Source organism: Diuraphis noxia, unplaced genomic scaffold, assembly GCF_037042655.1.
Source record: "Diuraphis noxia isolate RWA-SAM2 unplaced genomic scaffold, SU_Dnox_SAM2 contig0003, whole genome shotgun sequence".
Classification (NCBI taxonomy): Eukaryota; Metazoa; Arthropoda; class Insecta; order Hemiptera; family Aphididae; genus Diuraphis; species Diuraphis noxia.
In genome coordinates this window covers 43140136-43262031 of record NW_028301713.1, presented here as the reverse complement: position 1 = coordinate 43262031, position 121896 = coordinate 43140136, and the positions used below count along the sequence as shown (strand labels likewise).

The following is a 121896-nucleotide window of genomic DNA, read 5'->3' as shown; positions in this document are numbered from 1 at the left end:
TTAAAACATACTACTTATAATGTAATAAATAATAATAAACTAAAATAACTAATAACCAACAATTTTATTTAAGCTTATAATAATATTATTAAATTGTATTATATACAATAAAATTTTCTTTGATTTTCTATCAAGTGCTAAATAATAATTTTCCCTTTTAATAAATGCGTTTTAGGTATGTAGTAACTAGTGTCTAGTAATATATATATATACATACTGTAATCATGCATTCATGCATAAACATCGATTATGTTCATTATTTTGCACTTGATGACTTAAATGTTTATAAATTATAATAATGACAACTAATGAATGTATAATGATGCAACTTGATACCAATTAAATAGGTTTGATTTATTCAACAACAGCTCTATAATTATATGGCGCTTCTTTGAATTTAATCACGAGCGTTGATCGATAGGTACCTATAATTAGCCCACATTCAATAATTGTCGATTTTTCTGTTTCTCAATTGAATTTTTCCCGTTTATGTAGATATATAGGTATTATAAAAATGCATTTGTGTTACAGATTGCAGACACAGCAGTTTAATAAATATATTATTATATAATAATTTATAATTAATCTCTGCAGTCGTTCATAATTTATATATTTTTATTAATGTATTGTCATAGTAATAACTTCATAACTCAAAGTAGTAGGTGATCATAACATGATAATATTATATATGATAAAATCATAACTCATTACTTAAGAAAAGTTCGTGGGTATATTCTGTTTCTTTTTTGGTATTGACAGTGGCAACTTGAAAACACATAACTTGGTCGGCTAAATAATAACTTACCCCTCCATTTAGGTAAAATTATTAGGAAAACATGGAGCCTTGAACATATTTTTTCAATACATTTGAAGAGGACTCAGTTCAGCGATTTGTTGTCTTATCCAGGCCGCCACTGGGTATTTACATATTGATTGTTAATTAATGAAGAAAAAAATATAATTACATACGAAATAATTTTTAAAAACAAAACCACAGATAAAATTGTTTAAATTTTTTATATACATGCATGATTAAGTAAAACCATTGATTATAAATACTTATAAATATTTATAATCAATGGTAAAACTCTTTGATTAGACTAATTTAAGCTATGTATACATGTATAACCCACGAGTCTTAACTTGATTTAACCAACCAAATAATATATATGCAAAGGCAGCTGATAAAAACTAAGGTGACGGATGTAGTTAATATATTCATAAATATATTCTAATTTTTAAAGTAAGTTATGCGAAAGAACACACTTTTTAATTTTTTGTATAATCGACTTTACAGATGATAGTATTATAATGGATAAAAAAAATAGTGCACTTACACTTTTTTCTACCATTACCGGCATACCGATATTGGATCCATTTTACCAATATCTGAATATTTTTGAATACATAAAAATCAAAATCATACGGCGTTTTAGATGGGCTACTAAACGTACACCAACATTGCTGAAAATCATTTTTTTCGGTTAGAACAGGAATCGTAATCTTCATCATATCAAGGGCTAAAAATAAATACTAAATTATTCACGAGCCATAATTTGAATAAACATTATTTTATTTTAAACCAAAATGTATATTTTGTTTATAAGTTTATAACTCTTGGGCTTATTAATTTAATAAGGTATTTACAAACAAACAATGTTTTAATTCGCAGTTTCTAGTCCATACTATTTTAGTTCGTGATTATAATATAAATTATAAATTTTATTGGCGGGAAGCATAAAATTACCACGAGGGCACATATGTCCATGGGTTATATACTAATAAATTGCTTAGTGCAATACGGAACAAAATACGTAAGCTCCGCACATAAATATAATAAATCTGTTGCACAAAATGTCAAAATGCGAAATTTTGCAGTATCTAGGTTTTTTACTAATTGTTGGTAAAAAAGTAATTTTATTAACTTAGAGATATATATTAACTAGGAGGGTATAGGTAATAAGTAATATAAAATTAACTTTTAACTTTCAGAAACGTCAATCTGCAGCTGTTCTGTTGTGAGACATCAGAAATACGTTTTTTACACGGTTTCAAAAATAAAGGGACTCTTACTTCTTTTTTTTTTTATTGGAATAAAAGGCTTCAACATCCCAGGTCATTAGCCACTCACTTCTTCTTTTCAGTTTTATACATGAGCTTGTCACTCTTCTTTGCATAGGCGTATATAAAAAAAAAAACAAGTATTATTATTTAAACGTCACATATTATTATATTATATACACTTTTATATAGATATATATAATAGATGACTAAAGCATTTTCGTTGTATCAATAGAATTAAAATGTTGAATGACACGTAATACTATAACAATTGGGTCACGTATATATATAAACCATATCATAGGTGTAGGCTAGGAATGGTAGGATAACGGATCATAGTAGTTCGTTTGGTTGTGACTTTTATATATAGATAATTGACATGCGACAACATACATACATATCGATATCATACACGCAATTTGACTATTTTAAATCCAAGTTTCGAAACTATATTATAGAAGAGGCCGAGGGTCATGACTCGTAAAGTCGTGAAATGTCTAGGTTTCACGACACAGCAATACAAATAATATACCCATTATTATTTTATGAAAAACGCATAGAAAAAATACAATATATTATTTAATACCTACCTAAAAATATGTTATATCAATTTTTTTACGTCATTGAAGAATTCTTAGATTTTAACCCATGTATAATATTCGTAAAATAGTTTTGAAAAAAAAATAACTAGTGTAGTAATACAGGCTTATATTATGTATAATAGTAAAAAATAAAAATAATACTGAATTTTTTTTAAGAAGACGCTATACACCCTCATTTTGTTGTCTCCGTTTTACAAGCGCGTAACAGTAATTGTATCTGCAGTTAATTAAAACTTGTTCAACCTTAGTTTCATTATTGTTTATAATAGATTATCTACTTAATGTCAAAATTATAACTTATAAATTATGTCTGTGATCTGTTGGAAGTGTTTTTAGCCTTTTAGGATATTTTAATTTTAAAACGAGGCGTGAACATTCATAATACTTTGCTCACTAATAACTCGATTTAAAATTATTAAAATATACGACGGTGCGTCTAAACATAATAATTAATATAATTTTTACCAAAGTTAACGTTTCATGCAAATTAAACATAATGATGATTGATGATAACAACCCAGATCAGTTAATGATTATTGACGACTTACTGATTTTATAACAATAATATTGTTCACATGTGATAGTTATCTATGATAGCCATAGAAACTTAACCTACATGTGCACTAGTAAATAATTTTTTAAAATATATTTTATAATTGTTGGAAAGTTATTACCTAATTAATAGTTATTGACTAATATAGGTAGGTATTATTTATTTATATTATTTTACCTTTTATATAAATGGCAGTACACAGGTACATTATTGAAATCCGTGTACAGACAGCGGCATCTATCGAAAGGACAACGTTTTATTACACGCATTAGGTATCGTCGTATTCCACCAGAGTCCTCTGAAAGTATTAAACACACAAATTGTATCATTTATGTATTTTCAATAATTCAAAAAGACAAAACGAGGGTGCAAACTGAAAAGATTGGATGTAACTTTTATCACTCCTTAATAAATTACAAGATCGTTAGTCAAATAATTCCTTATTTTTTATGGAAGGAATTTAAAAATAAAAATATTAATATTATTGGTGATATTTAGACATTTAGTCAACACATATATTAGCGGTACCTTGCTGCTAAGTACACTATACATAATATATAATATTATAATATTTTAATGTAATATTGATGTGATGAATGGACTAAGATAATAAACAAATCGCAGATAAACTAAGAAATTAAAATAAAAAAAGAGCTAATCTCTCCTACCATATTATTTTAGTTGTATTGGCTTCTTGGACTTCATATATCAGTTCCATGATGTTACGTTACTGCTATAGTAGTTACCAGTTGATACGCTCGAAAAATACATAACTCTACATTTTATATGTTATGTATTAATTATTTTTTTGATAATATGACGAGTCGTTGATGAGAATTAAAAATTCACAATAATTTACTAACTATATATAGCTAGGTAATATAGGTACGTTGCAGAATGCAGATAACCGCTAATAAATCGAAGTAAAAATTACTGTTTTGATCGTGTGGTGGCACGTAGCACTGCAGTAGAAGTAGAAGCAAATGGTATTTTTGCGATATGTTATAATAATATATCACAGGTATCACGGGTACATATAATAACGATTCGACTTTATATGTCTGGAGGTATGACGACGCGACGTGTATTTGTGTATGGTTTACGTGTCCTGAAGGCAGCACAAGAGCAAACGGTTATTTAAAATAATAACAAGATAATAACATATTTCGATACAGAACCGCAGAAGACTATATTATGAAATGTGAAATCTGTAGTTTACATTTAGGTATATATTTATGTATATATAATATTATGTATAGGTATATAAGATATAACTTAATCGTGCAAGAATGAAAATTAATTGTGTCGAAATGTGAGATCATTTCATACTATTTTCCATCCGTTTCACTTCAATCACGCGTTCTAAACGACCCGCAGACAAATAAATTATTATTAGAATAATATTAATAATAATAATAATAATAATTATTATTATTATTATAATTATAATCGTAAGTAAATAAACCGATTCTGTATAACAGTATTGATATGATATTATGCAAAAAAATGTGTTTTATTAAATCAGTTAACAACTTAAGTTAGGTTAGGTTATAATATATTATTAACATAAGACGTGGCCAAATGGCCAAATATATAATTAATACATTTTAATACAAAATATGTAATAAGTATAGATAATCTCTAATGGCTGTAAATATTAGTGTAAATTGCTTAAATGGCTGTAAATACTAAATAGCTAATTGGTATTACTTTATAATATGTTGAAAGCTATCAAAATTTATTTATAATATAAAAGATGTATAGGTATATCGTGGAGGGAAATAACTCGTAGAAGCAATTATTTGACTGCTGTGCCTTTTATACATGTACTATATAATATTAATTTATCGTAAAGATTTACCTATAAACTAATTTGATTAAATAGTTAATGACAATTTTTATTAACGATTTTCAGTATAGTGTAGATAGCAGAACAAAATATTTGAAGCGTTCTGATCACTGCAGCACATGCTATTAAATTTCGATTTCAGACTTCTTCATATAAATTTTTTTTCTATTTATTAGTTAAGCATCGACTACAGAGGTTATTAGCTTTAATAAGAGCGTATTGCATTTTTACATTATATATATGTTATTGTGCAATTCAATTTTGTTAGACATAAAATTATGTTTTGATAGTTAATGAAGATGGACCAATTGCTTCGTACAGATTCGTTGAAGTTTACACAGTTTGAAGTGGACGATGATATGTTTGATGGAGTAGTGTGCATTGCATATTTGCATGTTGGGCATAGCCGCCATATAGTGTCCGTATGTGTGAGTTTTATGTGGAAAATTCAAAGTCGATTTAAAATTACCTCATTTTTTCTGTTTCGATCAGTGTATTTCGGGCAGAGTTTAACAGAGTGCTTAATTTCTTTTCCGTGGTTGTGTGCCATTTTGTGTTCCACAAATCAATGCACTATTTGTTTTTCTTGACATTGTTATTAATTTGTACAGTAATTTGTATAATCGAATAAACCTAACTGTTATAAGTTTTAAGTCTTTAATGCTTGAAATGTAATTGTAAAGTGAACACTTACTATCTTTTAATGACCCTTTTTATACATTCTAGAGCTATGTTAGACTTGAGTATACCAGTGACATCTAATAAAACATATCTCTGTCAAAGTCCTGTTTTTACTTCAAATTCCATTGATATGTGTATGTTGAATTGTTGAATTAACTTTACACCTCTTTTTATATGTAATTTACATACGTATAGAAACATTATAATATAATAAAAATGTAAATTAATAATAATAATATAATATATAATATAGATTTTATAAAACTATTAGCTAAGTGTCACGTAGGTACTCAGGTGTGTATGAAAAAACACATTAGAAAGTACAATTTACATACCCGTCCCATATAGGTTTAATACTACACCGATAATATATTACCAATTATTTCTTACTTAATAATAAATGGTAATTAATTATCAATAATTGTATTGATTGCGTTTATTTATTTTAGTGAAATAACATTTTGAAGTGTACACCTACCGTTCGAAACTATGAACATTTATTTTAAATCAAGTCGTAATTAGAAGGATGGTTAAACATTATTGTAATTTTCGGCAAGTGTACATTTTATTGTATAGGTAAGGTATTTCAATCATTATCATAATACATTAACACACATTAATATTAATGCATATGTGTATTTTATTCTGCAGTACAGTCACGTGGGTGTAATATATGGCTACGGGGTCGAGTGGATGAAAAAATTATCGATTCGAATTCACAAATCTGGTAATTTGATAATGATATTTTATATTTTTATTTTACCAATATTGAATATACCATAATATGCATATGCGGCCACCTATACATATTAGTATATATTATGTTAAATATTATTGAACCGTAAAACATCTAACCAATAACCATTATAATCGAACGAACGAATAGATCTCTGAATCAGAACAACGCTTGTTTTATTCACGCAAGTAGGTTGTAGGTATACATAAAATAAAATAAAAATAATATAATATATGATGAGTACTCGAGTTTCATTATTAAATATATGTAAATTTTATATTTTATTGCTATTCTTGACTGAAAATATTATTTAACATAATAGGTATGTTGCGAAATCTTTTATTTGCATCATTGTTACATATATTAGTTACAGAAATATAATAATAATTATTATTATTATTATATATCAATTAAGAGTTATTATGCTTGCGCATAGTAAGTTAAAAGTTATAACTATAACTTATAAGAGTAATAACAGATGATTAGACGTTCCTAATTAAATTTTTCAGGCTTTAGATTTGATTTATTATCGCATAACATAAATATAATATTTGGATATAACTTTAACCAACAATGATATTAATAATAATAATTAGGTAACAGGTAACTGTTGATGATTATAATATAATAAAAACTAAAAAACACGTATATTATATAGTATAATTTATGACTAGTACAGTAAGATTAGTTTGAACTGATGTACAAATCACGTGAATACCTTCGTGATGTAGATTTTGTTTTCAAAATAAGTTGAACGTTGAAGGTACAATATTATTACGATAATTAAAATTTTGAAATTCATTACCGCTGTTTAATTAGGTACATAATTTTGTAAGGTCAATTATATTGGGAATTTAATTTGTAATTTTATCTATTGTTCGATTAAAATCTACTATACAGTTGATGCTAAATGCTAATTATAGGATTTACAAACAAACAGTATACACTATGTTCATAATCATATTAATAATATTATATATATATTAGATAGATACAATTATTTATCACTATTATTGTTGAACATTAATTATCAGAATAAAATTATAAAAAAGCTTGATTTGAATTTTGTATATAATAGGTACCTACTTATGATATATAATGATTAATGATTAATGACTAACTTTAATTTAATAACACACGTTTTTAAACCAACTACGATACTTAGTAAAAAAGTTGAGTTTTTTATTTAAGTTAAATACTTTTGAGAAAACAGAAACCAGTCTTTGTAAGATTGCAGTATTTTCATCTTAATACTATTTGATTATATTTTATATTATAGATGAGACTATACGAATATTGAAATCTTATATTATATTGTATTATAATATTGTGTAAATACATTTTAATAAATTAATTACTAATAAGTAATAACTATAAGTAATGATTAGAAAATGGATTTTTATTCACGAAAACGTATTATAAATATACAGTAAAAATCGTGAAATATATAATAAACAATTTAAAAAAATAATAATATCATTAAATTATTTATTTAATAATTATTAATTTATTAATTAGGTACTTAATGTTAAACAAATATATTATTTTAGTGAAATGATAACAATAAAGTTCACTTATTGTAGTTAAAAATTATATAATTGATATTAGTTATTCCTGATAAACCTATAGCTCTATAAGTTCGTAGTAGATAAAATGTATAATTAGAATTTTCTAATCGACAGCTTCATTAGGTTGCATTACGAGATATACACATTCATCTATTATATAGATTCTAATAATATTTGCAATGCATTTATAGTATACCTATAGGAAATAAGTATGCACTAAAGATCAAAATTTTCACAAAATAGTAAAAAAATATACAATAAAAATTGTTTCACTCGCAGACATCAAAAATATAAAAAGTAAAAAGTATGTATTCATTGTACAATGCATGCTACCTATAAGTATACTTATTAGTATATAGTGGTATATTACTTTATAATATTTTCTATTCAAAAAACTGTATGGTGTTTAATATTAAATAAAGTATAAAAATAACCAAACTAATAAGTAATAACTAATAAAATACTAGGAAATAATTCCTATAAACAAAAATAGTATATTAAAGCTATGTGCTTATATTATGTTCATATATAATATGTTATTTTAAACATTTTTTTCTTGTCTAAAATTGTAAATACTTTACTGTAAAATGTGGAGTGTGTATAATTAGCGTGGCAGAAATTTAACTTATATCATAGCATATTATCGTATTATCGCGTAGGGTGTATAATCTTCACATACATTTTTATATATATATATAAATGTTTTTACAGAAAAAAAGACTGCATAGTGCGTTGATGTTATGCAATATACCTTCTTAAATAATAAATAAAAGACTTATTATAGTGCATGATGTTGTATAGGTTTCTGTTTACAGTTATTTTTCTATTGTCATTTGCGTGTATCCGGAGGGAAAAAAACTCGAATTCGACCCGACCTTTATAATAACATTTAGACTATACACTAATACTTATACAGTAGGTACGCACAATATATCTCGTAAATACGTCATCACACACACACACATAGATATTAAATACCACATTCAAGAAAAACCTAAATGTGCTGTGAAAATAAAAACATACTTCGACACTAAAGCATAATATATATTGCATTGTTATATCATAGATATCAATTGTTCGTCTACTGATATTATTATGTAATACTAATAATGGTCGTATATGTGTGGACCACCTCGGAGACGGACAAATTTGTACGTTACGCGCGAGTATATACTTATTTTAACATCTGCGACCCCCGCGATGCGATTTCCAATATGTGTATTTTTATAATATATTATAGGTGTAAGCACGCTCTTGGATATGGGCTCCGTTTGCAAAACAATAACATTTTATTATATATATAATACTACTATACGGTACCTATACATATATAGTAATTTTCTAACAAAAGTCGAATCGCACGAATGTTAACTTTATTATAAAGAATAATCAGAATTTCACGTAACATTAATATGTCTCGTATAAACAAGGAAAACAGTTTTTTCTTTAATACCCTTTAAAAGTTTGAAGGTCGGTTTGGTGGGGAAAATATTTTGAAAATCACTCAATATCTAAAAATGATTAAAGTTTTAAAATTATCTCTATATTAGTAATATCTACTGTTAGGTACAACAAAATAACAAAAACAATTTTGTCGACAAAAAAAATTGCAATGTAACTTGTAGGCATATATATCAATTTAATTAGTTGATAATTTGATATGGGTACTTCTAGGGTTGAAATGAAAGCAATGTATAACTGTGTGGGTTTATATACCTAATATTATTGTTGTTGTACATGCCTGCATACAAATCTTTGTATATAATATGTACTACCTATGTACTGCCTACATAATATCCGTGTCTTTCTATTCGACAAAAGAAGAAGAAAAATAAACGATAATAAGATAAATACACTTGCACTTAAAAATACATAACATATTATAATTACACGTTTCCTCACACAAAACACACACACATCATTTAACACGCATATGCCCACGCGCTTTTATATTTTAGCTAATAATAAACTATATACATTCATTGTTATTATGATTTATGACAATAATTTCCCAGTAACATACAATAAATTGTATTTTTTCAAAATTATTAAAATATTCATAGTCTTTCACTAACAACTGGCCCATTGGGCTGCTTTAAAAATCAGACAGGGGTAATTGCCCATCCCCAAATGATGCCACTGGATATAAATGTACAATACAATAATATATAATATAATATAGGAATAAATTATTACGAGAAAGTCGTTATTATTGGATATTATAACAAGTGAAACAAAAATAGATATAGCTACTTATTGCAGTTTGTTAGTTATCTGTTCTCTATGCAATGTTATCATCAATATTATACAATAATAATATTTTATTGTACATTATGATATCGCAGTATTTTGTATACGTTGTTTATTGCTCATTCGTTATTTCATATCATATTATTTTTATGGATTTATCGTTGAAATGATAATATAGGAATTTTGAATTTAATTAATGATTGATCGTAGCAGGCACTCCCTAATTTGTTCATTTAACATATTACTCATAAGTAATAACTAATAAGTAGTTTTGTTTGTATAAATTAACAGGCCAGTTTTATGATAGGAAAAAAATGATGTTTTATGATTACTAAAATCGTATATTTGGTACACACGACGACAAAAGAGGATTTCTATAAATATGGTAATGTATAAAAAATTAATTTGTTTAAAATTAATTTATCTATCGTATTTTTTTTTTTTATTGACTTATCAATTTTTTTATAATAAATCTTTACTTTGGAAAATAAATAAGGCTCTTGGCATTTTTATTAATTAATTTTCTGATCAATTATAATTAATTATATGGGTATACTAAGACTAACTTTTCGTTATCTACTTTAGAAATAATAATAATATGGTTGCGGTTGCGGATTCGTGTCATAATCAAATACAATACAATAAATCGTACACATGCAGTTTTTCACAGGTGCAACGTGTTCGACAGTTTGGAAAAACTTAAATATATTTGTTAAATTAATTATTAATTGTTAACGTAATTAATGTTTATTGTTTAGGAAAATTAAAAAGCTATTAACTTAGAACCCTATAGTTTACTCGGAAGAGTTTGCATATAAAGTGATTATTTAAAATAATAAATTCAATTTATCATCTAAAATAATATTAAGTTCAAACACTTCGAAGTACCTATAGTAGGTACACACAATATTTTTATGAATCCACTATTGGATAGCGACTTATATTTATATTGACTGATATTTTAAAGTTATACGTGACTATTATACTTCTAGATTTTAGAGTACCGTGGTGTATACTTTAATTATTATAATTTGTTTTGTTTGGCAACATTATTTTGCGAGCACGGGTAGTGGCCCATAATTAAAGTTGTGATTGATATTATGTTCTTTGCGCTGCAGTTCGTATAATATAATACGGATGAATACATCAATAATAATATTCCACCTAAAATAATAAAGGTGAAGAAGTCAAAGTCTGTATTTATACGCTTCAAACAATCTATACAGAGCGGATAAATGTCCTAATGACATTGGCCTCATATTAATCTATGCAGAGTACATGACGTGGTGTATTGTACACGTATGCACTAATCATGCAAAATACACATATGAATTATCTATATTAAATAAATATATATAGTAAGTATTATGTTTATATATAATTATACAAACTGTTACCTAACTGCGATTTTTCAATACTAATATTATGAATATAAATAATAAATATAATATAATTTTCGGATAAAATAATTTTCGTAAATTTATTTTCTAATAATATATTTTCGGCAATAATATAGCCCCTCGTACCGTATTAGTGGCAAGTACCACATTATAAGTACCTACTGGCTATACTTCATCAAATACCTTCAACATTGGCACCTTCGTGTTTACTTTTACTAGTCTTAACAGGCGAATTTTGAAAAAATGTAGAACATTTTTTTTAACCTATTACATTATTATAATGACAATAATTTATCGATTATAAATAAAACAATACCTATATCTATAAAGAAAATCTATACGTTATGTACCTACCTATTGCTATAATTATATTCACAAAATGTGAAAATTGTTTTGAGTCAAGGTACTTCCTAATAGATTTACACCATTTCATTAGCTCTATAATACTCTTTAAATATTTATTACTATTAATGATATCTTAACGAGTACTGTAGTAGTACTACTTGAATAAAATTAATAATTAGTAAGTATTTAAAAAGGCATAAAACTCAATTTTTTCTTAATATTGTATTAATATTGCCTATGTCGAACCCCTTACAAGTGTAAGTCGCGTCCAAAACACTGAAATTATTTATATATTCAACTATAAAATCTCAAGTCGTAACATATTGGTTCTTAAGTTCTAACTAATTTATGCTTATAAAGTATTTTATGATATGGAAATTAATCAAACACCAATCTATACATATATGGATTTACATATTAGAAAATATAACACTTATTTTGGTTTATAATATTTTAATATTTTAATGATTTAAATATACCTATTGTATGGGAAAATGCTAAAAAGCTCAATCTAAATAAGATACAATCTTTTCAAAATATGACCATAAGAAAATTAGAAAATGCTTTTCTATACACATTAAATCATACTCTACACAGGTAGATTGTAACTTTAAAACAACTCGACGAAGCGAAACGTTTCTAAAGAAAATTTCATAACCGTCTATCTTCTCATTCCTCGTTCAAATCCACTTATCAAGAACTTATCACCCCTCACAATCCCAGGTAGCCCTTCAAGGTGACTTAAACGTAAGTATAGTACAAAAATTTACTACTACTACTACTCGTAAGCGCTACAGGCCACAATGACCCTTGGCTTTCAAAACAATTCGTCTCCACTCGTCTCGATCTTTAGCGATACTTTTCCAGTTCCGTATATACCCATCTGTTGTAAGTCCTTCTTTACTTCGTCTATCCATCTATTACTTGGTCGTTCTTGTCTTTTGGTTGCTTCCATTCTTGCTAACATTATGCGTTTTGGAATTCTTTCCTTGTCCATTCTTTCCACATGACCTAACCATCTTATCCTGCCTGACTTTATAAATTTTACTATATTTTCGTTTTCTAAAATTTGCTCTATTTCAATGTTATTCCTTATCCTCCATTTTCCCTCCTCATTCACTGCTCCTTGTATTTATCTTATTATTTTCCTTTCAAATATCTTTAGCCAGTTGGAGTCTGCTTTTGACAATGTCCAAGTTTCAGCTCCATAACAGACTACAGGTCGGATAAGTGTTTTGTATACCTTCATCTTAGTAGTTTTCGATAGCAGTTTTGATTTTAGGATTGTGATATTGGCAAAGTATGCACGATTGCCGGCCATAATTCTTTTTTTTTATCTCCTCTGACATATTATTCCTGTTATTAAGGGATGATCCAAGATACAAAAAATCTTTTACGCCTTCAAAACTATATTGACCAATTGTAATTTAAACAGAAATTTACTACATAAAAAAAAGTACACAAGATCTGAATCAAATTGAAAGTATCATCAATGGGTGCCTTATTGGCTTATTCTTCAAATTATTTATCGTTTTAAATTCATATATACTTATTATATATTATATGATATAGATTGTACATTTTCTCCTATAAATATTTAAAAAAAAATTATTGTAAGAAATTTGTGAAAAATCTGTAATAAGTAAGAAATAATAAGTTAGATTTGAAGTACAATTACTAATTATAGTAGAAATGATTTGATTTGATCTGCGAAAGTTGCAAAAAAACATGTATACAAATACAAAAAATAGTACGATGCCAATCATAATGAATACATATATAATATATATCAGGTATATTATTATGTATGATTCACCAAGAATCAAAAGCTTGAGCGTGACTATGAGCGCTTCTGCTATTCAAAATTAAAAAAATATATAATGAATTAACAATTGACTGATGTTTTACTTTAGTTACAATTGGATTTGACAAATCAAAAGGAATATCCATGTAATAATTCAACTTTATACTTCAAAACGACTTCTTCCTCAATTTATCATAATATCACTATAAATATTAAAATACCTATTATGTGTTAATATATTTATTTATAGTTCATAATAAGATTTCAATATTTCATTGACAAATCACAGCACAAATTTTTTCTGCTTCACATACAAGTCATAAATTATACTTGACAGTTGACAAGTGTTCAGGTTTCTTGTACAGTACAATAAAAGTGATCATAATAATATGATCGTTGAAAAAATCATTTTTGAATAGGGAAACGTACGAAGAACGAGGCAGAAAAATGGGTAATTATATGTCACACCCATAAAACACACTTGAAATTTACCAAAATGCTATTTTAATCTCATAGTATACACTATAAAGCCTATTATATGGCGTTATGAAAATGTAAATAAATAATTACTCATTATACTTATATACAAAACTCGTGTATATATGTATAATAATTTACTGTTTGTTTGTTATCGGCCAAATTACGTATATCTCTTTTGCTTGACAAGTATTTATACGACGGTGAAAGCCACCCATCACACATGACCAAGCGGGTACATCATGAGACATATACATCTGTAAAACGACACGTGTTTTTGCTACCAGATCACTTATGTTATCGACGACAGCTTCACTTAGTCTAAATTGCTACTATATTTTAAGCGATTTCGGGAAAAATAATAAACCGTGCCTAGGTGGCCTAATACAATTTCGTATATATTATAAAATTAAAAATAGACTCGTGTAAAAAATATATATCATTATATAGGTACGTGAACGTGGTAGAATGTTAATAAAAAATAAATATTGCAGAATGTACTATTATATATAATATATAATTTCAATACTACACATATTATATAGATTCTATTATAGGTATAAAATTATGACATTATGTTGTAAGGTATTGTAAAATGCGCTCGAGATTTTTTTTTAGTTCAACGACGAGGAGGCAAATCAATGGTCATAAAAAAACATACTAGTCGAAGAAAAATAAATACTGTGAGAACATAATGTATATAATAACATTTAAACGTATATAATGGGAATTGCAGAGTAACAATTATTGTCGTTGTTTCGACGCATACCTATTAAAAACGGAAATGTTTGGGTTTCGCAGAACCATACGGGCGCGCAATTAAACGAACTGCAGGGTCGCGGAAACGTGCTTTTTTACTTTGCCAAAACCCCGTCGCCATCGACGGTGTCTAATAATTATTACTGCCATTATTATCGTCGTTATTATTATTTAAAATACCGTTTGTGTATGTGTTTAATGTATGTATATATGTTCGTGAAAGTAGGCTACCGATGAGAAATTTAATGATCACTTGCGTTCGGTTTCTATTATAAAATTATACGGCTGCATTTCATGCATTTCATGCGCCAAAAACAATGGTAACCATATATAATACGACAGCACCATCGTCTTTAAATATACGTTTAATGGCTATTTTGTTTAATAAAAAATAACAACAACAACAACAACAGTACCGGTCGAAAATGATCGTGAAGTAACGTTGAAACAAAAAAACGATTCCAGAAAAATAATGTTAGTTATTATACTTGTTCCGAAAGCAAGCACTATAATATCTTATCATACATAATATATGTATATTGTATATTATATGTTTTGTACTCTATGAAACAAAATCGAACGGCGTCTCCTTTAAATAAATTACGAGTTGTATATTATGCTATGATATGTAAAACTGCCGTGCTCGATGGTTATTCTAATTCCTAATAAATAATAGATTTATATATAAAATATTATTAAGTAAAGGTACTTGATAGTTGGTAGTTTAACAGTAATATTAACAGTTAACGGTAATACCTACCTACCTTAACAATATAATTATATGAAATCTATCTTAACAGTAAGCGTAAAAAATATACCAAATTTTAAATCCAAATTATTATTGATTACTTACTTGAAAAAGTTGCAATGATAATATTATGGAAATTATGAAATTAAAAAGAGAAAAATCCATCTTAAACTATGAATATTTTTAGATAAAAATGATCTTCCTCACTGTCAATCTTTGAATAAGAGAATTCAAACTTTTATGTAAATTAATCCTTACTTAAACTTAAAAATATGGTTTCATTATTGCTTGGTTAGACAAGATAATTGTATGTGTCCAAAATTGTATACAGCTGACAAGCGGTTATACGAGATTTCAAGACTGATTTAATTCTGAAGAGCACCCTGTGCAATTGACCAAAGTTGAAATCGTCATAGATATAGGTATATATTATTATGATATACACATCTAAGTACTCGATTTTGGATTTGGTTACAAAGGTATAAATTATTCAAATTGCAAGAAATTAGAGTAAAATAGTACATACATAGAAATATGGGAATTGATTTATATAAGGAAGTATATTATTATATAAAAATATACAATAATTATTAATTATTACTTTAGGAGATTTTAGAAACTTTGAAAGAGTCATATTAATACATTTTCAAAATTACTGTTACTATAAAAATATTATATTTTACTACGCACTGATTTAGATGATTATATTACTATTATTGATAATCGAAATTGTCGACTGTACCACCGTTTATAATTTATTATAATTATTATAATACGAGAAACGGAAGTTACCAATTAATCACGTGCATCTATATATATAATATATATAGACTAGCTTGACTTGTGTGTATTATTTTGTATTTTTTTATATAAACCTCCATGTTGGCTTATGTAGTAAAAAATAAATTGTATTAAAATCAAGGATAGGCTTATTATATGCACACACCCACTCTAAATGGGTTTCCCATCCTCGAATCCTCGATAACTGCAATGAAGTATTATTATTATACACAATGCTGGTTCAGCGTGGCGTTACCCGTGATAAATTAAATGCCTGTGATTTAACCATTCTTAAACTCTGTTAATTTTAAACTGTATACATTCTTAATATAGTTATTTGGACTGTTTTGATCAAATATAATAATATACGTGTTTACAATTTGTGTCTAATCGTAATAAATAGTATCGGGTGACCGAGCTTAGTACGGATTAAGTTAAAAAAAAAATCATATATTTGTTTGTAAACGTTAAAAATTAAAATTATAATTTGGTTACTAAACTCAAATTAGTTGTGTTTTATATTATGGATGACATTTCCCTAATTTCTTTTAAAAATAATGTTGTCTTATGTTAACATACTGTGCTTCGCTGTGATGGTAATTTATAATCGAAATAATTCTATTGATTTGATTTTTTTGTGTTTATAAATATTTCTTTAAAAACTAACTTGTTTTTGAGAAAACATTTATATAAGAACAGTTGCCTAGGTGACCGACGACCGTTTTAGGCTCCTTATTTTTAATACGACTCAGTACCGTAAATTATATCGATATTAAAAGATCTTTACCAATGAATTCTTCGCAACAAAAAAACCTTAGGTACATGGAATCGACGAAATCCTTAAAACCGTTTTCGATAAAACATGCATATGCACATACACGCAGTTATTATAGTCTATTATCATAACATAGTAATTATTTTATTTTTCGTATATATTATCCAAATACCAAATGCATCATTGTATGAATAAAAGTGATAGTTTTCCATGAATCAACAAACTCTTAATGCGAAATTTAAGTTGCAATTGGCTTCGAAGTGCACATCATCGGGTGATGGATTACCCATGTACCAAATTTCAGAACCACGAGTGCTAAATATTTGGCTGTGGATCGCCTGTATAGGTACACATCACACTAACATTGCCTTTTGTTAATATAGACGATGATGGGATATAAACGATTAGTTTAACTCGGAAATCTTTTATTATAGGACGCGTATACAATATAATATATACATGTGGAAACACATATGCGTGATATAGCATTGTAATATATATTATAAATATATACGATCTCGTTAACGTGGCGTTTGAATGGCGTGTGAATGTGCTCCGGGAGTCCCATCCACGTCGACTAGCTGTATACCTATTATAATATAATACATATTACTATACGTATGTATATAATATTATTTGTAAACGAAAAGGGTGAGTCGCGGGGCAGAGCGAGTCGTCTGAAAAACGCTTGCGATAGGCCAATTCGCGCACCCTTCTCGTCATACACACTCGGGCGTGCAAACGACAAAGTGTGTGCGGTAGACTGGTAGGTTACCCACTACACGCGTATAATATAATATAATATGCTGTGATTCTGCGGCGTTTAGTTTGTTTTCCCTGGGGCCGTGCAGCACGTAGCCCATTGTCCACGGTGTGCGTCTGTGTCTCTGTGTGTGTACCAGTTATATACTTACATATGTATGTATAGTAATAATAATAATGATGTATGTATAATATATATATAGTTCCCCGGCGGTTAAGTTCTTAATCGTTTTATTGTCAAACGGTTCTCCCGCACATGACTCGTAGTCGAAGCTAACAGCGTGCACGCTGCATCATATCACATAATGTTATGTATGTTGTTATTATAATATCGTCGTAAAGTTGTATTATATAATATGTACCGACCGGCTACCATACGCATCGTAATTTTATCATTCATAAAATAATATTATGTTCATAATAATCATAATATGCGTATACGTAATACATGTTTAATATCGTTAATAATGTTTAATATCACCATCGTTTTTTTTTTTTTTTTTGCTCGTCAAATCAGCAAATATCGTGAATCGATCTTACGTCTGGACTTGCAGCCGAGTTCACAGATTTTTTTCCCCGACACCATCGCAGAATTCCGTTCCCTGATACCTTCCGCTTTTCGTATAGGTATAGGTACCTATTTTCCAAGAGCGAGCTATTTGTGTACAGAAAATATAAACATATTTATTTACGTCTTGCTGCAGGCGTCTACGACTCATGTAGTCATGTCTTTCGATTTATAATGATTTAGGTATATTTATATACTTCAAGACTATAATATATACACTGTTGCTGCACGTGCATGCTGTACACATCGTATCATGTCATGTGACGGTTTTCAAATTTCAACGGTAGTTTGTTTCATTATAATTATTTATCTATACTGCGGAGCGTGCACCACTTAATAGACATACATCGTTTGTTTAATATAATAATATTATGTTGGCAACTCGTGTCAAATCGATTATAGCGTTGATAGATTTTACTCATTAAATGTATTACGTTCTTAAAGCTTATATAATATTTACCATTCGACGTCCGCTACTTAAGCGTGTATCTAAATTTAACTAAAAAATATTTCGTATGTTGCAATTAAAAATCGGCTGATTTAACGTATACAAATTATAATAAGTATAGAGTTTTCTTTCACATATAATATATATATATATTATATATATACTGACGATGAAATCTATATATTATATGCATTAATAGATTTTCGTTAATGTGTTTACAGTAGATTAGATTTTACGGACAAGTTAATGTGTACGTAATAAATATTTCTTTCGTAAAACTAATCTAAACGCATTATGCTTTTGCACTAGGCACGCCAATTATTTTATATTGCCCCGTTAATGGTATGCATACATCTATAGGTACGTGCTTACGTTGGTTCAAATCTATTTTAAAATCAACAACTTTTTTACGTCCACAAAAAGCCAGAATTAGAGAGAGAATATTTAAAATTTATTTTGTCTTAAAAATTAATTAGCATTAAAAGTACGTAGGTATTATAATTACATAATTATGTGTAAACAATATAAATAAATAGCTACTTCGGCATAAAATAGATACACGTAGGCAAAAAGTAAAAACGATGGTTGAAAGTTCATAAAATAATCTGATTAATTTGTGAGCTAATGATTAATGTGTTGTGAAAGCTGTGACTGTGATGAAAAAAAAACAATAATTTTTTATAAAAATATCTGCAAATTAAAATAGATTATTACTTATTGCTAACAGATTAGTACGTATATTTTTTATCATTTTAGATTTGTGCGAGGACACATGTTATAACAATATATTATTATAATATACTTATACATAACATACTATCAATTATAACTATCATTAATTATATTATTTTTGTTTTGCCCCGTTTGAAAGTTTGTAACGTAAATATACATTATTTACTTCACTTATTAATAACCAGAGTTCTGACAACGAGGCGCCGGATAAAATTTATACTATGTACCTTACGGGCTATAAATAAAGATCCTATGTCGGGAATGCTCGATGACTCTTAATAAATAATGTAGGTATTTACCAAACTATATTTTTATTTTTTATAAATTATCAGTTAGTTAGATACTAATAACTTATTAGTAACAAATAATATATAAGGTATAAACTATTATATTAACTGCATGCTAATAGTTATTTTTATTTTTTGACGTTGTTAAATTACACCAATAATTAACGGTGTGTTATTAATTTGAAAAATTTTGACATTTCTGGCTGGTGGTTTCTTATTCGAGACTGCATATTCATGTAGCCATTTAGAGTTATACTTCTAACCTCTTATATACTATAGGTATATACTATATCTTGAAACTATCTTTTCTACCATTTCCAAGTCCTTTTTCTTTTATGCTGCGAAAAACACTGTTTCATGGCAACACGCATGTTTGTTAGACGTTTTTAGGCTTGTATTTTGTATAGTTATGAAAAAACCGTCTAATATAATTAACAATGACTCGATAAAAAAGATCAGTTTTCTGACAAATCGATTTCCATTTTTTTTCGCTTATGATCGCCGTTTTATTAATATTCTTCGAAAATAGTTTTTGTTTTATAGCTTATTATTTTTGTAAAATCTGCGAGTGAAATCGTTTGTATAATTTACCGATGTTATTGCACATGCAGATAGGTATGCGTTGTAATAGTCTCAGGGACCATAATAATAATATGATATTCGCTCGTTTTTGCGATTATAAAATATTATCTTGACCAGTGATTTCATTATTTTCCTATTCATCGTGTATTGTGTCAAACAATAAACGTGGTCGAGGGGCCTTTATAAATTTATAATCATGCGCAGGCTACCTAAAGGAGGCGGGTTTAAGTACTTTTTAACGATGTGATGTGTCTTTTGAATTATTCCGGTCGTATAATGTACGTATGCAAAAATTACACCGTCCACTGCGTTCGAAAAATGCATACAGCACTACTCGTCATATACCTACCTGGTTAGGCACGTACAACGTGCAGGTCATATATATAAGATCACACCTATAATGCACCTATACATATATAATATTATATAAATATTTTAAGTATCTACGTTTTCGTTGGTGACTGCAGCAGACCACCTCCGCCGCCTAACAATGACACATCGTGACGTATATATACGAAATTTAATCACCGGGTACATTTCGACATTTCGACGAACACAATAATATATAACAATAATATTAATAATAATAATAATATACGTGAATAAAATATGTACAGTATAATGTAGTACGCACTATTGTACTCGGCGGCACCGTATAATATACGAATATTGTCCAAATCCGCCCCTTGTGTTGCGCGCGCGCGAATACAATTAAGTTCAATAAAAACGCGGCCATTAATATCTTTGTCCTCGACGAGCATCATCATCAACAGCGCCTAGCACCTATTATAAATATATATATATATATATACATGACACGATGCGTACTTATATATATCTATATATTACATATTATATGATATTCAGTGTGCGAGTGTGATTTTTATTTTACAATTTTCCACTACATTCAACCCTGTGTGTTTGTGCGTGAAAATTCTCCGAGACCGGTTTGTCGCGATTCATTGTGCGTGTGCAAAAAATAAAATTACACACGCATTATAATAATAACTATTGGACGAGAAAAAATGCCTTTTCGGCATGCGTATATAGGTATAATAATAATAATAATAAAAATGACTGTACAACAATGGCAGGCGACGGCGGCGCTCCGCGGCAATAATATTATTCGACAAACACATACACACACAAGCACAACAATAAAATTTAATATTATATATATATATATATATATCTCGATATAATAGACGGAGGCGACTGCATACGATGGGGTAGTAGCGATTTAATGAAGTGGTAAAAGCAATATAACGCACGTTCTAGTATACCTATACGGAACCCGTCAATATACTCAACAGCATATATTGTATATACTGTAAATAGTTTTGCCTCCAGTTTATCAATATATATATATATAATACGTATACGAGACGAGTATTATTATATTATGAAAGGTTTTTTCTCCGTATACATCTAGTTATATATATAATAAAATAATATAATATCGATGACGATTCTTTTGTAATAGAACTGCCGATTTATATAATAGACTGCTGCACGGTATCCCGCTGTATACGGTCGCGTCTGTACATCGGCGTCGCATATTGTAATAATATATAATATACATATATTATTATAATAATACACGACGGCACCCGTACACTATTATACGTGTATACATAATAATATCATGTATTATAATATAAACGTTATTTCTCGCGTACAATATAATAATGTGTTATTTTTGTGTTACGACAAAAAGGTCCGACCGCGCGGACTGAGGGCGGTGGAGGATAACAACTGAGAAAGAGAGTATAATATGGTAGAAATCGGCAGTTCATTACACGCCGATTGTCATTATATTATAATATGATTATTCCGACACCACGCGAGTCCACCGGCCGTTTTCCACACCAACTGATCCCTTGTGCGTGAATTTCGGACACTGCAGCAGAATTTAACATCATACACGCGTACTGTCGTCTTATTTTCTTTTTTTCCACGGACAATCGATGATTATTTTTTATTTTTTAAAATAAAATATCAAATACAATATAATATACTCCACACGCATATAGTGCGCGTGTCTCTCCCTGGCGTTGTTTGCGACCGATGGCCGTGTGATTTGCACGCGTTAGAAACGGACCGTTACACACGCGAATTATGATCTACATCATAACATAGTCTACTGCTGTATAGCATTGTATAATAATATAAATATATAATATATTACATTGACGACGAGCCGCTACCATCGCCTTCTCGAGACGCCAACTGCATCCCGGGTTGTCCGGGACAAGGAAATGGTAAAATAGAAAATTATTAACATAATAATATTCTCCGAGGCTCATTTCCTATTCATGTGGCGTAAACGAGAATTCAATAAACTAATAATAGCGTTATATATGCATAGGTACACACACACTGCCTGCAGTACGCAAGGGTTCTAACCCTCTATAATTCCTACAAAAATCTTATTTTACCATCAATACACTTCAAAGTAGATTAATTGTTAATAATTATTACTTTTTGGTAAAGATATTTAAAACAAATTGTTAAATTTCGATAGTATTGAGAATTTAAGTTTTTTTTTTAGTTAATAGAAAAAAAAAATTGCTATAAATATCTACTGTAATCGTTTTAAGAATTATTATAACCACGTTTTTTTAGACCTGAGTTCTAGTTGACTAGATTGAATACTCTAATCGTTGACTAAATTGGAGACTACCTAACATGTAACTCTATCTATAATTGTATAAGGTAAATTCCAATCAGGGGTAAACCTGTAAAAATCCAAACCAAACTACAATCTTGTACCTATTAGCGGACGTTATCACAAACTGGACAGTGAACGTATCAATATGACAGTATTATGTGTGTTTAAACTTTAATTTTAATGTATTTACACGAGCACGTGTGATAGAATATTACACCAATGAACAGTTGTAGAAATGCGGTTTAACGTTTAACACAATATTAAGTCGAGTAGGCGATAAAAACGGTTCAGATTCAGTCCATCGGTAATTAATAATTACTAATTTTAAAATAAAATAAATAAATAAATAAATACTATATTAAAATAATATTATGTATTATAATATATTTTATCGCGTTCGTTTTGAATTTTTATTCACGTCACTAATACAAAAGAATATACATTTTGTATATTATAATATACTTAATAAATAATATAGTCTACATAGATGACAAGCATATTTTATATAGGCCGCACAATTCTTTCATTTTGGCTTCTGACGGCTATCGCACTCATTTACCATATTGTAATACTATAAACTGTTATGCCTTATTATAATTTAGCAAACTAAATAAATTATGTAACATATATACTTAAAAGTTAAAATACTATATTATAATAATATCGTAATAGGCACCTCATAAAAACCTATGGGACATAATATTTTGAATCAAAGATAGACCAGGAAAAATACACAACATAATTATTATGAAATGTAACCACTATCTATGAAAGTAAGTCTGCGGAAATAGTTTTTGCATAATTATTATAATGCTCCAACGTTCGCATGAAGGACAATGGACATACGTCAATTGCGTCAGAAATCACAGTATCTCGTTGGATTATGAAATTAATTGCACTAATTGAAGACATTCATAGAACATTTCAAATATAGTATCTCAGAGAAGGAGCTAAAACATAAAACATAAATATTTTTTATTGTTATATATTGATATATATTATATATTGGTTATATAGATTAAAGATATTTTGTTCTAAAACTAAATATTACTTATACATTATTGCAAAATAATTATGGTGGTAAACTACTATAACTATAACGTACGTGACTTAAAAGTTAAAGTTAAACATTGTTTCTTGGACTATACATTTTTATAGTATACCCACGATAATTCAATTTTTTCTCCGTTAGTATTCAAAACCAATTTCGAAATAGTGTATAATATTATTGTATTACCTACCTATTATACAGTATAATATGCTCATTTCGTTTATTATTAACTCGTAAGTTATGATGGAATATGTATGTCTTCTGTATATCTAAACTAAGCGTTTTTAAGTTACAATAATATTTAAGAACATGTTATTTTCAAAAGGGGTGTAACATTTTTTTATTTCGTGTTTGCTGGGGGGTATTATCGTTATTAGAAATTAGAGGTGAACACTACCGTATAGTATGCTGTTGGACTCGTTGTAGAATATTACACAACAGCATATCCATAATAATACAGATGGATATTACTGTTAGAATCAACAAAGATTTGAAATGTGTATGTTTAAAAATTATAAAATAAAAAAATAAAACCAAGGAAAAAAAATCTTATTATAATAAACCGTTGATGAAAAGTGATGAAATTAAAAACACAAAAACGAGTTTTAGGTACAATAAAGTATGAAATGAGTTGTGTCTGTGTATAATGATGTATTTACTATTTAGAGTGCACGACGTGCAGTCACGAATTGTCGCGGAAACACATACAACTCGCAAATTTATGGGCGTTCGAGACCTAACGTGTAATGCGCACGTATCGGATATTATTAATTATTATGTGTTTATCCAATAGGCAACCATATATGTATAGTTGTACCAGTAACGATTATGAAAAAAAATCGAACAGGCCTAAAAATATAATAAGCCGTTTACGGTGTCGAACGGTTAATAGGATAATCACACGCGCACGTCTAACGAGTATATTATTATTATTATTATATATTAATTTATGTTTACACTCCTTACGTGCGCGTATAATATATTGTACATTATATTACAAACGTGAGAGATGATTTGTGTCGGCCGCGTACGTATATTATACATATTATATACACTCAGAAAACGTATTTGGGTCGGAGATAAATAATTATTGCGTATATAATAATATTGTGTATAGAGTGTACGACGATATACGCGCATGACATACCTATATATATATATTTATTTTATATTTAACTCGTATTTGCGATATATATTATATATTATGATTCTAGTGCGAAAAACCGAACTGAAAGTGTAATAATTATTTAAACGTAAATGCGGTTCAGGCCGTATATAATAATAAGGGGCATTATAGGTAGATTTCGTTATTTGTTTTTTACATGTTTCCACGCACAATTTATTAATATATTTATAATAATACGGTCGCTCGCGCTATAAACAAAAATTAGCAGCCTCATACTTCATCGGCGCGGTACAATGAGATAATAGGTTTGATACCGCATGTATATACTGCGATCGTATTGGGAGATTAGAAACGTCGCGGTCCGAGACTAAATTCTACAAATTAAAACAATCCAACGGATTTATATCGTTCGCGCGACCGTTCCCATATTATAATAATATTATAAAGCTGCCGCAGGTATCTACCTACATGTGACTCTTATCTTGTACATTTCATTCTGACGATCGCAATGTACGTAATATTTTATTTTTGTACAATATATAATATAATACGGTCTTTTTTACGCCTTCGCCGGGTTCAATATGATAATAATGTGCTTATAACGTCGCGACGTCTTTATAATATAATGCAAATACAATAGGTCTACGAAACACTTTCATTCGCACCTTGTTAACATTTTAATAAAACGAGACATGAAACAGAAAACAACGTGTGAAACACGCAGACGAAATATTTTTTTTTGCCTCCCGTCTGCGTGCATCATAATATAGCTCGTGTTTGTTACCGCATTTTGCTATTGCGTAGTTTAGTCGTCAACCGATGTGAACTGATTTTAAAACAAAAACAACTCGCATGCATATTAATTCATATATATATATATATATATATATATAGATGATACCTTTAGAGGAGAACTTTGGCGAGTGCTCGAGATGAAAAATATTAGAAAGAGGATGAAAATGTGCAGCAAAATAATTTGAGTAGTTATCCGTAGATTTGAATGTCTTATATTGATTATGATATAAGTATATAATACTATAATTAGGAAAAGCATGTTAAAATATTTTTAAAAAATAAGAAGGATTCTATTCTCCTCGATTAAATCGCTGACTTTAAGTGGTAGAATATGGTTTCTACTGAGTGGTATTATAGGTACTCTAAATAGCTGTATACGTGTACCTTATTATGACTTTGTTGTAGGTATACCATTTGAGTTCTTACCGTTTTAAGTTTCCTTTATAAGCACTCCACCCAAATAACGCCCATATATTTAAGTTTATGTCACGATAATACGATATAGATAATAAGTAGTTATGTTGCTCGGTATATATAAGGTGAGTTAACGGTGGTACATAATATTATGTATTAATATTTATATACCTAAAAGTAATTTTTGCTGCAGGTGATCATCGGATATTATTATAGTAAATAGTAATATTGTCTACACGGTACACAATAATTTAAACATGGTCAAATAATAATAACAATAATAATGTCGCGTACCTAGGGACGAGTAAATTGGGTTTTTGGGAAAAGCAGATTTCCGGTGGTGGTGGCTCGTTAAATGGTATTACGAGGAAATGTTTGCTTTGGCCCACGCGCGCGCGATATATGACGTGTCACGTGCGTCGTCGTCGTCGTCCGCTAATCATAATAATAATAATATTATAACCTGCAACCGTATAATATAGCCACGGCGATTACGTTTATTAATTGTCGCGGGGGGGGGTGAGGATGTACAACCACTTCGACGACGACGGCGCCGCCGCTGCGCCTCGGGTATTATTTTATCATTATAAAGTGGCGACGGCGGTGGTATAACTTTCTAAACTGTTCAATATTGTGTGCGACGCTCGAAATAATAACATGGCGGTATATATTATATTACACTGCACACGTATTATAAATATATATATATGTATTACGATATTATATACGTACATCACACCATATAATAATAGTTGCAGGGGCGGCGACGGGTGGCGAGATCGCACACGATAAAGCGGTAACAACGTATAATAGGATTCTCTTTGTATGCACGGTCGGCGGGATAAATTGATAGCGTTCGCGCGGGCGGTGCGGGTCGCGGAGAGGGAGTTAATTCCGGCGCTTTAGTCCGGGCGCCCTGGCGGAATGAGTTTCCGGTTAGTTTATTTGCCTAAACCCATTATGCTCGTAATCCGTAACGGCGCAGCTCAAATTGCTTTGCACTTAGCGCCGCCGTTTGGCGCGCGCGCGTATCGCAGCTTTTTCGCCACCCCCGCATAATATTCGTTTTTCCCCTCGTCCATACCACCCACGGGGTACACCCGACCATCGTCTGTGACGTTATAATATTATTATATATAACTTGCACTCTCCCTTTCTCTCTCTTTCTCTCACCGTAAGTCGTCGTCAGTCGTCGTGATCGTCGTCGTCGCCGTCGCGTTGCCATGGTGACAAAGCGAGTACTCTATACACGCACCACCCCCTTTTTTCTTTCCCCCTTTCTTTCCACGCTTTTATTTAGCTATCCCCTCTGCCTCTCATCACCCGACGTGCGTACACTTAACTCTTTCGCACTCATCTCCTTCCCCCCACCCCGTATATTTGACCCTATAACGCCACGGCCGTACGATGTTTGTTTTTTTATTTGTTTTAATTACACGCACGGTCCATATTTGCTGCTGGTTAAATCCGCTACCATTTTAATGTACGGACGTTAGCATATATATATGTATATAAATATACATAATACTACAGTAGATACATAGAACGAGGTATCGTATAATATATACCTAATAATAGCTATGTACCATATCATGTGCGATGTCCCTGTACATATTTGGTTATAATAATATAAATTATGTACTGAAATATGTGTGAGTGTTGCGTGCGGTGGATGCAGTTTTCTTATTCTCGGGTTGTGGAAACTAATAATAAAATTAACTATGATTTATTCACAGTTTTTTTTCTAAATTATCAGAATAAATATTTTTATAAAATATTCAGATGATGAGGATTGAAGGGATGATTTGAGACTTGATGAATATACTGTAGTAATATATTGCTATGTAAATGTACTACTGATCGGGAAAGGAAAAACGTTTGTGATAAACTCACTTATATAATAATAACGTAGATATTCTAAAAATATCAGGATAAAATGCATGATTTTTTTCAGATTTAACTACTGTTATAAACATTTATTAGCAATAAAATCAATGCAAATATTATGCAATAAATGTTATACACGCCCATACATTACAAACTAATATAGCATAATTCAAATTTCACTATTTCTACAACTATATGTAGATTCAAAACAATACGACAATTTAAAAAAAATTCTATTCAATCAATATTTATGATGCATGTACGAATAATAATCGTCTCAATACAAATTTCAATGAAGAAATTCTAGTGACAATATTTTCAAATTAACTAATCCCACGAGGCTATTTCAACTTCTATTGTTGTTCAAAAGCGTTCGTATAGAGTTTCAAATATTAAAAACGTATTAAATAAACTAATAAAACAATTTTTTAATTAAAAAAAGCAAATTAAAACTGATTGTTTGAATATCGACACAGAGAATAAAAATATAAAACAAAAATTAATATTTAAAAATCCACATCATACTTAATATAATTAGATTTTTACTTAGCTTCACCACTAATTTTTTTTTTTGTAACCATAGGTTTAAAGATTTAATTTTTGGGCATATATACTCTATGTTATACATTTATATTGATGTTATGTTTTTATTAAAACAATTATTAGATAGAAATTATGAAGGGAAATAATTTTGGTTGAAGCCTTAAGGCATACAATGGCCAAAAAGTCATTTATGCAATTATCATTTTTGACTCTTATATTTTAACTATTTTGTTTTAAGTAAAAATAATTGTATTATAATTAGTTTTTAATATCTTCTTTAATACTTTATTTAAATTCAAGAAAAAGATATTCACATAAATTAAAGACTTGTTTATTTTTGTTTAAGAAATGGGCTTATGAACTCATTTTTATAAAAAAGCATCAATGTAAATTATATACGCCGCGTATAAATATTAATGATTAAACTTACAGTTATGAAAACAAATATAATTCTATTTGCTTTCAATTTATCAGTTAATTATTGTATGCAACGTTGTAACGTAACGTATTATATAATTTAATTTAATGCATTAATTCTGTTATTCAGCCATTATAACTAATAAGATTTGATTAAAAAATATATACATATTTTTAATAGGTATTTCTATTTTTAATATAAGTTTATAATATCTATGAGTCTTAACAAATGAAAACATATATCTATTTTAGTCTAGTTTTTTATTTTGTTTTAATACATTATTTATTTTAATCCAGGTTTTTGTGTTCTTGCAGTTTCTGAGTTATTTGAAAATTTTATATACCTATTACTAGCTATTAATTATGTAATTATGAAAATATTCAACAATAATGTATATTAATATACGTAATTTAACAACTATAGTATAGACGGTATTTATAATTTCCCTTTTATAAAATGTATGGCAACGTCAATAAATGAAATAAGTAAGTAGATAGTAAATAGTAATTAGTAATATACAATGGAATCTAGAGATTTTAAACTCAAAATATCACGTTAGTCACTATAATATAATATAGGGTAATCGACTATTTATCTATATCTTCTCAAATAAATGTAGTTAAACCATTTGAAAATACACATTAATCAAATGCGAAATGCCCTATGCTTTTATACACAATTTTGGTACCGAAGCATTTAACATACTAGCAATTCTTTACTACAAAATTCTATCTAAAGGCATATGGTCATCAACGTGGAAGAACGGAATAGTAATTCCTATACTTAGACTCAGTAAAGACAAATATCACCTAGTAGGCTATTACCTTATTCAATACAACGAGTAAGCTTCTTGAAAAAATTATAAGCCACAGACTTAGCTGGCTATTAGAAAAAAAGTCCTTCTTTTACCACACCAAAACGGATTTAAAAAAATCAATGCACAATTGAAAATTTGATCCAAATTAAAGAAGAAATCACTCAAACATTTAACAACAATCAAATGATGGGCATAATAAATCTTGATATTGCCAAAGCTTACGACTCAACCTGGAGACATAACATTCTAGTAAAACTTAATAAAATTGTAGGAAAAGGAAATTTTCTGAACTTGATTACAAATTGTTTAGAAAACCAGACATCCGTGTAAGAGCAAATAATTTCCTTTCTGAAGAGTTCATTCAAGAAGACGAAGTTCCGCAAGGTTCGTCTCTTTCAGTGACTATTTTCCTGATTGTCATAAATGACATTATTGAAAATTGCGTGCTCCCCGTTAAATTCAACCTATATGCGGATGATTTCAACTTCTAGTTCAGAAGTAATTGTATAAACACAATATAAAGCATGCTACAATCAGTAGCAACTAATTTAGAGAACTGGGCAAAAAAACCAGGTTTCATTTCTGTCCAGAAAATCCAGCTGTGCCTCGTTCACACACAAAAGGAATGTTGTTGCGCTTTGAAAATAATCATCGACAGTACTGAAGTCGTAAACAAAAACGCCGTAAAAATGCTTTGAGGTTTTTTCGATAGGTAGACGATTATCATGGGCTCCTTACATAAAACATTTAAAATCATTCTCCGGTAGCTCAATCAAAATTTTGAAAATTCTTTTCTGGGGAAACAAACACGCTAATTAAGATTCACAAATCATTAAAATCCCTACTTAAATGGCTTGACAGCGTTAATAACTGTGGTCTGAGACTGGCACTAGGTGTCTTTCGGAGTAGCCCAGTTTACAGTATTTATAACATGGGTCACCAACTAATTTCTATGGGGGTCCGTTTTGAAACTTACCAAACTTTACGCGGTCCATACAGTTTCAATGACATAATTTATAAATTTGTGATTATATTTATTTATCTATTCACATTGTATTTTACACACATTAATAAATAGGTATATACATTTTAAAATTTGTATTTATATTTATTTATTTATTTAAATTGAATTTACAAAAAAAAAGATTATGTTTGAAATATTTTATTTTTAAAGTGAAAAATTGGTCAAATTCATACGCGTCACTCCGACGACGGCGCGTTTCCCTCGCCGGTTTGGCGCGTATGAACTTAATCAATGTAAAATGAAAACGAGCTCGCGATTCATAAAAAAAGTGCTCGAGGTCCGTACCCGGACCACGGTCCGCCAGTTGGTGACCCCTGATTTATAATAGCGCTGGTGAAACCATTCCTGAAATAAAAAGGTCAGAGTTACATCTCAAATACGCAGCAAGATCCGTTAAATCAAATCACACCATTCACGAAATAAACAATCACTTCTTTACAGAAGAGTTGAGAGATATCAACCTTGATTTATCGCAAATCATCATAACTAAAGAAAAAAATCGGGTAAGTGGATGTCGCTCTGCTGTACATTAGGGGTAGGGTGGACCTCTGACTAGGGTAGGTTAGATTTAAATGCAATGATAGGTATCATTGTATACGAAAAACGATTCTGAACGGAGATGATTTGTCAGTCTAGGATATATTATATTTAAATATTGTCATATATTCTATTTTGAAACAAATATTTTATTTTTCAATTAGGAAAGCATTTTGAATAAGGCATGGTTAATCAATTTTTCCAAAAACATTGCATGTAGTTATCATTATTCATAATACCTTAAATTATCATAGATATGCATATACCTGATTTCATAAAAATTTAAATTTCAAACGCACTTAAAATTTTTCCTATAATGATGCTTCGATTTTTCTCTATAGCTACTTGAAGGAAAACTTATGGTAAACTTAGTGTTGTATTTTTAATTCTTAGTTATAAACACAAAACTTATTATTTATCAACTTATAAATTATTATATTGATAGTTTTCAAGTTAGAGACGTAACAAAGCTAAAAAAGCATACTTGGACATTTATTACCTTTGAAATTTTCTAAACTTTTTTTCGTACGGGTTAACTTATTTTTTGATTACAATTTGGTTGCTCCGGATATAAAATGTATGTGTGTTTGTGTATTTGTGTGTGTGGGTAACGTGTGATTAAAAATTATATACATACTAGTATACTAGTACTACGTAGTATGGCACCTTTGTATTAAATTTATTATTTAAGTTAGTAATCTATCATTCTAGACTTTTTAGTAAACATATACGCACATATTTACCAGATATTATTCATTAGAAAAGCATAAAAAAACATAAGCAATCATTTTACAAACGTGTCATACTTATTACGTAAAATGTTCACCACAGGTATACCTAAACAAAATAATATAATAAACAGATTAGATTTAATTGAGTGTTGTATATTATATTACCTGTATATTATGTAGGAGTCATAGGGTCAATATCGCGCATGCATATTATGAGATCATATTTCAATGTATCTTATACAGTTATAACTATTATGCAGTAAAAATTATGTAAATTATTTGATACACAAGTACTGAGTTAGTAGTTTAGTACCTACCATGAGTGCTTATATCGGCTATATCATTTTTACGAGCCACGCAGGATGTATTTATTTCAAACCATTATTCATTGCAGCGAATTATCCTTAATTATATTTTTTAAATATTTACAGTGTCCACTAGCTGTCTCTAAAATATAATTTTCATATTTATGACTTTACTACATTATATACTATTAATATTAAATATTAGTTTGATTTATACCTTCCCTAGTTAAAACCAATAAACAAATCAAAATGTAAATATAAGAGATATTATGTATTTCTATTGTCAATAACGGATTTGAATTCATTAAAAGTTCTACTAAAATTTTCATATTTAAAAAATAATTATTAATTTTAATCACTTTTTTTAGATTTATGTAAATTATTAGCCTTCAAAGAATTTAATGATTATGATATTAACCAAAATATAACAATTTATAGCCGCGATTAAATATGATATTTAAAAGTATAATATGCAATATAAAAATAAGATATAACATATTCACCAACAATTCTTCAAATAATTTTGTAACATCTGAACTTTGAATAATAATACATTTCTTATTAAAAACTTAATTTAATTAGAAAAATTATTAAGGCATATGTACGATTATATAATATTCTTAAAAATTGTTAATAATATAACTAAACATGACATTTAGTCAATATCAAATACTAAAAAAATATAGATTAAATTTACATGGAATATAAGTTTGCGAATAACACTAAAAGATCATCAAATAAAATAAAATAAATATTGACAAACTAAGTCATGCCTAAAAAGGTTAAAAGGGTTAAAAATGTTGCTGACGTGTATACTAACTACTTATCAGAACATACATTTTATATTATATGAGTAAAATATTTTACACTATATTAATTTACACTTAATGTTAAATTATATTATATCAACAAAGAGTGTTACAACAATGGGTTTTACAATAGATAAAACAATATATTCGAATAAACTGCAGATATTATATGAAATTGCATTTTATTTTCGTATTTTATGAAACATTTCAGGATATAAATTTGCTTTTGTTTTTATTTATATATATATAATATAAAGTGCATATAATTGCGTTACTACCATCATACATTGATAACCTAAAGTAACTACTTAAATAGTTAAATATTGAAAAATAAATCAATTACACGCGTTTCAAAATATAAAATAACATTTTTACTACATTTGTATATATATAACTAAGTACTAACTATAACTATATTTGTGCGATAAAAAAAGTTGATTCATTAATAATTAATGATAAATAGCTCGTGAACATTAGCTAGCGGTCAACGGGCAAATTGTAATTAGTTATGTATATATTATGCATAATATAATATCATAATCGAAAAACTCTTTGACGCTGCGGTAATTATTTTATAAGCATAGATATATGAAAATATGCGTACTAAAGTTCATACAGTAAATACTTTTAAACTAGGTAAGTATTCATTGTAAATATGTACATTGTACCATATTAAAATATTATAGATATATATAGATGTTAAATACTTAAATCATTATTTTATAATCGATCCTTGTAGCTGCGATAGTAAATGATGTAATTGGGTACCTACTATTATTTTAATCTTTCAAAAGTTTTTAAATAAATTACTTAGCGAAACTTACATTTAGGTTTTCATAAAGTTGCAATGTTAAATCTTTTCATGCATGTAAAAAAATTTTTTTTTGAGTGATAATATTTAAAAATTAGAGATTTTGTATACCAAATTGATTTGTCATAAATAATCGTATATAATAATAACGTATGAAAATCATTCGAATAATTTTTTATTCGAATAATTATCTAGATAAAATTTTGCCCAACTCTGCCTGCATTGTTATTTATACATTTTACGCTGTGTACGAATTATAGGGTTTTAATAATTTAAGGAGCCCAAAAAAATTGATTTAGTAAATAGTTAGGGATTTCTCATCACGTCAATATCCTAATAATATGATTACTATTTATCTTTATGCTTACAACATTGTTATGTAATATTCAATACCCAGGCGGAAATTTAAATATAATAAATAAAGTAATAAAATATAAACTATTTTATTACATTCAAGTAGGTATAAGACTTATTTTAAGTAATATTGATTTAAAAATAGAGTTTCAACTGATATTTAAATGTTTTGTTGTAACATACGTAATAATATAAACATGCCTGCATTTATTGTGAACATATAATAAACTAATAAAGACATTTTATTTTTGTATGTTATTCATGTAATTCATTAATTTATTATGTATTGTTTGGTAAATTTCATGTTAAAAACATAGGCGCAACTAGAGGTTAAACACTGAGGGTGTTAAAATTATGCGAAGAATACCAAATCGTTGGGGCTATGCCTCCACATCCCCAAATACCATATTTAAATTTTAACTACGATTAAAGATATACGAATATATTTTAATCGTTCAACAAACTTATGAATTTATTATCTATGACTGCAATGAAATTGTCGATGTAATAATCACCTAATATTTCATTTAACGTATTCATCAAATCATTTGATTATCACAAACACAATTTGTGTTTCAGGTTTCTACTAAAAACATCAAATAAAAAACACCCTGCGTAAAATAAAGAAAATTGCGTTTTTCACATAATTTTTCAATTTTTTGTGTTTTTGAACTGAGAGTGCCATATTAAAGTCTGTGAGATGCTGAGCAAAGGGTTTTTAATATTAGGCAGGCGTGTAAGTTGAAATACGGCGACGTCTGTACTGCGGGTTTCTGTATAGGTACCAAGTACCTAGTACCTATCAGTGTGATAGCTTAGTTTACAGGCTTGAAAAATAATGTTATTAACTCTTATTATTATTAAAGAACGGGGGAGAAAATGTGAGTGTGTGTGAGAGAGTGAGAGAGAGAGGTTGTTTTGAAAACTTCATGAGCTGCTTCTTTATATTATCAACAATATAAAAGAAGGAAAGTGACACCCTGAAACGGTCACCTTTTATAAGTTAATTTAATATCAGTAATTCTATTAAAAAAAATCTCACAAGATTCCTAACTGTTCAACACCCAGAAAACCACGGGGTTTCGCGACCGATCGTGCGTTGTATATATAAAAGCATATAAATAAACAGTGTCAAAACACAAACGCAGTTATATGTATAGGGTTACTTTTTTATTTCAATATAATCCAAATGTCATTTTATCGGAGTGTCGTGTTTAACGTGTAAATTACTGGTGCGTTTAAAGGGAAGGTATATCTAATTTATATGTCTGATGTCAGATTACACTCGTGTAGGTACTTATTCACGCGCTACGAAATTATATTAACAGTTTTATTGATGATTTAATTCAAATATAAAACTGAAATAATATCAATATAATCTCGTAAAATTATGGTTGAAATTTATAATGATCTCATCAATATTCAATAATATCTATTATGAGACATTCATTATGAAACCATGTGGATGTTTATGGAAATAGTTTAATAAAAACTTAAATGAATGTATATGTACAAAAACAAAGCATTATAAAACGATGATTTTATTGAAAACAAGTGGTGTAGGCATTGTGTATAACTAATAAAGTAATAATTATGATAAATACAAATTAATACGCTTCCATTTTAGACCTTCAAATTACAATCATTTATTTTTTTTACCTTTCCTCAACTTGCTTCACTTGACAATATTTTTATTTATCGAAAATGGATCATTTTAGAAAAATGCATCATATTACTGTGTTCATCATAATGGAATGTGTTATAATATATATCTGCATAATATTAAATCTAAACATTTATACCTACATAGGAATTTTCTTGGATTATTTTATACATACATAATAGCAGAGTAAAATTGAAATTGTATTATTCCTTTTACAATTATTTTAATAAATTTCAATAAGCACAACATAAGATATTCAGTTTATCTTGACTGGAATACTTGTTTTTTAACTTTATATATTTATTTTCTTTTGTTAGACATTTCTTAATGTCAAAATGATTGTACGTACCTAATATTATAAGAATTGAAGAATCGAAATATACTCAAATACAATAAAGAAAATGTACATTGTGTATGGAGACTTGATGGAATTTTTATTATTTATAGTTTTCCAAACAAACGTTTTAACTAATCGTTTCTGGACATCATGTCATGCACTCGTGCACTTACAAACTTATCTTGATGCAGGCATATAATATTGCACAGCAGATGTCTTTGGCAGAGACGGTGTCGTGTGGTAAATACAATAAATAATATCGTGTATAGACTCTAGTCGATCTGCGTCAATGCACATTGAATATACTTATATGCATAGCGTATAATGTATACATACTATTATTTCCACTTTACCACTTATACATCTACTGGATGACGCTCTGCCAATCATGAACGATTTTTTTTTTTTTTTAATGACGGAAAACAGTGATAACTCAATATAGCCACTGGATGCAAGAAAACGACATTTGTGTATACATAACACATAATGACCGTATCGAGTGTTTGCGGTTTTTGGTATCAGCTGCTGGTTTTTAGGGTTGAAAGCAATAAAAAGAATAACATGAAATTCACTACGTGGGTGGTTTTCGTCGTTATTTATTTTTCATTGGGCGTTTTTATACTTCATACTGAAACCATGTTTTCCTTTTTTCCCATCTTATTTTTTCGGCTAATATTATTAGGTAAACATACGTACATTATTATTATATATATATATATAAAGGGATATGTGCGTTAATATTATACATTGTGAGCTGGTGTTACTGATGCCACTTGACTCGTGATATATTCACGACGAGTGAGTGTGCCCTCTTCACCATTTATCATCGGTCCTACTCGATTGTTATGTGTATGTGGCCGACACACTTCTTGGAAATATAATAATAATGACCCCACTGCCACCGCCTTTTGGCTTGACGTGAATATATATCTATAGGAGCACACACGACGGCGCCCGCTTTTTGGGGGATGAAATCTGACAGACGACATAGATGCCAAAACCACCAGGTATATAGCTTATCTACACCTATAATACGTTTGGGTTGCCACGATGGCAGTTTGATATCAAACAGACAAATCAATTTAAGTTTTCTTTTCTTCTCGCTATATTTATCCTGATGTGTTGTGGGTGAGATAAAGTTTTATCACACGCTTTGTATACGTACAACTGCATATAGAATCCGTCGTGTGGATGTTTTATTGTGTATATAGTTTTCAGGGTGTTATGTCGAGCGTTAAGTGGCAAATGGTAAAAGTCGGGACAAAACACCGCATATTTTATTATCCCATTCATATTTTAAATGTGCTATGTGCTGACTATAATATTATATAATAGTGTGCAGATGACGCACTTTCTTACATACGTTATGTCGTAAGATTTTATATGGATTAGCTAAATAAATAAATAAGTAGCCATTTCGGTTTCTATATTATATAAAAGTTCTATTCCGTAAAAAAAATAATAACGTGACATGAAATAAAAACTACAGTATTTCTGGATAATCTGATTTTTTTTCAAATAAATTCATATTTTTGAATGAATATCAAATCCAATTAAATAAATTATATACATATATATAGGTGGTATCTTTGAATGTATGTATTTTCATCGAGAGTATAGCCAGTAGAAATTGGAGCTGTAGGTAGCTCCACAGTCCACAGTCTACAGATTGTGATATGAAAACCAACTTCATATAATCTGTGGTAGCTCCACTTAGTTGTTCATGTGAGATATATTGGCGTAGCAGACATGTAAACATGTTAAACATCTGAATATTTAATGTACGTAAAATGAATATTGAAACCATTCGGACAAGTCAAAAGGGATCGGGTCAACGTTGAAGCATTGCACTTATAGACATTCCATAAGAATGTTAATGGGATATGTAATCGGAGATGAAACTATAGTTACTGCGATTTGGTTTTTAAACTGACAGGTGGATATCATAAGTGTATACTAATATTGCGTGTTATGTTTAGAATCAGCATTAATTATATTGACAGTGTAGCAGTCATTTATTTTTATTCGACAATATTTTCAAGATAACCGTATTTTATTTATGAGTAACATTTAAGATATTTTATGCCTTTTGTATAGGTGCCTAATATTATTTCAATACCAACTAAGTAACTAGTAAAACAAACGAAATAGGTAGCTAGGTATACTACGAATTAAAACATCAACGCATGTATCTTTGATATACTTTGATACATTTGAAAATGTTGTAGGTAATTTTTGTAATTTTTAGATTGCAAGTGCAAGAGAGATGAATGTATTATAGTTTAACAATGATTTGGTTCTACTAACTTGATAATATATCAATATATGTAGGTATAGAACGACAAATGTGATTTTATTAGATGTACCTACCGAATTTATTTATTTATTTAATTATAGGTATTATTAAGTATTTACCTGTATTTTATATTATTTATTGTTATTTATATATCTATTATTTTTTATAATACAATTCTTTTTGGCATTTTATAATCGAAGACAACAATAACTTAGAAGAAGCTATTATTGAATAATTTACCATATTAGGTGCTATAACAACAAAATTAAATTAGTGCGTACAAATGGGATAATTAAAAAATTTCTTAGTATATGATAATTATTTATTAATATATGATATATTTAAAGTTCTGCTTTACTTCTTATTTTACTTTTTACTCTATTTTTACTTTTACAATTAAAAATAAAAAGTTAGTTAATGAATTTGAAAACAAATAATTATCATGCAATCCCACCTAACTAAACAACTGTTTCCGTGGTGTAGCGGTTATCACATCTGCCTAACACGCAGAAGGTCCCCAGTTCGATCCTGGGCGGAAACATAAATTTTTTTTGTGTTTTTTTTTATCTATTTATGTGTGACTAAAGCTTCGTTTGTAAGTAAAACACTTTAAAATATAAAACAAGGTTCTTCTAAGTTGTTTTCATGTAGATTAAAAATGTAGAATATCTATACATATATAGCCGCAATCAAGTGTTTAAAATTCAAGTTCAAATTTTTATAAAATTTGTACAAAAAAGCACGAATATGTATTAATTGAATTGTATTTTAAAATGTAATACAAAATTCCTTACACTTCTTTTTTACTAGAGAGCAGGGATGGGCAACTCAAAGTAACTAGCGGGCCACTTTTAAGTACTTTAAAATCTAGCGGGCCGTAGTGCACAGGAGAAAGCAAAAAAAAAAAAGTCCTTCAAATTTACTAACATTTATTTTTTATCTTTATTTATTTTTATTTACAATTATTATTTAATGTGATACTTGAGGATGAGGTTTTATATGAATTTGAAAATGTAGCGCGGGCCAGATAAAAAAGGTACGCGGGCCGCCAGTTGCCCATCCCTGCTATACAGCATAGGTCGTTAAAAAAAAGTTTAGGGTAAAACCATAATCACATTTTTTTATGAACGACTACAATAATTATAGAATTAAAATATTGTGTAGTTATTGGATATTTAAACGAAAAATAACGATTTTTCATCTGAAGGTTTTGTTAAAAAATATTAGTTTTAGGCGTTTTAGCCTTTAAAGGGTTTGAAACTTTTTAGCATAATGTTCACGTGTATCGTTTTATATTTTATATACTACTTATGTTTAAACTATTAATATTAAAAATTGTTTGCGAACTTACTAACAATAATGTGTACATAATTGATTTATAAGTGAATAATAATACATATATAATTAAAATATAGAATATCAAATTAATATTGTTATTTTTTAATGAAAGGTTTTTGTTGAAAATAACTTCAATCTACCTTACTATTAATATGTATTTCTAATTTAAAAAAAAAATAAATATTTTTATAAATCCTTTTAATAAAATAATAAAATAGCATCAGAAAGAAGCTGACTAGACTATATAAAATCTGCATTCTGCATAATATAGAATAGTTTTCTTACATCATGATTTTCATTGAATTTAAATTAACCATATTATTTAACTAACCTAACCACCTCACTCAATGACTATAGTTAAACTGCTCCACCGCCTACACCTAGGAATTAGCCTTAAAACTGATTTAAGCAACGATTTTATTACCTTTGAATATATTCAATATTTTATGAAACAATTGAAATGACGATATATGGTTTGTGAAAAATAATGTATGTATATTTATATTATTATATAACCATCTTAGCTGTGTGTAATAAACTATAAATGTATTATTCATTAATAATAGTAAGACATAATATAGTTTCAAGCTTTACTTTGGTATTGATCACTATATTATTTTAATTATTATAAACTATTTAATATCCTTTATAACCTTTTTATATCCTCTGTACTTATAATATTTCCTTGAATTTAATTATTCGTGACGAAAAACATAAATTTTCAACAAGCCGTAAAAAGAAGATTTTACCTAAGAATTTAAACCACATTAAAATTAGTTTTATACATTTTTAAACGGAATTTATATTATTTAATATTTATATCGTGTTAAAATATTATATGTGATAAATGTTTATGTTATATTTCCAATTTTTATTCGAAACTCGTTAATAAAGGTTGATTTTGACGTTAATTTAAGCTCAAAATTAAAAGGAATACGACATAACCTTATATAGGTATTTAGCAAACTGGTTTCAAACGTATACAATTTATATTTATATACCTAATGGCTAATAGTTATGAGATGTGTAAAGATTCTCAAGAATGAAGTACATTGAAGGTTTTTTTTGTACAAATGCTGCGACTTTGTTAAACATGTAAGTATTACATTTTTTATGTTTTTAAAAATCCATATATACCTACACCAAATGTAACTTATTGCCATAAGAATGATTCTAAAATTCTTTTTGTATCTCATTTTGAGTTTTATTTTTTATATCAGGGAAACACTTGAAAAGTTGAAAAGTGTGTTTTATATAATTATTTCTTCGAATCATCATTTCAGGCAAACTATATATAGGGTCTATAAACTATGTTCGTTGAAAAATATATAGATACTATTATAATGTATATCCAGTACAGGTTATGACGGTGTTATTATACTGTTATAAGTACATAATTTTTTTTTTTTAAGTACTCGTTTTTTTTTTCTCAGACAGCTAACAAGTTATTGGACTATACAATAGACATCATATTTGAAGAGGTCTAATTATTTTTAAATATTACCCGTAATACAATTTATTCAAAATCGTTACAATAAAATGTATAATTATATAATAAAACATGTCTAATCTTCTAAAATGTATAACATCAACAAGTAACTATAGTGATCTCATTATTTATTATAGGTTATCTATATCATGCTCTCCTACAGTTAAATATTATCAAAAAAAAATATTCTAAGACGCTTGCGCAAAAACATTCATTATTCAATATTTATATGTATAATATACGTATTGGGTTAAGTAATATTTTTGTAAATGGATTTATTAACGCATGGAGTTGAGTTTTGCCATTATCGTAGCGTATATATTATATGTATATCTCCATTAAAGCGTCAGTGGAGTCACAATGACCTCTAAAGTCCGTATTTATACAAAGTTTGGGCGCGATTTCATCTACGGCTCGAGTTGCCATTATAATTTATGTATATATATATACACACACACTCGAAACGTATTATGTGCTGGTATGGTGTCTGTTTATGGATGCGGTCGGGGGTTGGGGAGAGTGTTTCGCGTTTAGTATTTGTCTCTGCACAAACTGCCCCCGAGGACGAGTTTGTGCGCGGGAATCAGCGGAATGGTAGGGTAAGTCAAGCAAGACGTTAGTGAAGTAATTTCGAGGGTGAAAAACAAAAAGCGGAGCTCTATATATAAATACGCAGTGAGAAAGAGAGGGTGGAGAACAATAAAAACTGGTCCGGGGTATTTTCGTTGTTTAATTGGATTCGCTTTGTCGAAGTGACGATGGGGCGGGAACGAGAGGAAGGAAGAAATGGAAAAAAGGAACTACAACAAGAGGAAAGCTTTTAAACTAAAATGGAAACAAACAGCATACTGTGCCAAGTTCATTAATAAAACGGCACCGCCACCACCATCGTCGCAGCCGCCAACGTGTGTATATAACCCGTCTCGCTTTCACCCGGCGGCGTGGCGGCATTTACCCAGAACGCCGCCGCTGACGACTATGTCGTTAACCAACTCCGCCGCCACCGTCGCCACACTAAAAGCTCGTCCGGGTGTCATCGATTAAACCGAACCGGCCAATCGGAGTGAGCCGTTTACGAAATGGCGGCATTAAATGAAGTGGTAATCCTCCTCCGGAGCTGCTTCTACAACCCGCTCCCCCGGGCCCTCTCCGACCCACCCTTATGGCAGTATAAGTCCGGTAATGACTGCGCAGCAAAGTTTTAGCCGCCTGCAGGGCGTCACGGGCCGCCACTATTGCCGCCACCGCCGCCCATTCTCTATTAAGCCTATATAATATATATGTATATAAATTATTCACTATAAAAAAGTGCCATTAAATTTCAATTATAATTATGCTGTGTACATTTATATATCGCATCTAAGGATATAAATCATGTTATATATATATTATAATATATATACATATATTTACCGCGTAAAACATGTTTTGATTATCTATATGTATCATATGTATACAGTACATACAATAATATTATAATATTATACATATACCTGCAAAACGCAAATAAAGTAGGTAAATATAAATATATTATTTATGATAAATAATTATAAATTCAATAATTAAAGGTATGTTTATTTAGTATGTGTATAATATATACCACGATCTATAATCATGAATAATTTTATTTTTCATTTCAGCATATCAAAGGCAGTATTATATTATATACGTAGGTACATATTTTAATATTTTAAAAATCATCAGTTTTTAATTATTTACTATATACTTATATTATACATAGTTAATATTTTACTACTGCCTTTCAACCAAACATTTCTTTTTATTATTATTAAATCACAAGATTTCTAATTATTATGTTATGCATTTACTATTGTATAAGAATCTTCTGTATTATGTATGCATACAATGTGAGTACATGATAATATGATATAATGATTACCACTGTATGTTTGAGAAAAATCTAGTATACTCTAGTATATGTACATACAATATGACTGCGATTTTTAAATTTTATTCGGAGGGAATGACGAGGGATTCCGTACATATTCAAACAAAATTATGAAACGTATGAATAAATATAATTTTCTAAAGAATACAATTTTGAGATTATAACTATAATTGTATTTAAAATCTTAAAAACGTTTAGAACTCTTAATATGAAAACAAATATTTCAGTCTTTAACATCGCTATGTCATCAATAATATATAATAAAGTGAATGCATTGAGTCAGAATCATCAATGTTTTTATTATATACATATTTTAATTATAAAATCATCTAATATAGTATGAAGACATTTAATATCCGGTTGAACGTAATTCTTATTTCTTATATTATCTGACATATTGTGTGGTAAAATTGTTGAATACATTATACTGCTCAATAAATAAATCCGTGGATTAATTCGCGTTTAGAATCAGCTTACATTGTAAGCTATACAAAGAATAAATTACTTGTAAAACATAAATCATATTTTAATCACGACATAAATACAATTTATGTTATTTTTGTAAGAATAAAGAGTATTGGGGTTTTAAAGAGATATGTAATTATATAAAACAAATATACATCTAAAGTGATGATGGTTAAGAACTTATAAAGTCATTACATAGATAACCTACACACTTATGAACCTATTAATAATAATAGCCAATGATCTACATATTATAATGAATATGATAATACCTAATATAATATATATTTATAATGTAATTTAAATTAAGCTACAATAGCCAATGTTTTAATCATATTTTCTATAGTCCTAGGACCTAGAGTAGAGAGTATTATAAGTATGATTTTATTATCTTCACTGCCAGGAAATTTGCTGTGTTAAGAAGAATTTTTTGTAATATAATATAATATGATATATTACAATATATGGTAATGTTTAAATAATAAAAAACCGTATAATAATTTTACTTTAGGTAAAACTCTGGGTATACTCAGGAATTGAGGAATTGAGGTTTCTACATTTAGTACCTCAAGTTTTGATATTTGAATTATTAGAAATTATACATTTAATATAAAATACTTATCTATAATAGATAGTTCATATTAATATAATAAATTAATAATATATAATATTATCCATACGGAGGTCCAAGAGGTGTTACAAATACATAATTGAGAGATTCGATTAAAAAATCTGTTTTATAATTGTTACTAATATTAAATAAAAATAAATTGACAATTTTCAATATAATATATACTATATTGTATAATAATTATCTATATTTTTAATTATATTTGTTTTTTAAACTTGTTTAAAGGTCATTCAGGAAATTAAAATTCACAATACTGCGTAGGTTCCAAAAAAATTATTAAATTCTTCTATTGATTAATTATTGTATTATATTGCATAAATTAACACGAAACTTAAGTCTAAATATTATGTACACACTAAATAGTTAAATGATAAATATTTTTCAATAACCTACTGATTTATACTTTTTAGAAATAAAATTATGACATTTTTTTGCAGTGAGGGAAGGGGTGTTCAACTAATAAAGTATATTAAAATGAAAAATAATATGAATATATGATTTAAATGGACACAAACAGTAATATTATGTGAAATAAAAGTTGTTATAATATAGCAAGCTATATATAACAGCTATATATAGAGGAACGATAATTGGGAATTTCCAACCATCTTTCAAAAGCGCTAAGTCCAAGATCTAAGCAATATCATTAAACTACTCAAATGCTTATTATCAAGAAAAATATCTCATTAATCAAACATAATTAAACAAATGTATATATATATATATAGTATATATAATGTATTTATAATTTTTATAATTAATTTATTTTTTGATAAATAATTATATTATCAAATTCAACCATTTAACCTTTAGTTAATTCAAAATAAATGTAACATTGCACGTAATGTCCAATGGCCTTAAATGCTTAAGCCAAAAAAGTTTTGACGTGGATTTATGTTCTATTATAATTATCAGTTATAATATTGTAACGAGGCAAAATTATTCGTTTTGTTCGACAATTTTTATGAACTGTTTTTACATACTCTAGTTTTACAAACTCTAGAAATTGAAAATCGTCACATGCAAATACAAAACTCTGAATAAATACGAGTTAAAACCTTACAAACTTTCCTTTATAGTTGATATTTTGTTCCATATTATTATGAAGTTTATATTATATATTTGACTTGGTAATTAAATTATGGTTACTAATAATAGTAATAACAACGGTTAGGTTAGGTTAGATATGTATTTATTGTGATTTATTTATTATGTTAACACGAATTTTAATATTATATGTTTAATGTTTATACGCAATCGTGATTTGTGCCTATTAAAAACCGAGTATAATATATCAAATATGATAATTAATATTGGATGATATTAACTAAAACAAATTACCTATAGAAAGACTACAGATACTAAAAAATAAATAATAATAATTTACGACACCCGTAATGTATTAGAATATTGCAGCCTATGTTAAGTCACAACGTTCAAACATTCATTTTGTTATCAATATATTTAAAAATTATATTTATTAGTTATTAGTGTTATTACCTACTATACCTACCTATATGTGTACTTATATGCACAGTGTTATATTATATAACTTTAATAATATATAGAAATGGTTTCGACCACGTTACAGAATATAGTTTTGTCTTTTGTCATCTTATATTTTCGTTTTATTATTATTAAAATAAATAAAGTATTTGGGTCGAATTCTTGAAACCAAATTTGTAAATGATTTCTTTTTTTCTTAACAAAAAAAAAAATCAGGTACATACAATCTGCATTTATAGAATAAGAACCATTTAGTAATTAGAGTATGAACTGAATTATTGTACATGAATAGCTTGACGGAAGAAATTGTTAATTGGTGATGGTGCGATACCACAACACTTAATATATAATTTATTTATTTTGGTATTTCAATTTATTTTATTTGTAAATAGTTATATTTAAAGTTATAAGATAATTTCTTAATTTTTGTATGTATATATTCATAAGAGCTGCAGGTGTCGGCGAAACCAGTGCCAGCCACCGATTATGGGATGGGGAGATGAAATGGCTCAATCCATCGTAATAAGCATCATTCAAGGTTTTAGGTACATTTTTTCGTCAATCAGCACATAATAGTAGAATATTAAAATACAATTATTTTTATTTACATCGTGGCAAAGTGTGCACATAGAGGTATATCTATGGATTGTCAACAAAGGAAACGCGTACCTAATGAGAATACGGCGAGGTTGTTGGAGACTTGTGAGGTTAGAAAAGGTTAAATCGGCTGCCGCCTTTAGAGGAGAAGCGGAGAATAAAGGGACAAAACCTATATATACATATATATATATATATATATATATATTACATACATCCACTCTTTACACTTATATATTATACGTGTGCAGTTGTGGCGTTGGACGCGCCGTCGCCTCTGCGCCGTCGATAAAAGATCAGTTCGAAACGTCCGCTGGGATGAAATTGATGACCGCAATTCCCAAACTACAAATAAGTTCTGGCAAAATGGCCGATATAAACTTGTAATGTCTACAACGTATTTTATATACACACATATATATATATATACAAAACGTATATACTATATATAAAGTTGCCTCGTCGAAACGGTCGCGGAATGATCGTCGTCGGCCGCTGTGGTGGCTGGGTCGGGTGGGAGAGGAGGCATTGTGCATTCATACAATCATACGATATGGATAGGCGCGTGTACGCGAGTATATTATACGTGAGCCGTATATTTCCCCAGATACCATCTCATATTTTATTCTACGGCTGACTGCGTGGAAGAAGAAGAAGAGAGGAAAACCGCGGTCTCCTGCAACAGATTGTCTCGGACAGGGTGGCGAGGGTGTTGGAAATCAAACACAATATGAATTATTATTTTCAACCAAGACGTTACTCGTTGCACGTATAATACCTATATCTATGGAATTTATATATATATGATTATATGCGCAGTGAATTTATCGTTACGATTAGACACCAATGCCTCATTTTAATTTCTACTGCTAACATTTAATTATAGTTCTGAGATTATTTTCGAATAATAATCTGCAAAAATATGTTATTTGTAATTTGTAAATACGAAATTTAAACAAGTAGGTACAATATATTGTGTTAATTTAATTGGATACATGCCAATAAACATATTAAACAAATATTATTATGTGACTATATATAGGTATAGTCAATAGTATAGTTGTAAGTTGTAACGGCGAGGTATCATCACGTTTAGATTTTTAGAAAGATCATAAAGTAGATTTTCATCTACTGATTAACGACATAATAATATGTAATACAAAAGGTTCTTTTGTCTTTGTAAATGTTTATACGCATATTAAAATATTAATGTCTATACCAATTACCATTGCCAACCATGTTTTTCCATTTTCCGTGGTTCTCTCTGTTGCGAGAATTACCTATTATTATTCCGAATGTACATTGTACATACTACATACAATACTAGGGGGAGAAAACAACATGAATACATCCACGAGCCACATGGATAAGTACAATGATATCAAGAGCCAAAATGTTAAAAAATATATTTTATAATTTTTATAATTTTGTCGTATTTTATAAGTAAATATTGATTTTTATTTAATAAGACGCGAGCCGCATGCGGTTCTATAGCCTCAAGTTAGCCACTCCTGCACTATACAGTTCTGTAGCTTTTGAACACGAGTATTTCAAATTGAATTAATTCATTGATGTACCTATACAAATATTTAAATTTATGATTATTACTTCGGAACTTGTGTAGCGTTAAGACCAACTGTTTTATCTTTTATATTTAATATGATGTGAGTGGTGTGTACTAGCTACTACCTATGTACATTTTTATATATTATTTCTTATACAATTTAGTTATATACCTATTAAAGTTTGATCTATCTCATTTATCTTAACTTAACCGACTTTATTATAATTATATGCCACAATGTCAGTTTCATGATATCTAAAAATAATATTGTGTATTTAATTACTGTGTATAATTGAACATTTATCACAATTTTCCCCACTACGAACATGCTGTGTGGGTAGTAAGTGGGAACTGAGAAAGAGTGACTTTGGGGTGGTTTCTGATATATACTGATGTACTTATTTTATTAATTAATATATATTGGTTATAATAGTATAGACATATATAATATTTAACTGTCTTTTTCTTGAACCCTTAGACCTTAGTTGTACTAATAAATCGTTTTGCATTTGTATTTTGTCGAATGAATAAGCAATTTAAGTTAAAACAATAAGTAATGGGTATGTTATGTATTTGACAAAGGTTATGCATATGTTTATATTACATATTTATACCAAACTTAACCGTATATGACTTGTGGTTAATCGCATAATAACTGTGAGCAGAATAATTCTGTGGCCTAACTATTTGTAGGTAGCAAACATATTATAAAAAAAAAATATATATAATGATATTTAAAATTTTGAGTTTAAATACAATATGTAATCATTAATTAATTATCACAAATATTGGAGGTTGTCACGAAAAAAGGAAAGATAATTCAATTTAAAAAAAAAAGTGTTTGTTCAATTTTTTTATTATATTTGAAAGCGTATCAATAATGTAGATTCTTAAGATAATACTTATAATATGTAGTATAAAAATGAAAAATTTAAATTTAAGAAACACATTTTTTCTGAAAATTGTAATATTATAGTTATTCACTTTAAGAAAACGCTTAAAACAACCACTTACTAAGTAAAAACTAATAACTTATTAATCGCGGTGGATGCGAGATCAGTCATTTGTTGCAAAAACACAAATAAAATTCACGAATATTTGCTTTTACAGGTACGTCGGTCTGTAACGAATACTAGGACACTGCACGTAGAGCAGCATTAACGAATACAACAACAAAACGGACAGTACGAAATGTGGTTGATGTAGGTAAGTGGTTAGAATGTGTGGTCAGCAAGTGGATTCTTGCGTGCGATGATGAATGGTGAGTCGATCGACGGAAATCCACGCCGTGGACAGATCGCGTTGCACCATAAACGTCTTCTTCCGGCGTCCGAGTACGACGAATGGGCCCTCGCACATAACGAGGCTGCACCGGTGGTCTGACCGCGTCGATCCGGACAAAAGCACGACTGACCGGCCGGCTCAGATCGATGGGCGCGAACGTATTGCGTTGAGTATCGTGGTTCGAACCTGTAGGGGTGTATCGGAGCTGTATAGCAACGCAGTTACCAGTACGGACGGCCGTGGCTCGGATTGAGCTGGGTGAAATTACTCGCCTGTGAGTCTGTTGCCGTACTCGGCAGGAGTTTGTTCGATACCCGCTTTGACCATAGTGTGTCGCGCTGCAGCGCCAGTTGTACGATATAGGCAACCGCGGTGATTCGTGCGCGGTGATGAGCGTGTGGTGAAAAAGTTCTACTATTCGGTTTGCCCGAAGGCGATACGACCAGTGGCGTATACTTAGAGGGGGTGCAGGAAGTGCATTGCACCAAGGCCCTTTAGCTGTGTTTTATAAATGGAGCCCTTGAGCCCCTAATCGGCCTAATTAACAAGTAGCAACTGAAACTTTATTAGGGGCCCGAAAAATTAGGTGCACCCCTGTGCAGCTTAAACATATAGAAACGCCACTGGATACGACGATGTTTGAGTGTGTTGAATACCGAAGGTGATGAAAAGTGATTTGAACAGATCCTACTCGAAACGTCTGCCTTGGTCGGTGATGACGACGTCGGGCACCGCCGAACCGTGCTATTTCCAGACATCCGGTTCGTTGTTAAAAGTTGCGCGACTGTGTAGGCTGACATAATGAAAACTCGACGTCTATATATGTATCGCCGGTTTATCGACATGCGCGCGCTATTACCCGTGGAATAATATCCGAGTACAGAACGCCGTCCAGAAAAGTGCGCGCCTGCAGCAGCGACAAAGAACTCGTCATCGAATCATCTGCAGCGATAATACACTGGAACGACGGATCGTTAGGTTGGTCGATTGCCCATAAGTCCGCTGTAGCGTTGTTGTCATCAGTGATTGCAAGTCTCGACAGCGCATCGGTGACGATGTTGTCCCGCTAGCTCGAAATCAGTGCTGTAGTGGAGGGTATACGCCGCATACTTGCTGGTTATTTCTAATAAACACCGTACACCTTCTGATTAAGGAATAAGGTCGTATACTCTCTGTTGTAGTGAAATTACCAAATAATATAAAGATAAAAGTCATTAGATTATTATTAATATTTTTGATCGAAAAACTATAAGAATGGATAGACAATTTGTATAAAACATAATTTATTTAAATTAAAAAAAAAAAATAATTAGTTTTAATTTGTACAATTAATGTATGTGTTTTGTGTTATTTACCCTCCACCAAAGTGATACCTAATATTTATCATAATATGATAATATAAATGTTTAATATATATAAATCATAACATATTATACCCTATGCTTATTTTAGGACTACAGCACTGCCCGAAATGTATTCAACGTTGCGTATGAATTGAAAAAGAAACGAAATTTCTCGTGCCTGTCGGTCGACGATCTTTTCTGCGTTGAGCGTAAACAATATGTAAATAAGTGAGAGGCTTGTGACAATGTGAACTGTTCGAAGTGTCGTGAGGCGCTCTCCTTCGATGCATAATGGTCGAAATGTCGCGTGCCCAAATACGCGGTGAGAAGTTCTCCGTCATACGTGCTGTATATCTTTGTTCGGCGGGAGATAACTTTTTCGAGAAACAAACAAGTGGCTACCACTGACCGCTGACGTTCTGTTCGAGGACGGTTCTCCACAACGATATTTGACGCGTCGGTGCTGAAGCGTTGCGCGGCGTCCGAGCTCAGGTGCGATAGTCGTGCTGAGTCGACGAGCGCTCGTCGACAGTCGTGGAAACTGTCTTGTGCGGTCGCTGTCCTGTTTTTTGATCTAGGCTGATATCTTGTCATATAGCGAAGCTTGTAGTTCGGCCAAGTTAGGAATTAAACGATGACAATGAACCGAGAAAACGTTGAATCTGCAGACGGCAATTGCATTTATAATTTTAAAAACAAAATCATAGTCTTCCAAAGTTACTTATCATAAAATGAGGTGAAAGGCGACGGGGCCCCTAAAATGGTGGGGCCCTGATCAGCTGCCACTTCTGCTCTGCTCTTCCACCGGCGCTGCTAATAAGTATATAAGGGCGGTAGGGGGGGGGGGGGTAAATAAGGGTGTAAAAGGACAAATAAATTAATTTATGAAATACAAACTTGAACATATTTTTAATTGAAAAAGCAAGTAGGTATCAGGTATGTATAAATGGCAAAAAGTCAAGTTTTCGTCATCGATAACTTACTATTTATTGACCCTATGTAGTCGATTCGTTGCGCTGCATAATACTGTTAGGTTTATCAATAATAAAATGAAATAAATAAGAGTTGATTACCTATTTAAAAATTTGAGATTTAGCCACAGATATATAATCATACATGTTTATATATGATATATATATATTTATAGATTTAGCGAACGTCTGAGTATAAATAATTGAGTTATGTAATATGTAGTCATTAGTAGCAAATAAAGAATATTTCTTAATTTTTGTTTACATAAAAGTGCTTCGATAAAAAACGAAATGGAATTCGTAATCAGGTTATTTGCTCCACAATTGGCCTTGAGTGTCGGTCGTGGCTATAAGTAGACGTCTTGTTCAACCCTGAATATAGGTAAGTTCTGATAATATAATCAAAACTAGACTTAATTGATATAGTTTTAAACAACCATAACATCTGTTTCCGTGGTGTAGCGGTTATCACATCTGCCTAACACGCAGAAGGTCCCCAGTTCGATCCTGGGCGGAAACAAAAAATTTTTTTGCGTTTTTTCTCCAAGTTTATAAAGAAATTGTTTTATTTACGAAGATTATTATCATGTTAGATTCAAAGCATATTCTGTTGATTTTACAATGCTGTATGTTTTTTTGTTTTAGTAATATAATATTAACTACCTAGAAGACAACATTAGACACTTAAAACTTTTAAAGTATATATTAACTATTAACATGTATTTCAATGTTATACACACAATGAAATTGTCAGTTGTAATTAATTGGGAAAAAATTAGTTCAATCTACTATATTTATTCTATAGTAAAACAAATTACTTTAACAGCAATAATATATTAATATCATAAAACCATACTTAGTAATTTAGGTAAGTATTAGGCGGGTAGATTGTCTTCCGCTCAAAATAATTTTTTGAATTCAATGTTTTTATATATTTGAATTCAAACTTAGCGCATCAATTGTAGTGACTCCCTAGACACTTACTGTAGATACAGCAGAGCGTTTTCACGTTTTTTTTCTCAATTGTGTTTTAGCTTTTATCAAGAATAATATACATAAAATAGAAACCATCAACCGATATTAAATTATTTCACAAAAACATAAATTATTTGTAGTCAAGTAACTAATTTACTTTGTATGCAATCATAAAATAATCTACAATCGACAACCGCGGCACTACGCCATTGAAATCCATTGAAAATATTGCAACTCTCATTACAGTTTGATATTTTACTTGACCCCAATTGGTCCTAAAATAGAATAAATTATGTCCAGTATTAAGGTTCTTTATCCATCCAATCCGATTGTCTGAACTCTAAAACTCTGTGTACTTTTTCTAAGATTAATCAATTTGGTATAGCTTGCTTTAGGTTATGGTAATGGATAATATAATTTGTTTTCGAATGAAGTGTCGCCATAAGTTTTTTTACTATTGAGCCAGGAGGAAATTCTCGGTTAAAAATGTTAGGTCGTTGTGTTTGTTATGTAAATGTTGTGGGTATGATATATCTATCTCATACACTCTACTTACATCTCAAGTAGGTGTTAAAACATCTAGCTCGTCTAATTTAGGTTCAACCCATTTAAAGTCACTGTAAGGCATTGACCACCAATTGTCGTATTTATGACATGATATGAATGTATTTATTATTTATCTGTATTTTTCATGAAATACTAATTGATTTTATTTGAGAGCGATGTGCCTGTCTTAACAAAACCACGGTTATTGACGATGTCTATGAGTGTTTTTTTAGCATTTACTGCTTCGCTTGAATTTTATACATGATGTCCGCGCTTAAGACTATTGTGATTTAAAGCGAATGGAGTTGAAATCAGATAAATATTTTACTATTAAAAAAAAAAGTGTATAGAAAAAAAATGTATGAAAATCGTGTTTTTATGTAGCTTGAATATTTATGTCTATATATGATGGAAATACCATTATATTTAGTTGAGAACGTTTCATTGTTTCATATAACTCATTAAATTATAATATTATATATTACACAACTGATATGAGAATATGGGTTTATAAAAAAGTTTTATAGAATTGATTAATTCTGAATTTCTGAATTATATAATTTTTAAATAATTTTATCAAGATTTTTAGATACCCATCTATGTTTTCATTAGGAATAATATTAAATGTGTACATGTTTACTAGAAAAATAAGAAAATCATAATATATTATAAAATGCATATAATATACGTATCATATATTATATGATCAAATATATTCAAGGCTGGGCAAGTTAACTAATTATTTTAACTCGTTAAGTTAAGTTAATACAGAAAAATGTAAGTTAAGTTTAAAGTTTAAAGTTAGTTTTCTTATTTATTTAACTCGTTAAAAGTTAAAAGTTAATTTGAAAAAAGTAACTTAACTTAGTTAAAAATAAGTTTATTTTCTTTTTTCATGTACAATAAATTATCATACATTTTTATCAAAGCTTAACACATAACCCAATATAATGGAAGTCTAACTATTTTCAATAAACATATGTAATTGTATTAATTACAGTAGGTACTTAGTAAGTACCACGGTTATTTACATAATTTACAATTATGTAAATAACCGTGGTAAGTACTACTTACATACTTCAATCAATTATAAAATCTATCAAAATAAATAAATTATTTCAATGTATTTTTTTTACCTACACGTTTTCCAAAATGATGGCTTGACTTAAAATTTTTTTTTCTTGTTGATACCCATTAAATTTGTAAATTGTAATTATTAAATTTGTTATTAGGATTTAATTAGATAAATTTCACATATATAACATTTTTGTTTTATAATAATATATTATATATATATACATATTTTCTGCGAATAAGCAGAATAAAATAAAATATTATTATCTAATACTATTATTATTACTCGTAAATCGTTTCCCAAATGTTATATAGGTAGATAGTTGTACTTATACACGTTATTCTAATATCTATTAAAATTTCAAATATAGAAATAATGCAAAACACTCACATTCATATCGTTAAGTATTTGGTTATTCCCACAATTATTATTTTTATATATATAATATACATATATGTATGTATAATATCAATAAGTTATAAAAATCAAAATATAATTTTAGATATATGAAATTTATATTAGGACAAATTAATAAATTAACTCGTTAAGTTATAAGTTGTTTAAAAAAAAAAGAAACTCGTTAAGCTGGAAGTTTTGAAAATAAAAGTAACTCGTTAAATAACTTAGTTAAAAATAACTTAACTTTAACTTTTTAACTCGTTAATGCCCAGCCTTGAATATATTTATCAAAACATCTATGTCTATACTTAAGAATTAAAATTATTTGTGTTGATATGATTTTAATAACGTTATGACGATAATGGTATGGAAATATTTTCAATTACTTTAATAAATGATTACATGAGTTTATCAAAAATTATTTAACTACTTATTTTACTAATATTTTTAATATTTATATAAGTATTTTATTAACGTGGCCAACTATGTTAGTTGCACAGGATTTTATCTAAATTATGATATTTTTCCATAATTTTATACAATTAAGTTATTTTTTCCTATTTTTTTTTATTAGGAAGTGATGATTTTTATGTTCATTCACTATGATACTTTTAATTGTATAAGTATTCTATCATAACAGTTTGAATAAAAAAAAAAAATAAAATCATTTTTATTTGAAATATTTTTGTATAGGTACAGAAATATTTTGTTTTAATAATTCATCTATAAAGTTATATTTCTACACAAAGTGTTTTATTGTTTTCAACAAAGTAATATAAGTAAGTTAAAAGGGGGAGGATATCTAGAACATACATTTTCATTCTACTCATTACCTATATTATTGACTATTGTAGAATTTTATTTATTATTTATAACAATCATATTAAATTTAGTAATATGATACAATAATTCATGGCATAATTGGTATGTTGATTTTAGAAAGTAGGTACCTATTCTGTGTTATGTTTATCAAATTTATGCATTTTTCTTAAGAGGACGCTACACCCGCATGTGTTGTCTCCGTCTTACAAGTGCGTAACATTACAAAAACTGTTTCGCGCGGGAAAGAACCGAGAACGATACAGTTATAACTAAGAAACGAAATTTTCACCACATAAAAAGGAGAATTTTGTCTGTGAAATATCGTTTTTATTTTTTCGATATTAGAACTACAAAAAAAGTTATTCATGTTTAAAAAACACAAAAATTAATATATTATAAAACAATAAGAATTTTTTTTGTATAAGTGATATTGAAAAAATAAAAACGATATTTCACAGAAAAAATTCTCCTTTTTATGTGGTGAAAATTTCGTTTCTTAGTTATAACTGTATCTTTTTCGGTTCTTTGCCGCGTGAAACAGTTTTTGCAATGTTACGCACTTGTAAGACGGAGACAACACATACGGGTGTAGCGTCCTCTTAAACAAAATTCAATTGTGTATGGTGTTCATTTTTTAAGAGAAATTTGTTTTTCATAATAGTAATAAGTCGAAATGAATACTGAAAGTCTGCAAATGATGATTTTTTTCTACTGCACGTATCAAAAATTTGCAGAATGTTGCATTAAAAATGATTTTTAAATTCATTATTATACTGTATTCTTTGATAAGATTATTATTAAGAAATGTATCTATAAGTATGTTGATTATGATGATTTTCAACAAAATTGTCAATTGTCACACAAATTATTATAAGTATTTTTATTTATAGCATATAATAAACATCACACACGTCATGTCAAATTGTACTTACAGAAAGTGAACGTGAAGTACCTATTTGGAATTTTGTACTAACGTATACAGCATTAAAATGCTGTATTCAAAATGGTATCACATAAAAGTACTTAAAATACTTCAAAAATAGTATAGGTAACATATACTACATTCATCGCGGAAATAAATCTGATGATTTCGATCTGTTTTCATATAATTACAATTTTTTTATAATTTAATCATTATTAGTATTACATTTAATTACACTAATATGTATTTTTATAGGTACTATAAATGTTTTATTATCTTTATTGGTCAGTCAATAACTATATAATAACAAGAAAAAGTCTCTTTCTAATTTATAAATATAAAATTTATTAAGTCCATTATATTATATGCGATAAAGCCATTTATATGATAATCCCTTCTATTTCCTGTTCAATCATAATCTTTTTGTATAATAAAATCATTTTACCTGTTATTACTGTCTAATATGTTAACACACTCGTAGAATATACAATATAGTATGAAATCTTCATGATTTGTTTTTCCTTGCTTTTTCTCGTATTTCGATCCTTAATATCAAACATTCGAATAATTTAAATTTCATTATATAATCGATCGAATTATTATTGACTTTTTAATTTTTAATGTATTTTAAATACATATATTATTTCTACGAAATTAGAATAAACTGTATTTATATCATAGATATATAGATATATACGCCTATATAATTATAAAAAAGTATTTTCCCGACCTCGAGAGGTCGATAAAGGAGGTATGTTATAACGTTATAAGTTTTAATCAAACGATTCCGAGGCTTTATTGTTTTTTGTACCATTTTAATTTTACGATCAGCAATAGCAATACTATAAACCTTACATTTTATATAGGCTATTTACCCATATTGTTTTTTTTTTTTAATATAAAAATAACGTTTATTGTTATTTCACGAGGACTTGATTTACTCCAACAGTCCAACAATATTATTGTGAAACCGCGTGATCAAATTTCAAAAACATTCTACAGTCCATGCAGCATTATCGTATATAATAATATTATGAGTACCTATCTATAATGTAAAACGTTTTACTCTCACGATGGTTCTTCAGTCTTCACCCAATATCTTTCTCACTGTTTCTTTTGAGGCTACTTTATGCTACCGTTTTTCGACACGTCGTAGAACAACAAATACATATAGGTAGGGACGATTATAGCACATATGCGTGGAACCTACAAAAAAAAATAGAGAAAAAACAATGATGGTATTTTATTATTTTTATGTAAATCGTAATAACACTAACATACGAGTTATATATATGCACTTATGCTTGGTGGAGAAAAGGCCGGTGCGAAACTTTCAGCTATAAACCCCTAGAAAAAGATTTGCTTCGTATGTATACATACACTTTCTACATTTTTTATCCCCGGACTATTGCACTACGGTGGCAAATCTATTTATTTTCTTACCCCAATACGTTTATATATATATATATATCTGTGTGAGTGCACATATATATATATACGTGTGTGTGCGCGTACGCGGGCGCTTTCTTTTTTCAATTTATCGTTTACAGGAAATTGAATCGGATTTTGTGTGTGTGCATGCGAGACCACTCCGCCCAATAATAAAAAGAAACACCATTTTCTCGACCTAATAAAACACAAATATATAAAGCTATCACGCATGACAATATAATACCCCTTCTCGTTTTTCCGCCATGTTTTATACATCAAACACATATATACTTACTACTATATATAATATAACCGCGTGCTCCTTGTCTCGTCTCTCTTCTCTTTCTATACTTTTTTTATTTTATTCGCTCATTTCCTGTCTATTTCTATACGGACAGAAATCATAAACCGAACTCGATAAAAAATCATTACAATCCGAAAATTATAGCTCGATTTCACTAGTCAACCGAAACAGCTATATTTTGCCATAATGACCTATTGCGACCGGAAATCCTGAAAGCATTCAATTGTTCTTGTTTGAAGGATATTAATCGGGATAATTTTTTCAAATTAAATTTATCGATTCATTATAAACGTACTATATATAAAAACCATATGACACTTTAAACGACATTATACTTGATTATAAGTCATATAGCTTTCAATATAAATTAGTATATTATTACTATATTATCATCAATGGTCATCAGTATTTACATGATATTTATAATGTCAATTATAGAAATCTTCATTTATACTTAATAATAACATGTGTATTGCATGTGGACATGTATAGTAAAATTTAGTACAAGTATAAATGTACGATTCTTATATAAATAGTAAATATACCATTAAATCATAAATTAAGTGGTAAAATAATGAAATCTAGTCATAGCGATCGTGAAAATTCGACTTTAAAATAAAAATAACTAATTATTATTCTTAGTTATCGTATTAAAATAAATATCATTTTAATTAAAAACCGTTTACCATTTATATAATTTGGTATGATATTCTATATATATGTAAATAAATTGTTAAATCTAAAGAGAGATAGTATATTATGTTCCATATATGTTCCAACTATGCTAATATGTTCAATTATTTATTTGTGTGATATGAAATTCGAAAATAAGGATAGAATAATGTTTTAACAAACAACGACTACAGATCGGTAAAAAATATGGTTACACTATAGGTATGCATTTTTCAAACATTATTTTATGTTTACGGAATTTTTTTTCCACAGTTTGATCTAAAATTATCAAGAAAATAAAAACAATTACCTCTTTAGTCTCCAATATAGACCTACCATATATATTATATTATACAATATACATTCTGATTCTATACACTCAATTTTTGATTTATAAAAAATCCCACATAAAACTTTTGAGCAATGAGGTTAGCCTTGGGACACATCTGAAAATACTAAAGGGATCGCATTTTATAAAAGCCTATAATTTCTCGTTTTTTTTATAATCTAAAAATATTACGCAGGTATAATAACCTAACTTTAAAAAAACTAAAGACTTTTTACACTATCCGCATTTGAATAATCCATAGTAAAATATCTTCACTGACATCAAAAAAGTATTTATTTATACTAAAATGATCCGTTAAGTGTAGCTGCAGAATAAGAATTATAAACACTATTAGCTATAGTATGAAATGACGACGGACAATCTAATAGGTGTACTGCTTGATAAATAATAAATTATTTTATGCCCTTCAGCCAATCGTCAGATCATATAATATAGACGTTCCCTTATCCGTTCAAATTAATTACTTTAGACAGTATATTTGGGTACAAAGAAAATTATAATGTTTAGATTGTTTGACTAATATTAAAAATGAAATAATTATTGTGTCGTATATATAAGAAACATATATTTATATATACATAAAACATATATTATATTATACTAAAATATCGTCTTATTTTTATTTCACGACATAAACCTTGCGATATATAACAGTAGGAAATCTGTTTTTAATTAAAATATATTATGTAAATAGGGTAAATAAATAGATCAAAATATAGTTATAATTATAGTTTACGCATAACAATATGTAAAGAGCTAAAAAAAAATTATTAAGTACATTTATTAACAATTTATAATAATGTTGTACGCTTATATAAATTATATTATATAACAAGTGTAGGTAATATGTAATAAAGGCAATATAACAAACTACCGCACTAAAAGGTCTAAAATGTTTAAATCACAGAAACATTTGTTTAAGTAAATTAAAAACAATGAAATTACTGAAATCAAATATGTTACACAGCCAAACGTGTTTCAGAAAAAGTGCAGCCATGCTTGCAATGGATTTATTTTAGAAAAAAACATAATAACTCTTGGATTTTGAGGTTTATTACACTAGATAATATTATAATAAGTTATAAGAATGTTATATTAACTTTTCGGATAATATCTGATATTTTTAATTAACATATTCAAAATTGTTTTAATATAATGATAATATCCTCAATATATTAAATTAAGGCAAATACATATATTTTATTAGATTTTGATTGAAAATAATTCGTATAAAATTAGCACTCCCAGTATATCGGCTTCGTTAATAAAATTACTCTAAGCGGAAATCAACCGTTTCTTAAGATTTAATATTTATGTATATGGTCTACGACGGCCAATGCTAGAAATAATAAATAAAACGTTATATGGGCATTGGGGCAGGTATATAGGCAGTTTGATTAAAATAGTTTTATTACCAAATCTTGTGAAAATGGATAAAACTATTCAGGTAAATACTAAATAATATTCCCAATAACATTTGTAATTTATGGTGAAATAGACTGCTTCTTAGTTCATTAAAAAAAGAAGTTCGTATTGCCTTATAATGGTGTAAAAAATCTGAATAATTAAAAATATAGTTCTGAAGTAGATGTACTTAAATATGCCGAAAATCAAAACTTTAATAAATATATATAACCCCTTATATAACTTAAAGAAAAAAAAAATAGAGGTGAGTATTCTTGGCGAACACTCTATACATATACTTCCTTAAAAATTATAATTCTTTTTTTGGTTAAAATACGTTTTATAATATTTTAAATATCTCATACATTACACAATCATAACAAGCACTATTTCTTCGAGTTGCAAGTTAAAACCTATATCCCCCAAACTTTATCTCTGCAGGTTTGACAATCAAAAATTCTTCTTAAGCTAGCTTGAAATATAATTGTTTATTGATTAATAAATAGGTATTTCATATATTCCAAGATTCATATTGGTCAGAATATCTAATGAAATTTTAAATTCCTTGTACATGGAACAATATTATATAGGTATCTACTGATTTATGAACAGTGAGAAGAATTATTGTTGTACAATTATTATCGTAAATTAGTGAAGATAATAATTAAAAGTATGGAATTAAAAATAAAAATGATTTATTTTTAAAACAACAAAATGAATATAGTATGTTCTTTAAACACACGATACAGATCACATCAAATAAAAAAGCATTTCGAAAGCACTTTTTGGTATAATATGACCAAAGATATAATTTATAATTTATATGATTCCAATTCATGTAATTCACTCTTAATATTATTTGGGTTTTATTTTAGTACAAAGGAAAAGAATGAACGTCATTGTTTGTTTGAAATTACAAGGTATTTTTTATTTAATTTTATATAATACATATGTAGGAATGTAGGATACGAACACATCGCAGATAGGTTGTGAACACAGTATTGGAATTAATCGATTCCGACTAGTGTTTAATGACATTGGAATCGATGGAGCGCACAGTCTAAACGCGTATCTTATTTATGTAGGACAGGTAGATATAATATTCTGAAGAGGGTATAGAGATTATTATCCAATATATTATAAATATTTAATAAATACACGCACACACACACGTCATATACACACATTCGTATAGGTATAAAAAGTAGTTGTCAACAATGGCTCCACCTCGTCATAAGTCATAACAAATAAACCTATACATATACACATTAGTCAATTATAATTAGTTTCAGTCGACGACGCCCACCATGAAATTAGTCGATCCACCTCCGAATGTAGGTACATATATTATATGAAAATCTTTTCGAGAAACAACGTTTACGATTCCCCTTCTTAACAACCGTCACCATCACACACTTACAATTTTACCTACCAACTCAAACAACGAAATCAAATATTAAATATACGATTTTTTTTTTAATCTTAAAACAGAACAATACTTTTATTATGTATATTGTGTATACATACAAAAGTATACAAGCCACTGCATTTATGTGCATACATATAGCCATATAGGTGTTATATAGCGGGTTGAAACACTATTTTTAATCAGGTTATTAACGGCTTTATTTCAGGACAACTTTATAGTAATTAAACGGTTCAATTAGAACGTCACGACTCGCGATAATCAAAAAACAATATAATAATATATTAATATTAATTCAATGGTTGTGGTACGTTGGCGCACAGAACGTCGCACACCGCGGATACGCGCACGACTGCTGGAGTCGGACATACCGAACTGGGCCGTGGCCTGGCGTCTTATCAAGCAGTGTAGCTAACATAGGTATATACTATATGATATATATATATATATATATATATAATACAGGGTATAATGTGTATATAGTTTTAAGATGTGTATGGTTTGATTGATTATAAACAAGTTAATATACGATAGTGGAACGGGGGTCCGGAGGCGTGTTTAAATGATTCGAAAAATAATATAATGTAATGAATTACTTTTGATTAAAACCGATATGCGTGTCGAAAAAAAATACGAGCTGTTTGTATTATATATACATTACAAAATGCGTAGTGCGTACTACATATATGTATATATATATATATACATTATATTATAGTTCTAAACAATATACTTCCCAACTGCAGTGACGCGACGACGAAGAGAATATTATACAAGATTAATAATTTATGTTTCCACCCGATATCGTTGTATGCAAGATATCTGACATAATATTCTGATCGACAAACAGATGACAGTAAGTATATTATATTATTATATTTTGAATATTATTTTCTGGAGTGATGAATAAAGTAATATTACTCTATGTAGGGCGATTACTTGAACTGCAGTGAATATTCGTTATTTTGATAAGTATTAACTTTGTGGACATTTCGTATACTGGAGAAATGTAGGTATGATACACAGTAATACCTATATTTAAATTATAATTTAAAAAAAAAAAAAAAACTATAAGAGTCTATTATGTTGTTGGTATAAAACCACAATACATCGAGATATTTTAAAAAACCCACTTATAGGTATTTGCTTTGAAAAAAAATACGTTTGTAAAAAGTTTGACAAATAGGCATTGGACAAAAAGTTTCTTTTAATTTTATCAATAATAGAATAATAATAAACATCTAAAGTAAAGGTTGCCATTTAAACATCAAAAATCTTGAAAACGGTTTCATCAAAAAATATAAAATAATGAAGCTGATATTATAATTTATACCTAGTGGTTATGAAAATGTTAATAACTACAATATTTATTTTTCGAAAGCGTGATAATAATTTTTATTTACTCAATTTAGTAATAATTATATAGAAATAATGATATTCGCTTAAAAATAGTTACTTTTGAAGTTTCGACACTGTATTAACATGTAGCATTGATTACGTTATCCAAATTCAGCTGCAACCTGCAAATTAAAAATATTTACCAAGTATATATCAACAGTACTCAAATTCAGATTAAATTTTAAATTAAACATATTTTATAATAAATTAGTGTCTTATTTCTGAATGTTCTAAGAGTTCTATGATATTATAGGATTTAATAAAAAAAACCAAATAAATAAATAAATAATATTAAAACTTTATGCATACAATAAAGCATATTATATGCGTTAAATACCTATATGAAATCGAATCCGTTGGTTTTTTTTGACGACCAATGAAAAAGAACCATATATATTTAGATATTTGTTTAAACCAGAGATATCTTCGACGTTAAATCCAACGTTATAAGCTTTTTGTTTAAATAATGAAAGAAAAATAGCACAATTTACGTTTTTGACCGTAATCGAGATCAAACTATAAAGTACAATACTTCGATTATAAGTAATAAACGGAAACGTCGAAGACCGAATTCATATATGATTAATAAACATAACTATATAAGTGAGTCGAGTTAAAAATAATACATTTATTGAGGTTAGCAACACGCCACACGGTATACATGAATAACATTATAGTAATATTACTATCAGAGTAGATTCTAGTCTCGAAATATGATACGTTTTTATAAGTACCTTAGTACCTACTACCTATATAACACGAATTAAGATCATTTAAGTCACAATATCGAATATGGGTAATATCCTATAAAAATAGAAAACTGTGTAGGTTCTAATCTATTGACTATAGCATTATATTATTATTAAAACGTTCAAAAACCTTCGTAAGCACGACATTTATTTATGCAAATCTATATTATATAATATCTACATATTATACAACATTAATTAAACGGGCATAGAACCAGTGTCAGATTACCTATTAGGCAAAGTACGCACACGCTTAAGTGCACCACTTTTATTGAGGCTCTTTGAAAACGGAAATTTTTTGTTTCATATACATTTTATTTACGGATTAATGAAACTTAAGTCAATATGAATATCATATAATGCATTATATGCAGTATTTTTTGGATTATGTAAATTCCTTAACTTGATAATATTTATTGTGTATAACCAGGCAACGATGGACGTTTACCGTGGTACGTTCCGAGCTCTCGTCGATCGCTGTATATTATAATATTTGAAGTTGAATTTTTATAGTTGACTACTTGACTAGCTATCGCACGCCTCGGACGTTGGGCATGCTGAAAAAATGTTTCTCGTGAGTTGAAAAATAGTTAATGTGCGAACCTGGAACCACACTTTAGTTATCTATAGAGGTTGAAAAAGCTATAATATCCTCCAAGTCTCAAGGAACTTATTGATAGAAGTAACTTTTATTGACAACGGTTGAACCATTTATATCAAGCGATGGGATTATCGATGAACAGCATTCATATTTATAATCATTTTTATTTTTTATTTGTAGAAAAAATAAAACAATAATTCATTTTTTCTGTAAATTAATAAGAATTTTATTCAAATAATTTAATAAACATTGTTTTGTGTATTAAATTTATTTAGTTCTTCTTAAAAGTGCTTAATTTAATTATTGAATTGTAAAATTAAAGACGTAATAAGTTGGTAATTATTTGCAAAGGGTCCCAACATTTTATCTGCTAAATGTAGTGTATTAAATTTACTAAACATTTTATTGCGTTAAATATTAGTAGAGATAAACGTTATATGAGAAGGTTATTGTAGAGATGGTAGAAGCATGATAAAAGTAACTTCAACAATGCATATAGCAAAGCGATAATTTGTATAATTACACATTTTAATTATTATTAAAATGAAATTATATATTTCATCTGAAAAAAATACGTAAGTGAACACTGTAATTAAATTTTATATTTAAACACGAATATTCTCATCGCTTGACTATCCATATTAATTGAAACGTCAAATGAAAATCCGGAAAAGGGGGGCGGGTCTTATCAATGCTACTTCAGTCATCACATCACTAATTTCTCGTCAAATATGTACATTGATAATATATTAAAGTAGGTAGGTATATTATTACAGTGTCGTATGTTTATTATATTGTATGTAAATACATACTTACGAGTTAGAAGAATATAGGATGATTTCTTTCCATGATATTCGTCCTCAACAGATATATAGTTTTATGATTGTGTAAAATTTTTACTTGAAATTGAGGTATTTTTGTTATAACTGAACTAAGTGCTGGTAAAAATTATTACCACTAAAAGTTAAGTGTACAATATTATAATTAATACGCGATATTATTCTATAATCACTTATTGGTGGTAATCAATTGGTTAGGTTAATGTTTGACAATGCTAGATTTGTAATAAAATCCCACTACGCATAATTTAAAGGTAACATTTTGTTGTAATTTATTGTGTTTGACAAGCTCATTGACAAAATACCACTAATACGATAAAATTTTAATTAATTAATAATATACAATTTACATGAAGTAAATAAAATGTGTACCTAATAAATAATGATGACACTACTCAGAGAGTATTATAGTGTCCTAAATTGCTAAATACTTGTTATTAAAACTGAATATTTTTTACTCCAATTAAATAAAAATAATATTATTCAACTATAGTAATAATTATTTCTGCATCTTACTTCAAAATTTATACTTGACTGTTATTCTGTTTTACTTTATAGAAAAGCACTAACACTATCACTATAAACGATTATGATATTTTATTCTCATCCATCACTATAACACCGTGCTAATATTAAATAATACAAATACTAATATATAATAAGCTTCACAAAAATAAAACTATATTCATTCATTGCATGCATACGACATTGACGCTCATTAGTTTTTGCTTGAATATGCTTTTAAATTGATTTATACCATGTACAATTATTTTATTGTTTTTAATCATACCTATGAATATTTTGACTTTAGATTAAATCGTTAATAAGAATAATAAGATAATATATCAAGAAAGAGATATGTGACTGTTAACCTACACAGGTTGTACACAGATAAGATAAATTTAAGTATTTAGTAATAGTTTAAGCAATAATTATGATGCTAGAATTTTTGTACTTATCTAATTAAAAATGTGATCATCAAGAACATTACAAAATAGCAACGCCGTATTATAAAGGGATTTTATTATTTTCACTATGTACCAATTATTATTACTTGCGTAGCCACAACTAGACATTTTTTCAGAGGCCACATGATTAAAATTATGGAGCAAATAATGATTATTGTATATCATTATGTTATAAATATTATGTAAAATTAATTTATGTAGAATATTATATGTAAAATACATATATTGATAATTTCACTTTCACATATAAGTACCTATTTCATCTATATTTATTGGGTACCTATATATAGGTTGTAGGTACTACGATTGATATTTGATCATCATCAAATCAAGTTCCAATAATCTAACATCTCTTTGTTGGACCTCAAAATCAGAGTAAATACACCAGCGAAAAAAATCCCTTTCTATAATATAACGTACCATCGACATATGCAATATGCAAACATAATATAATTCATAACCATTGATTATCGCTTATCAGCAAGTATACAAATTAAATTTGAACTTTCACAGTTACAATTCATGGCCAAACAGGCTATCATAAACAGTGAAATCTTATCACCTCAAGAGTGCGTATGGTCTGTGGAGTATACGGTTATGTAAGATATTTCTGCAGTATAATAATATACATAATAAAATACATTGGCAAGGTGAAGGTGTAGGATATGGCGGCTGGAGTTAGTGGTATTACAATAACATGCACTAATTGTTTATTAAAAATTTACATCATGGTTATCATATCTTAAACATTGAAAAAATACTATGGAAGATCTATTCCCCTCTACCCCTCCCCTGTTTAACCACCACTGGATCTAATAAAAGTCTAAGTATAGCCACAAAACATAATTGTGTTATAAATTCGTAAACCATAAACTATTAAAATATTAACCCCATGAAAACTCGAATTATTGGCTTAGCAATAACTGCTAGTTAAGATAATAAATTAATAACTATGTGGAAACAAAGCACATACTATAGTCAAAATCAGTACATAAGAAGATAGTCAAATATATATGTTTCGTTGCTGCTCCCAGTTCTTCAATTTAAAATTTAAAAATTTAATATAAGTATAGGTATTTTAGAAAAGCATTTATATATGTATTTTAAACTATACTATACGTTCATTTCAATATTACTGATTCATATTAGGTAATTCAGTTAGTTAGTTAGTTAGTTCATTATTATCATAGTTGTAGGTACTTACTCATTAATGACAATTAACTGATAACAAAAATCACGTGAAGCTTTAAATGTTTTCCGCGGTGAAGTGATTGTCACACATCTATTCCTAACGTGAAGAATGTTCCCAGTACGCTCTAAATTTATCATGATTCACAATATGGGTTTTATTTACATATTTTTCTGAAACCGAATAGCTGCAAAAACAGATACCACACGAGATCGAAAGTTTGGCATTTAAATTATATTTATCTTTCATTTTAAAAATAAATATATAATCTTACAACAGCTTTTTTTATAATTTCTTTAGCAATCGATAATCTTTAAATAAAATTAAGCCCCAATAAATCGACTTAAAATGTATTGGCCCATGACTCAAATAAATATACGTTTATCTTGTTAATTATTACAGTAATATTAATACCTAACTAATTATTATTATTTTTCACATAAATGTATATAATGTATATTATATTAACACTAGCGAATAACTAGAAAAAATGTTATGTTGAAGATTGAAATGCATAACATATAAGTGATTACCCCACTCCTGCATCCTGACCAAAACTAGGAATAGGGAAGCGCTAAAACAGCTTTATTGGAGGAGAGGTATTACTACACCATCTCAATTCAAGAAAAAATTTGAATTTATTCAAATGCCTTGCCGGAAAACCAGAACAATCAAACATTGAATTACAATGCATATGTCCTGAAAATTGGGATAACGGCACCGCTGGGACACTCAGAGGGATATTTGGAACAACTTCTAAAAAAAAATAAAAGAATCGTAAAAAGTTTAATGTTGTCGTTAGAAACGTGGTACAAAAAAGTCCTGCTTTGTTAAGTACAATGATTAATAAATTTAAAAAAAAAATCAATTAGAAATTCTTTGAATATTAGTCAATTGATATAAAATAATAATTTGAATATGTCTACGGTTAAAAATACAAAAATAAATAATAATGGTATATCTATATATTGATAATAAATTGACACTTAATATAATATACCTATAATTTCTCAGTTTATAGTGTTTACACTTTACACAATACTCATATTTTTTAAAGTTTAATAAAACAGACTAACTGAATCAACATAAAATTTGAAATATCAGTGAAATCTATCAACAACTATATTGTTTTCATCATTACCTAAAAGCTCATCTGTTTTATTCTTTTGGAAATATTTATTCTTGTCCATAATAATAAATTTATTATTATATAAATAAGTTTGTCGTCAATATTATTTTTATTTTAAGACGAATAACTAGGTATAATGAAGTTTTTAAAAGTCATTAACTGTTTCCGTGGTGTAGCGGTTATCACATCTGCCTAACACGCAGAAGGTCCCCAGTTCGATCCTGGGCGGAAACATTAATATTTTTGTGTATTTTGTATTAAAAGTACGTATACTTTATTCATTTCTAACATTTATTATTTTTATTTTATAGATAAATGGAATATATTTAAATAAAAAAATAATTAAAGGTTCTAATTCATCATTAAGAAGGTTTATTTACTATTGTTCTATAAATTTACAATACTAAACAGAGATATGACGTATTTCGCAGTATTTGTATACGTCTAAAACCATAAGATCGCCCTTTTAGGTAGCTATATCTAGTTAAATTTTTATGTACATTATACCCTAACCTATGTAGCTATAAATAAAAATATATAAACTATAAACTTTTATAGAAATAATTTTAGTACTTGAAATACAAACTGGTTATATAAATTTACGCTCGTACAGTCATAATCAAATAACAATAATTGTCTATAAGTGTGCGCATAATAATGAAAATATTTATTTACCTATATTATGCTATATTACTATATTAGTATTATAATTTAATATTTATAGACTACACTGTACTTGAGATGTACAATGTAGTAATGTACCTATATAAGTAGGTAGTACTTCTTTGTAGTTATATATAACTTATCCAAATTTTAACTTAGAATATCTATGAAAAAACGGTTGTACTTATACTTTTTCCCCCTATATATATATACTTATTGTATTCAATTTTTAAATTGAAACTAAAAAAACACTACAAATTTTTAACTACCAACAAAATAATTTAATCATGATTGTAATTAATTACATGAATATTTTAACAATACATAAATGTATAAAAAATAATCTCGTCTATGCTGTATCTTTAATATTTTTAACTGAAAATTATATAAGCTTTTGAGAAACCTTGAATGACATTCAGTATTTTGATACAGTGAACAATTTTTTACAGGCATAATTGAAAAATCAACTAAAAAAAAAATGTTATTTATCATGGCTATAAATAGTTTAAAAAGGATCAAACTAAATAATACATAATAAAATTGTATCATGTTTGGGAAAGAAGTCAGAAATTTGGTACAATAATTTGAAGTATTTACGGTTTTTAATTTTAGAGTTATACCAAAAAAAATTGTTATTATCAAAAAATTGTTTTGCACAAAAACTTTAAATTTTTCTTGACGCATTTGAAATTAACTGAGATTTTTTGTGGAGATACACCAAGTTTCATATCAATAAAAAATGCAGAAGTAGAAAATCAAAGCATTTTTACTGCTCAGAAAGGTGATATTGATAATATAATAGACAAAAAAAACACATTCGTCAAGTCAATCAGTAAATTTTTTCGAACCACTCAGAATCTGAAAGAAATACTCATTCTTCTTACTTTTTTTTCTATGTTTATAGAAAATGTAATACAATCACATTTATTATTTGAATATGTTACAACAATTTGAAAAAAAAATGCAAAAAACTAATGTTTCCGCCCAGGATCGAACTGGGGACCTTCTGCGTGTTAGGCAGATGTGATAACCGCTACACCACGGAAACGTTGATACAACGTCTCGATTTGATTTGTTTTAAGTTTATTTATTTCCCATTATCTTTATAGACAATAACTATAAATTCAAATTTTTATCCTTTTTAAATGGAAATAGTAATAAAAAATGAAATAATAAAAAAAATGCAAATAGTGATATACAGCGATCAGTGTTTTTTTTAGAATTTAATTTTTAATACAATGCCTATGAAAACAATTTGCAGTAGATACGCCAGACAAAGGCATTTGTTTCCTATAGTTTTATTGTCATTACAGAAAAAATATCTAGCTGAATTCAACTCAACAATAGTTACCTAGTTAGCACATTATATAACTTCATGGTTATGAATATAGTTAAAGTATCTACAATTTTGTATAGTATCTTTAAATAATTATTTATTTTAGGAAATTTTTGCCAAGAAGTATAACAAAAATCTATTGAAGATTCTGTTTACTGGATCTTTCCAGTAGTAATCGTAGCTAGATTATACATCTACAATATAAAGTTAAGTTAGGAAAGTTTTAAGAACAATTATTGAGGTAAGTTGTAGGTACATCTTCAGGTAAGTAATATCGGAAATCCTAGTGCTATCTCAAAGTACTCCCTGTGCTGTGAGGGTATAATACCGACTAATGGTTTTTCTTATTCTTATAACACGCTGTTCATAACTATATAGGTATCTAAATTATTTTAAATAGATTTCAGAAAAGGTAGACAAGATGAGTAGTTCAGTCCCTTTTTAATTTGTTTATAAATATATAATCTACCGTATAATATACGAACGTCTAGATGGGAGATGTTAAATTATTTTTTTGGATTAGCTATAAGCATCCCAGCATCCCCTATTTTTATCTATTGGTATACGTAAACTAGTATATTACATAGGTAGGTTTTAAGTAGGTATGATATTAGTTGCAAGTATATTAATATATAATAATTAATTTTATATTTGAATATGAGCATAATGCATTATATATTTATATATTTAATTAATGATAAGTAATAACTAATAAGTAACTAAGATGGTTATATTAACATGGGTCATGATGTCATGATATACTTATATATTATATATATATAGATTTAGGTTAGTGACTACTAGTTTAATAATATATTATATAGGTTCCATTATAGGTGATGCAAATATTTAATATGTTAGTGTGTATGGGTCCACATTATTATAATCGATATATGCTAATATCAACAGCCAGTCCTACCTCTGTCCTCTAAATACCTATTACCTACACATATTTATGACAAGCCATAAATCACCGTCGTTGACTCGTCGATTTAATTACATTCATTTAAATATAATAAGTAGGTATATAACATAAGAATAACATGTTATTATAAATACAATTATTGCATCAGTATTGCACCGACATCCAACCAACTAAATAATATCATTTAAATTTTAAAATACGTAATATAATATATATAATAGGTCATAACGATATATTCTAGTTTTAATAGGTACCTATACCTATATTTATTATGCTCATATAACCACGGACACGGTATATCGCATTATGATCAGGCGAACAGATATAATAAGTTACAACTATAATAGCTAATACTATATGTATAGGTGCCCACGACTCACGTTTAATAGAACTCGTATATAATTGGTAGTACCTATAATAATATTATATAAACGACGTTTTGGAATTTTAATTGAAAATCTCTATATAGGCACCCGAATCAGACGCACCGAGCGTGCTACGTGTCATAATACTATATAGATCGTATCGTATAGATACATACTGTGCACATGGAATATTTTATTCTTATCAATGTATGAGACATATATTGTATAAACACTATAAACGATTTATAACGGAAAATCATGGCAATGTGTCTTATACACATATCGACAGAGACATTTTTTCAAAGGGCGCGAAAACTAATTTTCACTCTAACATTATTATTATAATGATAACAATTTGTTTCAAAATATTTTCCAAAGCCTACGTTACGCGTGTGCCACTTCGCCCACCCACAACAATATATAATACGATACAGAATGCGTCAGTAAGCCTGTAATGTATATAGGCATATTATAATGTTATGCGTATAATATACCACAGGCACAAGCCGCACAACAGACGTACAAGACGACGACGACGACGACGCATATTTACAGCCGTGACCAATAATTATTATTATTATTTTATCCGAACAACAAACAAATAGCGCGCGCGGACAGGTGTTTGTTGGTGCTCGTCGTCAGTCGTGCTGCCCGGCGCGACGACGACGACGACGACGATAGGTGTGTATTATAATATTATTATATTTTTATTTGGAGAATAAATTACGGTGAAAGTAAAGCGGGACCCCGTACGCGTATACAATAATATACACACACACACACACACACATATTTTTTTACATTTATATTATTATGTATGTATAGGCATGTTTATAGCCGTCTGCGCGTCTGCCCCGGTGCGGAGGACATCTTTTATAATATGCTTGTCCGTATAATAATATATAAGTTCTCGCTGGCTCTGCAGTATTTACTGTTTATATTATGTGGGTACATCGTCGTCGTCGTTAGTCGTTACCCTCACCGTCGCGCGCGTCGTCTCACGGGTCGGGCTTCGATTGTTATCGCGTAAAGACTTTATTAACCGCGTATAAAATATGTGCCGAAGATTCCAGAAATGTCACTTTTAAGGTATTTAGCCGGTAAAACGGACCCGACATTCCGTGGAGATCGAGTTTCCAACTGCACACACATATATATTTATATATATAATGTATACCCGTTCATATATACATACACAACTATACATATTATGTATTACTTACATATATATTACTATTTCCACACGCCGATTGTGTAGTGTGTACCTATAAGACTGTATACGCCGTTCACCATTAATATATTATTATTATTATTATTATTATTATCATCATCATTGTGTTTATTATTATTATTATTATTATTATATTACACCACTCAGAATATTATATACGAATAAAAACGTATATTATAATAATATAATACGTGTATGCGCATATATGTATATTATAATATGAACACGCGTATAATAATATTATGTTTAATTCCACAGTCGTTTCACGACACGGTTTTTTTTCTTTCTTGTACCTCTGCCCAGACTTTAAGATGTGTGTGTTGTACAGACACCATTAACACAGCGTTAATATCCATATACTATCGTTATTGCTTCGCGACCTTATCACTCATTAGAACGTACGTTTGCATTTTATTATTACTATTTACTACCATAATATACATTGAATTATTATTTTTATATTTAAGGCATTTCTTTCCACATTCGCTCATCCAATTTTACATGTTACTTATTGTTACAAAATGCCACCACGGCAACACTGGTTAGTCGTCGTCGTTAAAATACATTAGTAATACATGGAATATGGATAAACGCAATTACCACCGAAAAGTTTATTGTTATAACTTATAACTTATAAGTAGCGTTCGGGCCTAATAGAACTAAAAATTCATTAAAATAAACGCTTATAAACATCATTATATAAGCATTTAAAAAACTTAAATTTAAGCAAAAATATTTATCAAAAAAAAAATCTAACTAAAAACTCAAACAAAATAAAAATAAATCTTTATCTTTATATTATAAAATAAATTAAACTTCATTTTTGAGACTTAAAGGATTTTATGAATTTTCCGAAGGATTTTCTGAATAATAATATATAAACGATATTTACAAATAGTTGAAAACATTATAAAAACGTAGAAATACTGGTCAAATGAGCAGAAATCGCGAAAAAAACACTTTCAAATTTCATAATTGAACGTGTTATAACATGAAATACACATCCATAGCACTATTCTACATTTTAAGTCAATCTATAAAGATAAGCAAATGCTTTAAGTCCTGAGCCTTGTTTATAAGAATGACAAGCATAGAGTTGAATAGGGGGAGACTAAGGGGGCTATAGCCCCACAGAATCCTGTCCATGTATGAGAACTGAAACATTTTAATTTAAAAAAAAGGATATAGCTCTCCGGCCTCTCCCCCATATTATAAATTCATCACGCTACGCCTATGATAACAAGTACTTTAATGTTATACCGTATATTTTTTTTATTTTTTTTTTTTTATTTAAAGGAAAAGGCTTCAACAACATAGGTTATTAGCCTGACATTAAATTATTACATGGTATTTTTCTTAAGATTAGTTATTACATAATATATACATATTTTATTGTTACAATTTTTTTATTATATTTGTGATGTTTAAAAAGGTTAGTATTTTGTTTGATTGATTTTCGCCAAGTGCTTCTGCTATGGTGGGTGGCATGTTGAGATCGCTGCAAATTTGGGAGTATTGTGGGCACTCTTCTATTATGTGCTTGATGGTTAGTGCGGTGTGACAGGGTTCACATATTGGTTGAGGTTCTTTACTGATTAGGTATGAGTGAGTGAGGAAAGAGTGTCCGATTCTGGTGCGGGTGATTGCAATGTCTTGGCGTCGGTTGAGATTTGGGGGGGTGTTCCATTTTTTGATTGTTTTTTTAAAAATATTTTTGAGTTTGTTAGACAATGTTATTGAGTTCCAGTAGTTTTGCCAAGATGAGAGGATTTTCTGGTTTATAGAGTTTTTGATGTCGATGCTGGATATGTTGTTTATTGTAGGGTTAAGGATGGTTTTCGTTGCCAGTTCGGCATGTTTGTCTGCTTTTTCATTCCCTATAATTCCGGTGTGAGATGGGACCCACATGAATGCAATGTTTTTTTTTGTTTGTACCAGGCATGCTTGGATGTTTGATGTTATTTCATTTCTTGGTGATGTGTTTTTGAGTGCTAGTAGGGTGCTGAGGGAGTCACTAATTATGAGTATATCGTTAGTCTCTAGGGTATTAGCAAGTTTTACCCCATACCGTATATTGTATATGCATCTATCATGTTTTCAATTTACTTACACTTAAAATTTACACGTGAGGCTCTAGATTATTGGATACTACGCGATTTATGAGTGTGAAATATGTAGGTGACTATAATGACTCCACACACATACTCGTAGTATTATATATATATATATTTTTTTTGTTTTTTTTTATTAACAGAATCGAGTCCGCGGCTACTGTGGCCATTGGACGAACATTATATTAACAAAATTATACATAGTAATACATTTTTATGTAGAGATACAATATACAAAGGAGAGAAAACAATGAAACATTGCGTTAACTTATTGTATTAAATTTTGTTAAGAAATCCTGTAATGCGGAGAAATTCCAGGGTAGTTGTGAGGTTGCTTTGCTCGGGTCTGTGTTATTCGGAGAGTTGGTCCGGAAGGTTCAAATCTCTCCTAGTATTATATTAATTTATAGTATGTTATATAAGTATTATAACTATAATAATAATAGGATCTAAGGTGATGAGAAGTGAAAATCTAACCTAAACAAATAACAAATGGGCGTATACAGCCAGGTTATAATCTGGTTGGCAGGGCGGAGATGCCCTTATATAGAAGTGGCAAAATTATCGTTTTCCCTTCTTCTTGAGCTTTAATTAATTTAAAATGATTTTTTAAAAAACATTATATTTGCGAACTTGAATATTACCATACTGCAGGTTAAAATATTAATATTTTAAAAAGTGACAAGCACACTTAAACATTTGCTTATATTCTATACTTAGCTCACCATATTTAGCCACAATATCAAAAAAATGTATATTTTATTTACCTCCTTTGAATGATATTGGAGACGAATATTCAGTTTCGTAATATTAAATTAAAAATATGTGCAGTTTTTAAAAAAGTGAAAAACTTAAAATAATTTATAAAAAAATTTGTGTGACTTAAAATTGTTGTATAAAAAATACATTTTTAAAACGGTTATACTTTTTATTTCATCGAGTGTTATAGTGTTCACTGTTAACCATTAAAAGAATAACTCTTTAGTCATTGATGCAACTAACCCAAAAACAATTTGGAGGGAGATAAACATTTTCCTAAAAAGTAACCCAATGGAGTTTATGATACACATAACACATGTCCACCATCATGGTATACATGATGTATCTATATAGGTATAGTGCTTTTTGATGTGACCCATTGGCTAAAAATTGTTCATGAAGCAACCCGGCCGTTGTTCCATTTCTCTATAGTGCGCATCTTAATACTAATTGTCAAACAATAAAATTATTGAATACCGAATATGTAATAATTTATAACAAATAATTAATGACTTATAGTCGTAGTTATGACCAAAATTATAAATTTTTTTGTCGTTAATATTTTATAATTAAAAATAAAATGTACGGTATTAAAGTATAATAATAAAAGTTAAACGTAGACCTAAAAACCTAGAGGTGTTAAATTTGAACTTGGAAGATGCTAACGACTCTTTTGTACCTCTTTTGTAACCATATAGTTGCGTCGATGAATCGTCCACACTTCGAGCATAAATATATTTTTGCAGAATATCTATCGAATATGAGCAGAAAATGATGGAAAAAATAACAATACCTATAACAAGAATATCTCTTACTAAGACCTCTTCAGTTTTCATAACCTTAAAATTGATTATATATATATATATATATATATATATGTCCACATACCTAATATACCTACACATATACTATATACCATATACCTATAATATATACATAAAAAAATACATTATTTTACTTATACCCAAGAGGGGGGAGGGTCAAAGTTGAAACGACTAAAGTACAGTTATCTGGTGCTGCAGCGAGGTTCGATTTTTACCGAAGAGATTGCGATCAGTTTATCAGTTTGCGACGAAATGGTCCTGTTTCAATTTGTCGTCAGCTGTCGAGGTTGGGTCATGATGGTATATATGAACATAAAGAAATAAAATAAATAAATAATAATAAAAACTCTAAAACCGATGAGAATTTGGTTAACGACCACGATCCATGCGATCATTCAGATCGTCGTCATCGATGTGTAATTCTATACATATATATAAATTGTTCAAGCCGTTTGGTGTGCTTCACATCACCGATCGCCTTACATAATATACACTGTAGACTGCACGCTGCTATGTATATATGTTATTTCGGGGATAAGTTCAGTGTCTCGTGGGACTAATAATCTGCTCGACATCAGCACATGGTAAATTTTTCCAGCAGGAAAAGAAAAAAAGGAAATGGGTTTTCCATATATTTTACCACGGCTGGCACACATCCTATATTCCTATAGTTGCGTGAAATAATCGTAAATGTAAGTATTTCGTATTAAAATTTAAGTGTATCTTTCTAAAATTATGAAAACAATATATCACCATATTGGAGCCTAATTACATTATTATGGACCTTACATTTCGATATTACATAGAACATATCCGAAGGCCGAAAGAAACACTATTGTGTTCTAAACAAATTTACTTAACTCGTTTAAATATTAAAAGGATATCAGTGAAATATTTGTATTCTCTCTCAGACTCATGCGCAACATAGATACATCATTTTCGTCTGATATCGCTTTTTATGATATTTTGGTAACTTTAGAGTAAAATCGCCTATGACAAAAACTATAGAAGATAATATTTTTAAGAGTATGATGGGTATGACATATATCATAGGTTTTATATTTTCTTATTTGACTTTGCAATTTGATTTTCAAAATAAAAAAAAAATTATAATTTAAAATGATGTTCAAATTGTTTTGACACAATATTTAAACAAAACGATATAAAATTCCCTCAAAATATTATTCTCTATCGATTTTTCAATACTTAGGTAGTTTTACCCTAATATCATTTAAAAACATAAAAAATGATTTTGCTGTAAATATACATTTTGTCTATGTTACGCGTCGGCTAGAGAGAAATCAAATAAAGTACTGACAACCTCTTGAGTTATATTATTTTGATTTTATTCTAATTTAAGTCAACGACCCAATGGCTGCACTATAATATGATGAAATTAAAGTATAATACTTAGCAATATACTTATCTAAATATATTCAAATTCAGTCTAATAACGTCCTTTTAAAATGTCAATTATAAAAATCACACTATTGTAGATTATACTTATTCTTTAACAGCTCACATCCCCACCCCAGATTTCCACTCATAATTAAAATATATATAATGATGTAATTAACACTAATTATTAAGCCATGATAGTTTTGCATTAAAAATATAAATGGCTTGAATTCTATCTATAAATGTAAATAGATAGAATAACGAGCATGTAGTGTTTTGATCAGAAAAACTAGAGATACATTTGAAAGAAATATGAAATTTACATTTTATACTTTTAAGTATATTTACAAATATTGTAATTATTTTCAAGAAAATTATTTCTGATTTTTGAAATTTTGAATTGCTGTGTAAGAACTATACTTATGAGTTATGATGAACCTTATAATATATTTTTAAAAACTTTTTTTAATAAAAATAAAAACGTTATCATATATTATACATCCAGACAATTTAAAAGGCACTATAGCCAAAAGATTTTAAAAATTGTTTGACGTTTAAAATATGTCAATATAAATGTTTAATGTTTACATTTTATGTTTCTGTATGTAATAGTGGTTATTCATTTTTTAATAAAAATAATTTGTTGTTTTTCCCAACTATATATATAATCATTCTGAGATTTATTTCACCTCTCCTCCCAATTTTCTACCAAAAACCATCCCCAATTAAGAACAAGATGTAAACATTTTAACTGCTTCAAAATGTGGTGATGAAAAACACAAAAATAAAAATAATTATGTATTTAAATAACACGCATTATTGTAAAAACCAATACATTCATCAATTCAGCATTGATACAAATTTCGTACTAGATAAATTTTAGCAATTAATTAGGTGACAACTTACAAAACTAGTCAAATTTGGTGTTTATTATTGTTAAGTTTTATTCATTAATGTAAATTTATCTCATAACTTAGATGTTTTAAAACATTTGTCAGAATGAAAATTATAGAAGATGTAATTTTATTTTAAATATCTAAATCAAAAATGTTAGTTTATAATATTGATTTATCAAAAGTTTACGAAAATGTACACATACCATAATACCATACACACTAATTTAATTTTAAGATAAAAACTATTTTGACATTTTTTCATTGTCTATATAGTTAAGAATAAACCTTTTCATGAGTTCAGAAATTTGGTCAGATAATGTACATTTAAGATAAAGGGATTAGTTTATAGTTATAATCGACTAATAATATTTGGGTAAACGTATATTTATTATGAGATGATCATTGACCAGATTTGACCTTGATAGCATTGATATTGTATTGGTATAATGGTATAATTAGTTACCATTTTATGGTTGATTTAAATCGAAAACACGTATTCGAATTTAATTTCCTTTTATATCATGTCACCCATTAATTTATTATTCATGTTATTTTTATCGTTAATAATTTAATATTAATGACGGTACGAAAAGAAATTAGTCAATAGCTGATGAATATAGTACGCATAGTATTATTATATGCATTTATGTATATTCAGTTATTAACTACTATGATCGTGTATTATTACTATAATAAAAAGAAATATTAAATTTTTTTAATTAAACGATTATTATAAATTATATATATAATTATGTCCTTATTAAAACTTATAACCGTGTTAATAGAAACTTTATTTTTATTTTTAAACACGTATAATTTTATGTTTCATGATTATTGTTTTTCTACATTCTACATTATAGGTATATATGTATAGAACATAAAAATGTTTGTTTAAAACATTGTAAAAGTTTATATTTAAATTATAATAATATATATATATATATATATATACCTACTTTTTTTTTATTATTGATCTTACATTAACATTGGTAGTAGCGTGGTCATTAGATATTAATATATTATATGAATTATAATTTTTTAGTAATGAATAAAGTTTCTTAAGTTATGTAACTTAAATTAAATAATTGTATAATCTATATTTTCTTAAAAATATTAAAATTTGATTGGTGGTGTTTGCGTTCGGTCCTAGTACAGTATATGTGGTATTTATTTTACTATTGTTTATTAACAACATTTGAATCATAGATTAAATTTAGCATGTGCTTAAAATTATCATTTTTTAAACATAATTTTGCCTAAATGATGATAGTATACGTAAAAGTTTCAAGCTCCCACGAAAAACACCATTGTAAAACCGCATGATAAGTGGTAATGTATATATCTAAATATTCTGTATATTCTCCGTTTCATTTTGATCCTAAATTATTGAAAATATATATAGGGGACGTTAAACTGTTACATACGTATATTCACTATTTTTCCAAGAAATCAAGTGTATGTAATTTTTTTTTACAATCAAATGATACAAAAAAAAATATGTTGTCCAATAGAGTTTAACTATACTAAATAATACATTGGTTTTTATAATGCCAAAAAACCTGTCAGATGAAACAAAAATAAAACGGTGTTTGTGGAGTGTTGGTTGGAAACTATTTTGAATAAAAGCGTACATCATTATACAGTGTAATATTTATTATTCGTATAGATAATATAGCACCTGTCAAAGTTTTTCGGAAGGAATTCAGATACGATGATATTATTATGATCATAATAATGTACATGAACAAAACAACGTATAAATGCGACCTAGCATATTTTGTTTAACACTACGCCAACTTGTCCGAATGAATAATGTAATTTCAGTAACAATAATTATGCAATAAATGTTGGATATATATTTTATATGCTGTAACTAACTATATATAGGTGTACATACATACATGCAGAATACACTTAATCGATAAATAATCGAGAGATTTATTTGTCACGTTCGTGGTCGATGGCGGATGGGAAATAACATGAAAAATATATGAATATATGTTGTATATAGGTGTACACGTCAAACGAAATTAATTTCATTAGGTATCATATATTATATGATGCAGATATAACAATATAATACACCAACACCGTATACCAACTCAGTTAACAATATTGATTATCATATGGCATATATATAATGACTATAGGTATGCATAATACACTTAGCTATGGTTCTGCCGTGATCTGAATAATAATAATAATAATAATAATATGTAAGTTGTTAATCGATATACGTATATAGTAAGTAGAGGTTTCAATTTCAATATCATTTTTAATCTAATGCATGAAATCGATTATATTTTATTTCAATTTATAAAAATATAAATAAACAATAATACTGTGTATAATACTTAGTGTCATATGAACATACCAAATATAACTACCTAGTACTTTTTTATTTTTACTGTACCTTATATACCTACTTAGATATTATTTTAATGTCACGACTACTCTGTCTGCAGCTCATAAATATAGATCGACTTTATTCCCCGTAAAACGATACTAATAGCGTTGTGTTTTTTACGAGTGCCAAAGTGTGTCGTATTCGTTTATAACGACATTACAAAGAAGATATTATTTGTATACGTAGATATAATGCATAATTTCAGTTTTTTCGTTTTTTTTTTTCATAATAAAATTATTTATACTAGAAAAAATTAAGGAAAAACGGAAATTTTTACGCGAAATTGGTTTTAGACATAGGTAATCGATTTTGATGTTTGGTGTAACTCTTTAGTACGAAAATTTATAAATTATTTTGAGCTAGAAATTCATAAGAACGTATCTATTGAAATCTAAGATTTGAAAATTCAGTGAAAGAGTTTTCATAAGCTTGACTACTTTTATTAAATGAAAAATGTCCACCAGAAAGTCAAATTAAATTTTTATAAATATATATCAATTCTTTTTAAGTTATTCATAGAAATTTTAAATTTTCAAATTTTTTTTTAATTCTATAAATGTCAATAAAATTGTATTCGTTAAGTCAAAAAGCTTAAAAATGTATTACAAGGTTTCTCATCATAAGTTACAGATATAATAGCAGGTTAGAAAATATTAAAAACATATAGGCACGTTTCAGGCACTAACAATCGTCTCCGTTCAAAATCGTGTTTTTCGTATACGATGATATTATTTCACCCACTTGCTTTTTTTTCCGGCGCTTTTGAAAACCACTGTGAATTTTGACTTCACGATTAGATATTTTATTACGAAATAGATTTATTTTACTAAATGAAAATATACGTAAATTGAAAGTCTAAGCATTTTTCGACTACTTATCGTGTACACAGACACAAAAAAAATACAGACATCATTTGTATATATGTGTGTATTTTTACACCATTTTAATTGTGAAATCAATACTTTCATCTCTCAGCTTAGAATATAAAATGTTTCTATGCTTAACTAGAAATTCTTTCCAAAGAAAATATACAAAACATTATCACGTAAATAACTACGTAATGATTTTAATTTAAAAATAATATTTTAATGCTTGGTTTTAGATAATTTCAGTAAGAATCAATTGTAGAGATGAAATGTATACTAAAACTGTTCATTATTTAATATTATGCTGAATAATAGTTCAATAAATAAACAGTTTCATATATATCTAGTAGGTACCTATCAAATGTTATGTTTAGATGTATGAAAGCATAATGTTATATTCACATCACAGGTATCGCCAAACTTGTATACTCGAGGATGAAAGTTTCACACTTTTAAGTGAAATTAATTTTTGTATAACAATTTGCAGGATATGTTAAGACGCCTAATAGACATGATATAACTAGAATTGACCTGCACATACGAGTATACGTGTAAGAGACACTAAGAGCATAAGAATATGCAAAAATATAAAAATCCAGTCTCTAATTATTCATAATATTATAAGTAATATCTATAGTCGAATGTTAAACACTTAAACGAAGGAATAAAATACACAAGTTATAGTCGGGAACACCCGTATACTTATCTTCTTATAAAATAAACTTATGTACATGTATATGATGATACATCGCAATTCACGAACCAAATATTCTGACAATTTTAAGTAATGGAAAAATAGTTACTGCTGAGCTGCAAGGTCTTTCGGTCATTATTTTATATACATGAATTATTAATCGCTATTAGTGTTAATTGCTTGTTCGTGTTGAAAATTACATTCCACGATTCTGACGTGCTATATAATTCACATTAAACTCGCATATTAATTTAATAATATTGAAACACTGATATTAGTATACCATAGTATTATATTATAATTATTTCAGTTAATTTCGTGTCATCTAAATACGTATAATAATTGTTAAGTGACAAGGCTAAATTTGTTCAATTACTTATTTTTCCTATATGCTGTACAAGATAATATAATAATTTGTTTTCAAGTATTACGTTTTACTCAGGGTTTTACTATATAGACACCATATCATTAGACACGTGTATAGCTGTGATTATGTATTTAATATTAAAAACAAATCTATATAGTAGTTTATAAGTGTATACCGAAGTGCATGACAATAATAAAATAATTATACTTTTTAACTACATTATTCACTATATACAAGACATTTTCTTTGCGGTTTTGTCAAAAATATTTTTAGGAAATTATATCCTGCATACAATTATGAAATATAAAATATAGTTAATCATAAAAAAAAAAAAACAGTTTGGTTGAGAAATCAATGTGATAAAAATAGCTGAAAATTAAGACGTTTTTCTTGTAAACTGTAAATCTATATTTAAATAATTTATAAATATTTTCAATCATTTAAGTTAGGTACTTAAAAATATACTAAGAAATTATTAATAAACTCGATCGTAAGTGAATAACAAATTACACTTTATATGAAGTAAAATACCTTATAACTTATAAATTTATAAGTTATAAGATAATTATGCAAGTATTAAATAAATTATATATTATGATGTTTTGGCTTGTAAATACTCATAAATCATTTTATTTTGGTATATTAGAAAATAACACTCATCTGTATTTAAATGTTATATAATAAAATAAGTTCATTAATTTAATTTAGATACTTACCTTTATTATAATGTATAAGTAAGGGCAGCATTCTTCTAGACAAATGTATTTGTGCGTTGTGCCATTGATTAAAAGCCAGCACATAATATATCATTTCATGTCTTACAAAATAATCATTTGGTTAAACACGTGGACATATTTCATATTAGGTACATTTTTACATATTAAAATGTTTATTTACTTTTCAAGTACTAATATTTCATCAGCGTATACATACGAGATAACTCTTGCCCTATATTTCATTTAATAATAGTTCTGTACCATCACATTCGACAAATATAATTATATATAAATTAACTGCAAATTTCTTAGCTAAGATTTTTATTTATCTATAATACTGTGATAAATCACAGAATAGTTTTCAAATAAAAAGCAAAATAATGTTGTATAGGTACATATAAACATAATATACAAGGTGAATTAAAATCAGCGTTATAATTAAATATATATCTTCATAATAGTGTAATAGTATAATATCTATTATTGATGTCTAAATATTCTAAAAGAAGCGATCAATGAACAAATTCGAAAAATCTTTTTACATTGTAGGTGGCAACTGTAAGTAGGTAGTAAAAGTGTACGATGCTCTTAAACAACTTACTTATATAATAAGTATGCATTCAATTGGAAGTTGGACGTTTGTTACATATGACTATATGAGCAATACGTTATATTATAATATTACATTCCAATATACCTTTATTAATAACATGTTTTTAGTAAAATATTTAAATATTTAAAATTTAAAAGAGTAACGTGCTCGGGGCTGGGGGGCACTAAAGTGACTATATTTCGAATGTTATATAATGACACGTATCAAACGTATGAGATATTTCCTACTAATTTAGTGAATGTATTACAAATTTTTAATGATACACTGTTACCTGAATTTTCTTTAAAATTATTGTATACTGCACAGTTTTTATATTTCTCAGAAGTTATAAATTATTATGTATTTACATGTCATTTTTTTGGAACAGTTATGAATTTATGATGTATGTTTATTTTATTTATACTCATATTAATTACGCTTGGGTAAACTCTTAGATTAACTAATAATGCACACTCCGACACAATAATTTAATAATAATGTGTTAATAACTTATAACTATGAATTATGATTATAATTTATATTATGTTGTTACCATGCACTGAAAATCTATATTAAGTACCTAGGTACATATTGCGGAATGATTTAAATACATAGATTCGTATTAGGTATGGCCATTGCATGCGGATCGTGGCATTACTGCCGGTTACCTGGACCACGCGATTATTAAAATACGTATAATAATAATAATATATAAACATAACAGGTATATAAATGTATATGTCACCACAGTTGCCGGTTAGCCCATTAAAATCAGTCGGGACGTTCTTTGAGAGTATCTAATTAAGAAATTAAGATGCCACCTGATAGTAAATAGGTATAGTAATGTGTATATAATAATAGTAATAATAATACACTACTACGTATGGACACACACACACACACACACACACACATATACAAAGAATGTCGACTGGAATTCTTGTCGCACGAAGACTAACAACCTCGTTTTCAGATGATTCGGTGGATACAAAGTAAACCGTCCGAACTACACACACGCCGCTTCGAAATTTAAACGTTTCGTCTTTATTATTATTCTATAGTACTATAACGATGTTTATTTAATTTTATTTTTTTACGTACGATCCTATTTCTATAGGCGTGAGCGCGCGCTGGACAAACTCAATTCGTGCAGCGTATATATAATAATAGTACCTATATGAGTATAAGTTTAATAATTATATTAGATTTAGACACGGCGATAAACTGTCCTTCGCTGGACTAATTATGCATTTTTGATGACGATAATAATTCTTCAAGGACCAACGCGCGATATGGGATCTCGTGATTTGTTTGATTACTCGTCTAGGTATACCTGGTATACACCAAACATTTAGATGTGTTTTTAAATAAAACATTAAAAACGCTCTCTCTCTCTCTCTCTTCCTCCATAGAACGTTGATATTTAAATTTGTATAAGTGTTAAACACCTATCGAGAAAATTAAATGTAAAACAAGTCGTCTTATATATTACCTATATATAATTTACAACGCGACATTAACAACGTGATTTTCATTATGTCTTTATTCGTTCATTCCTATCTTCTTGTCGTCATTTTACATCTGTTCCAATAATATTACATACATTAAACATTGAAATATTACAATTCTTTTTCGACGCACCTCATTCCTACATATAAGTCGTTTATTAACTAATTATTAATTATTCAAAATGTTTTTTTTTTTTTATAATAAAGTGGTTAAAATTTTGTTCTTATTCAATAGTTACAATTAACATTCGAATATATCATAATATAATTATATAACCAGACAAATAAATACATATTTAAACGCAGCATAATGAATATACCGTTATTATTCCTATGATAAAAATAAAATTATATTTTCTGAATGTATGTAGCTTAATAACTAATTAATATAATAGATATTATGGGTTTTAGGTTGTAAATGTTTATGTAATTATATCATATCATACAACAATAATAATTACTATTATGAAATAAAATAATTATTTCTTATTTCTACATAAGTAGTAACGTAATGTAATATAATATAATAATTATCGTTGTATAGATTAATATTTAATAATATATAATAATATATAATATCCAATGTTCATAGAGTAGTTCTGCAGATTGTATGCGCAGTTTATATGTTCTTTATATTATAATAAATAGCCTCATCGTCCGATGGCTGCTTAAACATGGGATGATACGTGTATGTAATTTGAAAAACGAGCATTTTAGATAACAACCGTTTATGGTTATTATTCGTATAATAAAAATGTATATTTGTTTGTAGTCATAAATGTATGTATTAACCTTGTTCCGATTGTCGTTTTGTCGTCTCGACTCCTGCGTATCAAGTGTCCACGTGATGCTTAAAAAATGACAACATGACTTGTTTTATTATCATTTGATATGGACAAGGCATGTATATGTGTATTGTGCGTGCGTGTGTGTGTGTACGCGTAGAGCATTAAAATCAAACTAATAAATAATAAATGCGGTCACGTATTTAATGGTCCTAAAAAAATGTAAAGGAGTTATCGCTCTTCTATAGACTTGTTGCCCGAAAAAATATCACCTCGTGGCTCATAATTTTAAGTAGGTATTTAAAAAAATATAATATATTATTTAGACTTGTATAAAAAAATGTATGTTTTTTCGTTAACGATCAAATTTTTATGCATTTATAATACATCAAATACATGGTATTATATAGTAGACAGTTTAGTTGTATATTATACTTGGTATTCATATAACCTGGGATCAATGATCTCTGTAAGTGTTATTGAGAACAAATTAGAACATGGTGTTGACGAAAGTCGATAAGATTGATTAATCAACATAATTTTAGTTGGACACAAATTCACGTTTTTTTAAACGTATAACAATTTGCAGAAATTACGAATATTGAAATTTTGAAAAAAATAAATAAACATGTAAATTAAAAAAATATAACATCATCATAAAACATGTGTTTATAACTAATATACCTTCATGCATTTTTATATAATATTATATATAGCTATACACAATAATAAAGATATTAGGTATAGGTATGTAAAATACCAAAAAAGAATTTAATTTCGAATATGGAAAAAAATCAGCTGTACAGTATGAGTATAATAAGAAACCGATACGGTTTTTGGTTTTAAACATAGAATGAGCGCACACGAACATAGTATTTCTCTTAGTTCATATACCTATGCCCATCAGTGCAATACCCTACGTTTACAGAAGTTATGAACTACTAACTAGGTAGGTATAGTGCACACAGCTAGTGTTAAATATATCACGCGTATGTACTACACTCGCGAGGATCACGGTAACGGCACAACGTCAATTGTATCTAACCTATATTTATAGCCATATAGGTACATAATGTGTATAGCTTACAACAACACGTCGCTTATATATGTAATATGTATATACAATATAGGTACAGGCCAACGATAATAATAATTTATGCTAAATCGATTCGCTCACGTATATACCAGTATATATATTCACGATACTACGCGATTGGTATTTTTTATGGGTACAAGATATATTCAGAAGACGTATCTAATTGTTTCAATTTGTGTATATAATATAAAATATACGTTTCGCGGTCCACGCGCGTTAAGTGCAGTAGGTAGGTACCATTTTCTTTGCTGTGGCGTATACGACGAAACCAACACAAAACAGAGAGACACCGTATCATCGGATGTATATATATATATCGATTATAAATAAACCTACAGTGTAATCGTGGATCAGGATATTCTTCTATATATACTTAACTCCTATCCCGCCCACACACAAGCGCGCGAGTCCTTCTTCTCTTATTCCTATTTCATTCTTCCTTCGTTTATATTATAATATATACCGTATAGGTATAAGTATTACGACATGTTATTATTATTATTATATAGTTTATTTTATTCTCTCTCCTCGCACGCTCGCTCGCAGTTATAACCATCGTAAAAATTAGGAATTATTCCGCGACATGAATAACACATAGGTACATAATATACCTATAGATATTCAATATACATACTATATATTATATATATATTTATTGCAGGTTCACCGCATCGCTCTGTAACTATACGTCTATAACGATAATCTAAACGTCCGGCCGTATCGTCGTCGTCGTCGTCTTCGGAATTTCTTTCGCGCGGCTAGCTCGCAACAGCTGCCACGATGTGACCATCGAGATAACGCGTGAATACAGTAATAGGTATTAAGGTATATGAGAATTACATATTATTATACGCGCGAAAACGGAACAAAATCCGATAGAGGCGAGGAAAATATTATACGAATCTCATTCACTGCTGCAATACGGTCCGCTGCGAACCAGTATTATACATTGTAGAGATATGGCTGACCGTAATATAATAATATGTATATACATAGTGCATACCGGTATAATATATATAAGTAATAAGTATACGACGAAAACCCCTTATGGCCTTATACGGATTATAATAATATATGTTTACGATTTATCGGTACGTACCTATCTAACTACACATAATAACGTTTATGTAATACCGTGTATAATGTATACATTACGCATCAGCGACGTGTCGGCAAACGAGATTGGGTACAATTAAATATATCATTATTATTATTATTATATAGGTAATATTATTGAGCGTTGTAAAAATGTCGAGTGAAATAATCGATGCAAATACTTATTAGTAATTACTTATAATAGGCGTAAATTGTATATAGTATTTACTTTATTCGGCAACGTTAAATAAACAACCGATTATAATAAATTATATTTTTATAGAATCACTGTAAGAGAGTGAGTATGTGTGTGTGTGTGTGTGTGAGAGAGAGAGAGAGACTAATACTTATATACAGTTCTTGCGAAGTCTCTATATCGTTGTTAAGTTAAATGGAGCCCTGTAAAGAAGGGAGCGAGGGAATAGTTTTAACTGTTTTAACTCTGTAACGCCAATATACTATAACTAAATTAAAGTTTAAGTAGGTAATAATTACATTAGGTATATAAACAAGGCACGATCCAAGATGTGTCATTTCAGTTTGTATATAATATACATATTATAACGATAATGGTGATGATAATTTTCGCAATAGTAATCGTACATGTGAGTATATTATATACGACCATACTATACTTGAAAAACTATTGATCGAATTTTTTATCACAAAATATGAAAATAGTTATATATAATGTATATGTAATACCAATGCAATATAAAAATATCCTTTATTGTATGTATATATAGGATAAGATGAACCGATGGGATCTGTGCTTCAGCCAAGAACACCCTAGGTTATTAAGTACCGAGACAATCTGTTTTAAATAAAATATACAATTATTATGATTTAATCAACCGACATATATTCTGTACCTGGTCCAAACGTGTTAAAATAAATAGTTTCAGATTTGAAATTCCCATATTTAAGCATAGCTTGTGATAGTTGGGGAATTATTTATTTATTTGTACGTACACGTTTGAATGCCGCTAAAAATATCTCTATATATATATAGCATATTATCATTTAGTGGCAACTAGGGTCGAAATTCTATAGGAGGAGGGCTGATAAAGTCACACCAAAAAAATATTCATGTAATGAATAATATACCGTATATATTTGTAAAAAAAATCAAAAGAAGCAGTAACGATAGGGTGGAATGTGGTGGGTATTAAATAACGGACACGCGACTGACATATTGTGACATGGACTGCAGTTGGTTTAATTAAGTACCTAAGTGTTTATTTTATTTATTTCGTCAATAATTTTTAAAACGTGTTGGTAATATACTTGGGATAATGATATATTTATCTTATTAAATGTTTTAATGTTTTTTTAAACATTATTATTATTATTTTTTTATGAAACTTAAAAACATCAACAGCAAAGGTTATAAGCAATTAGCAAAGGTTATTAGTTTTTTGTTTAGAAAATAATGAGTGATTTCTAAAACTAAAATTAATATTGTGTTAATTTTATGCGATTTACACTAACATTAATATTATGGTTGTTGTTAGCAAAAGGCTTAAATTGTATTGTATAGGTCGATTTTTCTTAGAAAATCTAACATATTTGAGATGTTTTCGATACCGGGTTCTAATGCTTCGTTTATATCGATTAATGATTATTCGTCCCCACCACATCGCAGGTGGCTTAACATTTTTATTAAATTCAATCTTCGATTTTTATCCGTTTTTAAGTATTTTAGATGTTAGATCTAGTTCAGTTTTGTGTCGAAATGCAAGCCAAGAATTTTTACTACGTTGTTGTTTGGTATGTCTCTTCCATCATTTTGACTTTTAAACATTATTATCGAGCGTAATTGTTATTACAATTATTGGGATTTGGGACCCTAAAAAGGCCCATGCCTTTGGGCCTATTTTCTGACAGTTATTGTATACCTTATATTTACGCCACGGATAAAACCTTTGAAATAGTTATCATTTGAGCGAATTAAATCTATGTTTAGTTAAACTCCCCTAGCCTCTTTATAGTGGTTCCTTTATTTATATAATATTATATTACATTACAGCAGATTATAACGAATTTCGTTAACTCCTATTAATTATGTGTTCAAATCGCTACCGCGGCCACCTTGCATGTGTGTACCTATACCTAATTAAATTTTCCAGACGGATTTCAGCCGTGAATATATACATATAAACGGGGTTTAGCACTGCGAAAATACTACAATACAAACATCTATAGTACCGAAGTTACAATCCGATGTGTCCTGCTATTTATTTATTCGCAGTGTGTGAGTTTTTTTTTTTGTGATGCAAACTCGGGGATAAACTACGCACCGACAGAAAGCGTATCGAACGTGTTGTGATATAAATTGTCCAATGGACGTATAAATAAATTACACGCGAAAACCAATTGTATTTTTCGGACACTATACATACATACGCGTTACATATGAACATATATATACTAAATCGGTACTATATATGTATATATATTTTATAAGCTTTCGATGTAATCTATATAGCGCACGTATTTGTATTATAAATTATTATTATTTTTGAAAAATATGACTTCCTATATCAACAAGTTTTGTAAAAAATATTAAAAATAAAATAAAAGTATTCGAACAGTTACCACCGTAAGCCTCCGTCGAAATAGTACATTATGATACATAAGTAACGGTACTCGGGAGACTCGTAACCTATCTATACATGTGACGAACGAAAAACGGTAACGTTTTGAAGATATTTTCGGAATTGCAATTTTTTTAGTTGGATAAAACGAAAGTACAATCACTCCTCGGGGATTTCCATATATAGGCTTATATTCCTATCTGGATATCCGACATGGTAGTACAGTACAATATTGAGGACACTGATGGGGCGTCGGCAAGAAATCTAATTTTATAGCTTTACAACAAATATGTTCAAAATGTCATCATATATAACAATATTATGTATGTTTATACGTTCGAAAACCATTAAATCACTCATCGAATTTCGAGTAAGGATATATCACGTATATTTTTTAAATCGATGGGTGAATCATTCCGGTATACTATATAAAATAAATTAAAAATCTAGATCCTATATAGATATTATAACCCTAATAGGTATACACTAAATAAGCAACAATCATGACGTATACAATCGAGATTTTAAATTTATAAGGTAATACATAAAGTTAAAAACCTACATGCTTGAATTATAAATCTGACGTTATATACTTTTTTATACCTTCCAATAAAAGTATATACTATTGGAAAATGTGAGTTTGCTCATGAAGTTATTCAGGGACAACACCGTACACATTTCCAGCTTGCGAACAAAACTATATAGTCTGTAAATACCTACATAATATTGTTAAAATTCTAATAGTTGTACTTAACCCATTGAAATCAATTTCATAAAAAATATTGCAGGCGTCTTGCACTGTAGCCTGCAACAATATAGGACATATTATGTATATAGGTAGGTACTACAATAAACTAAATAAATAAATTCATGTCATATAAATATTATATATCATATATGCGTGGTGCGTGTATTTGCAGTGAATGGGTGTACAGTATTTTTATAATATTATGTAAACCTATTTTATTATGTGTGATATTGGCCGTATTGTAATAACAACAGTATGGCACGTTTTGTAAAAGGATTAATAGATTGATAAAAAAAAAAATAAATATTTTCTGATCAACGCGATTGACGGGATGAACAATAGGTTATAAAACGTTATACGTATTATATTCACTAAGGCGGTGGTGTGTTACTTGTGTACGTGTATGTATGTAATTTTTAACCGAATCGTTTTTTTTCACACTCGCCGAGTCGCAGCAGTGGACATTTGATAAATAGTCGTCGCTATAAAATAATGTGGTCAAAAAAATAACAGCCCGAAGGTTGTTAATTCCACAAAGTGCCGGGGCCAACAGACGAAGGTGACAAAATATAATAATATTAATATGATCGCAAAAAATAAATTACAAATATATCTCGAGAGGCAAAACGGGTTTTCAAAAATAAAGGTAGAATATATAATACACTTTGTAGGTAAAAAACAGATCATATTAATAAGTCATTGGTGGAATATATCCTTTAAATTTTACCCGACACAATCATGTTTCTCTTTCAAATACCACAACATTGATCGCCATACGAAGTGTACAATTATTTGTGATTAATTCAAAATAAATAACCCAACACCATTTCTTACGGGGTTTTTTTTTTTTCGGCTAACAACTATTAACCAAAAATATCTTTTTAACAAAATGAATGACTGGTAATTTATTGTGAAAATAAAACGAATAGCTATATACTAATATTCTATCAAGTCAAAATATGATATTTCAAGCTGTCTGCAATGAATTAATAAAAACCATGTAGGTATATAGCCGGTAAATTATTTTACTAATACCTACCTATAATATTACCAAATGGAAATGGTTTAACTCATCAAGTTACGTTTTACCTGTAATCGTATAATGTATAAACAATCTTTTATTAATAAATTATTATTTATAAATTTAAGCAAATTTATAAACTACATATTAGCCTGCAATATATATCAAATGAGTCACAAATTAATAACAATAAATAATTTAAAATATGGTTTAATTTTGTTTTCACTGTAATACCTAAAAGTTTACTGAACCAGAATAACATGTTTTATCAATTTACTTGCTATTTTACTTGTTTTTGTCTTTTAAATTACATCAAATCATATTTTATAACATTAATTATATAACAATTCAATATAATTCATTTAATTTACATCAAGCAAGTAGCAACAATTAATTTTAATCACAATTAGTTTAATGGTATTGAAATTGTCATTAGAACATAATATATATTTGTATATATCAACTGAACAAATTGTACATACAATTATAACCGGTTCCAGAATATAAAAACCTTTTATTTTATTACATTGTTAAAATTTGCCAACTTATTATAAAAATATATATCTTCAAAAATGCGTAAATAATGTTTTCAAATTTTAAATGAACAAATATTTTAACTGGAGGAAAAATATTAAAAAATTCAGAACTCTGTTCATATACTCTATGATACCCTACCATTTATAAATTTACCTAAGACTTCATATAATTATATTATTGGAATCATATTTTTATTTTTTATCATCACATTTAATTTATTTATTTTTAACCTAAGGCTTGTTTAAAATTAATTAATTTAATGTATCTATAATAAAATTGAATCCTTTTCTGTTATTACTTTTTCAGTACCTACCTATCATATTACGTTTTAGTTTCAGTACGAAAAATCCTTAATATATCTAATTATCATCGTTGCAGAAAACGATTTGTGCTCTAGTTTGTTTATGATTTTTTTTTTTTTTTTTTTTATGTTTATTGTTTAAGCATCATCAACTATGGTTATTAGCTTAGATAGATAAAAAATATTAGTTATATAACAATAAATACATAGAATTCACTAGATGTATGGTTTTATATTATATTTTGTTAATTAATTGTATTTCTATGATTTAAAATTTTTTCATAGGAATAACATATTATTATTAACTATATAATTGAACATGTTTTTAAATGTTTGTAGCACTAGAGTTATATAGGTTAGTTAGTTAGTTCGTTGTATACTATATAATACATTAATAATTACTTTCTTTGTTATATTTATAATTTATAAATAATAATAGTCGAATAGGGACAAATGGACGTAACCGTTTGGACATGGCCATTTGGACGTGGGGACAATTGGACGTAAAAAATAAAATTCAAATAAAATAAATAATATTACGAGTATAATAGATCATCAAAATATATTAAGATAAATTCAATAACACTAAAAATTAATAGCTCTGGTTTATTTATAGATATTTATAAATTATAAAACCATTGATATTATATAATATGATATCGTATCATATCAAATATTATCGCTTATTATTGAATATTATTAAGTAAAATACGCGTATTACATATAGATTGAATTTTATCGTTTTGGCACTATAGGTACCTATAATATCAAAATAATATATAACTTATTGGTTATTACAACCGTTTTTATCATACTTTATCGTAACACAGTGATACACAACAATACACACTTATAATCATGTTAGTCGAGTACAAATTGTGTAAAAGTGTACATATAAAATGTCGTTAATCGAATCGTGATGATGAAAATTTTTTGAATGACGGTTTCATGTACTTATTTGATGCTTTTAGTCTTGTTGGTTTAAAATGGTTTTGACGATGTAGGTATAAACCAGAATGTAAGGTTTGTGTACATACTGGTATAACAGATTTAGTTATTCTTAAACGTATAAACAATCATACTCATGATTCTGACGCCGCTAAAATTGAAGCAAATATCGCAGTGTGTAATATTAAAAAACGTGCTATAGAAACTATGGAACCAACATCTACAGTAACAAATGAATGCATTTATGGATTATCATAAGCATCTAAGGTAGATCCTACCCTATTTTTTTTCTTAATTTCAGTTTTTGAGTTTAATTTTTTATATAACTATGTAGGGAGCTCTTCAACGTGGTCCAGCATTAAAAAAATAGTACGAAGAAAACGAAAACGAAATAAAATACATGCAGCACCAAATGCACCAAATGATTTGATAACACTATATAGATACACCAAATACATCATACAAGGTTTACTCGCCGTCTGAAGGCATATCAGAAAATTATTTATTAGACGGTAGTGGACCTAGTCAAAATAGGATTTTAATTTTTGGAAGACCTAGAAGTTTAGAAATGTTAAATTTTTCAAAAGTTTGGTATAGTGATGGGCGTTTAAAGTAGCACCAACAATTTTTGCATAAGTCTACGTTATTCTTGCGGAAGCATTAAATGGTGTCCACTGTCCATCCATTAATATATTCACTGTTACCGAATAAACAGGAAAAAATACATGATAAATTATTTGATATGTTAAATTTATTAAAACCTGGTTTAAATCCAAGATCAGTGTCATGTGATTTTGAATTATCAGTAATATAAATGCCATAAAAAAAATACCCTGACGCTGAAATTCACGGTTGTTTGTACCATCTAACAAAAAATATTCATAAAAAAATAAACGAAATGGGTTTTGCTTCAAGTTATAAAAATGATGCTGATTTTTCAATATTCATAAAAATGATCGTAGTTCTTTCATTTGTTCCAATCGACAACCTAAATGCCTCTATACAACAATAAGGAGATAACTTACCAGAATGCTTACTTGACTGATTTGAGGACATTATATGTTGGAAGGTTTAATAGAAACGGAAGAGGTCGTCGGACAGCATTATTTCCCCACATATTTGAATTTACACCAACGAGCATGGGCGGATAGGCCATTTTTGGCCTACCGGAAAATTTTAAAAAGGGGCCCCCGCATGAAAAAAAAATTAATAATACATGATATTAAAGGGCCCCATTTCCGAAATACGAAGGGGGGCCCACCGGGAAATGCCCTATCCGCCCATGCCAACGAGTCTTGAATGGTCAAGATAGGACTAACAACCATGCTGCAGCAGCTAATAGACGACTAAATGTCGAAATGGGAGTTCAACATCCTAGTTTGTCGTCTTTCATCGACTGTTTACGAAAAGTACAAGCTGGGCGAGATGTATTTTACAACCAACTTGAAGCAGGTTAGAGTCCCCAAAAAACTAAAGAAATTTAATAACGCGGATAAACGTAGTTTAAAAATTGTTCAGAGTTATGAGACTGCTAGAACCAAAATATCATTTTTACGCGGAATCGCTCAAAATATTTCTCTGAATTTAAATGATATAATATAATTAATATAAATAGTTATGTTTGTCATTCAATTACTTTTTAAATATTTTAAATAATTTTTTATAGGTTTTATATACATTTTTTGTACTATAATAAATATAATATAAATAACTTTTTTTGATATTGTATTTTAATTGTTGGCGTACTTATTATAAGAAAAATGTATTTTTGTTTTTAATATTTTATAATCATTCTTGACGTATAATAATAAATATAAATAGGTTATTAATTTTATTTACTGATTTATATATTCATTTTTTTTGACGTCTAATATTGTCCCCACGTCCAAACACCCACGTCCAAAGGACTAAATCCATTTGCCCTAGATCGAATAATAGTATATAAAAAATCATTTTATTTAACTACTATAATATTGTCATTTGGTCAAAAGAAAAATTGATAATCAGTATTTAAACTATAAACTATAAACAATCTACTTATAATTTATTTTGAATTGGAAGAAAAAGTCACCGAAATGTTTAATCTGTATCATTAAATGAGAATTATTATGTTAAGCTCAAGACATTAAGAGCATATAATTAAGTATACGTAGGGTTTTATTTTTCAAAGTAACAAACCAACTCAATTCCAAAAAAAAAACGTTTGAAAATTATTTTGTTTTGAAATAAAACGGATAAAGATCTAATACTTTACAGCCTTGCTTATAACTTAATGTAAATTGTTTTTTTTTATATGTATATATTTTGAAAGATATATTCAGTCACGAAGTGATAATAATAAGGGTAGTTAAAATGCTATGGGTAAATGTAGATGGGTGATTGCGATTAGTAAAAATAGTGTTATAAACGTCATTGGAACGTGGGACGATAAAAATAATTAATTACCGGGATTTCCGACAGTTTCATTACTAATATTTACATAACATCGTAATATATAAATACGTATCATGTATATCTTCTATAAGGTGTTTAAGTCCGTAGAAAAAATGTTGAACATAGAACATGTACCGCCATTCACTTAACACAATTAAGCTCATAGGTATACCTATTTGAAGAAGATGAAAATTTAAATAAAGTCAAAAACAAATTTGATTGCTCACTTAGGTTTATAGGAATATAGGATACATAGTATAGTTGCCACTTATTTGACTCACAATTAATTCAATCATTTGTTAATTGAACAGGCTGGAATAATCAGGATAAAATATATTTTTTGGATTCTAGTTTATGGAGTCAATGGATAATTCTAAGGGCATATTTCCCTTTCATTTTCCCGATTTCATCATATATATTTTTTGACGATTAAATATTTATATACAATTTATTCGAATAATTATATGAAAAAGTTTTAACGTGTTCAAAAATATTTTTCTTACATAATTTGAAATCACAATAAAACACAGTATTTTGAAGAAAAAAATTGTACATCTTTATGATTGACAACATATTATATAATACATACACATATAAATTTATATTTATAAGTACAAAGCCAAATTAATTATTTTTTATTGCAAAATATACATATTATGCCATATGTATTTATTTTTATTCTTTTTCTCCATCCGCCTTATTATTGACTCATTCGGCTTATGGATTTAAAAATACGCTCTGGTCCAGTAAAGTGACTCCAATAATCAGCAGCGACTACTGTATTAATTTTTAAGGTGAAGTATAGGTACCAATAGACAATAATAAAAATAATAAATCAAAAGACATCTGGATGGGTGTTTTCTCGGGGGAAGTTTCGAGATGGCGAACAGCTGCAGCTGCAGTTGCAACGACCGCGTGAAATCGACGACAGTGATACGACTGACTGGCGTGGCGCGCGCATTTGGAGCGACTTCGGCGGTGGTTCTAGTGCGAGGACGACGGACGTGCGTCGTATTCCTATCCTATTAAGGACGAATCGGTACACTCATCTGTATAGGTACACACGCGCGCGGTGCGCCGACGCTATGAAAATCACTTCTGCATTGGAAATTTATATAATTTCTACTTGTTTTTTCTATTTATATATATGTATATGTATATATATTATTTTTGCGTTCTTTATTTTATTTTGCCCACACATCGTTAGCCGATGCTGCTGAATGGAAATCCACCGTAATGGGATCCGCGAACGCGTGCGCGCATTTGTGATTGACAGCCCTGCACGTTTGCTCGGTCGCTATGTATTGCAGCCAGGCCTCGCGCAGATACGCGTCTTCGATAATTCTGCACTGCACGGCGATCGCGACTCGCGGACCTCCCCGCACCCTCCCACCACTGCCAGCCTATATGTTAAACAAATAACCGGCAATCCCGTCGTGGTCGCAGTTTCTGATTCTGTGGATTCTGCTGCTGTTGCTGCTGCTGCTAGTGCTGTTGTCGCTGATCGATGGATGCCACACCGACAGCGACGGCGGCGTAAACAGCGCGCGCGATCAAAGTGCACTCTCTGAATACAGAACAGTGTCAATCCCTCCCCGCCCATCTCCTACACACACACGCACGCGCTTGCACATCGAATAAACATCGAATAAACCCACTATATAGTTCCACCCCGCCACCCGTTGACGGTCGACAGTAGATCTTCGCAGTTTTCGTTTTTTAACATTATTTTTATCTGTTCTTATTCTTTTAATAATTATTAACATCTCCTGTAAATCTCTCAGCTCTCTCTCTCTCTCTCTCATCTTATATCTCTCACCCCCACTCCTTCACAGTATCCACATTTTCGTATAGCGCAATATTCCTCGACACTTCGACTAACTATAGCCTATAGGTCGCGAAACTCGCATGATCGATTTTAAAGCACTTATAAATGTGTGCGTGCACATTTAACACTATATATAACTATTGGTTTTAGGTTAAAAATATTATTTACCGAAACTTTATTAACATCCTCCTATATCCGTAATTTCACTGCCATTATTCGTGATAATAGTTAATCAAAAGGCAAAATACCATACATTTTGATTTGCTCTTAATTTTATTTTTTGTATGAAATGTTGATATCCTTATGAAACTGACTGGCCAAGTTCAATATTAATCTACATTTATTCGACTAAAAACTTCAATTCGACATCATATAATATAACAGTTATACAATAGGAATAGCACAATACCTACATATTACTTTAAACAAAATGTACATAGTTACCTAAAATATGTTATGTTCCGTATAATAATTAATAATAAAATACCTACTATTATAAACAGTATAAATATTTTATACATCTATATTTGATCAAAGTTCTAAAGAGAAAATATAATAGAAAAGACTTGGATCAAAAGATTCGTCATTCGTATATACAAGTATTATATTCAAAACCGTACTGTTCGTTTTGAGACACAAGGTGTTCGAAACTATGTACTTAAATAAGAGGAATCGCTACAAACAAATTTTGGGGACAAAACGCTCAGTAATAAAAGTTACATAGAGAAAAAACAATTATATAAGTAAGATCCATTGCCATAATGATGTAGCCATATGATGCCCACGTATAGTATGATATACGCGGGGCATGCGGATTGTGTTATAATATAGTTTTAATCGATACGTCGGGATTGAAAAATGTATTATAATAATATACCTATGCATAATTAGTTGATTATACTTAAATTTGTAGTCGTTTGTGATGCGTAAAACAACACGAAGTGTGACTTTTATGTTGTTTACGATTATAGTTTCAGACTGCACAATATGTATGGTTAAACACCTTTTTGTTTGAAACCTGAATACATAATTAAGTACCACTTCTTTGCGGTGAATCAATTAAGTTCACTAAAAAATGTAGATATCCACATTATAATACTGATCTTATGTACATAACATGATATGCCTACTATGGTTGTTTGTTAAGAGATTTATTTTATTTTTATCTCTCCCTGTGAATAATATACAATTTAATAGAAATGTTATACCGTCCGATGATACAGAGGTGGCAGGTAAACTTTACGTAATATTAAGTAAAAACAATAAAATAATGTTCGTTTCGGTTACAAGATGAATATCATGCAAGCCCTATTCCGACAGTGAAACACAATCCCGACTCATTTGAGTGGAATCTAATCCGGTTTGTAACTAAGTCGTGATAACCTATTCTGACAACTCATCGGCTATCACTTGAGGGGGTCCTTATATTTTAACCTTTTTTTAATATAGATATATTAATGATATAAGTATCCTTAGTAACATATTTCATCGTGCATTATTTTTTTTTTTTGCTGGAGACCCGAAACCATTTATCTAAAAAACAAATCAAATAACACCAAATGAGACTATTGGAGATTAAAAATTATTTATTATTTATTATTTTTCTTTATATATATATAAATTAAAATCAACACAATATAATATGATATTAAAACTCAAATATAGGACATTGTCCATATACATAATTATCGTGGAGTTTTTCAAAAATATATGTTAGGTATTTATACTTAAATCATATATCTAATCAAAAACCAACGTTATAAATGAATATAAATATCTCATTTGTTTTTCAATATCTGTATCGAATTGAGGTACACTAATATACTATATATAGCATATTAAGTCTCTAGTGTATTTTAAAAACTATCTAAGTATTAGATATCGATTCTGAATTGCTTTCGGGAGAAACTGCAGAAAATAAAACGATTTGATTTCGACCTAACTTCCAATACACTGGTGTATTAGTGTATCAATCCTAAATTCGAATTAAACTTATTCTTTCAACAAATGTGGTTATAAGTAGTAATTTAACCCTCGATTTAGTGTAAAATGGTTTTAGTAAAATAATTAAATGGTTTAACGAAACATTATTTTTAAACATCAAATATAAAAGTGCCCATTAATTATACAAAATTAAATATTTTTTTAATCGTATAGCTGTTTTCTGTATCCTATTTCCAGTTTCCACCTGTATTCAAAATTAAATTTCATACATCCTAAATTTCAATCTTAATGATAAAGTTTTATGCATGCGGGACAGAAGACATAATTACATATTTATTCTTGTAGAAATGTTAAATTTTGTAGTTCCCCATAAAAATAAATAACTATTATAATGAATGATTTTTTTTATGATACATGAATTATTAAATATTAATAATAGCCATCTAAATTTTTTGGTAGATTATAAATATATTTTGCTTTATGATTATATTTAATATCCAATACTATAAAGTGGTATGATTACATTATATACCTAATAATTATTGTTGTTTTATTGATGAAACTCGTTTCAATGTTTACAAAATGTTGTTTAACATTCGTTCAATATTAGGTTCTCAAACTCTATAGACATGGTAATTATTATCCATAATAAATATTCGATACTTTATATAACGACAAATTTCTATTAGTCGTATCATAACCATTTTTTTGTAGATTTAAAAATATTGTTTTTAGATAAAAAATGTGTAACTTATAAATTATAATATATTAAATTATAAATATATAATATGGTTGGTTATATACATAGGAATATTGAAATGTAATTAAGTTTCATCTCTCCTCTTTTTCCGTTAAACTGTTCATAGATTTAATGTGAAAACAAATGCTATTTAATTGTCTACAAGAAATCCCTCATTATCTCTATTATATGCTATAAATTTATGATGAGTACGTTTTTGAAAATCATGTGGCTGAACCCAATTATCAAATATATTGCTATATTTGCAAGAGTCAACCATCCAAACAAATAAAATATACGTACCCGGATACCTATGCATTCTTTGTAAAGTATATTATACGTATATGACGTTCCGAGTGCTATGGTGATCCATATCTTATACATATAGGTATACGACGTATGACATGTAATAAAACTTTATCTATTTATTTATTTTCAATTTTAATTATTTTTTTAAAGTCTTTTTTTGTTCATATTATGGGTGGTACGGACTACGGAGTGCAACGGACTAATTACATTAGGATAATAACGAGACGGCAATATTGATATAATTAATTCAGTGTATGTAGGTATACCTTCCGCCTCTCAAATTACTTGGCCAGTGGTGTGCTCAGCTTTTTTGAAGAAGGGGGGAGGGAAGTTAAACATTTTTGACTACTCTCAGACCAGGTTATATAACGGTAAATTAACTTTCATTGCTCTATTACATATTTTATATGTAAATCAGCATAGGGTTGGGGATATGACCCCCTCATCAACTCCACGAGCAGTCTCTGCACTCCACTACTGATTCTACTATTACGGACGTCAATTAGAGTTGCAGCAAGATTGGGCACCTTAACTATTTCTCTCTGCAAGAAAAACAATAAAACTTAATTTTAATGAACGTCCATCGTAAAAACACTAACTCGTCCAAGGATAGAATCTTGAATACATACATCTTGAATCACAATGTCAATATTAATTATATAAAAATATTACATTCAAAATAATATTAAATTTAGAATGAAGAAATGTGCTGTTCTTGTACTTCGTTATATGGTCGTATGTCGTATACCAAATAATTGGTTTATGTATTTAGTTTACAATTTTTTTTTTACGGTACTGATTAAAAAGTATTATGGATTAAAGCAAACAATTATAGTTTATAACTTGTGTTATATGTATAGTATAATAAAAATCAGCGTATTTACACAATTAGTGATTTTTATTTGCCCTCTCCTAAAATGTTATCTATATAGTATATAATACATAAACATAATAAATAATAATAAAATACACGTCGGTCATCGACATTCCAATATTATCACGTGTGAAGTATAATATATATATAGGAGGTATGCGTGTATATACCTAATGTAATTTATAAATATTATATTATATTATAGCATTACAACACATCGGTGGCTGTTGTACAACAGGATAGGATAGCTGTATACTTACGACACAAAACGGTCAACGGCAAAAACCATCGGCTGCCGCCACCGCCGCACTCACCTGGCTCAACCCACTCGGGCGGCGGTGCGGGGTAGTTGGGGGACGGTGTACGGGGCGCGGTTGGTGTAACTGTCACGGTAATAACGTCTAAAAGTTCCATTTCCTTTTAAAGAGAATATAACTGCGCGGCCGGCCGTCTGTCCGTCAACGCACACGCGCGACGGTCGACCGGGGGCGGCGGACGGCGAGAAGAGAAAAGAATCGCGCGCGCCGCCGTTCGAAAAGGCGAAAAACCAGTTGACCACCACCGCCACCGCCGCCGCCACCGAATGCCATTGTTTATTATCATTATCGTTATTATTATTACTATTATTATTGTTGTTTTGTTTTGCACGCGTTCATTATACTTTCAGATACGCTTATAACAATAATGATAATATACGGTGAGGACGACTCCTATAGAGCAGGCTGGTACACCGTCGTGCGGACACACAAAAATTCACGGCCTCCGCTGCCTCCACCGCAAACGCACGTTATTAATTTTTACAAAAAAAAAAAAACCTATTTCCGAAGCGGTCGTCCGTCCGTCTTTGGCATTTTTTTTTCCCTCTATCGAATTCCGACGTATGCTTACGCGTCGCACAAGTACGCTTCTGCCTATATCAGCTCTGCCCACATTGTGTTGCAGCAGCACACGTATCGCAATGCATCAACGTCACCACACAATCACGTCATCTACGCGCGCTATACCCCGGGTCCGGTTGATGCGCCCGTGACACTTAACAAGCGTTTTTTACCTGCAATTACATTCGTCGTTCGTCCGTTGCCGACCAACAACAACATATTATTATTATTATTATTATTATACAAAGACAATATATATACGCGTATAATATGTTATCGCGATTCCATCCTCCGTTCCGCCGCCACCGCCACCACTATTTGCCACGACACCTCATAAAATACCGTTTCGGTGACTGTATTATATATAAAATCAACGTGCTCTGAGGCAGTGCAATTTATTTTGCGACTGCAGGAGACGGCGGGGTACGATTCCGAACGATAAACTCTTAACGCGGATGATCCTGCATGGCGTAAGCAGAATGTGAGGAAAAAAACAATAGGAAATGCTGCGACGGACGGCGAAAAAAGTATATTATTCGAATGAACTCATATATATAGGTATTTATAGAAATAAATACTGTGATATGGACACCGACCATTGTTTCTTATTCGGTGCAGCAGGGTAAGGAAATACTTAAACAATCGCAGCGTCTATTTAACATGTAAGTAGGTTTATCATAATGTAAATACCTATAATTACTTAATCTGTTGTGCAGCGGACGGCACGAGTGACGAGTTGATACCATATCTTTAGGAACCACGGACAGACCAAACTAGAAGACGTTTAAGACATAAGGTGAGCAGGTGAGGTATACGTTTTTCAAAATATGTATTCGTCGCTGATTTTAGGATTGTCACACTGATAAGGATAATATACGAACCTAAAAATTTAAATTATTTCAGAAGAGACAGATAAGATACTTATTTAGTCAAAACTAGGTTTATATATGTATATAATATCTTTTAAATAGACCAACGGTTCTCTGTTCTCTGTTCTCTGTCGCAATTTATGAACTAGTTATTATTTTAACTAAAGGCAATGTCCTTAATTATCTTAATAATAATTACAATTGTATTAATTTTATATTACAATATAAATTATGTTAAAAAAATAATATCGCAATGTGGTAATGTTCTATTAAAATAATCATATTTTCCTAAATTTTGGAAATCGCATGCAACTGTATAATATATTATTGAAATTGTTTAAATTTTTGCATTCTTATTTCTTTTTCTCTTGTTTATTATTAATCAAATATTTAAAACTAAACATATCACAGAAAACTGAAACTTACATTTATGTTGGATGGGAAAGGAAAATAGTTTCATGACTTAATATCTAGTAATGCACACTTTATTCTTTATAGGAATATTATAAAAGTACCTAAAATTAAAATAAAAGAACTTTTGAATAAAAAATTTTGATAATATAAGATTAATTATTTGATTGTAATCCAAGTAAATTACCATTATACAAATAAATGTTGCAAGTATATAGTTATAATATAACTTTAAGTTGGTACTTACGTACATATAGTAATTTAATATTATAATAATTTAGTAATTTAATGTAGTAGGGAACTTACAATAACGCAAACCAAAGTCTATATTATATACTATATATCTCAAATATTATTTCAACCTGCCTACGGGCTACGATATACACATCTCAAACAGAAATAGATATTAAAATATTGTTGTATCTGTGTTCATGGACATATGTATTAACTGACGTTTGACCTGCAGTATAGTTCATGCGAAGAAACGGAAAAGTAGTGAAAAAACAAATACATATCATCATAGTAGGTATTATATTATTGTTCCGCGTAGCGTGGTAAAACGTGATGTTACGTTCCAATAAAATAACGTGCAAACGAAGTAGATAACTATTCTCAATAGTTTCGTATATGATAGTCTATCATTAATTCAAACAAGTATAAACGAATTACAGATGGTTTCTACTTTCGATCATCAAAACGATAAAAATTACAACGTTTACACATATCTATATAATTTCCAATGATGGACTTCAACGCCCTAAGCAACACGACGACCGCTGATCGTCGCCAATAGGGGTAGTAGAAACTGTATAATCATATATTATAATAATTATGCTATGAATGTTCGATTAGAAGGTACCTATACCATTTGTTTTATTCCTTTTTACTGCGCAAATCTAGAGGCATATATTAACTGTTTTGGATTTATAATATTATGTATTACATACCTAATACAATATTATATTATAGATACCTATAATATATTAATATTTTTGACTTTTGTATTATTATACCTACATAAATCTACCTATATGCTCGTTGACTCACTCATAGGTGATATACTGATATATATATATATATATATATATATATATATATATATATATATATATATATTGACGTATTGTATATGACGGTCTTCCCCTGCAACTCCCGTCCTAGCTGTCTATATGCATCATAAGGGCCGATAAAGGTAGTTTCGATGTGTACGCGACAAAATTAAATTCGATTTATTGCACGCACTGCAGCATCAAATTGAATTTCTTACGACTACCTATCGGCTTTGCCGGATTTTAGTTTTGTGTCAGACTCAAAAGGCGAACGTAATGTAATAATAACAATTTATAATAATAATAAAACTGTTCGTGCGTCTGCGTGTTGTATATAAATGACGCGAAACCATTGTTATGTTAGACGTGTGATGCTCCTGCTCCCGCAGTTGCTCTACGGCGCAACATATAGTGTTTATTCAGGTCCACCTCGGACTATTAGCGTCGTCAGGGAATGCGAAAAAAAAATGATAATAAAGAATATTGTACAATATAATATAACGTCTCGCGTAGGTAAGAGTGAATATAATCAAAAGCAATAACAGTTTTACACCTTGATTCGTATATATAATATAACAATAAATAATATCATATTATTATCATCGTGTATACACTGTGTATCACATAATGTTGTAAACGACACTACGCCGCTAGCAATCCTTTTATTTCCATTTTTTTTTTTTCAGAAACCGATTATTATATTGCCCACCGACCTCCTCCTGTGGCTATTTAAATTCCTACGAACGAAAGGATCATGTGCAGGCGGCATTATATACGTATACATCGGTGTGTATGATATATATGTACATATTATAAATGTCTGCGTTCACGCTGTATGGTTTTATTTTAATTGTTTAGCGTCCCCCCTCTGTCATCATAACGACTTATGAATTTCGTTGACACGGTTTTATAACTACTCGGAAAGACGCCAAGCGAGGGAAAGAGATATTCACTATTATCACATATGCATCGCGTTCTTCATCATTTACAGCCTTACGGAGGTTTACCTGCAACTGGCTGCAAGGATAACGTTTCAAACAGGATTGATCCAAAAACGGATACTAAAATATACGGGGTCCCGTTCTCAATTCTTGTGCAGACGATGGTAAGGCGAGACTCTTAAAAAACCGACTCTCTCTCTATAATTCAGTATAAGCTTGCGGTATATATTGCAAAGTCCCGAAGTCTCGGATTTGTATAATGAATACAGCTGTAGATTAAGCTCCAACCTCATCATTTTCACCTATTTAAACCTGTATGTTATGGCTACTATATATAGCAGGGGTGGCCACTAACCTTTATCTTGGGAGCCGCAAATTTATGAAGCTATTTGGAGTGAGCCACTTTGTTAAGATAGGTAGGTATGTTTATATAAAACGAAAATATATTATTTTATAACAAATAAAGCAACATTCATTTTTTGATCTCGCGAGCCTCGTTGTGGCCACCCCTGATATATAATAGACTAGGAGATTCAATACATGTGGATGCTTATACTTATATACGAGTATGTTATATACTAAGTGTCACATGCGATAAGTGGCAACCAATGTATAGAGATAATTTATGTAAATATTTTAGAAGTTGAATAACTGATTTTAATTAAGTATTCAAAGAAAGTTTTAATGTTTAGGAAGAATTTGGAGTAGAGGAGTATAATATATACATTAATACCTAAATAGGAGATACACTGTATACTATACTCATCAGTATATAATATAGGAGGCGAGTGTGTATATGCAAGAACTAACACCGTGGTGAGACACAGTGAGTTTTTTATACCAACAGAATACATACTTTTGTTCAATCTTAAATAATTAACGGTGGCTCCTATATGCATCATAATGATAAGTTTATATATGTGTTTTTACACACTTTTTCAAATAAATGTAAAGTGTGATAAAATACGAAATTTTATAGTTCATCATAGAAACTGATCAGTCATCAGTACAGGGCTACCTAGGATTTATTTGCATTAGCATGTTATTACGCAGTGTCTTTTTGTATTAATAAATTTAATATGGTTTAAATTTTATTAATTATTCAATATATTTTAAATATAAATATGTATAACGCAAGTTTTAGGGCATATCTAAACAACAGTAAGTATGAGTAGTATAAATGGTTAGATCCTACATGCCTCATCATATATTACGCTCTAAATTTTATTACTCGATATTTATTATTTATTTATATGTACCTATTTGAATATTATATGCTTAAATACCGGACCAATCAATAATCACTAAATATTACAGCGTATAATACTTACAAAACATGTTGTTTATGTGTAACATTGACAATGTACAACATTAATGTTATATACCTTTACATTTTATGAAAGTAAAACATAATTATACCATTACTTATTAGTCACCACGAACTGATTTTGTAAATAATTAAAAATTGTTTTATAGTTACTTATAACGCCTTAGGTACTTTTTAAATGAAAAAATAATGTAAGGTGATAAAAATAATTTTGGATAACGCTAATGTAATTTAAATTAAAATATTTTATGTAAAGAGTAATTTTTTTTTCTTACTTTTCAAAAGTAATTTACCATTTACCAAAAAATGTGAATTAATCGTTTATTTTTAAATTTATAATTTTTAATCATAATGGTAGTACCAATAATGGCGCATACATTATGATTTATGCTAATGATAAAAAAATGCCATTGAAAATTGGTTTTATAACTGGATCAATAGGGCTAAAGGTATACTGTACATTGTAGGTGCATTTAATAAATATTATTATAGATTCGATTGTTATTTAGCAATTTGTTGTACCTACATATATGCAAATACCCATGTAATTATTGATTGTGGTCAATTGGTCACACTCTTACACGACACACTGATTTAAAAACAAGGTATACATTTATAAACTTATACCTTGTAATTTGTATTGAGATCTAATTGACAAGATCTATCGATACTTCAATTTTTGTTTATGTATCATCTAACTATACATAATATAGTTGTATTTTTTCTTACTCCTATCAATTATATGGAAACTCCTGGTCGAAGGTATCCAAGTTCAACCATTCGACACGAACAATTATTAGGTAATAATATCATTACTACAACGGTATCTACAACGCGTGATATAATACCAATGAACTCATTAAACTTATACTTTATAAACATGATGATTTAGTTTTATATAGATTTTATCTGAGAAATCAACACGTTTTATTTATTTTTTAAGTATTAGCCATAATATAATATGTATATACTAAACAATTAAATAGAATACGATAACATTGTATAATATTTTATCATTTTTATTGAAATCATTATTTGTTATTACTTATTAGTTATTACTAATTGCTATTTCAGTTAAAACATTTATATTTTTTTTCTTTTGTAGTTTAGTGATTAACACATTATTCTTAAATATTATGATACTAAGTTTATGTTGAAAATGTTTATATCATTATTAAAAGTGATACCAAATAGTCATAAAAACGTACATGATTTTAATAGTATTTTAATTATATTACAGAATTCCATGTTAAAGATAAGGATAACTTTATCATTAATCAATTATATTTGTTAGTCAATTTATAAGTATAATATGATATAAAAATTAACAGTAAATTGAAAGAACAATATATTTAATTATAGTCATACCTATATAAATCATGATAAATTTTTAAATAATATCATAAGCATAAAATTATGACGCAATTACATATTGGTTAGTTACTCCAGAACCAGAACCAACAATAGTAAACATTTTTACGTAAAAATAGGACAGCATTATATACTTTATATTTATATATATATATATATATATATATATAGGTACTCACATATAATTTTAATTTTTAATTAGCTTTCAGTTAAATTCAATTGTAATGTATAAAGGTATATTATTATTATTATTTTTTTTTTTTTAATATAGGTAGATATTTTTGGGTTGACGCTTAATATAACTTTTATTTCAACCGAATTTTTTGCGTATCATTTTATCTATCGCTATATAAACACAAATCAATAAAACAAAATAAAATATAAAAGTCAATATGTAACTGTTAATATTCATTTAGTTCCTTACGAAATTTAGTATGCTATACAATTTTTCCATTGCAGTACTAAACTAAACCTAAAAACATCGACGATTCCTTAATTTTTCCTGCACAGGAAAAATACATAGTAACATGTTATATTTCATTTGATTTCTTTTAGTTAACATCTGAAATTTTTTTCGCATTCTTTTAAACAATAAACATAGTTTATTTTTATTCCAATAATATGTAGGTACCTATTCAATATCTAAGCATATAATTTATGAACTATTATAGGTAATAGGTATAATAATATGATCATTTATAATTTAGATCAACATTTAAAATATAAAACATTAATAACTATAATGTGATTATGGTTCACTCCGTATTGTCACGGTATAAGTTAAAACGTGTTTTAACTATTATATTATTATTTTTTGTCTGAGCTCACACGGAACCAACAATCAATGTAATAATATGGATATTTTTCGCAGTCGAAGTTCATCTACAATTGCTTACCCTCGTAAATAAAATACGCATATCACATTGCGTGTGATTACACAATGGGTCCAATGGGATCTAGTGCAAAAGTATATACCTAGTGTTTATAATATTGGTGTATTAAAAACGTTGCGTGTCTCTGTCGATTATTATTATCCAACTAGGACCACATACAATTGGATCGAACGGCTGCGAATGCAATGACCACCGGCGACTAATAGACCACATCGAACGGTTTCCCTAAATATGTCTTCAATATGCAACGACATTTGCAGTGCATTTGATAGTTATTCTATTACCATTGTTATCAGCATTGACGTTATATAGTGCTGCATAATATTATATAACCGTGACCGCCTGTTAACTTGCATCGACTCCCTTCCCTGCTTTATGTTTCATTTTAAAGTTTTAGTTTGACTTAGTGCAACAGAGTGCAACGAATATAGTAAATCCTGGCATCCTGCACTGGACAGACATAATAATAATAATAATAATATAAGTATACTCGTGTACCACGCGTCACGTTCGCCATCAATGTTGACTCTCGGAAATAAATAAGTCCCAAGCGTCTGTAATATCACGGTTTATACCTATATGCATGCATGCATATATGTATAATGTATGCTTGAGTGGCTTGGCGGTTAGGTTAAATTATAGACATATTAAGTATGTGTATACATGCAAGTATGTGTGTAAATTAAATGTTTTATTTAAATACCATTGCCGATTGGGCAATTTATACATGTGCAATATAAATAATATAAGCATTATAACTTTGATACGGTTTTTAAATGTAAAACGATGGCAGTAATTTAGGATAATTAGCTCCTACTCCAATATAGTATACCTAACCTATTATGTCTTGTTTCTATAAATATACACACTCTGCTCGTTCTGCAGAGGACAAAATATATGTCTTACATTTAAGAGTATAATTATTTTAAGAAATACCTTTTATATAGTTGACAGTTTTAAAATTGATATACTTTAACTGCACTGATATTACAAGATTTATATATTGAGAAATAATTTTCATATAAAAATCATAATACCTAGGTACTATTCTTAGGTATGCCTACTATGAATAAATATGGTTATTAAAAAAAAAAGACTTTGCAGGACAAATAGACACTTTGATAGGCATTTTGGTTTTAATAAAAGTGAGATAAAGTGATTCAATCGTATTTCTACTTTTTACTACTCATATTCTCGATTACTTTTGAAATGTTTGATGTTTAATATCTATATTATACATATATATATATATATATATATATATATATATATATATATATATATATATATATATATATAGTTGAAGTTAGCCTTTATAAGTTAAAAAAAAAATACTGATGCTTCTATCGTTATATGATATACACACACTGGGATACCAGTTAGTATGAAGAATTATATCAAATATTTGCTTCTGTGAAAATTTAACACAAGTTGTGGATTTATGATTTATTATTATTTGTAAACTTCAGTAATTTATTAAAGATATATAAAACATAAGCATATAATATAGTTGAGAACATCAAACATACACGGATGCCTCCAAATCAAATTAAGGAGTTGGCATTGCAATCATATCTGAAAACTCAAACTCAAATATAACATATAGACTCCCAAGCGAATGCTCAATATTCTCTGCTGAAGCAATAGCAATCTTTAAAGCCATCGAACAAATAAACACATCGTAACACACTAATTACTTAATCTTCAGCGACTCCTTAAGCGCCATAAATAGTATTAAAAACAAAACAAACTCAAGTGACATAACAAATCCTCATTCAAAACGAACTAGATGAAGCTAAAACCAACAAAAAACAAATCACGCTCATTTGGATCCCAGGGCACACCGGAATTATAGGCAATGAAACTATGGATAAATACGCAAAAATTGCTGCCTCAGACACAGACACAAACGCACTAGACTTCCTTTCATACGATGACTTCAAAAACTTCACAAAAACTAATATTTAAAAAAAAAAAATGGCAAATCCTATAGAAAAGCCAAACCACTAAATTAAACCAGATCAAGAGCACAATATTCAGATGGGAAAATCCAAACCTAAATCGAAAAGACGAAACAACTATAAATCCCCTAAGAATCGGACACACCAGGATAACTCACGGGGTTCTTATGTCAAACGATGACCCCCCCCCATCTGTGAGACCTGAAATACACAGATTACAGTCAACATCATCACAGAATGTCATATATATCAATAGGAGCGTACAAAACTCAACTTGACGGAAACACTAGATGAAATTATCGGACCAAACCCCGATCAAAAAACGAAAATTATAACCTTCTTAAAACTAACCATCCTTATAGATAAAATATAATTGTAATTGTAATTGCTAAGATAATGTAACATAATGTAAACCTCAAAAAATTGTAATTAGTATTTAAGAAATTAACTAATGGCCCTTGTGGTCGAGTTATATATAAAGATCAATAAAAAAATAGTTGGCCAATTTAGTATTTTACTTTGTGTAATAAACGCATATTATTTTTCACATCTAGTTCTAACCCACAGTATAATATAATGTTAATTAATATATTATTATGTTAATTAATATTATTTGCAATTGAAACATTAAAAATTAAATTAGTAAAATGTTTATGAAACTATTTTAATAGTTAAATATTTAAGTGTAAATGTAAAATAATTAATGTTTATTTTTAAATGTAAATTTTTTAAACAAATATTTAAATATAGATTTTGGCTTTTTTCATTTTTCAAAACCAAAATATTTATTCGTTAAATTTTCTCTTAGATATAAGGTTAAATGAATTTATGGCTTATAAGAAATATAGGTAACTACCTAATTGTGTTTTATGCTAAAATTATCAATTGTAGTAATATTGAACCAATACAGAATGCAGTATTAAATTCCATTGCAACATGAGGACAAATAATTGAAATTGTTTTTTTTTTGTGTCATTGCATTATTTTATTATATTCAACGATATGAAACTCACAAAAATTGTACAATCGATTAGGTTTTACCAATAGATTCGTTTATACCTGGGTTGACATTTGACCAAATATGTTTTATACAACTCAAATAGTTGAATCGAGCTGTCAAATCGAAATTGAATGGGAAACAGACCGACCAAAATAATACAATGGTTTCACCACCATATTATTACCTTAATAACAATAATAATAATTCAGCGTCACGCTGCGTCGTTTCGTTTCTACTATTTCACGAAATAGAAATACATATTTCTAAGAATATTACGAAAAATAAGGTGTGATCACTGATCATAACTAACGCAAGATGTCGTATTTGGAGTAAAGGGATACAACAAGAATTTTTTGTTTATTTATTTTTTGATGGAAGATTTTATCCTGAGAAACCGAATAAGTCAAAATCCTACATTTGAAGTATTTTTAAGAGTTTTTAGAGCATTTAAATTCATACACACTTATTGCAGCCAGCCGTCTGTCTACTTTTATTCATTTTGATTTTATTGTCATCCCACCCCAAAATTATATATTCCAGCTATATCGGCGGCGGTGTGCACATAATGCCTATTATAGGTAGCTACTACAACACGTACAGCTGCCCGCGTGTTGCCCACAAACACTCGAGGCGGACAACGATGACGACACACCGCCTTATAACGTCTTTATTGGCGTATAATGGCAAAATGCACAAAAAAAAACTCTCTATTCCGATAAATATATATACACCACAGAGTCGCAACGTGTCCAATTTGCTTACCCACTGCCGTTGCTTCTACTGGTGACCAGAGGGTCGCGCGCGCGCTCGCGGGTGCAATGTGTGTCTGATTGTGTTTTCTACGGGGGTAGGTCGACCCTTGTCACCGTGGTCGCTGCATCATCCCTATAAGCCACAGCCACTCAATAACACAAGTCAATAGTTTAACAATAATAATAATAACGATAATGGCATTGGAGACCACGTGAGGGGAACCCCTACTTATATATATATTAACATTATTATTATTATTATGTGAACGCGCTGCAGTGTATATAAGCCGGCTACTTTGACGGTTCTGTTGTTATATTAGCCGTTTCAAATCGAATCAAATAATACGGAACGACATATAATTTCGCTATATACTTTGTTATACTTGCGTGGTTAGTTGGTTAACATTTATAGCGTATATATTTTACGCATTACGCATTATTATCTGCAGCTTGCGATGATGCTTGCCCCTCTCTTAGTCCATTAGTCTTTCATACATTTTTTGAATTACACTTTATAAAAAGTATTTCGTTCTATCGCAGTAATCAGGTTGAAGAAAAATATTACTCATATTTTAGATAATATAATATTTGTCATTGTTCGGTATCGAAAGCATTTGCAATGAAACAACTTTGTGATTTTTTTTCAATTTCCTATGTATTATTTTTTTCAACTTGCTTTATAATTCCATAGTAAAATGCTTCAAATATTCCTGTTTATAAATCGACCTCAAAGCATATGTTTTATTTTTAGTTATACTGAAACCTCAGAAAAGTTTTGTTCAGTTCCCGATATGAGGACTTAACACTGGCATTTGATGTCTCTGTTTTACAACATGATGGCAAATTTTCACTCATCAAATCATGTGTATAGTTTCGTTGTGACGAATGTTTAATTTTATAACGTATTGGAGTAACTTTCCACTTTCCGTTTTTCATTCCCTACGTCAATTATAATATGATAAAATGTCTGCAGAGAATACAAACGGAATAAAAACAAGTATACCTGTTATATTCGAAGCTTAAAAGGTGCACAATAAAAAAATTATCATAATTTATTTTGTATAACTGTTTTTTGTTAATTATTGACTACTATTAATTTATTATATAGATGAAATCTCTAAACAATTCGATGATATATAAATTCGTTATACACATGAACCTATACTTCAAGTTCTGTGGTAATTTCTTGTGTATAAAATTTATATTTACGTGTAGGTACCAGTTTCTTTTTATATTGATATTATAACTCATTAAAAAAATATAAGTTAGACATACATATTGCATACACATTATCCTGCTAGCTGTCTTAATAAAAACGTGTTCAATTTAAAAAGTCATTAAATAATACTTTAACAAGGTATTTTGAAGACATTGGAAACTAGTTTTAACACTGTGTCACAAACGAGTTTGAATGAGACAAACAAACATACGAACAAGTGTATTTAATAGTTTTTGAAGTTTTCCTCTCTCGTAAGATACTATTTAGTATTTAAACCTACATATAGGCGATTTTATTTGACATTTTAACGACTATCTAACTACCAAGTGCATTCGCTGTATTTACTGAAGATCTATTTAACTCATATAATATATGTAGGTAGATGTGTCAGACGTCAGTGGCCAGATGTCTGTGTTATGATTAATTTTTTGACGAACTATAGCGAACAACTAGAGTCAAGCATTATAGTTAACAAGATTGATCTATACAAATTAGATGGCTTAATATAATATAATTCAAAATTTAATAAAAATAACTATTTATTATATTTAAACATTAAACTATACCGAAATTCAAAATATTAAGTACTTATGTGATCGTCAAAAGCTAGAACATTTTAAAGCATCTGACTAAAACTGTAATACACATAAAACTGGTCGATAAAAATAATCATAACAGAAATATATACATCAAGTTATCATAACGTCATAAGGTATTCCAAATAAAGTCGAAATATACCATTATAAAATACATAATAATACCTATATTAAATAAGTATTACTCGCAATTTTAAACAGTAAAATAAGCATATAAGTATACCCATTACTTAATATATGAATTTTATTTAATTGCAAAGATTAGTTATTTTCAACTAAAAGGGTTATTGTATTTTTTCTATAAAAATTATATAAATGACTGGTAATGTCGTGACACTCCAAAGACTAAACATTTCGTTTCCGTTCATTTTTAGAGTGTATTTTTAAGGGATAAATAATAAAAAGGTACAGTATAATAGGTATTTATATAGTCAAAAAAATAGACTAAAAATATATGAAATTCCCTCTACATCTTATTATTTTTTTATATACATTATATAATAACGTATACTAATAACTGTATATGGTTATTTATCATACCTATCTAACTAATGCAGAGACCGGGCTAATGACTCAATAAGTATAAAGTACCTATAAACGTTTAGTGTGTGCCACTTGCTGGAGTGAATGATAAATGAAACACACCCGGCGCCACCATCGTTGTCCGCTATAATATATATTATTATTATATTATCGATGGCTTGATGATTACCCTTCTGCAGCCTGGATATTTTGTTATCATCGTATGAGTGACACTAATAACATTTATTTAAAAAAAAAAATTATGATGACTACAACGAACCAATCCATCCATCCGAATGTAACATATATATAATGTAATATTATGTGTAATAATAAGTATATACTATCAAATTGACAGATCGATCATATCCCTCTCTATTAAGATGTCTCTCTCAGTCTCTCTTAATATATTATGTACACACGATGATGTAGCCGTATATTATAATATGTTTCTTGCGCATATCATACGACGGTCTATGTATATTCAATAAGCGCAAGCTATTTCACCCCGAGGTCACCTTCTCCAGTTTACTCTCTCGGACATCTCTATTTACAAAACTGACAAAATTAATGATGTATTCCCCCTAACGTGGGCACCGGGTTCTTATATATATATACACACACATATATATATTTTTTGATTAATCGCCAACATGCCTCATTAAACCATGTTGTTCTAACCTGACTAATGGTCTTCATTCGATACGATTCTCATATATATTTATATATAAATATATGGATACGCGTATCTTTCCTCTCACTGCTTGCTCGCAAACGACTATTATACGGCTATATTATATACGGTAATACGCATGTCACTATTTATGTATGTATATTAAGGTATATGCTGATGCCATATCGTTGTATAATATCATAATGCATCTATATAATAATATATAATATAGCTAGCTATATTATACACCATGTAAACGAATTGAACTCGGTGTGACATTTACTCGCTGCAATGGTTCGTCGTCATCGTCGCTATAACGTGGTCTGGTTTATAATATGGTATTTGTGGGTAAATTAGTAAAGTATATTTGCGACAGTGGTCGTCGAAATTATCATTCGTTTTAAATTAAAAAAAAATTAGATATAGCTATATCACTATAATATATTTTTGAGAACAAACCAAACTGCGAATTCTGACACCTTATATAGGGTTACAGTATTTTATTATATTATACGCACGGGCATACGTTTTTGTCTAATACGACAGCACCGCATATAACGGCGGAATAATTTGATTTAAAAATTTTTCAAACATACTTAATACGTATAAAAGTCCCTAATTATGTAAGGACATTTACAAATTGTGATTTATTATAATCTTGTATGTATAATTATAATATCATTACAACTCCGGTTCCTCTTATTCATATCGAAAAAATCTTTCGCCTTTTACTATGATATCATTATATAAATAAAAAATCAACATGAACTTATAAGTCTTCTAGTACGAAATTATGAAATATGTTATTTATCGTTTATTGCAATCGCACTTTTGTGTATTTTATGTAATAGCTAGCTATAGGTAATGAAAATATGAAATACTTTTGAAAAATTTTAATTCTCACGTCTGCCGTATACTGTACAATGTACATACGTAATACGCGTATATGCTTGTATTGAATAAATACGTATCTATGATGTAATATCTATAGTTCTAAACAAACTTTGATAGGTTTTAAGTATCGTAGGTGTATTATAATATCGAGAAGAAAGCAGGCGACGAACAAACCAATAAAATAAAATACTAAAAATACCACATTTTATGAGCGAAATGATAATTGTATAATCGAGCGTGCAGTACGGAGTAATTGTAGAGATACATAAAATTGGCAAATAAAAATTAATAATCATCCGCTGCAATATCTTTTTTCTCTCTGCAGAGATCACATGCCAAAGCAGACGACGACTATACACCATATTATTATAGCCAATATAAACAAGCGATCGACCACGTTTTATAACTTTTCTCGGAACGACGACGATGGATCTCTCGAATTTATTTCTTTGGGGGTTTTTTTTATGAATAGAGCAATTGTCAACATCAGAACATTTAATATTATTTATAATATTATTATCGTCTCTCATCAGATTAGAGCAACAGTGTTGCGTATAATATAATACACAATTACACGCCACCCCAGCGTTGCAGAGGGTGTGGGATATATTGTAGTTGGTCTTATAGCTATATACATACATAACGCTGCAGTCAGTGTGATGTCTCCTTCCTCGAAATAACTCGTATGTGATGTGCGCATACTTGTGTAATATATCATGTGTAGAGTGTACAGGACTTTTATTTTATCACTTTACCTTTTTTTTTTAATTTGCCTATTATTTCACAATATTTTAATTTTTTTTTAACCTTTTTTATTGTAATTTTTTAAGTTTGTAAAACATACATTTTTAATTTCAAATGTCGAAGCTATTTGAGCTATTTGTTTTCCAGAGAATTTCGAGTACACTATTGGATCAATACTTACATATATAATTAGTTATATAATTTGAATTTTAGGTGAGTATTCAGCAAAGGTAAGTGGTGTGTTAAATGGGTAGTTATGAAGTCGGTCCATTACTATGGCTCATAAAAAGTTTTGAAATTCCGAATTGAATGGTTAGATTTTATTTTTAAAAGTTTTATTCCCCTACATGCTGTACAATGATACCAAACTTGTAATCCAAAGCTTTCAATTTAATTAAAAAATTAAAAAATGTAAATATATGATAACTATTATTACATATTATTACTAATAATAGTTTTAACTACTCAACAAGTTTATTTATTCGTAATTTTAATATACCTGATTCATATAAATTACTCTTTTTGTATACCGAATATTCATTTTTTAACCAAACATTATGTTTTATAATCAATTGAAAATATATTCATATCAAATTGTCATGAATTCATGATATTAAAATAGTATGTAAAAATGCGTATTATATCTTTATCGAATGTAGTTATAGGTTAATAGGTTATAGTATATAAGACTCTAATAATTCGGTGATATACCACAATGGGTAAGCTTGTACCAAATATTTATAAGTTCGAAAAGTAATAATTTATAAGTAATTAATAATTAACAATACTAGTTTGAAATCCAATTTTTATTTACAGGTAGTTTTAGGAAAATATTCTGCTGCAGAACATGAAATTAAAAATGTATATTGCCTTAATAAAATAAAAAACTTAAGGAAAGCTAAGATAAAAAATAGTAAAATTGTAACAATAGTTACAACATTTGTAGTTAAAGTGTTGTGTTAATGACATTAAGTTTTAAAATTAAAAATTATTTTCAAAAATAAAATTACTGTATTGCTGTACTGCACCATGTACAACGAACATTAATTAATTATATTATTATAATATACCAAGGTATATGCTCACATAGTGTTTACTATTTGTAAATTTGTAATATACCAATGTTTATATCAATTATATAAATGTACAATACTATTATATTAAAACACTTGTACAAGACAGTGTCGTATGGGAAGAGGGGTCAGCACTCTAAAGAATGTAGCGGCCGATAT

At 28.7% G+C, this 121896-nt stretch overlaps 1 long non-coding RNA gene and 4 other non-coding genes across 5 annotated transcripts; 3 read left to right on the top strand and 2 right to left on the bottom strand.

Moving 5' to 3' along the window:
• Positions 1–1157: 1157 nt before the first annotated feature.
• LOC149057403 (uncharacterized) lies at positions 1158–67033 on the bottom strand. Its single transcript, XR_016191029.1, has 5 exons — positions 66882–67033; positions 64235–64298; positions 3394–3514; positions 2074–2169; positions 1158–1520 (listed from the first exon to the last, which is right to left on the bottom strand). It is a non-coding gene; the product is annotated as an uncharacterized LOC149057403 (long non-coding RNA).
• Positions 39825–39897, top strand: TRNAV-AAC (transfer RNA valine (anticodon AAC)). Its single transcript has one exon. It is a non-coding gene; the product is annotated as a tRNA-Val (tRNA).
• On the top strand, positions 52901–52973 carry TRNAV-AAC (transfer RNA valine (anticodon AAC)). Its single transcript has one exon. It is a non-coding gene; the product is annotated as a tRNA-Val (tRNA).
• Positions 67034–69812: 2779 nt separating the features above from the next.
• Positions 69813–69885, top strand: TRNAV-AAC (transfer RNA valine (anticodon AAC)). The gene has a single exon. It is a non-coding gene; the product is annotated as a tRNA-Val (tRNA).
• Positions 69886–71289: 1404 nt separating this feature from the next.
• On the bottom strand, positions 71290–71362 carry TRNAV-AAC (transfer RNA valine (anticodon AAC)). Its single transcript has one exon. It is a non-coding gene; the product is annotated as a tRNA-Val (tRNA).
• Positions 71363–121896: the final 50534 nt, after the last annotated feature.